The sequence below is a fragment of the Heterodontus francisci genome, chromosome 27 (assembly GCF_036365525.1).
Source record: "Heterodontus francisci isolate sHetFra1 chromosome 27, sHetFra1.hap1, whole genome shotgun sequence".
NCBI classification, from domain to species: domain Eukaryota; kingdom Metazoa; phylum Chordata; class Chondrichthyes; order Heterodontiformes; family Heterodontidae; genus Heterodontus; species Heterodontus francisci.
The window spans coordinates 68,952,478-69,096,656 of NC_090397.1; the positions used below are offsets into that span (position 1 = coordinate 68,952,478).

Below are 144,179 nucleotides of genomic sequence, written 5' to 3' on the forward strand. Positions count from 1 at the left end.
CGATCAGGGATAGTGGAGGGAACTTGTGCCTGGAGTCGGAGGAGGTAGGGGAGGTCCTAAATGAATACTTTGCTTCAGTATTCACTAGTGAGGGGGACCTGGTCGTTTGTGAGGACAGCGTGAAACAGGCTGATATGCTCGAACAGGTTGATGTTAAGAGGGAGAATGTGCTGGAAATTTTGAATGATATGAGGACAGATAAGTCCCCGGGGCCAGACAGGATATACTCAAGGATATTACGGGAAGCGAGGCAAGAGATTGCCGCGCCTTTGGCGATGATCTTTGCGTCCTCACTGTCCACTGGAGTAGTACCAGATGATTGGAGGGTGGCAAATGTTATTCCCTTGTTCAAGAAAGGGAATAGGGATAACCCTGGGAATTATAGACCAGTCAGTCTTACGTCGGTAGTGGACAAATTAATGGAGAGGATTCTGAGATACAGGATTTATGATTATTTGGAAAAGCATGGTTTGATTAGAGACAGTCAGCATGGCTTTGTGAGGGGCAGGTCATGCCTCACAAGCCTTATTGAATTCTTTGAAGATGTGACAAAACACATTGATGAAGGAAGAGCAGTGTATGTGGTGTATATGGATTTTAGCAAGGCGTTTGATAAGGTTCCCCATGGTAGGCTCATTCAGAAAGTAAGGAGGCATGGGATACAGGGAAAGTTGGCTGTCTGGATACAAAATTGGCTGGCCCATAGAAGACAGAGGGTGGTAGTAGATGGAAAGTATTCAGCATGGAGCTCGGTGACCAGTGGTGTTCCGCAGGGATCTGTTCTGGGACCTCTGCTCTTTGTGATTTTTATAAATGACTTGGATGAGGAAGTGGAAGGCTGGGTTAGCAAGTTTGCCGATGACACGAAGATTGCTGGAGTTGTGGATAGTGTGGAAGGCTGTTGTAGGTTGCAGCGGGACATTGACAGGATGCAGAGCTGGGCTGAGAAGTGGCAGATGGAGTTCAACCTGGAAAAGTGTGAAGTGATTCATTTTGGAAGGTCGAATTTGAATGCAGAATACAGGCTAAAAGACAGGATTCTTGGTAGTGTGGAGGAACAGAGGGATCTTGGGGTCCATGTCCATAGATCGCTCAAAGTTGCCACCCAAGTTGATAGGGTTGTTAAGAAGGCGTATGGTGTGTTGGCTTTCATTAACAGGGGGATTGAGTTTAAGAGCCACGAGGTTATGCTGCAGCTCTATAAAGCCCTGGTTAGACCACACTTGGAATATTGTGTTCAGTTCTGGTCGCCTCATTATAGGAAGGATGTGGAAGCTTTAGAGAGGGTGCAGAGGAGATTTACCAGGATGCTGCCTGGACTGGACGGCATGTCTTACGAAGAAAGATTGAGGGAGCTAGGGCTTTTCTCATTGGAGCGAAGGAGGATGAGAGGTGACTTGATAGAGGGGTACAAGATGATGAGAGGCATAGATAGAGTGGATAGCCAGAGACTTTTTCCCAGGGCGGAAAGGGGGCATAATTTTAAGGTGATTGGAGGAAGGTTTCGGGGAGATGTCAGAGGTAGGTTCTTTACACAGAGAGTGGTGGGTGCGTGAAATGCGCTGCCAGCAGTGGTAGCAGAAGCAGATACATTAGGGACATTTAAGCGACTCTTGGATAGGTACATGGATGATAGTAGAATGAAGGGTAGGTAGGTAGTTTGATCTTAGAGTAGGTTAAAGGTTCGGCACAACATCGTGGGCCGAAGGGCCTGTACTGTGCTGTACTGTTCTATGTTCTAAGTCCACTGCAACTGTTAATATTCTGACGGAAACCACACCTGCCAAAAATGAGACATATTAATTTTGTCATATGGAACATTATTTTTGAACTGTTACTGGACTTGAAATAACTTGCTTAAAAAGACCACAGCAGTAGCTGAAAACATGGCTGCACATTTGCATTCTAAAAGACAGTTGCAGGAAGAAGACAATGGGAGTGTCTCCCTGATTCAATTAGCCAGATGCATTTTTGATCAAGAGACTTGAATGTGTAAGAGCCAGCATTCCAGCCCCCCGCACTGAGAGTGTCTGCTAAGCTTGGGGGAAATCCACAAACCTCGCAGGAGAGGTTGCCACAAATAACGAGCAAGTCACATGACTAACCTGCTGGCCAACTTGGAGTTAATTGAACTGTGCTCACAGAGCAGTTGTGAGAAGAGACTGCAATTTGAAGACAACAGTGAAGGACAGTCTCTCCCCGAATCTCTCTCCCTCAAGCAAAGTTCCAGAGACCCACGGAAGTAACTTAAGCCTCAAGACAGAAGACCAGCGAAACAAGTTTGAAAGTGTGCACTGGCCCCAACGACAACTGCAAGACTTAACGTCAATCAAAGAGTTTACATCAAACCCAAAACCAGTAACTGAACTCCAGCTATTACTTCAAACCTTTCCCCTTCTTTCTTCTCCTCTATTTGCAGAGTGTTTATCGCGTATGCATGCTAGCGTGGTCGCATTGCATATTCTTAGTAGTTTTAACTGAGTTACAGTCTTTAAGGTTAATAAACATACTCCTTTCTTGTTTAAATCTGAGAAAACCTGTTGCACTGATTTCTTTGCCATTACAATTAGAGAGCAGTGAGCAAGGACTCACTGAGAGGGAAGTTAAAACACAGTTTAAAAAGTTAAACTCTGATACAGCCAAACCAGGAAAAGGCTGCTAAGGGAGCCCCACACCCCTTTCTCACCTGGTCATAACAATATCATCCTCTGTCTTAACTTTGTGATGTCAGTCTTAAGATTACATTTTACTAGTTTGAACCCTTATCCCTTGTCCTACTCTCATAATTTAACTTAAATTTACTATTTGAGATCAATCTTTTCCATACTATTTACAGTCTTAAATACCTTTGTAAGATCACCTCTCAGATGCCAACTTTCCAAGCTAAAAAAAAGTTGCCCTTGTCTTGCCTCATAACTCATTCGCCTGACATCTGGGACAAACCTCCTGGTTCATCTCTACAATGCCTCCAGTTCGTGAACATCTCTCTCACGGTTCAGTGACTAGAATTAGACAAAATATTCAAGCTGTGGTCTGGCCAGACCTGATTATATTGAATTGTCCTTGCTATACAGTTAAACATTCTATTTACTCTGCATTAGTTGGGCATGTTTGATCTACTAAGGCTCCTTAGTCTTTTTCCACATCATCTTATTCTTACATGTTTTCCAAAAGGTTTTTTCAAAGCTATGTATGAGATCTAGAGTAGTGGTAATGTTTGGTCTTGTACTTCAGCAGGAAAGCCATTTTTGGAAAGAGCAAAATATCATACCCGAGAGTTGTTTCTATACATGGCGCATAACAGTTCTCCTCAAACCAACTCAGAATCTTAACTGGTGAATTTCTGAGTTGTGCTAATAAATATGACTGGGAAGTAAAAAGCAAGATGAACAATAAAAAAAGGCATCTGCCTACTAAACTATTACTTTGCAAACAACTACTGGTGATACAATTTCAAGTTTAGTGCCAGTTCACTGATCTATCTGCCCAGACTCCTTACTTAACTAGGCCTCCTCAAGTATCTGTTCCAGTCTGTTTTAAAAGTAAGTATGGAATCAGCTTCCACCACATTTTCAGGTGTAGCATTCCAGATCCTGACCCCTGTGTGTTAGCTGTGGCGGAGTTGGTAGCATGCTTACACGTGAGTTAGAAGTTTGGGGATTCAAGTCCCCCTCCAGAACTTGTGCACAAAAATCTGGACTAACACGCCAGTGCTGAGGGAGTGCTGCACTGTCAAAGGTGCTGTCTTTCAGATGAGAGATTAAACTGAAGTCTGTCTGCCCTCTCTGGTGGATGTAAAGGATCTGAAGGCACTCTTTTGAAGAAGGGCAGGGGAGTTATCCTTGGTGTCCTGCCCAATATTTATCCCTCAATCAATATCTGATCATTATCACATTGCTGCTGAATGTAAAGTGCTTTCGCATGTTCGGCCATTACGGTGCTACATAAATGTAAATCTTTTTTTCTTCTGAGTGAAAAAAAAACTTTTCTAGATAACTCCCTGTTCTGCTGGCAACCCATGTTAAACCGAGGGGAAAGGCAACACTGCAGAGAATCTTCTCCACCACGTTTCTCCTCCTTCACCAAGATGGCGGCGGCCGGGCCTCGCTCTCGGGTCACGTGGCCGACTGCGGTGACGTGGACTTCGCGTCACGCCTACGACATGTTGACGTTTCCTGTACGTCACGCGTGGGGGGGGGGGGTGCGCGGGGATTGCGGCTGTTGGACGGCAGTGAGTGTTGACAGGAGGATCGGCTCGGTGAGCATTGCGGCTCCTGAAAGTAAGTGTCTGCCTGGGGAGGGAGCGAGCGAGCGAGCGAGCGAATTAAAGGTGCGGTCTAACCAAAACACCGAGGCTGTCCGCAAAGTAGTCACTGGGGCGATTTTAACAGGTTCGGGCGCAGCCCACGCCTGAATTTCAGGCCAGTTACTGCCGGCCGGGCCTGAGGGCCTCGGTTCCGGCTGAGGCGGCTACATTGGAACGATAAGTGACGGGAAAGCGAAAGCGTGTCCGGAGCCTGAATGTGGGCCGGGCTGTTTGAGCCCTCGTTCGATGTTGGTATGGGGAGTTGGCTGTAAAACCGCAGCTTCGAGCCTCTTGTGTGTCAGCTGAACTCTCACTGAGTCAGAAGGTTCAAGTCCCACTCCAGAGTCTTGAGTGCAAACATCTAGACTGACTCTCCAGTGCAGTACTGAGGGAGTACAACACTGTCGGAGGTACTGTCTTTCAGATGAGAGTTTATCCTGAGACCCTGTCTGCCCCCTCGGGTGGGTGTAAAAGATCCCATGGCACTATTTTTGAGAGGAAACAGAGGAGTTAGCCCTGGTAGAAAAACAGGAAATGTTGAAATTACGCAACTTGTCTCAGCACAACTGGAAAGAGAAACAAAAGGTAGCATTTCAGGTCAATGAACTGTGAAAATTTGGACAGGTTTTGAGCAAGGCAAGGAAAGGGGGAGGGGGTGAGAAAGAACAAAAGGGAAGGTATGTGATAGGATGGAAGACAGGCGAGATTAAATAGCAAAAGGGATATTGGTGCAAGGCAAAGGATATTGATAATGGGGCAGTATAATGTGGATAAATGTGAGGTTATCCACTTTGGTAGCAAAAACAGGAAGGCAGATTATTATCTGAACGGCTATAAACTGAGAGCGGGGAATATGCAGCAAGACCTGGGTGTTCTCGTACACCAGTCGTTGAAGGTAAGCATGCAGGTGCAGCAGGCGGTAAAAAAGGCAAATGGTATGTTGGCCTTCATAGCGAGAGGCTTTGAATACAGGAGCAGGGATGTCTTGCTGCAATTATACAGGGCCTTGGTGAGGCCACACCTGGAATATTGTGTGCAGTTTTGGTCTCCTTATCTGAGGAAGGATGTTCTTGCTATCGAGGGAGTGCAGCGAAGGTTGACCAGACTGATTCCTGGGATGGCGGGACTGACATATGAGGAGAGATTGAGTCGGTTAGGATTATATTCGCTGGAGTTCAGAAGAGTGAGGGGGGATCTCATAGAAACCTATAAAATTCTAACAGGACTTGACAGGGATGCAGGATGGATGCTCCCAATGGTGGGTGCGTCCAGAACCAGGGGTCATAGTCTTAGGATACGGGGTAAACCTTTCAGGACTGAGATGAGGAGAAATTTCTTCACTGAGAGTGGTGAGCCTGTGGAATTTGCTACCACAGAAAGCATTTGAGGCCAAAACATTGTATGTTTTCAAGAAGGAGTTAGATATAGCTCTTGGGTCTAAAGGGATCAGAGGGTATGGGGGGGGAAGTGGGAACAGGTTACTGAGTTGCATGATCAGCCATGATCATAATGAATGACGGAGCAGGCTTGAAGGGCCGAATGGCTTACTCCTCCTATTTTCTATGTTTCTATGTTAGTAAAGGCAGAAAAGATGTAACTAGAGCAGGTGTCAATGGTGGATTCATGAACATCTACTGTCTGAAAACAAAAAAAAAGGGAAAACCAAAACCAGGAAAAAATAAGAAAACAAAATGGTGGTAGAGGTTATGATCTGAAATTGTTGAACTTGCTGTTGAGTCCAGAAGGATGTAAAGTGTGAAATTGAAAGATGAGGTACTGTTCCTTGAGCTCACATTGATCTTCATTGGAACACTGAGGGAGGCTGAGGACAGAGAGGTCAGACTGGGATTAAGGGAGCAATTGAATTGACAGGCAACAGGAAACTTGGGGTCATGCTTTAGGACTGAACAGAGGTGTTCTACAAAGCGATATCCTGCAATCTGCATTTGATTTCCCCAATTTAGAGGATTCCACATTGTGAGCAGCGAATACAGTATGCTAAATTGAAAGAAGTGCAAATAAATCACTGTTATACCTGGAAGGAATGTTTGGGGCCTTGGGCGGTGAGGCCAGAGGAGGTAAAAGGGTAGGTGCTGTACCTCCTGCGCTTGCATAGAAAAGTGCAGTGAGAAGGGGTTTTTGGGGTGATTGAGGAGTGGATCAGGGTGTCACAGAGGGAACGGTTCCTTCAGAAGGCTGAAAGGAAAGGGGAAGATGTGTTTGGAGGTGGTGGAAATGGCGGCGGATGATCTGTTGGATACGGAGGCCACTGGGGGTGGAATGTGAGGACAAGGGGAACCCTATAATGGTTCTGGGAGTGAGGGGAAGTGGTGAGAGGAGAGGTGTGTGAAATAGAACAGGCATGGCCAAGGGCCTTGTCAACTACGGTGGGGGTGAAACCTCAATTGATGACCTATCTGAAGTGCTTCCATATCAGCGCCACTCAATAAGATCATGGCTGAACTTCTACATCAACTTAGCTTTCGCACCCTATCCCCATATCCCTTGATTTCCTTAGTGCCCAAAAAGCTATCTCACTCAGCCTTGAATGCACTCAACGACTCAAGCATCCACAGCTCTCTGAAGTAGAGAATTCCAAAGATTCACAGCCCTCTGAATGAAGAAATTTCTCCTCATCTCAGTCCAAAATGGCCAGTCCCAGTTCGGGACTTTCCAGCCAGTGAAAATAGCCTCTCAGCATCTACCCTATGAAGCCCTCTAAGAAATTTACATGTTTCAGTGAGATTGCTTCTCATTCTTCCAAACTCCAGGTAATATAGGCCTACTCAATCTCTCCCTCATAGGACATCCCTCTAATCCGAGCAATTATTCGAGTGAGCCTACATTGCACTAGAGGCCTTTTACCCGACCCGAACCCAACGGGACCCGACGACATGTATCGGGTTCGGGTCAGGTCAGGCTGAGTCAGGCCGGGCCGGGCCGGACACACACAGTAAGTGCTCTGCTGGTAATTATTGGAATTAAAAAACTTACCTGAGCTGGGAGTCTGGGACGAAACTGAGTCTGCACAGTGAGCGAGTGACGTCACTATGACGTCATTGCACATGCGCTGCAGGTTCGGTGTCAGGAAGGTAAGTAAACGGATGCTTGGGTTGTGCTTGTGTCGGGTCTGTGCTCGCGGGGTCGGGTCGGGCTCGGGGCAAAATCTGAGGGACTTGGGCTGGGTTGGGCTCGGGTCCGCTGTGGTTCGGGTCGGGTTCTTTTTCCCGACCTAAAGCAGGCCTCTACATTACACCCCTTCTAAGCAAGTGTACCCTTTCTTAGGTAAGTAGAGTTCAACTGTACATGGTACACCAGGTGCGGTCACACCAAAGCCCTATATAATTTCACCAACTTCCTTACTGTTATGTTCTAACCCCTTTGCGATAAAGGCATACCATTTGCATAGGTGTTTTTTTTAAAAAGGGGTTTTGTGCAATCGCAGTTTTGCAGTCCAGCAAAGCTGAGAGGGTGTAAAATCATTTTGAGGTGTACGGACAAGGAACGTCCTTGGTCTGATCGTCTATTTGTACTGAGTCAGCTGATTTTAGCGAGGGCAGCAGTCAAGGTGCCAGTTCAATTGGAGTTATAACGTGTATTTTTACTTGATTGTACTTTGGAAGCTGCTTTGTATCATTGCTAAATGGGCAGTAAAACTGCACGCTATATAATCTTTACAGCGTTTAGGCTGAAGCAGTTTTTGATCGAAGTGCCTATAATTAGTGTAAAACTGTCTCGTACAGCCAATGTTTGTACATTTTAAATGTTTTTGTTTCTTTCAGAATGAAAAGAGACGATGATGTGTTCTAACCAGTTAAATACTTCTGCCCTTGGACAGGCTGCAGACAATTTGAATCAGGGCCTTCATGCAGTGAATGGTACTGCCATGAACATCAATGGTCCTCATATGTTGGGTACTTGTACCCCAGAAGAAACCCTACAGCAAATGGATGAACTCATTAAGGAGAACAATGAGTTAAAAGGTGCTCTTACTGTTGTAGTGTATGAGCTTAATATAACTGATTTCCATTGCAGGAAACCTGTAATCTGCTGTACCATTCATTCACAGTTTTTTTTTAGATTCTGATGTTGTTAGAAACATTCTCAAATTTTATAATTTAATTAACTATCACTTAGTAACTTTCCACAGCTATTACATCGTGGAGATGATGTATAGCAACAGATCAAGAGCTACAGGTTTAAAAAAACTTATGTTGTCAAGTTGTGCACTGCTTTTTTTGTTAGTTTTAAACGTCTGTCAAGCTAATCCATTCCCTTGGCACCATTTCTTGTCTAAAGTCAGGCATGTGACTTGCTCCTGTTACTCTGGCTGTGCTTGTCTCGAATTAGCTCAATTGCTTTCAGAAACAGATGGCTAGGGAATTGGTTGGAACGTGCGAGACAATAGGGGTAATAGGTATATGCTCCAGTTGGCAAGCTGTGACTCGTGGTGTCTCTCAAGAATCTGTACTAGAGTCTTAGCTTTTCACCAGATTTATAAATGAAGGAATAGAGAGCCATATATCCAGTCTTACTGATGACACCGAGTTAGGTGGTACAGTAAGTAGTGTATATAGGAACAGAAAGTTTCAAAGGGGCATTGATGGATTAAGTGAGTTGGTAAACTGGCAGATGGATTCAACATGGGTAAGTGTCATCCACTTTGGGCTTAAGAAAACTGGATCAGAATTTTTTAAATGGTGAGAAGCTAGGACTGTGGAAGAGCAGAGAGATTTAGAGTCCATGTACAGAAATCATTGAGGGCCTGTTTCTATGCTGTACGACTCTATGACTCTAATGAACAGGTAAAATGTAAATAAAGATAATAGAATGTTAACCTTCATCTCAAGGAGGCTAAAATACCAGGGTGGAAATTATGCTACATTTGTATACAAAATCTGGAGTAATACATTTAGTTCTGGGTATCGCACCTCAGGAAGGCCTTGGAGAGAGTGCAGTGCAGATTCACCAGGAGTAAACTGGAACTGAAAGGGGTAAGTTATAAGGAAAGGTTGCATAGACTAGACCTGTATTTACTCAGTAAAGGACATAAAGGGGTGATCTAAGGAATCTAGAACCGGGGACACAGTTTCAGAATAAGGGGGCAGGCTAGTTAGGACTGAGATGATGAGAAATTTCTTCATTCAGAGGGTGGTAAATCTTCGGAATTCTCTGCCCCAGAGGACTGTGGAGGCTCAGTGGTTGAGTGTGTCCCAAGACTGAGATCGATAGATTTCTGCATATTAAAAACATCAGGGGGTACGGGAATAGTGCAGGAAAATGGTGTTGAAGTAGGTCATCAGCCACGATCTCATTGAATGCTGGAGCAGACTCCTACTCCTATTTCTTATGTTCTTATGAATATGAAGAACTTATGAGAGAAACCATCAGAAAGGCAAAGAGAAATGACAAAATCAAATCAAGGAATATAAAAATGTGTTTTATAGATTTAATTAACAAGGAAAATGAAAGTTGGGAAAGGGCCACAAAAGGTTAAGCAAATAAACTCTCAGGTAATGACAGAAATGGCAGAAGTATTAAATAACTATTTTTGCATCAGTATTTACAACAGAATAACAGAAACCATGCCTAAGAAAATAAGAAACTGCGTAGGGGAGAAAAGCAAAGGGATTTCTGGATACAGATAAACAAATCATTAAAAGCAGAATTGCAGCTCAGAAAAACAAATAAAAGTGCTAACAGCACTGGGAGCTATTTGTAGGGGTATAGAATTCAAAAGACTTAAAGGAGACCTGACAGTTTTTTAAAAATAGAGTGGGCTGGACAGGGTTGATGTGGAGAGAATGTTTCCACTTTTGGGAGATTCCAAAACTATGGGCAATAAATGCAGGACAGTTGCTAATGTATCCAATTGGGAAATAAGGAGAGTGGTTGGAATGTGGAACTTGCTAGCACAGTAAATGGTTGAGGCAAATAGCTTGCATTCATTCAAAAGAAACTGGATGAGTACATGTGAGAAAAGGGCATAGAAAAATATGTTGAAAGGCTGAGATGATGTCGAAGGAGTGGGAGACTTGTATGGAATATAAACACTAGCACAGACTATGGGGCTGAATGTGTGTTGTATATTCTATGTAATCTTATTGAATTGTTTCAGATGAATAAAGGATTTGATAGAAACTATTTCCTCTGGTTAGGGAATCCAAAACGTGGGGGCATAGTTATCAAATTAGGGATTGACAGTTCAGGGATAATATCAGGAAGCACTTCTTCACATGAAGGCTAGTGGAAATCTGGAACTGTTTCCCCCAAAAGCTGTTGAGGCTGGAGGGTTCAATTAAAAATTTCAAAACTGAGATTGCTAAATTTTTGTTAGGCAAAGTTTATTAAGGAATATGGAACCATGGTAGGAGTTAAGGTACAGATCAGCCTAAATGAATAGTGGAACACAATAAAAGCAAAATACTGCAGATGCTGGAAATCTGAAATAAAAACAAAACTCTGGCAGCATCTATGGAGAGAGAAGCAGAGTCAGTGACCCTTCATCAGAAGGATAGTGGAAGAGACTTGAGCTGAATGGCCTGTTCCTTTTTCTATATTGCTAAATATTTTTGAGACATCAGGCACTATATATGTGCAAGTTTCTTTTCTCCTAAAACACAGCTTTGTTTTAATTTTTAATTTGGCCAGTTTGGGTATATATTCCTTAAAAGTTATATTTGCAAGATATTTAAAGTATGTTTCCACACAGTGAGGCTGAAGAGATAACAATTTTTTAATTCAATCATGGGATGTGGGCATTGCTGGCCAGGCCAGCATTTATTGCCCAACCTTAATTGCCCTTGAGAAGGTGGTGGTGAGCTGCCGCCTTGAGCCACTGCAGTCCATGTGGGGTAGGTACACCCACAGTGCTGTTCGAGAGTTCCAGGATTTTAACCCAGTGACAGTGAAGGAACGGCGATATAATTCCAAGTCAGGATGGTGTGTGGCTTGGAGGGGAACTTGCAGGTGGTGCTCTTCCCATGCATCTGATGCCCTTGTCTTTCTAGATGGTAGAGGTTGCAAGTTTGGAAGGTGCTGTCTATGGAGCCTTGGTGCATTGCTATATCTTGCACTGTTGGCATTTTTTCCAAGAAGTCAAAAATTGTGAGGCAGTTACCCGGTAGCCCAGCCAGCTGGATAATAGTGAGTCATCTGGGGAATTTAAAAAGGAGGATGAGGAAATAGCATCTTTTTTTAAAAAAGAAAATTGTGTTCAACTGGATTGACTCACAGGCGGTAAGAAGACAGGAAAGGTAACAAGCATATATAACCATATAAATGGCTGTAGAAGACCATTTCCCATCCTAGCTAGCTTTTTCCATTGATTTTTGTCGAATCTATGCTACTGTAGATTTTATTAATTTTCTTTAGCTCTTTTGGGTAGTTCTACATAAATAGATAAGCAGAACTCTCAAATTTGTGTACTTTCCTACATCTCAGTTATTCAGCTCCGGCCTGTTGACCTCCGCAAAGCAGGACCAGTTGTGTCCTATGGAGTATTTGATCATCTGTGCTCATCTATCTCTGTAAGCACATTACCAATCAGATGTTTAACAAAGGATTTATTCAACATAACGTCAACTTACTTACCTGGGAATCTGTTCCAAACGCGTCAGCCACTTTGGCAGGAAATGTGCTATTCTTTCAGTTTAATTTAAAACATTGGTCTGGTCATTCTTTGCTCATAAGTAGCTTGCATAATTCAAAATCATCTGTAACCTTCAGTCTTTTAGATACTTCAATCCTGCAGGGAACCGTTTTTTATAACCAGGTGGTAAATTAGCAAGAGATGCCAGGTTGAATAATACAAAAAGCACAATGACTTATAGATCTGGCTATATCTTGAGTACAATTTGAAATGCCATAGCATATAAGGCTATGAGCCAAGTGCTGGAAAATGGGATTAGAATACATAGGTGCTTGATGGCCGGCACGGACACGATGGGCCGAAGGGCATGTTTCTGTGCTGTATAACTCTATGACACTCTCTCTATGACAGTTTCTGTCCATCGCATGCATACAGATTAAAATTAAATTGAGTTGTTGTATACAGAGGATACAAGTTGAGGGGCTATTGCATTGTTACATTGGTACATAAATTGTATCAGCCATGAGCATTCCCATTATTGTAAAATGTGGATTATTATCTTGAAAATATTTTAAATCATGAAGCCATAGAGATGCTTAATTAAGGACTGCATGTTGGAAGTTCTTGTAAATAAAAGGTACCCCTCCACTCGGCTTTTGAAAATATGTTGGGAGTATAAACCGCCATTACACCATTGTATAATAGCATAGTTTAAGATATAAGATTTTCTACGTTCTATTGGTGGTTATAAAGCGAAGAGCTGTTGGCTCTGAGTTGGTAACGATGAATATGATGGTCATATTGTGGAGCACTTGCAGATGTATTAAGCATGTGTCGGTAATTTTGTTTTGAATTTACCATTTTGCAAAAGCTCCCCAAAACTAAAGGACTTGGAAAGTACTTTATTATTGCTGTGCTAAGGCTGCAAGACTCGTAGCTCTTAAGAAATGGGGAGATTAATTATCAGTAAGCAACTTGCTTGTATGGAACAAGGAACCTTTCTTGTAAAGATATTCGCATGACCCTGGAAAATATTGTTTCGAGATAGTACCAGATATTACTGCATGGAGCTTTCTGCTCTTTGATAAAAAAACAAAAAATGACCAAAGCCCTGGCACTAGCTGGCTTTGTGACTTTACATTCTTGGTGCAATTTCAACAACAAAGCTTCTTAAAATATTTTCAGGAACAATTAAGTAACAAACAAAAAGCATAGACTGGAACTCTTTTAAACAAGAGAACAGTCACTTCTAATTTGATTTTGTAGTTTAGAATAAGTTTTTTAAAAGCTCCATCTATCCAGCCACGCATCTCATTTTTCATATCCATTTGAGGAAATCTCTCAAAGGTCTTTTGTACTTCAGGCGTGTGAAACAAGCAGTGGCTCTCAAACATTTCTGATAGAATGACCCCTTTTCAAATGGATTAATAATCATGGACCCCCATCTAAATTATAATACCTACAATATGAAAGTGCTGCATGTAAAGAGCATATTAACAATGCTTTTAAGAAAACAGGTATTTACTTTCATGTGGTTCTCAGCACTCCTCCAGGTGTGCTCCGCTCCTGGGTGAAATAGCCAGCCCACTTGGTACTGTATGTGCAGTAGCTGCATCCCATTCTCGGCCTGCCATTTCACGTTATTTCATGGACCCCCCCGCCCCCCACAAGAAAGCTTTTAGAGCCCCAAGGGTCCACGGACCCCAATTCTACAGCCGCTGAATTAGAGGTAGAAAAACCAAAGCTGGGACAGGCATGGAGAACTTAAGATGGGAAGCATATAATAAATCTCTAGCCTCACAGACACACACAATTTTTTGCACAATACTGTTAACTGTGTAGCCTTTTGAACCCCACTAAACACAATGTTTTCAGATCCCCATTCTGCACCATTTACGATTTGACAAAATCATAAATATTTATAAAAAGGAAATTGGAAACTTTTTAAAAATTATACAAAAATTCCAGACAAGTGCGAAGCAATGCCGTGAATGCCCACCCCTATTAGTTGTATTTTTCTGTATTCCTGTAGTAATTTAATACATTGCAGAACTATTTTTAGTAGGCCAGTTAAATCTCAATTGTCAATGAATAAAAATAAAGTGGTCAGTAAAAAGAAAATAATTGTCTGCAATGAGGAGCTTTTAAAAAAAAAAAATTACCTTTCTCTAAGTTACAGAAATAGTCTTTTAGATTAGACTTAATTTACAAGACAGCTTCATATTTAGGTAATTTTTTGTAAGCAAAGTATTGATTGTGTATTGCAGAAGCAATCAAGCAAACAAATCATGCTATGAAGGAACGTTATGAAGAGCTTGCAACTTGGCGTGAGAAACAGAGGGAAGAGCGGGAGTATATTCAGAATAAGTTTGAGGAGGCCAAAGCCCGACTAACAGACTTTTCTGTAGAGAATGAAGTCTTGAAGAGCAAATTACGAGAATTAAATGCTGATGGTTTGCAGGTATACAGAGCAAGGATTGAGGATTTACAGCACTGTCCATATACTTAATTATTTTCTCTGTAGATATGGAGGCTGAAGTATTTTGACTTGTTCTTATTAAAGGGAAAATGAGGAGGAATATGATCAGATCTTTTAAAATGCTGAAAGGAAATTACACTTAAATAGTTGATATTTTAAAGAATTGTCTTTTTTTCTCTCCAATCCAGTATCTAATTTTTTAGACACATATCCACAATATAAGGCTGCCCACCAAAGAACACTGTACTGATCAGTGAGTCTGACTGTGAAATGTAAAAAAAAATTTGCACATGCATTAGGAGTGTTCTTCCAAGTTTGGGATTTTAACACAGTGGGACGAAAGAGTAGTTTTCACTTGATCCATGATTCACTTGATCTGGATGTGCTTAATATTGGCATTGGCTGCTTAGAGGGAAAGTTTCATCACTTAGGAGTGATGTTCCACATACACTTGTTTAAAACCAAGCAAACCATGTAGATGTAAAGAAGGTATTTAATTCAAACTTAGTCTTGTGAATTTCATAACCGTTTTCCCTTTCTAGTGTAGCACATTGTGTAGAAGAAGCTTCCATTAAAATCAACTAATTACTTTTTTAACAAAAGAATGGCTAAATACCTGCCTACAACAACAATTTACGTTTATATTGCACCTTTTAACATAAAACATTCCAAGGTGTTTTACAGGAGCATTATAAAACAAAGTCTGACACTGAGCCGCAAAAGGCAGCGCAGTGGTTAGCACTGCAGCCTCACAGCTCCAGCGACCCGGGTTCAATTCTGGGTACTGCCTGTGCGGAGTTTGCAAGTTCTCCCTGTGTCTGCGTGGGTTTCCTCCGGGTGCTCCGGTTTCCTCCCACATGCCAAAGACTTGCAGGTTGATAGGTGAATTGGCCATTATAAATTGCCCCTAGTATAGGTAGGTGGTAGGGAAATATAGGGACAGGTGGGGATGTGGTAGGGATATGGGATTAGTGTAGGTGGGTGGTTGATGGTCGGCACAGACTCGGTGGGCCGAAGGGCCTGTTTCAGTGCTGTATCTCTAAACTAAACTAAAAGGAACTATTAGGTCAGATGCCCAAAAGCATGGACAAAGAAGTAGGTTTTAAGGAGTATCTTAAAGGAGGGAAGTGTGTTGGAGAGGTGTAGGGAGGGTATTCCAGAGCTTGGGGCGTAGGCAACTGAAGGCGCAGCCACCAATGGTGGAGAAATTAAAATTAAGGATGCACAAGAGGCCAGAATTGATGATCAGAGTTTGTAAACCACTACTATACTTCCAGTCCTTTCATGGACCACAAGGATATTGTATAGAATACAACTGGTGAGATTTGAATATATTGTAATTTTAGGTTAGCATTTGAAATACTTGCTCGATTACCTATGAAAATGGAAGCTTCACAGAATTATAACTTCAGTCATTTACCTCCCTTATATGTTGGAAAGAATCCATGATTGCACAAATTATTCTTGATCTCTTGGAAGGAGTAGGCTTTATGGCAGTTTCTTCCCCTCGTTCCATACTTTCTTGTGCTTGTAAGTAATCTATAGGATGTTTTTTTTAAAATAATCTTTATTTTTTGACAGGGGGTGCCTAAAGATGCATGCTCTAAACTGATGGAACAAGATGTTCAGCAACTGAAAGCGCTTGTTAGCAGGTTGCAGACAGAAAAAGCTGACTTGGTTGCCATGAATTCAGAGCTTCTACTGAAGTTGGGTGCCGCATCATCAGATGATTCATTTGTTGAAATTCGAATGGTGGTATGTGGGAAAACTAAATTTAAAAAATGGAATTCCAGTACATATTAGTTCCTGAAATTAGTTATTGTTACAGTGTACAATTTATACATTTCTACACTAAAAATAGGACTGAATGAATGCAACATAAATTAGTGGTTTGTACAGGATCCTATTCAATTTATGAACCAAACCTGGGCTATTGTCTGAGTGTTTGAAAGTTGGAAAAATTCTAGCAAAGTGAAGGAACTTGCTGCGCCATGAAATTACAGGCCTGGGTCTAATTGGTGTGATTCTCTGTACTGTGACATACTGTGGGGGAGAGATGGGGACAGAGACAGCGCTGTTCACTCAAATCCTGAAGTTGAATTCGAGACCAACAGTGGCAGAGACATAGAAACACATTAAATGGTATTTTGAAAGGGAAACAAAACATGTACGGGGATCTAAAAGGGATGAAAATTTAAAAATCTACTAAAAAGGATGATAGTTTCTAAAATATTAAAAGGTTGGGATTTTTCTGAAAATTTTAGACGTTTTAGTAATTGTATTTCAATTTTCGAAAATACTGTTTTTTTTTTTTAGCCCTTCTATATGTTTAAAGATCTTGTTTTTAACATTGAGCAATTACACCTCAGCAGCATACAATGTAATCTGCATGTAATGCTCTCTAATTTAATAGGAGGCTATCGACGATGGCGAAGTAAAAGCAGCAAAGGAATTGGAGTGCAAGGGTACAGACAGCCATGCAGCCTATACGTAAGCGATTTCATTTGTTTGTGTGTTTCATTGTCATATCACTAAAATTGGATGATTATATGTTATCAAACTTAATTGCAACACATTTTGCACCAATTTATTACGTAGTTTATTCTTAATTTGAAATTACTTCATGTAAATTTTCCATTAATCCAAACAGAATTGTGTAAATAATACTGATTTTTTTTTTTAATCCATTGGAATCTTGTTGCTCAGTTAAAATCCAAATTGCTATCTCAAACTATTAAAATGCACATCTTAGGCGGTAAAAAAGGCAAATGGTATGTTGGCCTTCATAGCGAGAGGATTCGTGTACAGGAGCAGGGATGTCTTGCTGCAATTATACAGGGCCTTGGTGAGGGCACACCTGGAATATTGTGTGCAGTTTTGGTCTCCTTCTCTGAGGAAGGATGTGCAGCAAAGGTTTGATTCAGACTGATTCCTGGGGTGGTGGGACTGACATATGAGGAGAGATTGAGTCGGTTAGGGTTATATTCGCTGGAGTTCAGAAGAGTGAGGGGGGATCTCATAGAAACCTATAAAATTCTAACAGGACTTGACGGGGTAGATGCAGGAAGGATGTTCCCGATGGTGGGGGAGTCCAGAACCAGGGGTCATAGTCTAAGGATACAGGGTAAACCTTTCAGAACTGAGATGAGGAGAAATTTCTTCACCCAGAGAGTGGTGAAGCTGTGGAATTCGCTACCACAGAAAGCAGTTGAGGCCAAAACATTGTATGTTTTTAAGAAGGAGTTAGATATAGCTCTTGGGTCTAAAGGGATCAAAGGGTATGAGGCGAAAGCGGGAACAGGTTACTGAGTTGCATGATCAACCATGATCATAATGAATGGCAGAGCAGGCTCGAAGGGCCGAATGGTCCTACTCCTGTTCCTATTTTCTATGTTAATTTAGTTGCCATACCGTGATCAACATCAGAAGCATAGGTATACCTGCCTTGCCCCATATGAATGCAGTGTATTGTTGAATCATGATGCAGAGCAACTTGAGAGTGGTTTGAGAACACGGATAGTCAGAAGTACAAGACCATCCAACCATTGGAAGAAAAATCTCAAGGTTATAGAATATATGGAGGAATACCCTGCAGAAATGAAGTTGTGGGACAGAAATTGAACATCCCTCTCTACCTACCTGAAAAGCAAGGAATTACCGCTCATCAAAAAAAAATGCAGCCAAAAGAGAAAAAACTACTCTCTTCACATTCTAATAATGAATCATCTTTACTGAACTGATTCAAGGAAATCAGAGCAGTCGTATAGCCTGGTCTTGCTGCAAAAAGCCAATTAATTCACTCTGTTTTTGCATTATAGATCACCTACTTCAAAAATAACCATGCACTTAAGTGCAGGTCCAGGCATAGGATCATAAAAAATTGGAGGAGGAGAGTATACCATTTGGCCCTTCGAACCTGCTCCCTCCATCAATAGGATCATGGCTGCATTATACCCATAAACCTTTATCCTGAAGGATACAAGGGGACAAGGAAAGGCAAGTGATAGTCCCACAGAAAACCTTTTAAGCTGAAATTTTATCTCCATAAATCCAAAGACATCTCTAATGCTGATGAAACTGGCCGCCTTTGCAAGCTGTGCTTTTTGAGGTGTGGCTGTGTCACTTTGACCAAAGTACAGCATCACAAGGCAGAATAGTCTGCTTTTTTGGACTCAAGATGCCTGCATTTTAAATGCAATAGATATTTTAAAATGTCCTATGAAACATGACACCCCTGTGATTCAGCCAGTGGATGTTTGTGATTTACACTTTGAAGCAGCAGAAGAAATGTTTTTACTGCAAAGTGATTGTCATTCCTGAGGCTAATGAGCCATTTTCATTGGATGTACTGCAGGCAGCCCCCATGATCTATTCATCAGAATGAGCTGAAAGTGGAATCCATTGCCAACTGCTTTTTGACACTAATCGATCCCATCAGCAGAGGAAGCAGCTGGAATTCCACATAGGGGCAGCTGATTCTGAAACAGAGAACCTCTTTAAAAAGTGTAAGTTCCTTGTTGCAACTTCCAGCATCATGAGTTTAGAATCCATTCTTGGTGTTGGATGAGGAAGTCCTGATGTCTGGATTGCTCATCAATGTGGAAATTATTGGTTGTGTGCTGGAAAATGCTACTGCTTGAAGAAGAAGCCTCTGTGAATGGGTCCAGCACGCTGACGGAAGTACAGGAACCATCAACTACAGCATGCCATGGCATCCAATTGCTGGGGAATGGCTGACAACTAGCTAGATGTCCCAATTGAACTTGTCTGCAATAACTAGAATGGACATTTTGGTGAATGAATGTACTGTTGATAGGTAGCGCACCACAATTATGATTATGACTGAACTTAGCATTACAGAACTTGTACAATGCTCAAGTTTCGATCATGGCTCTTCAATAATTGCTGCGTCTATGGCTTTTTTGTGTTCTTGCAGTTCTTTGGTGTTTAACAGTGATAGATAAAAATATAAGCAGAAGTTGACTGCAGATTAAGTGGCATAGACTTGAGAAATGAAGCTATGTATTAGACAAGGTTGGGCTGCAGCTGATCAACATAGTAGCTATTACTTTGGAAGACTGAGTAGAAACATGTACAACTTCTATTAAAAAAAAAACACATCTATAAGATCCTGCAATACTTTGGGGAATTAGGAAAAACTAACAGATGTGTGGAAAAGTCCCAGCAGAAATGTCTACAAGTAAATCGTGAACAGGTGGCTTTGAATGTTAAGTATAGACATAGAATATCACATGCGCTACTGAGCAAACTCTTTGGGCTTGAAAGTGTCACCTGTGGCATTTTCTTAGAGTTGAAAAATGTAGACTGTAATATTGGATTGATATCTTGCTGTTCTGCAAGATTAGTTTCAAGACTTGTGACAAATTTAACAAAAGCTTTATCTTTTTAAGAAGTTATACTTAATTGAAATTTGCCATTCTTGAAAGAAATTCATAATTATATTTTTTGCACAAGGACAATTTTCAAGAATAAGTCTTTTTCTGTATTTTATTAGCAATAGTTAGAAATGATTAACGCATTGATCAAAATATAATTTAATTACACATTGAAAAACAGGTCAAAAGTGCATGACGATACTGGGAAGCGTCTGCTGTCAGAAGAGTTAACAGTTAGTCAACTCCTTCATATGCTGAGAGACAAGACAATGAATTTGGAAAAACTTGAACATGAGCTTCAGTCTTCAAAGCAAAGGTAAAGGGCTTCAAGGCTGTGTAGATGCAGCTTAATAGAACCAAACTTTTAAGTATTTTGCATTCTAATTCAAAGTCTAATGCAGTAAGTAGTTTTGTGTATTGCAGATACATAATAGACCCTATTGGCTGTAATGCCCAAACTTCAATTTTATTGCTCTTCAATTTGATTTGTCAACCTTCTAACAGTTTGATTGATGTCATAATTGTGAAATGAATTTGCGTATTGTCTGACTGACAAAAAGGTGAACTAGGAAAAAATCATGCCATTTATTGAGTCACATGATAATTGGATTGAAATTCTATAACTGAGGAAAGGGAAATGAAGAAAGGGCACTAAAGAGTTTATCCAACTTCTTACAAATCCAACTTTAATTAAGATTCTTGGTCTTTGTACTTGGAAAAAGAAAAATATTGTTTGGTTTCTTTTATTATTTGAGATTAGCTTTCATTGTGCTCCTTCATGGTAAGTACTCAGCCAACTTGACAATATTTTTCAGGATTTCAGAGCTCGAGAAAACCAGTGAAACAGCTGAGGTTGCAACACAGACTGAGAGGAATGCAGCAGAGCAACCTTCCTCCAATACCGACCAGGCATTGGCATCTGAGACTACGCTTTCGAATGTCAAAGTAGAACAACAGAATACTGAAACAACAGCTGCCCGAGTAGAAGAATTGAATAGTCCAAACAACCAAGTAAGTGCTTTATGGCACTTGTTGCCGAAATTTGTAAAACTGAAATAGATTCCGTGCTTTTAGAGGCCTGCTCAGGTCGGGAAGAAAGAACCCGACCAAACCACAGCGGACCCGAGCCCGACCTGGCCAGAGTCCCTCCGATTTTGCCCCGCCCCAAATCGACCCAACTCGACCATCCCTTTACTTATCTTCCAACTGGGAAGCTCCACGAAGCTGCTGTGCATGCGCGATTACATCATAGTGGCATCACTCGTGCTCTGTGCAGACTGTTTTGTCCCGGACTCCCAGCTCAGGTAAGTTTTTTTTTTTTATTTTTTTTTTATTTCGATACTTACCAGCAGAGCACTTACCATGTGTGTCCGGCCTGACCCGACACGACCTTAACTCGGCCCGACCCGACCCGAGCCTGAAAGCTGGATCCTGAAGATGGCCCTGACCCGACCCGAGCCCGACACATGTCGTCGAGTCCCGTTGGGTTAGGTCGGATAGCAGGCCTCGACAATGTTTGCTGTGAAGGGGATTCATTTGTTTGTTTTAAGAACATAAGAATTGCTAGTTGAGAAAAAACCAAGGTCGGTCTTCTACGTTCCTGGTAGTCTCACAATATGAGAATGGAATTGTTGATTGATCATTGCAATCAGTCTCTATCATTAGTCTACAACAGATCCAGACGTGAGGCGAGGAAGCCGCCAATAGTGGAACGAAAGACTTGCATTTACACAGCTCCTCTAGCACCTTTCATGACCTCAGGACCTCCCAAAGTGCTTCGCAGCCAATTAAGTATTTTGAAGTGTGGTCACTGTTGTAGCATAGGAAACATGGCAGCCAATTTGTGCAAAGCAAGGTCCCACTAACAAAAATTTAAAAATTAACAAGTTAAACTGTTTTGATGTATTGGTTGAGGGGTAAATGTTGGGCAGGATATCAGGGCACCTCCCCTGCTTTATTTCAGTAGTACTGTGGGATCTTTTACGTTCACCTGAGAGGGAAGACTGGGCCTTGGTTTAACATCTAAAAGCCGGAACCTCTAACGGTGTGCCACTCCCTTAGTCCTACAGTGAAATGCCAGCCTAGATTTTGTGCTGAATTCTGTGGTTTGGGACTTGACCCCTTCTGGCTCAGAGCTAAGAATGCTACCACTGAGCCAAAGCTGGCTGACGTATGCTTTGGGAACTATAGGTCCAAAGTCATAGAATAGTACAACACAGAAGGAGGCCATTCAGCCCATTGAGTCTGTGTCTGCTCCTTTAAAGAGTAATCCAGTTACTATTGAATCTGTTTCCACCACCACGGGCGGTGCATTTCAAATCATAAACACTCGTTGCATAAAAACGTTTTTCCTCATATTGCCTCTGGCTCTTTCACCAATCACATTAAAATCTGTGCCCTCTGGTTATCACCCCTTCAGTCATTGGAAAGTTACTCCTTATTTACTCGACTAAACCCTTCATGATATTAAACATCTTTATCAAATCTCCTTTTAGTCCTCAAATTACTTCTTGAATTAGATGTAAAGAGGGAGAAGGGAAGTCTCAGGGTAGCTTTCCATTTAAAGTACTCCCGTATTTTGTAGTCACAAAATCTATCCTATGAAACACTATCCTTGTTTTTTTAAATTTTGGAGGGATGATCAAGTTGGACTAGTTTGAAAGTTATCTGTTCCTCCCAAACGAGCTACACTTACCAAGTGTCATGTCTAATGTTACTCATACACTAAATCTCAAAATATTTCCTATAAGAAACCTTAGCTGATGTAATTTAATTAAAATACAATCAATACTATCTGCTTCATAGATTTACCACACTCACTGAAACAGTGTGCCTGAGGATCAGTTTCGAATTTACCCCACTTTCAAATGAAGTCACATGCAAAATCTTACCAAACGTTTATACAAACCAGATTTTGTTTCCATGATTGCTTCATGTTGTATTTTGAGATTTGTGATCTAGCCATGCCTATTTTTAATCACTCCTATTTAGGACACTAGGTAAGGCTTTAGGTAACATTGGTCAGTTGTTTTGCCTTCCTGGTATGTAAATCTAACATTTCACTATACAGTCTTGCATGAATAGCTTTTTTTGTTTCCCTTAGTTATAATTATTTTTGTAATGTATTTAACAAGTGTTTGTTTTAAAAGCAAAATAAATAAAACCTTCCTCTGCCAACAGGTGGTGATAATGCCAAGATGTCAGATTGGGGTATTTGCGAAAATGTGAACTATTGTTTCCACACCAGTGAAATTGAAACTACTATGATTGAACAGTATATATGTATTCAGTAACAGCATTAGTCATCAAAACTATGGTTGATGTATGCATTGGGTAGGCAGCAATGTAGCCTACATAATAGTGGTCATAGAATTAGCTCCTTAGGATAAATTCAATGTAATACATTTAATATCTGCAGCATGATACAGTTCATAACTATATAAATTTAACAGTCAGATTAACGGAGTGCTATTTGTCTTGTATCTGCAGTCTCCAAATGAAATTGAAGTATTGAAGTCACAAGTGATGTTATTAGTAAAAGACTTGCAGGAAGCCCAGAAAAATCTGGATGAAGCTGAACACATGAAGAAGTCTCTTCATGACAGGTAAGAAATTTGCTTGGAAAATGGATAAGTATATTGAATCTGAAGAAACTCTGTATTCGTTCAAAAAAAGGGGTTTGTTTTTAATCTTTCAGATAACATTAAGATTGTCGAAGTTGAATTGGCAAGAACTGCTTTTGATGGTCCAATTCAGCTGCAGATCATCCAAACAGTATTTTAAACTGAGCATAAAGTGGTATACAAGGGTGCCATTGAGACACTAATTCTGTTTGTAATGATTTACTAACCTCTGTTCTGCAGGAGTGGGGAACATCCTTTCTTCCAGGAAAGAAAGGGAAGTTTCCACTGGCTTCAATGATCAACTAACAGTTGATCATAAAGGATGATATTGAGAGGGCTAATATAAAGTTGTCTGCATGAGTTGCTGCCAGAGAAGACAGATGCATAGCTATGGCTCTTCCCATGCCAGAACAATCCAGGAAGTAAATCTCTCAGCCGTGCAACTGTAGAAAGAAGCTTCTCTGTTTCAGATCTCTTGCATGTAATCTTATCTATGGCCCTTATTCTGGACTCCTCAAACACTGGAAACAGTCTGCTTCATCCCCCTCTCCATTTTTTCATAATTTTAAACACTTGCGTCATATACCATATTGGCCAATCTTCAGCCTCTGGCACATCTGCACTCCATATAGCCCTGAAATAAAATTTCTGGGACCTCAGCAGTTTTCTTCTTCACCTCTGTCAGGATCTTGGGATATACCTCATTGGGCCCTAGTGTTTGTCTTCCTTGAGGTTAACTAACTTATCTAAAATGTTGCTTTTATCTGTCATAATATCGCTGACTTTTCTCTCCAATGTATCAGGAGTCACCTCCTCTCTGATTTCCTTATCTTTAGTAAAGACTGATCAGAAGCATTTATTAAACAGCTCTGCCATTTTTGATCAATTAATAATCCTCTTCTCATGGATCCCCCCTTACGTCACAATTCTCTTGTGGCTGATGTACTTGTAAAATTTAAACAAAAAATTCTGGAGAACACTCAACAGGTCAAGCAGCATCTGCAATAAAGGTGAACAAGGTAAAAAGACAAACAGAAGTCCTGTCTGAAGAAAGCACAGAACATATAAAATACTGTTCGTTTTTGATGCTTTTGGATATTTTTTCCTCATATTGTCTCTTAGCTTTCCTTACCATGCTCTTAATCTTTTTTCTTGTTTTCTCATGTTTTCCTTCAGTTTTTCATTTATTATAATCATTAAAGGCTCTTTTCTACAACTTTAATTGGTTTCTAACCATACCTATACCATCCTAAATCCACTAGTAGTTCTTTATTAATAGAATATACTTATTCTGTACTTTTCCCATAAGGCAAATCAAGATGTAGGTTGACCATTAACGAACTGTCACTACCACTGCAACCAACTTCCTTTCAAACATGTCTTAGTGTATGGTTATAGAGCAGCATTTGCAGAAGCCTGTGAGTAGGTCAGCTCATGGCTAGAGAATGCTGCATGTGGTGTGATATTCAGGTAAATGTTAGGCTTTTTGTACATGAGGTGAATCATTGAAGGCAACTCGTATGCTTTGTTTTACCACAAAAAATGTTGGACCACCAACCTGCTGCATCGCTTCACTGGCATAAAATAAATCTTCACTCCTTCACCACTACTTTCAAAATAGGATATTACTGAAACCCTCATGGGAAAATCACCCTGGATATTGTCACTTGAAGAAAGTTGCCCTTCATTGTTCTCCTGTTATCAACAGTTCTCAGTTGTTTTCCTATGCCAGAACAAGTTCACAATCTTATTATTAAAATGGGAACCTGCTCCAGTGATGGCAAGAGCCTGTACTCGTGTTTCTGTCTCTTGCTCTCTTGTGTTGGTGTTCTCAGCAAGCTGCATGGCTTGCTCAGAATGTTGTCTATTTGAATGCTATCTCTTGGTGACTTAAGTGTGGAAATTACTATTTAAAAGAAATAGTTACATTTTAAAATGCTTACATCAGTTTTATGGGGGATGCTAAGATATAAATATCAAAAATGATTTTACTATAGCTAGGAGAAAGGCAGCAACCTTTTAGACCTGTTCTTCTCTTTCCTCTATTTTTGTATGATTCCACACTATAAATGTCCTCCCAGATGGATGGATGTTAGTATCTGTAGAAGATAACTGGATCATCTTAACAGCAAAAAGTTTCAAAAATAGCAATGTGCTTCTGTTGATGATAAACATTGTCTCAACCCTAGATTTAATCTGAAGTGAAAATTTTTAACTACTTTTAGGTCTAAGAATTTGAATAGTTTCTTTTTTGTTTTCAGTAGAATTTGACTGATTTTTGTGGTTGGTACAGGAAAAGCATTAACTGGAGTGTAACAAAATTATTAACCACTTGATCTCTTTCAGATGTCAGGATTTGGAACAAAAGCTGGCTAACAGCCAGGTGGGTGTGGAGGAGATGAGGCAACTTAAGTTTTCCAATGAAAAGCTGAAGCTACAAGTGGAAAGCTTACAATCAGAACAAAAAATTGAGCAGATGAAATTAGCAGATGAAAAATTGAAATTAGCAGAGGAAAAGTAAGTTTATTTTTAAATATTTGGTTTACTCTTGGTTGATGGGTAAATTGGCCATTATAAATTGCCCCTAGTATAGGTAGGTGGTAGGGGAATATAGGAACAGGTGAGGATGTGATAGGAATATGGGATTAGTGTAGGGTTAGTATAAATGGTCGACACAGACTTGGTGGTCCGAAGGGCCTGTTTCAGTGCTGTATCTCTAAATCTAAATTTAAAAAAATCTAAAAAAAAACTGCAGCAGCAATTTAGCTGCTCTTGAACTCATTGTTTATTATCGTGAAAGAATGCTTTCATAGGAACGTAGGAGCAGGAGTAGGCCATTCAGCCCATCAAACCTGCTCCGCCATTCATGGCTGATCCATCCACTTCAATGTCTTTCTCTCACACTATTCCCATTTCCCTTTATGTTATTGGTATTTAGAAATCCGTCAATCTAGGGCGGCGCAGTGGTTAGCACCACAGCCTCACAGCTCCAGTGACCCAGGTTCGATTCTGGGTACTGCCTGTGCGGAGTTTGCAAGTTCTCCCTGTGACCGCGTGGGTTTCCGCCGGGTGCTCCGGTTTCCTCCCACAGCCAAAGACTTGCAGGTTGATAGGTAAATTGGCCATTGTAAATTGCCCCTAGTATCGGTAGGGGAATTGAGGGAAGGTGGGGATGTGGTAGGAATATGGGATTAATGTAGGATTAGTATAAATGGGTGGTTGATGGTCGGCACAGACTAGGTGGGCCGAAGGGCCTGTTTCAGTGCTGTATCTATATATAAATAAATAAATCTCCTCTTTAAACATATAATGTCTGAGCTTCCATAAGCCCTCTGGGTTAGAGCATTCCAAAGATTCACAACCCTCTGAGTAAATAAATTTCTCCTCATCTCGGTCCTAAGTGGCTTCCCTCTTATTTTAAAATTGTGTCCCCTGGTTCTAGACTCCCCAAACAGGGGGAACATCTTAGCTGCATCTACCCTGTCTATCCCTTTTAAGTATTTTGTAGGTAGAGTTAGGATCTGGGTGTGCTGTCAAGTCCCATAGTCTAATAGCCTGTGACACTCTCACTTTACTTGAATTTATTTGTACTATTTCACATCAAAATATTGCAAAGTGATTTATGCAATAAATTATTATGAAGTGTATTAGTTGTTATGCAGAATAATGCAGCAGGCCTTTTGTTCCTGTCATGTCCCACATAGCTGTAATGAGCTGAATGACCATTTTATCTGTTTATTGGTTGAAAAATAATGTAGGACAGGGCAGCAGGAAAGCAAGTTCCTCATTGTATATATTGCCATGGAATCTTTAATGTCCACATGAGTTGACTTTAAAGTCTCATCCAAAGGACAACACTCTCCATACTACACTGGGATGAGCATGATGAGCTCAAATTCTAGCTTGAGCTGTCAACCTTCTGACCCAGTGGTAAAAGTGTTGGCACTGAGGCAACCTGGATTGTTAAGAATGGCTACTTGGACTGAGGATGGCATCTGTAGAATCAAACTTCAGTTGACACCTTCAGAATAGAATAGAATAGTGAAGCAAAAGGGAAGAAAAATTTACTGTAGAAAAATTATTTTCTGCATGAAATAATAGCAGAAGGACATTAATTTTAGAACAACCTTAAAAATAAGTTTTTTTCCTTTTGAATCTATGAAAGATATTTAGAAATTTTTGAATAGTAAAAGTATGATTAACAGAATTAATACCTCTTAATAATTCCTTATTTTAATTCAATGTAAACAGGAGAAAACTTACACAGATCCAAGTGGCCTATGATCATATGTTTAAAGACTACAATGACCTTATGAAGATTAAGGAAGAAATGCAAGTTAAAGAGGTATGTTAATTATATGACTTTTGGATTTTTAGTGCTGTGTATTTTTTTAAGATAATCTTTCCCTTTTCCAACACTGTTCACTCAAATTTGGTATTATCAAGTGGAGTTAATAGGCTGTAAACAATTAATTTTAAAGTCCTGACATGAATGCATCATCCCAGAGTATGCCGACAGTGTAAATGCCTCCTGCATAGACAGAGTGGTTGCTTAGCATTGCTGAAATCTAACCGGATTTAGATTCATTTGATGTCATCTAGTTGATTCAGCAAAGAAACTGACTTCTGTAGCTCGTGATCTTTAGGGGTTCTCTTGCTAGAAGACTGCAGCATACAGTGGCACTGAAATGTCTTCTGTCTGATTAACTTTATATCATCTATGATTTATTTTTGAATTGTTAAAACTTTGTGCTCATCAGTTCTGAACAGAGTAACTTTCCACTTTTTGCTGTCTGTGTCAACCCTAAGTATGCTAAGGTCAGCTGAATTGTGGGTTAATGAGTGCAGCATAAAACTCTGCCTTAGGCAGCATGTGGGAGCACTAACACATGATGTTTCAAAATGGTGAAGCATAGCTGTTTTCCTGCAATATGCTTAAGTTTCTGATCTTGACTTCACCCCTGGGGCATGCTGCTGAGCAGAGATCAAATGCCTCCCCACAGGAATAAGGAAACTTAAGAGGGGGAGCTCCCATCAGGATGCTTTCTTTCTGTTGCCTGCGAGGAGCAGCATTGATTATCCTGGATCGGGAAGTGCATAACTTGGAAAGGAATCATATCCATTTCCTGGGAGTGGAATGTCAATTCTACTTTCTCAGTTGCAGATAGCACATGGCTTAAGGAGGACATTGGGAGAAAGTGTGCAAGCACCTTCAAAGAAGGATATAACCCCCCCCCCCCCCCCCAAAGGAAACACTTCCTAAAAACTGTTAATTTCACTCCATCTCAGAAGAGCACTTGTCAACTGAACTTGTATGACAGTTACACTTTGCACAATGTCTATCCTCCACCAATTAATGCTAAATTGTCACTGATTTTGTTTTTCTTTGCAGTGGGCTCAGTTAAGTCAATACCAAGACTTTATTCTCCCATTTGCTGGGGGTTATGACTGACATTGGAGTAGATCCATGGAAATGTCAACCCTGGTTCCTCTCCATTGAAAGCAATGAGCTGTAGGTTCTCTGAATGCAATAGGCAGTGACGAGTGCTAGGACTGAAGACAATCTGTAACTCATGGTACTAGTTGCTGCAGCTAAGCCAATGTCAACGTGTTATATTTCAGTGCTCAGTTTGTTCCTTCTTTGATTCTTTCTAGTCTCAAAATTGCTATAATATGGCTATCCAGTTACGAGGGCAAACCATAACAAATCAACAAATTTTGTTTTTATTTTTAATGGGCAATTTTAACGCAGATATGTGCAGTCAAGTCAATTGTATGGCTTTGTCCTGGTGGAATACTTTAAGTAGTTTTCTAGCAGCTAAAATTTTGGCGTCTGAAGTTATCCATTCCATGATTTATGGTGGTGGTATGTTGAATCTTATTAATGAACACTGATTCATCCTGGAGTAGAAGGCCAATTTCTTATTGAGTGCTAGTTAATTCTCAGGACTCTACTGCATAAAGCAGAAAATGATGTACCTTATTCCTGTTCTGATTTGGCAATTACAGAAAAGCTAAATGTCAGTCAGTCTATGCCCAATTCTAAATCTAGCAGTTTTTACATGTTTGAGGTTATTTTCACATTTGCTTTACCCAGTGCATCGTTGTTCATGGTAATCTACCTGCTGAAGTGTGGTGCAGATGATACAACTTTCTAATGGATCATTGAATTAACAGTGCTTTTGTTGAGCTTGCAATATGCTAAGCTCTAAGCTATTGAATAGTCCATTGTTCTAAGTTGCATTCCACAGAAAAAGCATTTCAAATGCAAAAAAAGTGGAGATTGTGTAGTCGACCTTCAATAATCTCATTCTGATTCCTCAACTATGAAGGTTATGACAACCCAGAATCATGCTAGTCTGAGTGGCACCAGCATGATTACCTGATGATGTTCCACAGATACAATCACTTGTATTCAGTCTGACTGCATTATCAAACAAAATGGGGACAGGACAGAAGCTATAAAATATGTGTACCACAGGACAGCTCACGTCCTTGTGTATTTTTTCTTGGAGTAAGCTGTGTAAATCAGAGTTAACTCTTAGACAACTGACAGATGCAGAGAATGTTCTTAAATTGAAAATGCTGAAAACTCAGCACATCAAGCACGGCATCTGTGGAGAGATTTGACAAATCAACGGGTCGGATCTTGCTGGGAAAATAATAGCATGTTAACTACGTATGCAGTTATTAATATGCAAATTGGCCAGCAAGTTCAGAGGATTAAGGGATACACCATGAGTTGCAAATCTCCAGAACTTATTGGTTGATTTATGCCACTCTGGCTTTGCTTTGCACAAGCAGCATCTTGCCCTACCTTTTTAAGAACTTGCTGGTTTTGGGCATTAATTGGCTAATAACTTGCCACATTGGTAATTATCAATGTTAGTACCTTTTTAATGAGATAATTGTTAATGCAATGTCAATTAACCATTCTGGCTTAGAAATTGAACAGTTTAAACAAGTCTAATTCATTCAGGTGTTAAATTGTTCTTGGAGATTTTAAATGTCATTTTACATTTTTTACTTTTTTCTCCCCCCCTCCATTCATTCTTTCCATTTATTTCTCTTTGTGTACCTGATTTGACTCTACCAAATGCACCCTCCTTCTCAGAGATTCCTCTGTTTCTCTCAATCCTTAAAACTCACTGATTACAGAGACAGACTGTTGATCCCACCATTCACTAATTTCTCAGATGCCCTGTTGCGCTGTCCACGCCCTTCTTAGCTCGTGCTTCCAGCAAGTTATGGAGCAAAAATTTAAGCTAAAGTGTGCAGAAAAGAGCTCAGATAATGGGGCACGCCACATTCAGCTGACTCCACTCCAGCAACATCTGGCTCAATATTTCAGGCATTGCCCTTTATCAGAACAAGGGTTTTAGTTCGAGGTTTCTAGCATCTACAATTTTATGTTTGTGATAAATTTCTGCCTCCTTGATCTTATTTTAGCTCAAGCTTATCATAGACATGTAACCAAACTAACTTGTTTCCTGTACTATTTATAAAATCAAAATGTTTCTTCATTTTTAAGTTGACTGCAGGCGCAGTAACCCAGAACGTTGAAGCACCACAGTATGGTGCTATGGTATGTTGGTCTCATTGTTTTTCTCCCCTCTTCTACAGCTCCCTTCACATAGTTTGCCAAGCACCCAGTCCCAGCCATATTTATGGGGAAATGCTAAGCGAAGGTTGGACACTTCTCCAGTAGAATGGAATGAAAATTTGAGTGCCCCACCCCCTCCCCATTCTTTCTAGCTGTGCTGGCTAAGACCACCATTAACTCGAAGGGGTTTCACCTGATTGCCTTTTTAGCCATTTCCATTACATGGCCTGGGAACGGAACGGAGGGTTGTTGCATTTAATCCTAATGCCTCTCTGGATCTCTGCTAAAACAGTCTGATGTGCAATACAGCTGGTCTGAGGAAAATGATCTGATAAAATATCTTTCTTGAATCTTTACATTAAAATATTATATGTAATTCTTTAACTTGGTAGTTTCTATGGTAATATCATCTGAGAGTATCTACCTATTAACAGTTAGCCCATCATTTTATAGCAATATATAAATTGAATTTGAATTCCATTGTGTTGTGTTAATATTGACAGAGTAAACAGATTGAGAAACTAAACGGTCTTACTGTTGAGCTGGATGTCGCTAAAAGAACGATGGAAGCAAATCAGCAAGCAATTTCTCAATTGACGAGGACTGCTGCACAGCAAGCAGATGAGTTGAATGCACAGGTTAGATTTTGAAGTTAATTTTTTTTTTTAAAAAAAAGCTTAATTGCTGCAATTTGGATGTACTTAATGGTAATTTTTCTCTCCAATGAATGTTTTGTTAAGCCACTCCATGTCTCCTAATCTTGGTTAATTCATTAAAATACAATTTGCATCTTAAAATTTCCTACTACCAGTGTTGGTTGCACACTAGGAGCAGCTCACTTGTTCACCAGCCGAACAGGGGATTGCTAAAAGGAGAACCTAAAGAGACAGGGAGTAAATTATTATTGAAAAAATAATGAAAATGGCGACTGTTGCAGCCGTTAACTACGTTTATCAAGGTGGGTGGCAAAGGAATTTCAAATTTGCTGCAGTTTTATTTGCAGTTGCTAACTGGTTTGTTTGTTTTGAAGATATAAATCAGTTATTACCAGAAATCTACTTCGATGTTATGTATTCTTTTTGTCTTGCTTTCTTTACTCAGAATGCATGCAACGCTGAATTAGCTGACATCTCTACTCAGTTAGAAATGGCTGAAAAAGCCCTGGTGGAAAAGCAGCAAAAGATTGATGTAATGAAGCAGACTATTATAAAACAGGAAGAAGAAATAGAAACTGTAGCTGTGTTCAAAGCACAGGTGAAGTGTAAAACTTTCTGCTTGCATTAGAAATAGATGAAATTTTTTTGGACCGCACTAGATTGACATTCACCGGTATTAATATCACTGAATTCTCCCATCATCTATATCCTGGGGGGTTACCATTGAGCAGAAACTTAACTGGACCGGCCACATAATTACTGTGGCTACACGAGCAGGTCAGAGATTGGGAATTCTGCAGCGAGTAACTCAACTCCTGACTCCCCAGAGCTTGTCCACCATCTACAAGGCACAAGTCAGGACTGTGATGGAATACTCTCCACTTGTCTGGATGAGTCCAGCTGAAACAACACTCAGCTTGACACCATCCAGGACAAAGCAGTCCACTTGGTCGGCACCCAATCCCTTAAGCATTCAGTCCCTCTACCACCCGCACACAGTGGCAGCAGTCTATACCATCTATAAGATGCACTGCAGCAACTCACCAAGATTCCTTCGACAGCACCTTCCAAACCCGTGACCTCCACCACCTAGAAGAACAAGGGCAGCAGATACATGGGAACACCAGCACCTGCAAGTTCCCCTCCAAGTCTCACCTTCCTGATTTAGAACTGTATCTTCGTTCCTTCATTGTTGCTGGGTCAAAATCCTGGAACTCCCTCCCTAACAGCACTGTGTGTGTATCTACACCACATGGACTGCAGCAGTTAAAGAAAATTGCTCACCACCACCTTCTCGAGGGCATTTAGGAATAGGCAATAAATACTGGCCTTGCCATTGATGTCCACATCCCAAGAATGAACAAAAAAGATAATTTCTCTTGGGCTTGGTGCCAAAGACCACCCTCACCCTCCAATTGTGCTCCCACTCCCTATAACCAGATGCGGCCTTGAATGCAAATATCTGGCAATGTATCATCTAGGGTCAAACTGTTGCTGTAATTTGTTTATTGGAAATGTTGCAAGATTGTGTATCGTGATGACAATTGATTCATAGAAAGTAGATTTAATGTACATATGGCAGGGTTACCTTCCTTCATATGTTGAATTCTCTAATTTCCTTTTGAGTTGGAAAGTGTTTGTGTGCACATAGGGTGGTGTTCTGAGTTTCAAAGGAATATAGAGTGCCCAGAGTTTGTATCAAAAGAAAACTTGCAGACACCAATGAAGTGAAATTATTGAAAGGCAGTTAGGTATATTGATAATATACTGTGTTGGTTTGAAAAGGTATGCTCTACTTATAAAGGGGAAAGCTTTTGCTGTTGTAATAGCTTGTAAATACAATGAGAGTAGTTCAACAGTTGAAAGCAAGGAGGACACTGTTTGATTAACCCTGTCCCAATCTAGTCTGTAAGAATCCATAAGAAACATTTCGGGCAATAATTTTTCTTAATTTTGGCATCAGAGAAAATTTGAACTTAACGTGAAGCAAGTACCAACAGTGAATAACAACTTCACAACTTCAGTTTTAAAAAAAAAAGAGGAATTCTACACGTGAAAAGGCTCGAGTCTTTAGAAGGATTACATGAGTGTACAAGCATTGCTCATTTATTTTACTAAAATTAGCAAAATGAATAAGCCAGATCTAAAACTAAATGGCAGAAGCAAGACACCAAAGAGGATTATTAATATTCAAGATTAACATTTTCAGAAGAATTAACTATGAAAACCCTTTATTATAGAGGCAGGAAATTCAAGCATCATATCCTAAAACCATATAAGATGAGAATTTTATCATTTATTTCATCACTGTAGGACTGTAAGAAGTGCACATTATAATTTACAAATCTAAATAATGCAGATTTAGATTACGTACCAGTTGGTTACAAGCCATGTATGGTGGTTTGCAATATTAAATGGCTGTTTACAATAAAAGTATTAATGCTACTGTAATTTCTGGCTTCCTGTAGGCTGATGTTTACAGTGCAGATTTCCACGCTGAAAGAGCAGCCCGAGAGGCAATTCACGCAGAAAAGGAGTCGTTGGTTGAAAAGCTGGATTTTCTAGTGAAAGAAAACACAAAACTGAAGGAGGAACTGGATGCACTTAGCAGGTATTTAGTGATGGCATATCCTGAATAAAAACTTGACAAAAATATTTAGCAGGATTCTCCTTTTATTCGTTCATGAGATGCAAACGTTGCTGGCTAGGCCCAGCATTTATTACTCATCCCCAATTGCCCTTGAGAAGGTGATGGTGATCTGCCTTCTTGAATTGCTGCAGTCTATCTTTTAATCTTGAAGCTACATTTTTTTGTTATTCATTCATGGGATGTGGGCATTGCTGGCTAGGCCAGCATTTATTGCCCCATCCCTAATTGCCCTTGAGAAGGTGATGGTGAGCTGCCTTCTTGAACCGCTGTGGTCCATGTGGGGTAGGGACACCCATAGTGCTGTTAGGAAGGGAGTTCCAGGATTTTGACCCAGCAACCGTGAAGGAATGGTGATATAGTTCCAAGTCAGGATGGTGTGTGACTTGGAGGGGAACTTGCAGGTGGTGGTGTTCTCATGCATTTTCTGCCCTTGTCCTTCTAGTTGGTAGAGGTCGCGGGTTTGAAAGGTGCTGTCTAAGGAGCCTTGGTGCTTTGCTGCAATGCATCTTGTAGATGGTGCACACTGTGCGTCTGTGGTGGAGGGAGTGAATGTTTGTGGATGGGGTGCCAATCAAGCGGGCTGCTTTGTCCTGGATGGCGTCGAGCTTCTTGAGTGTTGTTGGAGCTGCACCCATCCAGGCAAGTGGAGAGTATTCCATCACACTCCTGACTTGTGCCTTGCTACTCCAGTTCAGTTTCTGGTCAATGGTAGCCCCTCGGATGTTGATAGTGGCGGATTCAGCGATGGTAATGCCATTGAATGTCAAGGGGAGATGGTCAGATTCTCTCTTGTTGGAGATGGTCATTGCCCAATTTTACCTTAATATCGAAATAATACTATTGTGGAACCACAAAAACATTCCAAAATTAAGAATTATTTCCAACAAATATTGTGTTGCCCCAGTAGCACATTCATAAGTGAGAATAAATCGGGGAGCGTAAGGCAGAAGAACCATTAGATTGAAGATATTGAACCAGTGATGAAAGGATAATTCCCCAGGACTCATCCTGACGCTTGCCTTACTTTTCATTCACACCCATTATTTTTTCCTATATCTAGTTTATTCTTTCTTGATTGTGCTTCTTCTGTTGACTGCTCCCTTCAGTTATTCATAACTCTCCTCTTGGTTATCTAGGAGCTAGGTTTGCTCCTCTATTAGCGTCCTCGTGGCAAGTTATCAGTACTACGTTGATCTGTTCGTCATTGGTTTGCTATCTGTCAAGGAAGTCTGAAATCTAATCTTTTCAGTGCCACAATCTTATCGAAGAAGATTCTACTTTTGATGTAGGTCTTGGGCTCAGTTTATATAATCTATTATTTTGCCTATAACTATCCCTATTGACGAGGTTTTCTAATCATAATCAATGGATAATCTATATCTAATTGCATCATTGATTTCAAATGCTAACTTGTTAGAATTCTGTTTGCCCATGCTTGTAACTCTTTATAGAAACCGATGTTGCAGAACAAATTAAAAGAAGTAGTTGTCCACACTCCAAATATCAAAGGGCTTCCAATAGCAGGCAGGGCATATAAAACTTTTCAGCAGTCTTCCAATATCCCTTCCTGGCTGTCTGAGATTCATTCATCAGCAAAATTATATTTGAAAATGAATTTTAAGATGTAGACCACAAGTTTAGAACAATCACTACACCCAGTGGTTCTTTAAATCATTTTCATTTTGTTGAACTAATTCAGGATTCGAAATGTTGAATATAGTTTTTTTTTAAATGAATATTTGTAATGAATAAATTATGACTAGAAATCATATGGATTTTGTGTTTAAAAGATCTTAACCATTTCAGCTACAAATTTTAAAAGCTATCCATAATCTTTGTTTCATTGATACCTGGAACATTGGGCAAACTTCAAAAATGTTTAATTGAATTTGCAGGCAGTCATTGATTGAACTGCAGCGTCGTCATGGCAATCTAGTGGCTGAGGATAACTTAGCATTACAGCAGCAGGTGGCACGAGGTAAAAACTTTGTTTTTAATTGAAGTAAGATGCCATCATATAAAGGGACTACTGTACTTGTCACCAAGTTACAATTGTACCACATACTACCGTCTTTGATATCATAGTAAATCAGACAATGCTTTATAAGCTCAAAAATTAGACAGTCTCAAATAGAATGTAGGTGTGTGTTCCTTTAAGGCTGGACAGTGTAATTGATCTGCATTCTTCAGGTCAGTTTACAGACGAGAGCCCTGGCTTTGTTTGACAGATTAACTTAGAATTCATAAACATTGTGGAACTAGAAAATGTTCTTGGGGAGCTAAAACACAGTGTTATAAGGTTTTTTTGTACCTAAAAAAAAAGATCCATGTGCAGTCGGTCGCAAAAGTCAATTATTTTAACTTTAAGTGTCACTGTTTAAAAAGTTTAAACTCTCTTGCATTTATACCTAGCTTGGAGCTGTTTAATTGTTTTGAGTTTTTTTTTTAATACTTCCCGGTAGCCAGCAGCAGCTTCTGGTAGAACAGAAGTGAGGGTTGTGATACCAGGACTGAGAGTTACTCCTGAAGAATGACCCAGACAGTTGTAGAATAAGTTTGCCAAGTGAACTCCCCTAGAATTAATTGTTCCATTGTTAAGACATAGACACTTCCTGTACCACTTCTAACAATTTATGCTTAAAACAAATTTTGGCATATTTCCCATAGTGATGACACTGTTTTACACTGTGTACTGTATAATGTATTGGGGCCATTGAATTATGATCATTGAAGAGGTGAAACTATTTTTATTACAAATGGGTGTGTAGAAGTACTGGAAGTGGGGAGGGAAGTGATAGAGGGATTTGGGAGCAGTTGCAGGATGTGGTGTCAAGTGAGATCTGAGAATACTAGTACTTGTGTGATGTCAGTGTGGCAGCAGTAAGAAGGTGGTCTTTGAATGTGGCATCCCTGCAATGGTGGCTTAATATGTGAGCACTGGGAGGGGTTTGCTGCTTTATGGGTGTACTGGAACATGGGTACCGAATGGTGAAAACAGTGGCTGGATGTGTTGCAGGGTCTGGAGGCACAAAGTAGTGTTCAAGGTGTTAGGAGCTGTGGGGAGAAGGTGCATGTGCCTTTAGCAGTAAGAAGGGGTGCTGCGATTTGGGACCATTGATGGGAGGGGAATTGGTTGGTGCCGAGGTGATCGGGATGAATGGCAGGGTGGGGCTTATAACTAGTGGAGTTTGGGGTTGGAACCTGGGGATGTGGTAGTGGGGGAAAGGTCTGGTGGTAATTTTGGGAGAGGGGCGGGTGAAGGTTGAGTGTTACAAGAAGCAAAGTGGCATTTACAAGAATTGTGCATTGTATGTAAGACTTCTAATGTTTTGTTCAATACATACGAAGATAATGGACTGGAAAAGACCAGCTGCTCCATCAAGCCTACCCACGCTACTGATGATGGCTGGAGTGTCATGACTAGGCACTTTCTGAAGTCCCAGAGCACCACAAACCCAGAAGTGTAAATGTTTTTCACTTTACAAGTCAGCGGTAGCCAGGAAAATGGCTTTTGCCACCCCATGGGGGACCTTCAGCTATGGTTAGCACCCAGCTGGGTTTATTGGGATTGTCAAATCTATTTGGGGGGAGTTATCCAAAATGTTTCCTCAGTCACTATTTGAAAATCCTGTTAATTTCTCCCACTGCCCCTTTTCTCTTAATAGCTAAAAAGGAGATACTTAAAAGGTCATCAGTGCTAGAGGTGGAAAAGTTACCTGGTCCGGATGGGACGTTTCCTAGGTTGCTGAATGAACAAAGGATGGATATAGCTGAGGCTCTGGTCATAATCTTCCAGTCCTCCTTAGATCTGGGAGTGGTGCCAGGGGACTGGAGGAATGCAAATATTATACCCCTGTTCATAAAAGGGAAGAGGGACAAATCTGGTAACTACAGGCCAGGCAGCCTAAAATCAGTGGTGGGCGATCTTTTAAAGACAATCTGAGACAAAATTAATTGTCACTTGGAAAATTAGGGTTAATAAATGACATCCAGCGTGGAATTTTTAAAGGCAATTTGGTTTGACTAACTTGATTGAGTGCTTTATAGTAGCAGAGGGTTGATGAAGGTCGTACGCTGCCGTGCTTTTTGTGAACTTACAAAAGGAGTTTGATAAAGTACCACATAATAGAGTTCTTAGCAAAATTGAAACCCATTGGATTAAAGGGGCAGTGGCAGCATGAGTACAAAATTGGCAGAGGCACAGAAAAAAGAGCATTGGTAAATGGTTATCAGACTGGAGAGAAGTATACAGTGGTGTTCACTGGGGGTCTGTAATAGGACCACTGCTCTCTCTCATACTGACCTGGACTTGGTTATACAGGGAATAATTTCAAAGGTTACAGATGACACGAAACATGGAAATGAGGTAAACAGGATGAGGGGTGAGGAGTGCTCCTGGGGAAACCTGTATTATATGTATTCAAATAATACTCCATTGTATTATAAATTATTTGGGTTTTAACTCCCTGCTGAGCAATCTCTCTGCCCCAAGGTATATGAAGTAATAGTGATTATGGCGTTAAAGAGAGGTAAAAATTGAGCAGAAAACTAGTTGGGCCCCAAAGAGAAAATTGGGATTCTTGGAGGCAGATTTATAGGTGGAGGAGATGTGGGAATTACATCTGATGTCAGAGGAAATAGTGAGGTCGGGGAAGCTGAAGGACTAAGGATAGAGCCATCAAAGGGAAAAGGTGGTAGCTGCTGGTCATAGAGAGATACAGCACCGAAACAGGCCCTTCGGCCCACCGCGTCCATGCTGACCATCAACCACCCATTTATACTAATCCTACATTAATCCCATTTCCCTCTCCCATCCCCACCTTCCCTCAATTTTCCTGCCACCTACCTACACTAGGGGCAATTTACAATGGCCAATTTACCTATCAACCTGCAAGTGTTTGGCATGTGGGAGGAAACCGGAGCACCCGGAGGAAGCCCACGTGGTCACAGGGAGAACTTGCAAACTCCGCACAGGCAGTATCCAGAACCGAACCCGGGTCGCTGGAGCTGTGAGGCTGCGATGCTAACCACTGCGCCACTGTGCCGTCCTTCTAAGATAGATGAAGAAACTGTTTTTAGAAAAATTGAATGTAATAATGTCAAGTTGAACAATATATTTCCCTATTAAACAAATCTGAGTTCCACATTTGTCAAATCATTTGTGGAATAATATTGACATCTTTGAGGGAGAACTCTAGTCAAGCCAATTTTGCAAAACTTGGATTGAGGGTGTTCACCTCTAAAACTGCACTTATATGGGGTAGGGATGGTGAAATGTCAACATTTCAAATGTTAACATTATTGGAATAGCACAAAAGATGAAGTAGTGTTTAAGCATTTACTACATGTACTTTTACTGAAGGAAGAATTCTGATTGGATATTCTATTTATTGATTTTTACAAATCCATCTCAAAGTATGAAATAAATTCACATGCAACTAACATAAAAGACATTTAAACATTTCTCCTGAGGTCAGTTCTGAGAGAGCTGATAATGTTTTGAGGTCTGATAAGGCTGTGAATAGTCATTCTGTTTTTAATCTATGAATGAAGTTACTGATTGTAAAATCTGGAAGAATTGTACAACCTGATCATTTGAGGTAGCCGCTGACACGTAGAATTGTGTGGAATATGTTCAGCTGTTGTCGTGTGTAAAATATATTATACCTTAGCTGTTTTTTTTCATTCTGCTTACAGAACCTGAGAATCTTAGTTGGGAGCAGCAAGGCATTCTGCCAGAACATGCTTGCCCAAAGTGTGGTACCGTCCTGCCTGACATCGATACCCTACAGATACATGTCATGGATTGCATCATATAAGCGCAAGATCTAAATGACCATTTATGTGATTGTCATCGCTATGCAAACATGTTGGATTTGCCTTTGCCTTATTGGAGATGGAGGGGAAAGAGTGACGATTGATGTGATTCTTTTTATTGAATTTATTTTCAAACCTGTAATTGTGAAAATAGTACTTTTATTATCTAGTACTATCTTAATATTTGCTAATTGAATGTGGTGTTCATTTATCTTTAGGAACTTTTCTCTAAGGAAAATGCACCAACAGGTATAATATTGTTCGACAGTAATTGCATATTACAAAGCCATTTCTTCTTGCAGATTGTTGGTGAGTCTTTACTGAGAAAATGAGCATACTCCCACTTTTCATAAGTACTTTAGATTATATATAAAAGCAGTCCGGTAAAATAGGGCAAGTCAGATCTAACTTTTAGAGGATAGATTCTGATTCATACTCGTGAATTGCACGTCCCAAGCCTCTGACTCTCATCACGAAACAAACTTAAAGTTACAATATTATTGGATGGAAGTTCAATTAGGCAGGGGGCTTAATGGTAAAATTGTGCAAATACAGATGTTTTCCAGACTAACATGATGACTAATGTCCTTGTCAATGAAAAAAAACTAAATATTCTAGTTAAAACCCACTTGAATTAATTTATCAAAAATTTAACAATTGAAATGGTTACTATCTCAATCAATTGAGTGTTGCACTGGGTTATATTACTGACATTCATTTCTGGATATAAGTCTAACATCATGAAGAGATGAGCATTCCTCTCGGGGAAGCCTGTTTGGGTGGCCCCAAGCAAAAAGTAGCTTAGGCAGTTGTTATCCAGATTCCAGTTAACAACCCTATGGCTCAAAATTCTCTGTAAACGTGGCTGATGTGGAAAATGCAAATGTAATACTGGTAAAATTGCTAAAGGAACAGCTAGTATGATGGACAGTGTTAAATATTCTGTTGGGTGCAGCAAAATCTACTCTCAGGGCATTATCCTCTGTTAAGGAATTATTAAAGGTGTTATCAACAGTTTTTGTCCCATCCACCCCTACCCTTCCAAACGAGTCATTTAGAGCACAAATACATGGCATGTTATGCCACACCAGAGCAGGGTGAGAGTTTGTACCAAACTGCCCGTTTTTCAGCTCTCCTTCATGAGCACCTCATTGTAATTAGAGCTGAGTGACGGCCCAAAGGAAGAGAAAAAGGAAAAGTCTAAGCAGGAGTCATCCTATGGGTCCTCCTGGGCTCCCCGAGGTGGCTATTTTCAGAGCAATATCGGAGAAAGCCAGCAAAGCAGCTGCGCTAATAATGTATCATAGAGGGAAAAAAACTAAGAATAAAGTTTGAGTAATATTTGGCAATTGAGTTAAGGCTTGTTTTAAAGATTGTAGTTAAAATGTTGTCAGGACTTTTTGTTTGCAAAAATTACTTAATTTTAGTCGAGCTAACATCCTCTCGCTTATTCAATTGTTGCACTAAGAATTGAAGTGACCTGAAATTAAGTAGATATGAAATGAGGAATTGGTTTCATCTATAAAATACAACATGATAATTAGACACAAAAACAGAAAATTCAGGAAACACTCGGGAGGTTAGGCAACATCTGAGGAAAGAGGTTTCCAGCATCCAAGGTATTTTGCTTTTGTAATATAATTAGACACTTTATTTACTGTGTTAAAATCTACTGATGGGAGCAGTTTAAATCTGAAAAATAATTGTCTGTTGAAGTTTGGTTTGAGAATTAAAATAAATACTTATTTTGAATGTTTCAAATTGTGGTTTGTTATTGAAGTTCCTACAATGAAGCAAGCAGGCTTTCTCCAATACATTGTACAAGCAATGATCAATGTTAGAAACAAAAACAAGAAATGCTGGAATCACTCAGCAGGTCTGGCAGCATCTGTGGAAAGAGAAGCAGAGTTAACGTTTCGGGTCAGTGACCCTTCTTCGGAACCACCTTCTTCATCAATGTTAGAAGTGGGTCCCAGACCCACACAGGTGAATTTTCTGGTGGTTGTCATGTCACCCAAGGGAATTAATAGAAACTAGACAAAGGTTTCATCCTATGTTCATAACTACTGTCGTCAGACTTGTAGATTGACCGAAGAGGAGACTGGATGCAGAAGAGCGGGGGGAGCAGTTTTTTAAAAAATTACTAAGCACTTGGACAAACGTGAGCTAATCAGGCCCAGTTTACTGAGAATTTCAAAAAAAAGTAGTGTGCTTGGCCAACTTTATGAAATATTTTTAAAGAAATAGGAATAGAGAAAAGAATTGCAGTGGGTGTGCATTTATACATCATGCATCACCCATACACTTATTCAAAAAAACAAATAAAGCTCAAAAGTTAAGACTTCACTGACTATTACAGCAGCTGATCCAAGAAAGTCGGAATGGAAGGCGGACCCAAATGAGATTTTTTTTTTAAAGGGGAAAAAGAAAATGGGGTACATGATGGGCTGAATTTTACCAGCCCCTCAATGTCGAAGGTTGTGGCGGGGCGGCCTGACATGACCCCCAACACCGAGAAGGCCCTGCCGCGGCCCGGCCATTTGGAGCAGGGCCTTAATTTACAAATTGAAATGAATGAAAACAAAATGCAAATAAACTTGCCTGGTCCCAGCGGCCATCCCGCGCCGATTTTACAGCCACCAGCTGCACCTTGCATGTCTTTGGGACTCCATTCGGAGTTCCGAGGCGAGACATTGGTAGGGATGGGGAGAACTAAAATTTCAGGGCGGGGGGAGAAGGAAAAAACACTTCTGATTGGCTGTGGGGATGGTGGGAAGGAGTTGAGGGTTATAGGTAATGAAGTTTTGGGAGGGAAAGTTCGGGACCTGAAAAAAGTTTTTTCTAGAGGGAGAGAGCAATTTACATATTTGTTGCTCATTGGGGGTGTGGGAGAGGGAATTGAAAATGTGAGTAAATGTTGATCTTTATTCAGCATTCTTTCGCTTTAAAAATTTTAATGAGTCCAAAGGGCATGAAGCCCTTTGAAAATGGTGCCTGCGCGGTGGCGCCGGATGCCTTTGCCGAGGACGGAGCGGCCGGCCTCTGACGTAGAGGGTGTGGCCGCTCCGCCCCCTTGATTTAAATGAGCCCCCGCGCAAAATACCGCGTGGGCTAAGCGGCAGCAATTCCGTGGCGGAAGGCTGCAGAGTTCACAGCCCGCCGCCGCAATGTGTGGCGCACTAATAAAATTCAGTCCAATGTGGTCGTGGAACATTCTTTCTCTGGGGCCATTGTTTTCCTGGACTTCTCATTCCTGTTCCTCATCTCTCTCCTACAATTTTGAATATTCTTCCTTTTCTCTTCTACCTGTTCTGTTTGAATAGTTGAACACTTCATATCTTTATTACCTGAGATTGTTATACTCTCCGTGCTTTATATTAACTTTTCTGTAAGTAAGTTGGCCTTGTTTTTCATTGCACTATTAAGGAGTCAGGTTCATGTCAAGTTCTCAACATTGTTACAACCAGGTGAGAAAGGGGTCTAGGGTTCCCTTTCAGCCTTCACCTGGTCTTGCTGTAACAGGTTTTAATTTTAAACACACCGTATTTTTAGCTCCCCCTTTGGTGAATCCTTGTTCACTGCTTTCCAATTATAAGGCAAAGAAACCAACACAAACAGGCTTTCTTAGGTTTAAAGAAGAAAAGTTGAAATTTATTAAACTTAAACTCTAATTTGGTTGACGTCTACGTTTACACGACACGCCCATGCTAGTATGCATATGCGATATATACATGGAAATAGAGACAGAAAACAGCAGAAGAAAAAATAAAGTGGAAAGGTTTGAGGCAATATCTGAAGAGTTGTCAGTTCTTCAAGCTCACTGTAGAGTCCTTGATTGTAGGTAGATCTTGCTTTTCATTGGGGCCCATTATTCTTAAACCCTGTTTGCTGTAAGAGACTTTTCTCTCTTGGGATTCATGTGTCTTCAGTGGATTCAGAAGCTTGTGAGAAAGAGATGGGAGCAGACAGGAGAGAGATCTTCTCAGTCCAGGAACAATCAGACTTTCTGCCCAAACTGTTTGTACAGATTCAAAAAACTCATGTTACCCAAGCAGGTTAGTCATGTGACTACCTGGTTTGACCATGTCCTTTTGTGTATTCGGCCATCTTCACAGTCAACCTGGAATGCGAGCTCGCCCACCTTCAACGTCTGGTGATCAAAAGTCCATTGTGGGTTAAATGTGTCAGGGAATGGCTGCTTTGTCCTTCCACAAACACTGTTAATATGCAAATGTATTTTCCAGCCACAGCTGATCTGTTTAACAAGTCCTTTCTTAACTCCAGTTTAAAATCAATGTTCATGACAAAATTAATGTGCCTTATTCTTGGCAGGTGGGAGCCTAGCATGACAACATGGTGTAAGAAATGTGGATTCTGTCATTTGTTACTGGCCTTTTTATACTTTTATTATGAATTTTATGTATTTTCATGTATGTGTGTAAATATTTTGTATAAGATTTTGGTAAATGAAGAGTTAACTTTAGCCATGTATCTTACTAGTAAAAATGCTGCCTATACAGTTTGAGTCAACCAGAATTATTTTGTGATTACTTTGGTAATCACAAGGAAAAGAACAGATATCGAAAGCTATGTAACAATTTGTGATCAAAATGTAACAGAAAAGCAAGATGAGTCTCGGCGGAAATGTATGATCGACTGGACCTCAAGGTTATAATGCATTGTTTGTGCGTGTTGTTTTGCACATGTGCTCATGATTAATGTACAAATGGAGGTACTGACAAATGAAATGGCAGGACCAATCGAAACTGATATGTATGAACCAACCAATCAGTGCACAAGAGGAGCCACCAGCTACAAAGAATAAAAGGATAGACCTGGAGAGGTCCAGTGCACAGATTTGAAGAAGATAAAGGGAGAGATAAAAAGAAGAGGAGTCATGAACCGTCAGTGCCACTAGAGCCAGTGGAGAGTAAAGGCCATCTGGACTAGTATATCGACTGCTTTGGATTTGTTAAGTATTGCTTTTAGCCTTAATAAATCATCCTGATACCACTACATTAGGTGGCTCCTTGCTGAATCCTTATTGACTGGTCCAAAAACAAATTATAAGTAAGGTTCTAGATCTTACAATGGCAAGCTGCTCACATTGATTTGGGTAGGTAGGATATTTTGAATGTACCATGGAACACTGATTTTTGTGCAAAGTTGGGACCAGCTAAAACACAATGGAATGGTCTTTTCCAGAGTCTGGATTCTTGAGCCAGATACATGGTCATGAACTGCCCATCCAGTGGCTGATAGATTCTGTGAACCTCTGAGGTTTAGCAGGAGTGTAATGTAAGCCAGGGTTTCAGGTTCAGGGGCTCCACAGGAATCTGGTTGGTGACATTTTTTCCCCAATGTCTCATTTTCAAAATGGAAAATCATTGATCTAAGCCACACAAGCTGGGAAGTAAAAGAAAACAGTTGGAAGCTAAAAGCTCATTGTTACAGTAGATAACAGGATACGCAGCACAGAAACACCAGTTTATACTCCACTCAAGCCTCCTCCCGTCTTTCCTCATATAACTCAGTATAATGCTCTATTCCCTTCTCATACTTATTTAGTTTCCCTTTAAATAATTCTATACTATTTGTTTCAACCACTCCAAGTGGTAGCGAATTCCATATTCTCACAACTTTCTGGATAAAGAAGTTACTTCTGAATTCCCAATTGATTTTTTTTGTGATTATTTTATGTTGATGGCCTCTAGTTTTGCTCTTCACCACAATTGGAAACCTCTGTGCCTACTTCGTCAAAACCTTTAAAGAGCTCTATTTGCCCACCCCTCAGTTTCTCTCCAAGAGAAAAGAGACTCAGCCTGTTCATCCACTCTCTCATCCTCTTTTACACACTTGCTGTACCCTTTTTTTTTTACAGTATGGCAACCAGAATTGTACACAGTACTCCAGGTGTGGTTCAACCAAGGTTCCATACATAATAAAAACAAGAAATGCTGGAACCACTCAGCAGGTCTGGCAGCATCTGTGGAAAGAGAAGCAGAGTTAACGTTTCCGGTCAATGATTTATCTCAGAACAATGCAGATCTGACACTAGTTCTAAACCAACAGATTTATTTACAGTACTCAAATATCTCAGTACTTACAATATTTCAGTCCAATGTCTTTCAGAACACGCTTGTATTTACTAGAACCTTTCAGCCTGTCTCAGTTTCAGTTTCATCAATTCTAGACTTAAGCAATCAAGCATAGTGAACACTGATCAGTGAAAAAACTAATACAATCAAACCCAGATTAATCAAGCCAGTGAACACTCGATATCCCAATAGAATTATACCCTCATTCTTGGTTTGCTTTTGTATGGCTTTGTTAACCTGTGTCACTACTTTCAGTGATTTGTGTATTTGTACTTCCAGATCCACATCACTGACACAAGGAAACATCACCACCTGCAAGTTCCCCTTCAAGCTGCATACCATCCTGACTTTGAAATATATATCGCCATTCCTTCACTGTCGATGGGTCAAGAACCTGGAACTCTCTCCTTAACAACATTGGGTGTACCTACACCAAATGGACAGCAGTGGTTCAAGAAGGCAACTCACCCACCGCTTTCTCGAGGGCAATTAGGGACGGGCAATAAATGCTGGCCTTGCCAGTGATGCTCACATCCTATGAAAAAATTAAATTAAAAAAATTTGGATTCTTGAAGTCTTGTTGCTGCTTTTTGGAATGATACAGAAGTTGAGGTTGCTCACAACAAAATGAAAGTCTGGTATCAGTCCTTTATCCTGTGATGGTTTTCTCATGGACTGCAGAGGAATGGCAACAAGAAGAAGAAGAAAGAAATTAACACCCAATTGGGGTGTTTTTAGGGAAATTTAGTTCCTGGAATTTAGTTCCACTTTAAAGACGTCTGCAAACGCGACATGAAGTCCTGTGACATTGATCACAAGTCGTGGGAGTCAGTTGCCAGCAATCGCTGGCGGGGCTAAAGTGTGGCGAGTTGAAGAGACTTAGCAGTTGGCAGGAAAAAAGACAAAAGCGCAAGAGGAGAGCCAGCTGTGTAACAGCACCGACAAACAATTTCTACTGCAGCACCTGTGGAAGAGCCTGTCATTCTAATATTGGCCCTTATAGCTACTCCAGGCGCTGCTCCACAAACCACTGACCACCTCCAGGTGCTTATCCATTGTCTCTCGAGACAAGGAAGCCAAAGAGAGTTCCTGGAATACAAAACATGCTTCTAACCTTTGTCCAAAAGTGTTGACTTAGCGACTTAATGTTTCCAGCATTTTTTGCTTCAGATTTCCAGCATATTTTTGTTTTAGAAACATAATTTGTTTATGAAATGCAACAATAAAGAGTTATTTATTTCCTGTGAACAAATAATGTTCGTTTTATCTGACTTTTCGAAGGCTAGTGGTCCCCAGGCAACAAAGTTCCATTGATATGTTGAAGGTTCCGGTGACAGGTATAAAACCATAAAAGCCATAGAAAGTTACGGCACAGAAGGAGGCCATTCAGTCCATCGTGTCTGCGCTGGCTGAAAAAGCTAGCTGTCCAATCTAATCCCACCTTCCAGCAACTGGTCTGTAGCCTTGCAGGTTACAGCACTTCAGGTGCAAGTCCAGGTATGTTCCTGTTTTACAAATACAAACATGTATATTTGATGTAAAGCTGTCAACATGAGGAAAGGTGACACAGATTGAAAACCCAATAAATATGTGGAATAAGAACAGAAAACGCTAAAAATACTTAGCGGGTGTGGCAGTATCTGTGGAGAGAGAAACAGTTAACGTTTCAGGTCAGGACTTCCCGTCATTAAGACTGTGCGCAATGCATTGTACATGCAGCATGGGGCTGCACAGGTGCATCTGGTTGTGTGCAATGTATTGAAGATGCAGCATGGGCTGCATTGGTGGAGCTGCTCTATGCAATGCATTGTATATGCAGCTGGGGTTGCACTGGTGCAGCGGGTCATATGCAATGTATTGTATATGCAGCATTGTCTGCACTGGTGCAGCTGGCCATGTGTAATGTATTGACTACGCAGCATGGGCTACACTGCCACAGCTGGCTGTAGGCAATGTACGGTATCTGCCTCTGGGGTTGCACTGGTGCCGCTGGCTCTGTGCAATGTATTGTATATGCAGTATGGGCTGCACTGGTTCCGCTGGCTCAATGCAATGTATATGCAGCTGGGGCTGCACTGGTGCAGTTGGCTCTTTGCAATGTGTTCTATGTGCAGCATTGGCTGCACTGGTGCAGCCGGGACTACACTAGTGCAGTTGGCCCTATACAGTGTATTGTATATGCAGCAGAGCCTGCACTGGTGCAGTTGGCTCCATACAATGCATTTGCAGCTTGGGTTGCACTGCTGACTCTGATTCTGCCGCGCGTTGTCCGGGATTCCAGTTTGATGGCTGCGACTGACAGCGCCCAAAGGACCCTTCAGCTGTCCTACCATTTGCCGGATAATTGGGTGTCGGGAGTGAAGCAAAAGGGAAAGATTGCAGCGGGTGATGGATGGTTTTTTTACTGCCAGATCTGTGAGTTTTATTGGGAACCAGCAGCTTGCAGCCCGGAATTCCGAACAGGCAAGTGCGAAGGACAGGGTCAATAGGCCAGGAGGTGGCGCGGGGGCCTGGAGCTTGGCGGCAGTTTGAAGAGGAGCAAAAAACAGGTGAGGAACAAAAATATAAAAGAATAAATAGCGAGAATATAATATAAAATCATCAATAAATATACAGAGAGAGCGGGGGGAGAATCAAATATAAAATCATCAATAAATATACAGAGAGAGCGGGGGGAGAATCCAATATAAAATCATCAATAAATATACAGAGAGAGCGGGGGGAGAATCCAATATAAAATCATCAATAAATATACAGAGAGAGCGGGGGGAGAATCCAATATAAAATCATCAATAAATATACAGAGAGAGCGGGGGGAGAATCCAATATAAAATCATCAATAAATATACAGAGAGAGCGGGGGGGAGAATCCAATATAAAATCATCAATAAATATACAGAGAGCGGGGGGAGAATCCAATATAAAATCATCAATAAATATACAGAGAGAGCGGGGGGAGAATCCAATATAAAATCATCAATAAATATACAGAGAGCGGGGGGAGAATCCAATATAAAATCATCAATAAATATACAGAGAGAGCGGGGGGAGAATCCAATATAAAATCATCAATAAATATACAGAGAGAGCGGGGGGGAGAATCCAATATAAAATCATCAATAAATATACAGAGAGCGCGGGGGGAGAATCCAATATAAAATCATCAATAAATATACAGAGAGCGCGGGGGGAGAATCCAATATAAAATCATCAATAAATATACAGAGAGAGCGGGGGGAGAATCCAATATAAAATCATCAATAAATATACAGAGAGCGGGGGGAGAATCCAATATAAAATCATCAATAAATATACAGAGAGAGCGGGGGGAGAATCCAATATAAAATCATCAATAAATATACAGAGAGCGGGGGGAGAATCCAATATAAAATCATCAATAAATATACAGAGAGAGCGGGGGGAGAATCCAATATAAAATCATCAATAAATATACAGAGAGAGCGGGGGGAGAATCCAATATAAAATCATCAATAAATATACAGAGAGCGGGGGGAGAATCCAATATAAAATCATCAATAAATATACAGAGAGAGCGGGGGGAGAATCCAATATAAAATCATCAATAAATATACAGAGAGAGCGGGGGGAGAATCCAATATAAAATCATCAATAAATATACAGAGAGAGCGGGGGGAGAATCCAATATAAAATCATCAATAAATATACAGAGAGAGCGGGGGGAGAATCCAATATAAAATCATCAATAAATATACAGAGAGAGCGGGGGGAGAATCCAATATAAAATCATCAATAAATATACAGAGAGAGCGGGGGGAGAATCCAATATAAAATCATCAATAAATATACAGAGAGAGCGGGGGGAGAATCCAATATAAAATCATCAATAAATATACAGAGAGCGGGGGGAGAATCCAATATAAAATCATCAATAAATATACAGAGAGAGCGGGGGGAGAATCCAATATAAAATCATCAATAAATATACAGAGAGAGCGGGGGGAGAATCCAATATAAAATCATCAATAAATATACAGAGAGAGCGGGGGGAGAATCCAATATAAAATCATCAATAAATATACAGAGAGAGCGGGGGGAGAATCCAATATAAAATCATCAATAAATATACAGAGAGCGGGGGGAGAATCGAATATAAAATCATCAATAAATATACAGAGAGAGCGGGGGGAGAATCCAATATAAAATCATCAATAAATATACAGAGAGAGCGGGGGGAGAATCCAATATAAAATCATCAATAAATATACAGAGAGAGCGGGAGGAGAATCCAATATAAAATCATCAATAAATATACAGAGAGAGCGGGGGGAGAATCCAATATAAAATCATCAATAAATATACAGAGAGAGCGGGGGGAGAATCCAATATAAAATCATCAATAAATATACAGAGAGAGCGGGGGGAGAATCCAATATAAAATCATCAATAAATATACAGAGAGAGCGGGGGGAGTATCCAATATAAAATCATCAATAAATATACAGAGAGAGCGGGGGGAGAATCCAATATAAAATCATCAATAAATATACAGAGAGAGCGGGGGGAGAATCCAATATAAAATCATCAATAAATATACAGAGAGAGCGGGGGGAGAATCCAATATAAAATCATCAATAAATATACAGAGAGAGCGGGGGGAGAATCCAATATAAAATCATCAATAAATATACAGAGAGAGCGGGGGGAGAATCCAATATAAAATCATCAATAAATATACAGAGAGAGCGGGGGGAGAATCCAATATAAAATCATCAATAAATATACAGAGAGAGCGGGGGGAGAATCCAATATAAAATCATCAATAAATATACAGAGAGAGCGGGGGGAGAATCCAATATAAAATCATCAATAAATATACAGAGAGAGCGGGGGGAGAATCCAATATAAAATCATCAATAAATATACAGAGAGAGCGGGGGGAGAATCCAATATAAAATCATCAATAAATATACAGAGAGAGCGGGGGGAGAATCCAATATAAAATCATCAATAAATATACAGAGAGAGCGGGGGGAGAATCCAATATAAAATCATCAATAAATATACAGAGAGAGCGGGGGGAGAATCCAATATAAAATCATCAATAAATATACAGAGAGAGCGGGGGGAGAATCCAATATAAAATCATCAATAAATATACAGAGAGAGCGGGGGGAGAATCCAATATAAAATCATCAATAAATATACAGAGAGAGCGGGGGGAGAATCCAATATAAAATCATCAATAAATATACAGAGAGAGCGGGGGGAGAATCCAATATAAAATCATCAATAAATATACAGAGAGAGCGGGGGGAGAATCCAATATAAAATCATCAATAAATATACAGAGAGAGCGGGGGGAGAATCCAATATAAAATCATCAATAAATATACAGAGAGAGCGGGGGGAGAATCCAATATAAAATCATCAATAAATATACAGAGAGAGCGGGGGGAGAATCCAATATAAAATCATCAATAAATATACAGAGAGAGCGGGGGGAGAATCCAATATAAAATCATCAATAAATATACAGAGAGAGCGGGGGGAGAATCCAATATAAAATCATCAATAAATATACAGAGAGAGCGGGGGGAGAATCCAATATAAAATCATCAATAAATATACAGAGAGAGCGGGGGGAGAATCCAATATAAAATCATCAATAAATATACAGAGAGAGCGGGGGGAGAATCCAATATAAAATCATCAATAAATATACAGAGAGAGCGGGGGGAGAATCCAATATAAAATCATCAATAAATATACAGAGAGAGCGGGGGGAGAATCCAATATAAAATCATCAATAAATATACAGAGAGAGCGGGGGGAGAATCCAATATAAAATCATCAATAAATATACAGAGAGAGCGGGGGGAGAATCCAATATAAAATCATCAATAAATATACAGAGAGAGCGGGGGGAGAATCCAATATAAAATCATCAATAAATATACAGAGAGAGCGGGGGGAGAATCCAATATAAAATCATCAATAAATATACAGAGAGAGCGGGGGGAGAATCCAATATAAAATCATCAATAAATATACAGAGAGAGCGGGGGGAGAATCCAATATAAAATCATCAATAAATATACAGAGAGAGCGGGGGGAGAATCCAATATAAAATCATCAATAAATATACAGAGAGAGCGGGGGGAGAATCCAATATAAAATCATCAATAAATATACAGAGAGAGCGGGGGGAGAATCCAATATAAAATCATCAATAAATATACAGAGAGAGCGGGGGGAGAATCCAATATAAAATCATCAATAAATATACAGAGAGAGCGGGGGGGAGAATCCAATATAAAATCATCAATAAATATACAGAGAGAGCGGGGGGGAGAATCCAATATAAAATCATCAATAAATATACAGAGAGAGCGGGGGGAGAATCCAATATAAAATCATCAATAAATATACAGAGAGAGCGGGGGGAGAATCCAATATAAAATCATCAATAAATATACAGAGAGAGCGGGGGGGAGAATCCAATATAAAATCATCAATAAATATACAGAGAGAGCGGGGGGGAGAATCCAATATAAAATCATCAATAAATATACAGAGAGAGCGGGGGGAGAATCCAATATAAAATCATCAATAAATATACAGAGAGAGCGGGGGGGAGAATCCAATATAAAATCATCAATAAATATACAGAGAGAGCGGGGGGAGAATCCAATATAAAATCATCAATAAATATACAGAGAGAGCGGGGGGAGAATCCAATATAAAATCATCAATAAATATACAGAGAGAGCGGGGGGAGAATCCAATATAAAATCATCAATAAATATACAGAGAGAGCGGGGGGAGAATCCAATATAAAATCATCAATAAATATACAGAGAGAGCGGGGGGAGAATCCAATATAAAATCATCAATAAATATACAGAGAGAGCGGGGGGGAGAATCCAATATAAAATCATCAATAAATATACAGAGAGAGCGGGGGGAGAATCCAATATAAAATCATCAATAAATATACAGAGAGAGCGGGGGGAGAATCCAATATAAAATCATCAATAAATATACAGAGAGAGCGGGGGGAGAATCGAATATAAAATCATCAATAAATATACAGAGAGAGCGGGTGGAGCACCCCCTCCAAGGCCAATGTATCTTTAATACTTCAGATCTTTGTGTGTGTGTGTGTTTGCTCAGAGGAGGGGATTTTCTGCACTTTATGTATTAATCTATGCATAGCATATAAATATTGCCCTTCTAAATGAAGAATGTAGTGGCTATAGAATAGTATAGTTTATTGTTTTCAATGTTAATGGTACAATCTTCTTTTAATTTTCAGTGTGTGACACCGTTTTCTGAAGCCTTGTTAATCATATTGTTATACCATGGAAGGTAAGGGCATTCCATTTAATTGCATTCTAGTATTGAAATGATTTAGCACTTTTTAAAAATACATTGCATTTCTAAAATTTTACTGCAAAATATCATTTTAAGCAGGATTACTTTTAAAAGTAGAGATGCAGCTGTGCTCTGATTCATGTGATGTGTTTATTGGTGGCAGGTACTGATGACCTGGATTTGTTGGCATCCCTTTTGGATGAGAATGAGGAGGAAGAGATTGTGGCAGCTGGAGGACTTTCTCAGGGTGAACACAGTGAGGAGCAGAGATCACTTGATGAGGCCGATGAGTGGGATGAGTTGTTTTCTGGAGATGAAGAGGATGATGTCCAGGCTAAGGAAATCAATGCTCTCTTTGAGGATGTGGATGACTTGATGGAGGAGGAAGAGGAGGAGGAGAGTAAAACAAATGCAGTAGAGAAAACTGACCAACTGTCGCTCATTTCTGATCAGAAGTCAGAAAAATCAAAACTCGAATTAGAAGGTATTTCACAATTAATGTGCTGCAAAATCTGTTTTCCATCTACAGCTTTCACAGAAATAGTATATATTCTTGTTCATTTAGAAGGGCAATTTTTATATGCTATGCATAGACTAATACACAAAGCATAGAAAATCCCCTCCTCTTTCACAGACAGCCTTGGATTACCCAGTCAGGTGCTGAGGAAGGGCATTTGGAAGGACAACTGGATGGGAAAATAAGGGGCAGTGGGCCATTTGGTATCCTGACTGGTGCTCCATGAGTTCAAGTCCTCATTGAGAGCTCCTGATTGAGGAATAATCTCTTACACCCACTAGCTAAAGTGCCTAATTCTGTATCAAACATACTGGTGCATTTTTAACTAGTGAGCAACTTTCTTTCATGGTCTTCCTCTTGTTTCTGGCTTACTGAAGAACTGTGGCAAGGCAAATACAATAATTTGCAATTTTCTCTACTGTCAGCTATAACCACATTGACAAGCTAATAATTCCACATAATGTCAGACATTAGATCACCACTTGGGCTAATGGGCAGTGTCTTCCAATGTAAGGTGCTGAATCAGAGGAAGACATGCAGGGATAGGAGTGAATTAAGGGGACAGAGGATGCCCAAGCATGATGCCAGAGACTCTTTAAGGCAAAAATAGAGGTGCTATAATCTTCAGTTCAACAAAATTAATGGTATTGGACAAATTTCTCCTTTAATCGTATAAGATAATGTATAAAAACATAATAAATAGGAGCAGGAGTAGGCCATTCGGCCCATCGAGCCTGCTCCGCCATTCATTATGATCATGGCTGATCATCCAACTCAGTAGCCTGTTCCTGCTTTCTCCCCATACCCTTTGATCCCTTTGGATCCAAGAGCTATATCTAACTCCTTCTTGAAAACATACAATGTTTTGGCCTCAAATGCTTTCTGTGGTAGCGAATTCCACAGGCTTACCACTCTCTGGGTGAAGAAATTTCTCCTCATCTCAGTCCTGAAAGGTTTACCCTGTATCCTTAGACTATGACCCCTGGTTCTGGACTCCCCCACCATCGGGAATATCCTTCCTGCATCTACCCTGTCAAGTCCTGTTAGAATTTTATAGGTTTCTATGAGATCGCCCCTCACTCTTCTGAACTCCAGCGAATATAATTCTAACCGACAATCTCTCCTCATACGTCAGTCCCACCATCCCAGGAATCAGTCTGCTAAACCTTGGTTGGAGCTTATTACAAGAAATACAACAAAGAGGTCAGCTAACACTACAAACCATGAGATCAAGAAAGACATGCATTTCTATTGCAACTTTCACAACCTCAGGTCATTCCAAAGCATTTTACAATCAATATTTTTGATGTGTAGCCGCTGTTGTAGGAAACACAGCAAATTTGTGCACGGCAAGCTCCGCAAACAGCAATGTGGTAATGACCAGATAATCTGATTTTATGATGTTGACTGAAGGATTAATATTAACCTGGAGACTGGAGAGAACTCCCCTGCTCTTCTTTGAAATAGTGCCATGGAGTCTGAGAGGACAGGCAGGACCTCCGTTTAATGTCTCATCTGAAAGATGACACCTCCAACAGTGCAGCACTCTCTCATTACTGCACTGGAGTGTCAGCCTACTTTTAGGAACATAGGAGCAGGAGTAGGCCATTCAGCCCATCAAGCCTGCCCCGCCATTCAATATAATCATGGCTGATCTTCCACTTCAATGCCTTTTTCCCCACACTATCCTCATATCCCCTTCTTTCATTTGCACCTGACTGAGTAATCTAGTCCTGTAATTTTGTGCTCAAGTCTCCGGAGTGGGACTTGAACCCACAACCTTAGAGGTCGAGAGGTGCGAGTGCTAACTAGTGAATCGTAGCTGACACGTTATATCAGGTTACTTGCATCTTTGAAAAATGTTCCAGTCTGTACCATTTCATGGTTTCTACTGAATTGTTTTGTACCATTAGATGTTAAATGGAAATAATATATATCCTGAAAATATATTATCTTTCCTGGCACAATTTTTGAAGCCGTTATAACCCAATCTGACCAAAATGTTTTAACTTAACATTTTGTATAAATGCATTAATATTGTATTTATTTGTCCAACATGAAACCTAGCAATATTTTGCAGTTTATTGCCTGATTTAAATGATTGTGAGCACACCGATTTCTTGTGCCAATGAATATTTTCAATATCAATATGAAGAAAAAAGTGCAGCTGCCGGACTTGTGGAATGTGTTGTGAAGGAATGAATAGGAGCAAATGGGCTTTGTGAAAACTTCTGGGTTTCTTGAATATATGCAAAGAAATATCCAACATACATGGATGATTGCAAGCCTGTGTCATGTTTAAGATTTGTGAAGTTACAATTACTTTCTGTCGCTGGTGAGGAATTGGGAAAGCTTTTCAGTGGATAAAAAGAACATTCTTCTTTTTCTTTATCGGAATTGTTTAGCATTCAGTGGACAGAGAAGATGAATCATAAATACAAAATCATTGCAGATGGAATACTATTTAAATTTATATGGTTAGAGACTTGCTGCCTCCCTAAGTATCTTTTTTTCATAGTGGAATTGGAACGGATGAAGGAACAGATGGAAAAGTTACAGAGGCAGTTAACAAAGGTTACAGATAGTCCGAAATCCATCGTCGGTTCTGGGAAAAGCTCACCCGAAAGCAAGCTGAAAACACCAGGTATGGATTAATTTGTGGGTGCCAGGGGACTTGCTGAGGAAATTCACTGCGATTTATTAAGTGGTCCCTGTAAAGGGAGCATGACTATGAGCAAAATGGTGCTGAAGGTGTTTCGGGTTCTGGACACCTGATGTACCTTTATTCCAGAAGGAGCTGTTCAGAATCCAGTTTACAGAAGTTGGTATACGCCCCAGAGATGCAGTTTAACTTTACTGTAGTATCTTTGAAGATAAGACTTCAGACTTGTCTTTTTGGTAATATTTTACGGTACCTTTGAGCTGGAGACTTGAAATTACCTGCCAGGTATTAGGATGTGGTGTGTTACACAGTTTGTACTGTAAATATAAGCCTAATGATAGGAACGGGGCAGCCTTCAAGTGGGTTTATATGGCTGGCAGAAAAACTTACTGGTCTAGTTTGATTATGAGCTTTTTATGCATAGCCACCTAGTATTGTTAGGCATTTAGAAAGATCAATTCTATAGCCCTCATGACTTATTATAAAGTTCATGCTTAGTTTATACTGTGATTTAGAGGTTGCAGCAAAATCAACATTTTCTGAAATCGGACTTTGACCTGATAGTTTAGATGATGCAGTAGTTTCACTCCAAATCAGAATCAGTTCATGTATCGGCAGGAATGATCACTGAATTAACCCATCATACCAATATACTAATGTTGGAATAATAGGCATTGTGACAGAGTGCATGTGTATAATCTGCATTTGTGCATGTAATCGGCTGTGAAATTGTTCGCGGAGGACTGCTTATCTGGACTCTAGTCAGGAATACCGTGGTCTCTCAATGGCCTTGTTCTTGTAACTTCCCTCACAGTCCCAGTAATAGACTTTTTTAACTGTTATGTTTTCAACAGGTAAAGCTTTTTGTACTCCACAAAATATAAGGGAAAGCACGTCTTTTCAGGAAGCTCTGTGTATGCCCTCTTTAAGTCCTAAAAATGGCCTATTGAAAACCAAGTCACGCAAGGCCCAGGAATCTACAAATCTAACAGCAGGTAATTGATCCAATGCTTTTTGCATATTAAAATGTATTTATATACAAACATGCGGAAATGGCAGGCAGGAAAAGGCCATCAGGCCTGCCCTGTGTAGTGGTGATATGTGAAGCTTTATGATTAGACAGCCCCTAACCACCAGCAGCTTTGTAATTGCCTGAGAGAAGTAAAACCTGATTAAAATCCTACGGCCAATTAGAGGTGAAAAATCTGGAAAACTCTCCAACTCTGCTTAGACTGTTGAAAACTGGTTCAGGAGGCCACATTGACCATGCGAATATTGCCTTGTATTTCACTTACCTTTTATAAGGTGCTCCCAAGCCAAGATCTGGTCCAACTCTCTTTTTTGAAGGTTTGCAGAGAGTTAGCATGAGTCATATCTTATTCCAAAGGTCTGTTATCCATTGAGAAGCAAAGAAGCACCTAGCATGCAGCCGCTGCCCCTTGTGTAAATGATATCCATGACTCCCTGTATTAAAGTAGTACTCCAGTGTAGTAAATTGAGATCTATTAATAGGAACGCAATCTAGTCAGAGAGTCCAATGCGACATATAAGGAGGCCATTCGGCCCATTGGGTCCATGCCAGTTCTCCGTGGAGCAATCCAGTCAGTCCCACTCTCCTGCTCGATCCCTGTAGTCCTGCAAGTTTATTTCCTTCAAGTGCCCAGCCAGTTTCCTTTTGAAATCATTGGTTGTCTCCGCTTTCACCACCCTCGTGTGCAGCAAGTTCCAGGTCATTACCACTTGCTGCGTAAAAAGGTTCTTCCTCACATTCCCTTGCATCTCTTGCCCAAAACCTTCAATCTATGTCCCCTAGCCCTTGTCCCATCAGTTAATGAGAACAGTTCTTTAACTATTTTATATAAATTTATCAAATCACCTCCTAAATCTGTGCAACTCCAAAGCCTCTCTGCATTTAAGGTATTTTAAGCTAGAATCATTCTTATGGCTCTCCTCCTCTGAAGCTTTTTCATAGCCTCTTTTTCACCCACTCTGTGAGGGACTTGAAACCAAACACAGTTTCCAAATGGGCTTTTGTCAAGGTTTTGTGCAAGCATTTATTACACCATTTAAACTGTTTCTCTTAATGCTCTCAGCAGCAGAGGTCTACATATTGTCATGCAGACGTCCACCTGCCAAGAATGAGGCATATTAATTTTGTCATATGAACATTGATTTTAAACTGTTGCTGGAGTGAGGAAATGACTTGTTAAACAGATCAGCTGTGGCTGAAAAAAAAACATTTACATATTAACAGACAGTGCTTGTGGAGACAAAGGACCATTCTCTGACTCATTCAACCCACGATGGACTTTGATCACCAGACATTGAAGGTGAGGAAGCTCACATTCCAGGATGACTGCTAAGATGGCCGAATCCACAAACAGACATGGTCAAACCAGGTAGTCACATGACTAACCTGCTGGGCAACCTGAGTTTTTTTGAATTGCGCAAACAGTTTGGGTGAGAGACTGTTTGCCCCTGGACTGAGAAGACCTCTCCTGTCTGCTCCCATCTCTTTCTCACGGAACTCCAAATCCATTGAAGACACGTGAACTCCAAGAGAGAAAAGTCTCCTACATCAAACAAGGTTTAAGAAGAATACTGGGCCCCAACAAAAAAGCAAGACCTGCCTACAATCAAGGACTCCACAGCGAGCTCGAAGAACAGTAACCAAAACCATCTTCAGATAGTGCCTCAGACTTTTCCATTTTATTCTTCTCTTTTCTGTCTCTATCTGCATGTATGTTTATCATGTCTGCATGCTAGCGTGGGCGTGTCGTGTATCCGTAGGCATTAACCGAATTAGAGTTTTAAGTTTAATAAAGTTCAACCTTCTTTAAACCTAAGAAAACCTGTTTGGCCGATTTCTTTGCCTTATAATTGGAAAGCGGTGAACAAGGATTCACCAAGCAGGAGCTAAAAACAGTGTTTTTAAAATTAAACCCTGTTACAGAAAGACCAGGTGAAGGCTGGGAGGCCTAGACCCCTTTCTTACCTGGTCATAACAATATGTTTGAACAAAACCTAATGAAGACCAGAATAAAGTTATCAATTTGCCATTTTCTTCGTTCATGATATAGCATATTTTGTACATTTTACCAACAACCCAAACTGAGGCATAATAACACCAAAATAAAAATGACTGAAGAGGTATCTGGGCACTTGCTTGGCTCTGGAAACCTTCTGAAAAAGTGAAGTGTTTTGGCTTAATTTTTGCATTGTTTTTCAAGGAACAAAATACAGGTTGTAGAGATCTTTTTAAGATGAAAAGTAGTTACTAAATTACTAGTTATTCAAAATTTGGTATATAGTTGAGGCAGTAATAACTTTTACTCATTGTTATTAATTGGTAAATTAAGTCATTTTGGAACCATTTGGAAATATTTGCACATTGGAAAAGCAATTTACTGTGATTAACAACAGTGAAATAGGAAGGCTGGGTAATTTCTAATACCTGTGTAACACTACAGCCGTTTCCCTTCAGTTCCTCTTTGATCTATTTAGTTGTTTTTGTGAAGTTATTATTTCCTCAAACATTTCAGAAGCTTACTATTGAAGTCTCAGCAGATAATTTTCTTTTAAACCTAGAATTGCAGCTCCAAATGTATCCAACATATATAAATTGTTGCTTTCGATTCTCATGAACAGACTATTAGATGATGAGTAGTGGGGCCAGTGGTTGGGGAGCTTTGTGTGTTAATCACAAAAAACAGCCTTTTGATTGAAGGCAAAGTTAGGCAATGAAATAGAATTGGGCACAAATGTACAAACTGCAGGACTGTGATTGTTCTCCAGTTAATCACATCATTGGTTACCATAGCTGATGTGTTTCTTAATTTAGTAAAATATATTGCTGTGTTAAAATTAAATAAATTGCACATACGTTACGCAATATGTAATACTGTATAATAGGCACTGTTGTATGGAAACTTCAGTGTACTGTTGTATTAATACTGCAGCGAGGTGCTGTATATGTTTATCGTCTGTCTATATCATGGTGTAGTACTTCATTTATAGTAATGACCTTAGTATCTATGGACGTATTTAGTATAGTAGTCTAAGTAGCTTCAGCATATCGCCATATAGATATGAATTTGTATAGTACTGTTTAATATCTTTCTTTTGGGCCTCCTTATCTCGAGAGACAATGGATACGCGCCTGGAGGTGGTCAGTGGTTTGTGAAGCAGCGCCTGGAGTGGCTATAAAGGCCAATTCTGGAGTGACAGGCTCTTCCACAGGTGCTGCAGAGAAATTTGTTTGTTGGGGCTGTTGCACAGTTGGCTCTCCCCTTGCGCCTCTGTCTTTTTTCCTGCCAACTACTAAGTCTCTTCGACTCGCCACAATTTAGCCCTGTCTTTATGGCTGCCCGCCAGCTCTGGCGAATGCTGGCAACTGACTCCCACGACTTGTGATCAATGTCACACGATTTCATGTCGCGTTTGCAGACGTCTTTATAACGGAGACATGGACGGCCGGTGGGTCTGATACCAGTGGCGAGCTCGCTGTACAATGTGTCTTTGGGGATCCTGCCATCTTCCATGCGGCTCACATGGCCAAGCCATCTCAAGCGCCGCTGACTCAGTAGTGTGTATAAGCTGGGGGTGTTGGCCGCTTCAAGGACTTCTGTGTTGGAGATATAGTCCTGCCACCTGATGCCAAGTATTCTCCGAAGGCAGCGAAGATGGAATGAATTGAGACGTCGCTCTTGGCTGGCATACGTTGTCCAGGCCTCGCTGCCGTAGAGCAAGGTACTGAGGACACAGGCCTGATACACTCGGACTTTTGTGTTCCGTGTCAGTGCGCCATTTTCCCACACTCTGTTGGCCAGTCTGGACATAGCAGTGGAAGCCTTACCCATGCGCTTGTTGATTTCTGCATCTAGAGACAGGTTACTGGTGATAGTTGAGCCTAGGTAGGTGAACTCTTGAACCACTTCCAGAGCGTGGTCGCCAATATTGATGGATGGAGCATTTCTGACATCCTGCCCCATGATGTTCGTTTTCTTGAGGCTGATGGTTAGGCCAAATTCATTGCAGGCAGACGCAAACCTGTCGATGAGACTCTGCAGGCATTCTTCAGTGTGAGATGTTAAAGCAGCATCGTCAGCAAAGAGGAGTTCTCTGATGAGGACTTTCCGTACTTTGGACTTCGCTCTTAGACGGGCAAGGTTGAACAACCTGCCCCCTGATCTTGTGTGGAGGAAAATTCCTTCTTCAGAGGATTTGAACGCATGTGAAAGCAGCAGGGAGAAGAAAATCCCAAAAAGTGTGGGTGCGAGAACACAGCCCTGTTTCACACCACTCAGGATAGGAATATCTATTCATATAGATATGAATTTGTATAGTACTGTTTAATATAGTGCTATATATAATGTTTAGTGTTGTACTGCATAGACCTGTTCAGTACAGTATTGTATGTAATAAATGGTATATGGAGTATTCACTATAGTATTTGATGTTTACTGCATAACTGTGCATTTAACATTTCATCTGTTGTACAGATACTATTTCGTGCAATACAAGTATAATACTTAGGATTGTCCAATATAAAAATGTAACATGTCATTTAAATGCAATCAGGTAATGTAGTTAGTCTTCACTCCATTGATGCACCTGTCCCCTGGAAAAAATCTAGGTCTATATTTCAGCCATGCTGCAGCCTATGAAATAGAGATCAAAAACATGTATCTCTTTTTGGGAAGGGGAAAAAGAGAAAGCAAGAACTTCTTGCAAACCTGTGGAAAACTGAGAGAGAGGGGCAGTCTATTTTGGTCAGAGGAGGGACAGAGTGAGAGAGACCCTCTTGATGAGGGTGGATAAAGAGCCTTTTGAGGGTAGAAGCAAATTCTGTTGAGGTGGTGAGAGGGGCACACGCCCTCTTGAAGGGGAAACTCCAGTACAAGAAACCCTGTTGTGGTGGAGGGGGTGCTGAACCCTCACTGTCAAAGTTACGATTGGAAAGAGTGGATGCCTTTGAGACTTGAGCAGTTCACTTCAGAAGTAATATATGTTGTGTTACTGTTTTATCTGTTTAATAGCAGGAGACCAGTATAATTGCATTTTGTGAAATGTATTTTTGTTTTAGTCACTTGGACAGAGAGAAAAAGTCCCACCCCTACACAAACTGGAAGTAGGCAGCTACTTCAGCCTCTGAAAACCAGCAACAAACCTAGTACAATACATCAGAAACTTCCTGCAATGGCAAGAGATCATGAACAGCCGGGAACCTCGAGGGTTGCGAGTTCTGACATAACTGTGGATAAATTCTCTGGCTTGAGGCTGAGGTACAATAATTGATTCTGTACAATGTGTTTCTTTTTTGAAATATTAAATATCAGTATTTCTTCAATTAGGTTTCTCTGCTGCTGAAAAATTACTCCAGTTTCTTAGCTAGTTATGTTTGACTCTATGTGTTTTGTGGTAACCTGACAATATAGCTAATATACTTGGATTGTTTACCTATTTTTTCCAACATTTTTATTGCCTGTGTGCGCTTTTAAGAGTAAAGTGCAATGGAATCTTAAAATACAAATCTTTTCTTGCAATTAAAAGCAATTCTTTCCACAATTAATTTAAGAGGGCAATTAGTGAATAATCCTGAATGTCTCTGTGAGTATTAAAATCCACATTTTGGCCTTTAAGTTTCATATCCTCACTCACTAATTTAGGCACTGGTGCATACTGTAGTAGATTACCCTGCAAGCTCAATGAGTTAAATAACTGACAGCAGCATCTCCGGGTTTTTGAGGGTGAATGATTCCCAGAAGCATGCCTCTTTGTGAGCCATCAAGGGAGTGGCACCTCATCTAAGGAGGGTTGTGGGGAGAGTAAGTACACTAACTGATCTGAGAGAAAACAGACAATTCTTCTTTTAAAGGAAAGCCCCTATTACAAAAATATTGCTCTGTAAAGCAGATATCCAATTTTATCATTATTGTGGAACTCCTATAATCTGCTGTAATCTGATGATTTGAAAGTGCCCCACTGTTGTTCTTACCTGCGTGGTCCAACAATAACTTGGGTGTTAAAATAAACACAAGTACAATATAAATAATCTGAATTGAATTTTAGTTTTGAGCTGCTTGAATTATGTCAGATAGGGGAGAATGGTCCAAGGCGACATCTGGCACAAAGCTTTATCTGGTGAAAACTTGGTGGCTAATTGGGAAGTTGGACAATTAGAATGCAAATAATAGAACTTCCATTGTAGAAAACTTGAAATGACCCAATCACTTTAGGGGTTTTGGGTTGAACAACCCATCTAAAAAGAAAAATCAGCAGATACTGGACATCTGAAACAAAAACAGAAAATGCTGGAAACATGCAGCCACTGAGTCAGCATCTGTTCTCCACAGGTTCTGACTGACCAGCTGAGTGTTTCCAGTATTTTCTGTTTTACTTCCCAATCTAGAAGATTGAGTGTTAATTTGGATTGTTAGTTTTGTTTATTAAATGTGTTTTGCCAGTCCTTCACATAGTCACTAGATGGAGCACTATCCACTAAAAGAAAGAGCTTGCATTTATACAGTGCGTTTTCACATCCTCAACATTTCACTTAACTTTACATTCAACAAATTAGTACTGATGTGTAGTTGACGTAATGAAAGGAGGCTGGCAGGGAGAGTAAAGCAGCAGAAATGCACCATCATTACATTGATCACAATTCAAAATTGATGCTGACTGTGGAGATGTCTGTGTCCATTCCAATTGAAGGAGAAAAGGGGTTCCAAATGTCTCTAGTGATGTATCAAAAAGTCTTGGTTATTGTAACCTTTACTTACATGTTACAATTAAATAAATCAAGTCATTGAGAATTACAGTCAAACTGAAAATGCTTTTCTCCCACCAGAAACCCTATAGTTTCATCAACGGAGATGGAGAGAAAGATGCACGGCCGAAAATTGATTCGGCTTTCTCAGTTGCGTTCAAAACTTGCAAATGAAAAACTGGAGGACACAGACTGGGTTACATTTGCCGTCGTCATCAGGAAAATTACACCACAGAGCTCTAACAATGTATGTGCAATATCTGATGATTCAGTATTTGGAGATATTTCTAGCTTTCTGTGATTTGCTTACATATTATCAATGTAGATTGATTTCATTAAGCATAACTCTTCTGTTTAAATCTTAATCAGTGAAGGGAACTCCAAATCTAAAAGATTAAAATCTTGAGTTAACTGATCTCAGCCCGAGCTGCAGTAGAGCACGACAGTTTGATTCAACACCCTGCATTAGGGGATAATCGGCTGAGGTTATCACTTTTACCTACTGTCTGGCAACTCCTGGATGTGTGCGTGTGAACAGTGCTCGAAGCTAGGGTTGGGCTTGGTTGCAAATTATCCCACAGTGGAATGGCTTGCAGCTGCTCACTCTGATAGTTCTCATAAATAATAGTCAATTAAAATTGAAAATGCTGGAAACACTCAGTAGGTCAGCCGGCATCTGCGGCGAGAGAAACGGAGTTAACGTTACAAGTTGATGACCTTTCATCAAAACTGGAAGATGAACAGTGTTTAAGCAAGTACAGAGCCAGGGAAAAGTCGAGTGGGGAGGGGGTTCAGAAAATGAACAAAAAGGTGGGAAGAGGGTAGGAGTGACTAAATGACAAAAGTGATATGGATGCAAGGCAAAGTTAGGTGATGATTAGGCAAATAATGGTCATTTGTCCGAATATTGAAGAGTGAGTGCCACCTGTGAAAGTGCACCCCACTGACTTAAGGATAGAGAGGGGGAAATTGGTTAAGGAAAAAGAACTAGGTTTTAAAATGTATTGTTTGCACCAGTTATCTCAGTTTGGTGTCGTGTGGAATGGGATAATAACTAGTTATTCTACAACTTAGGAAGGTATTTACATCTTTTTTATGACCTTTTTGCTCATGAGTTACAAGTCCTTCCTCACTTAAACCATAAAAGTTTAGAGCAGTGACTGAAGCCATTCAGCCCTTTTTATCTGTTAACTCTTCGCAATTCAAAATTATCCCCATTGCCTTGCTCTCCCCACGGCTCTGTCATCCTCCTCTTCATGTATCTATCAATTGCTTTTGTCATCAATTGTCAACAGGGACTTCACATAATCTAGTCTGGCGCCTCGGTGCAGTGCTGTGGGAGTGCTGTACTGTTGGAGGTGCCATCTTCCAGATGTTCTCTCAGGTGGACGTAAAAGATCCCATGTCACTGTTTTGAAGAAGAGCAGAGGGAATTTTCTTCAGTGTTCTGTCCAATATTTCTCCCCAACGAGCATCGCTAAAAACGGATTATCTGGTCATTATCACGTTGCTATTTGTGGGAGCTTGCTGTCTGCCACATTTTGTACATTGCCACAGTGACTACACTTCAAAAGTATTTCACCATCTCTGAAGCGCTTTGGGACGTCTTAAGGTCGTGAAAGGCATGCAAATCTTTTTCTTCTTTTTAACATTGAGCACTCCCAGGTCAGATATAGTGCAGCCAGCTACAGAGTGTCTTAGCCACAACCTTAGAATCTCATCCTTAGAAATAGTGAGAGATTTTTCTGTTTCCTATAACTGTAATTTCTCTAGTCTGTCCAGCTAAGATTACCAGTTGGTGCTAGTTTTGTAGTATGGACTCATGCCCAGGAGGAACTGAATTGAAACTGTCTAAGCTGGACTTCACACAGGATCATGCACCAGTCCCTGAGGTGATAGACCAGTATTTAAGCCACTGCACCACCCAATATATATTTTTTGCCTTTGTAACTAGCTTCCATAGACCTGAGGTTTCATTTTTTTCAATAAATTTGAATTAGGATGTCTATTGTTACAGGGTAAAACATTCAGTATATGGAATTTAAGTGACCTGCGTAGCAGCAACTTGAATTTGTCCCTCTTCCTCTTTGGGAATGTCCACAAAGAGCATTGGAAAACAGAGACAGGAACAGTTGTTGGGCTACTGAATGCCAATCCTATGAAACCCAGGGATGGATCGGATAAGGTAGGTGAATAGAAATTTCCTCAGTGAAATAAACTTAGTGTGCTAGGAGATTCTGCCTTTTTGCTATAGATTTTAGCCTTTGAATCTGATTTTTTTTATAAGAGACATTATCTTTTGGTATTTGTTTGAGAGGTATACAGCAGTGTTGATATTTTAAATGTGACACCAATGGGACTGAAGGGAACTGCAGGCGTTAAGTTTGTAGAATTTTCCCCATTTCTGTTGTGACTGTAAGATTATTTTGTTTGGTCACGCCATCAGGGGGCTTAGTAACATAGTAATTTGTGAGTGGCTGTGATAATTTATGCAGCTCAAGTATACTTCAGTTACTTCACCTATTCCTGTTCTGTGATGCAGGTTTCTCTATCCGTCGATCACCCACAGAAGATCCTGATCATGGGTGAAGCCTTGGACATGGGAACCTGCCGAGCTAGAAAGAAGAATGGCGATCCCTGCACCCATGTAGTAAACTTGGTGAGTCCGTTTTTAGCAAAAGAAAGTGGCTGGTCAATAAATTACATTAATGCCTAAATACACAGCCAGTTTTCATTTGGAGTAGTTTCTCTGGTCTCTATATCAAAGTGTCTTTCATTCCAATGGACCTGTGGTGAAGAGCGGAAGAAATTTGCAATGTTCCAGTGATGTAGTTACTCATTTTATTTGAGTTGAAGTTAACCAGATAGGTGGAGGTAGTACTTTTTGTGACAATCTGGGCTGCAACAGGAACTGTTGATGCTTCTATGTGTTTTTGACTAGTCTTATAATTGCCTACCCACATGTAAGAGGCACAGCAAAAGTATTATTTAGCAAGACTGGATCTGAATACTGGTTTTATCTGATGTATTTATACTTTTGAGCACTTATAAATGTGTATTTGTTTGTGTGGAAATAGGATAACTACTCTAGGCAGTCCACAGTTCTAATCAGGATTTTGAAAATGAAAAATTTGAATGTTACAGTATAGTAAAACTCAGTCCAGGCAATAGATTAGAAAAGCTAGTGCAAAAGAAGTTAATCTGAAATTGAATTGGTTGCGATTGCACTATTATGGTCTCAATGATGTGATACCAAGTTTTCTCAGTTCTTGTATCCACTTTCCAAAGGCCATTCCTGTCATTCAGTCAGTTATCAATGGCAGTATATTTACATAACACCTCCACTCAACAACAGCTTATATTTATAAAACACCTTTAGTCTTTAAGCTTTAATGTAATAAAACATCCCAAGGTGCTTCACAGGAGCATTATAAAACAAAATGTGACACTGTGCCACATAAGGAGATATTGGGGCAGAAAACCAAAAGCTTGATCAAAAGGTAGATTTTTAAGGAGTGTCTTAAAGGAGGAAAGCGAGGTAGCGAGGCGAAGAAGTGTAGGGAGGGAATTCCTGAGCTTTGGGTCTAGGCAACTGAAAGCACAGCCACCAAAGGGGGAGCGATTAAAAGAAGCCAGAATTAGATGAGTGCAGATATCTGGGAGGGTTGTACGGCAGGAGGAGATTACAGAAATAGGGAGGGGCAAGTCTCAATAATAAATATGCTAGCTTTAAAACTAGACATGTAGCAATTCAGGAATAAATGTCATTTTGTAGTGCTTTATCATTGCCAGCAATTGCCTCTTTTGTAAACATGTTACAGTATGCTATTGCAAAACATTTAAACACATATTAATGCTAGATGGGGCCGATGGTTGGATATTTTCTATGTTTATATTTGGCAAACAATCATATACATTTTAATGAAATACTAACTTGTCCTAAAGTGTCAGCCATGGTTGGTGGCACTCTTACCTCCTGAGTTAAAGTTTGTGGGTTCAAGTCCCACTCGAGCACTTGAGCGCAAAAATCTACGCTTAACATTTCAGTGCAGTACTGAGGGAGTGCTGCATTATTGCAGGTGCCATCTTTCAGATGTGACATTAAACCAAGGCCCTGTCTTCCCTGTGAGGTGGCGTAAAAGATCCCATGGCACTATTTTGAAGAGCAGGGAAGTGTCCTCGCCAATATTTATCCCTCAATCAACATCGCAAAAACAGATTATTTGGTCATTGTCACATTGCTGTTTGTGGGAGCTTGCTGTGCGCAAATTGGCTGCTGTGCTTCCTACATTACAACAGTAACTAAATACTTGTACTTCATTTGCTGTGGAGCACCTTGGGACATCCTATGGTTGTGAAAGGCACGATATAAATTTGTCTATTGTTTTTAAAATGGAACTTTTCACAGTTGTGATTGTTGACTCATTTGAGCTGAAGAAGTTTTGATTTTTATCCTTAGTTGTTGGGTTGAACTGACTCAGCTTTTGTAAATCTAGTGTACAGTAGGGGGAAGGATTTACATTCGTCGGAAGAAAGGTAATCGTAAGCAAGATATGAATGGAACTGTTTAGTATTTCCTGTACTGAAAGTGGGAAAGTATTTTAGACCTTACCTTATGCCAACGGATGCCTCTATTTCGTGTTGGTTGTTAGAATTTACAGATTTCACAAGGACTGCATTTTGAAGCAGACTTAGAATGAGGGAATTTAAACAAGCAATGCTGGTTCCCGATTTCTAGTTGCAGATTTTCATCTCTATTACTTTAATTGGATCATTAGCTGGTATTGAAATATGCTAAGCTTGCACTTCCCCTTTTTACACTAACTTTTTATGTTCCTCCTTTGTTTTCAGATGGACTGTGAATACTGTGAGTACCATGTCAAAGCCCAGTACAAAAAGCTTAGTGCCAAGCGAGCTGACTTGCAATCCAGCTTCTCTGGCCATGTTCCAAATAAAATGCGTGGCAAGGGTGGCAGTCTGAAAGAGAGGCTCTGCCAGCAAGGGTTCCACTATGGAGGAGTGTCATCAGCATCATATGCAGCCTCAGTGTAAGAAACTACTTAGCACAGTATTGTTGATTACTAAATGGAATATTTGTTTGAACTATGATTTATCTTTCCCTGGATAAATTATTAAACTAGATTAATGTAGCATGAGCTATTCTTCATACACAGGGTGAATCTACTGCTACCTGGAACATAGGAGCAGGAGTAGGCCATTTAGCCCATCGAGCCTGCCCCGCCATTCAATATGATCATGGCTGATCATCTACTACAATGCCTTTTCCCCCACACTATCCTCATATCCCCTTATGTAATTTGTATTTAGAAATCTGTCAATCTCTGCTTTAAACATGCTCAATGACTGAGCTTCCATAGCCCTCTGGGGTAGAGAATTCCAAAGATTCACAACCCTCTGAATAAAGAAATTTCTCCTCATCTCTGTCTTAAGTGGCTTCCCCCTTATTTTGAAATTGTGTCTGCTGGTTCTAGATTCCCCAACCAGGGGAAACATCTTACCTGCATCTACCCTTTCAGTATTTTGTAGGTTTCAATGAAATCACCTCTCTTCTTCAAAACTCTAGAGAATACAGACCCAGTTTCCCCAATCTCTCTTCATAGGACAGTTCTGCCTTCCCAGGAACAAGTCTGGTGAAACTTCGTTGCACTCCCTCTATGGCAATAATATCCTTCCTAAGGTAAGGGGACCAAAACTGGACACAGTACTCCAGGTGCAGTCTAACCAAGGTTCTATACAATTAAAGCAAGACTTCACTGCTCCTGTACTCAAATCCTCTTGCAATAAAGGCTAACATACCATTAGCCTTCCTAATTGCTTGCTGCACCTGCATGTTAGCTTTCAGTGACTTATTGACAACGACACCCAGGTCCCTTTGTACATCTACACTTTCTAATCTCTTATCATTTAAGAAATACTCTGCACATTTGTTCCTCCTACCAAAGTGGATAACCTCACATTTTTCCACTTTATATTCCATCTGCCATGTTCTTGCCCACTCACTCAGTCTGTCTAAATCCTCTTGAAGCCACTTTGCATCTTCCTCACAACACACATTCCCATCTAGTTTTGTTTCATCTGCGAACTTTAAAATACGACGTTTGGCACATCCAAATCATTGATATATATTGTGAATAGCTGGGGCCTAAGTACTGATCCTTGTGGTACCCCACTAGTCACAGTCTGCCAGTGCAAGCATGACCCGTTTATTCCTACTCTCTGCTTTCTGCCTTTAACCAATCCTTAATCCATGCCAGTATATTACCTCCTATCCCATGTGCTTTAATTTTGCTAACGAACCTCCTGTGGGGGTCTTTATCAGAAGCCTTCTGAAAATCCAAGTATACCACGTCCACCAACTCTCCTTTATCAATTCTGTTAGCAACATTCTCAAAAAACTCCAACAGGTTCACCAAGCATGATTTCCATTCATAAATCCATGTTGACTATACCCAATCAGATCATTATTATCCAAGTGTCTATTTATCACATCTTTTAGAATAGATTCTAGCATTTTCCCAATGATTGGTGTAAGGCTAACAGGTCTGTAATTCCCTGTTTTCTCTCTCCCTCCCTTCTTAAATAATGGGGTGACATTTGCGACACTCCAATCTGCAGGAACCACTCTAGAAACTATAGAATTTTGGAAGATGATCACCAATACATCCATTATCTCCATAGCTATCTCTTTCAACACTCTGGGATGTAGAATATCAGATCCTGGGGATCAACCTTCAGCCCCATTAATTTCTCTAGTACAACCTTCTTACTAATACTAATTTCCTTTAATTCCTCATTCACCCTGATCCCTTGTCCCTCTAATTCTGGGACATTTCTTGTATCTTCCTCAGTGAAGACAGACACAAAGTAAGCATTTAGCTTCTCTGCCATTTCTCTATTCCCTATTATAAATTCTCCTGACTGCCTGTAATAGACCCACATTTGTCTTAGCCAAACGTTTCCTTTTTATGTACCTGTAGAAGCTTTTACAGTCCATTTTTATATTTTTTGCTAGCTTACATTTATATTCTATTCTCTTTCTTTATCAGTTTCTTCGTCCTCCTTTACGGTATTCTAAATCCTCCCAATCCTCAGGTTTACTACCACTTCTGGCAACATTATAGGCATTTTCTTTTAATCTTATACAATCCTTAACTTCCTTTGTTATCCACGGTTGACTGCCTTTATTTTGGGGTTTTTGTGCCTTGAAGGAATGTATAGTTGCTGTAAACTATGTAATATTTCTTTAAAAAATATTCATTTACTATGTACTGTCATACCTTTTAATGTATTTTCCCAATCCACCTCAGCCAATTTGCCCCTCGTACCTTCATAGTTTCCTTTGTTCAAATTTAACACCCTGGCTTCAGATTGAAGTGCCTCACTTTCAAACATAATGTAAAATTATATCATATTTTGGTCTCTCATCCCGAAAGGTTCTTTTACAAGATTATTAATTAGCCCTTTCTCATTAAATAAAACTAGATCTAAAATAGCCTGTTCTGTAGTCGGTTCCTCAACATACTGCTCTAGAAAACCATCACTAATACACTCCAGAAACCCGTCCTCCACAGCATTAGTGCTCATTAGGTATACCCAGTCTATATGCAGATTGAAGTCACCCGTGATTACTGTATTACCCATACTATATGCTTCTCTAATCTCCTGATTAATACCATACCCCACACTACCACTGCTCTTTGGTGCCCTATAAACAACTCCTACCAATGTTTACTGCCCCTTGCTGTTTCTTAGCTCCATCCAAACAGATTCCACATTTTGTTATTCTGATCTGCGATCCTCCCTTACTAATGTACTGATCCCATCCTTTATTATCAGCGCAACATCACTTCCTTTTCCTTTATGCCTTTCCTTCCTAAATGTCGAATTTGCTTGAAAATTCAGTTCCCAGTCTTGGTCACCCTGTAGCCACATTTCCGTTACGGCAATTAGATCATACCCATTTACCTCTATTTGGGCCTTTAAATCATCTACCTTGTTGCAAATGCTGCGTGCATTCAGGTAGAGTGCGCTTAACCTTGTCTTCTTGACATTATTCTGCATTCTAAGCCTAGTTGATGCTCGCCTTTGTTTCACCTGCCTTCTAATGTCACTTGCTACTTTTCTACTTCCTGTTATCAGCTTTACTTCCTTCCAATTTGAGCTACTCCTCAGGTTCCCTTCCCCCTGATAGGTAGTTTAAACCTTCCCCAACAGCAGTAGTAAATCTCCCTGGGAGGGTATTAATTCCAGTCCTGTTAAGGTGTAGCCCTACTATCATGTACAGGTCCCACCTGCTCCAGAATTGGTCCCAATGCCTCAGAAATCTGATGCACTTTCTCCTACACCAATTCTCCAGCCACTTGTTCAATTGATCAATCCTCCTATTCCTATGCTCGCTAGCTCGCGGCACTGGGAATAATCCTGAAATTACTGCTTTGGAGGTCCTGCTTTCTAATTTCCTTCCTAACTCCCTAAAATTTGCTTTCAAGACCTCATCCATCCCTCTTTCTACCTGTGTCATTGGTACTAATGTGAACCACGACCTTTGGCTGTTCACCCTCCCCGAGAAGGATGTCCTGCAGCCGCTTCGTGACAACCTTGACCCTGGTGCTGCAATGTTTTCAGTTTGCAGTGGCGAAAACACATACATTAAAAAAAAAAGGGTGAGAAAAGAGCATCAAGCCTGTCCCATCAAGATGCTGTACGGCCATTTACACAATTAATACCACTCCTCAAACCAGCCATTTCCCCACAAAAAGATACGGAAAAGGCATGCAATATTTTCTTATCTGACTTGGTGTCAAGTTCTGTTTGATAATGCTCCTACAAAGCACCTTGGGACGGTCTACTATGTTAAAGGGGCTATAGAAATGCAAGGTGTTGTTGCAGCCACGGGAGGAACAACTGGGAAATTCTTCTCTCACTTCCTAAGACAATTGGAAACTCTCCTGGAGACCGTTGAACCTCATTAAGTCCTCATAATTGTCGCTAACGGACAGCTTACCCTTTGTAACTGGCCTCTTCAGTTAGAAAGTTGACGAGTTTCCTTTTAAAGGATTGTGGACTATCCATACTTATTACATTTAGTCTGTTCCGGGGACCATGACTCAGAGGAAAGGAAAACATAGTATTTATCTGAATACTATACCTACTAATTTTAATTTTACATTCTAAGAAGAAAAAATTCCAAGGGGAGGGCCCACCATCCGTGGTTAAATAAAACAGTTAAAGACAGTATCAAACTTAAAGAAAAAGCATATAATTGCACAAAGATGGGTGGCAGGTCAGAAGATTGGACTGAATATAAAAAAACAATGACTAAAAGAGTAATAAGGAGGGAAAAACTAGAGTATGGGAGAAAGCCGGCTAGAAATATAAAAGCAGGTAGTAAGAGTTTCTATAGATATTTTAAAAAGAAAAGAGTTAACAAAGTGAGCGTCGGTCCTATAGAAACTGAGTCTTGGGAATTAATAAGGGAAAGTAAGGAGATGGCAGATGAATTGAACAGAGATTTTGCATCGGTCTTCACCAGGATACAAGTAACATCCCAGAAATAGCTGTAAATCAGGAAATGGAAGGGAGGGAGGAACTCAATAAAATTACTATCACCAGGGAAGTGGTACTGAACAAATTGTTGGAGCTGCGGGTTAACAAGTCCCCGGGTCCTGATGGACTTCATCCCAGGTTGGCTAGCTAACAGGAAACAGAGAGTAGGCATAAATGTGTCATTTTCTGGTTGGCAAGATGTAACGAGTGGTGTGCCAAAAGGGATCAGTGCTGGGGCCTCAATGTTTTTACAATTTATATAAATGACTTGGATGAAGGGACCAAAGATATGGTTGCTAAATTTGCTGATGACACAAAGTTAGGTAGGAGAGTAAGTTGTGAAGAAGACATAAGGAGGCTACAAAGGGGTATAGATAGGTTAAGTGAGTGGGCAAAGATCTGGCCAATGGAGTATATTGTGGGAAAATGTGAAAATGTCCATTTTGGCAGGAAGAATAAAAAAGCATTATCTAAATGGTGAGAGATGCAGAGGGGTCTGGGTGTCCTAGTGCATGAATCACAAAAGGTTAATATGTAGGTACAGCAAGTAATTAAGAAAGCTAATACAATGTTATCATTTATTGCAAGGGGAATTGAATGCAAAAGTATAGAGAGGTTATGCTTCAGTTACACAGAACACTGGTGAGACCACATCTGGAGTACAGTGTACAGTACTGGTCTCCTTATTTATAGAAGGATGTAAATGCATTGGAAGCAGTTCAGAGACGGTTTACTAGACTAATACCTGGAATGGGCGCATTGTCTTATGAGGAACAATTGGACAGGCTAGGCTTGTATCCACTGTAGTTTAGAAGAGGAAGATTGAAACATATAAGATTCTAAGAGGTCTTGACAGGGTGGATGTGAAAAGGATGTTTCCTCTTGTGAGAGAATCTAGAACTGGGGGTCACTGTTTAAAAATAAGAGGTCACCCATTTAAGACATGAGAATTTTTTTCTCTCAGAGAGTCGTGAATCTTTGGAACTCGCTTCCTCAAAAGGCGGTGGAAGCAGAGTCTTTGAATATTTTTAGTAGATTCTTGATAAGCAAGGGAGTGAAAGGTTATTGGGGGTAGGCAGGAATGTGGAGTTGAGGTTGCAATCAGATCAGCCATGATCTTGTTGAATGGTGGAGCAGGCTCGAGGGGCTGAGTGACCTGCTCCTAATTCGTATGTTCGTATGCCCTCTAATTCTACAATCTCAAATGACTGAACAAATTGGACTGTATCCAGTCCTTTCATTATTTTATAAACCCCTAAACAGAAAATGAGATGAATGATCAGTTGCTCTATTCTTGCAGTTAAACCATGATGTACACAATGATGATATCAGGATTCCTTCTGTTGCATGTTGTGAAACAGGAACATGCCCTGTGTGTAGTATGTGTTACAGAGGTTCACTTCTCAAGTTTTAAGCTTCTTCATGTGAATATCAGGCTGAGGAAAGGTGTTTTTCTGTGCTGAAGACCATGATGCATGATTTCACAGCAGGCAGCAGCTGTCCTTGTGTGAGCCTTGATGGTGACTGTTAGGCTGTTCAATATTGGAAGCCATTGTAGCTTAGCTGAACGTCAATGTGCGGTACGAAGTGTCACTGAATAGCAATGAATACTGGGGACTCTTCGCAGCCGAGGAGCATTGAGGCTAAATGTGATGTCCCAAAAGATTCTCTAGCTTTGAGCAGCTACCTCAGCTCAGCACAGGGATTAAAACTGGGACCCTCTGGCCTCTTTAGTCTGTACCACACTGAGGGGTTTGTTTACCACTGGGTCATTGTGGGAGCCATCCATTAGCATTTCATTAAGTTTTTAACAGTAAATGTTTCCTGCCTGCAACTGAGTCAGCTTGAAACCAATAGGTAAAGATGAGTTGTTTTTTACTTTTTCTTTTTGGTTTGTCCATCGACAAATGGATAAATAAAAGAAAATCTGTCGCTGACGAGTGCAAAATTAAGTGCCATTTAAGGTCATAAATGCTCTTTATAGCTTTAATCTCGTTAATAACCAACAATGTCTACAGTTGATTTTGTTTTTGCTTTCAGTAGAGCATCGGGTCCTAACAAAAGTGTTCAGACGACCCTGACGCACATGGTGGTGAAAGGAGCAGATGATATTGTTCGAGAAACTCAGAAGAAGATCGGTAATGTGAGACAGAATTGTTTTTTGTGGTGCAAAGAGGGACTATAAAGGGGCTTAGCATTCTTGGAGAAAGGGGGCAGAGTATTCTTAGAAGACAGGAACCTAATGTAGACTTCCCAGATTTAGGAATGGAAAATAAGTTGCAGGAAGTGTTTTTTGTCCAAGAGGAGATAATCTCCTTTTGTGCAACAAAACCAGCCTTCTGGAAACACCATGTCTTAACTCCTTCATGGGAGAATCATCATTACAAGTAGAGGAGTACATCAGTTCAAGGAGACGGTCCAGCACCACCTTTTCAGAGCAACTGAGGTGTCATTTTTCAGATGAGGCGTTAAACTGAAGCTCCATCTGCACTCACAGGTGGACGTAAAAGATCCCATGGCACAATTTTGAAGAAGAGTAGGGGAGTTATCCCTGGTGTCCTGGCCTATATTTATCCCTTAATAAGCATCACGAAAAAAACAGATTATCTGGTCCTTATCACATTGCCGTTTGTGGGAGTTGCTGTGCGTGAATTGGCTGTCATGTTTCCTACATTACAACAGTACTACATGTCATGCTAGACACCCACCTGCCAAGAATGAGGCACATTAATTTTGTCATGAACATTGATTTTAAACTGTTACTGGTGTGAAAGAAGTACTTGTTAAACAGATCAGCTGTGACTGAAAAAGACATTTGCATATTAACAGACAGTGATTGGAAGAACAAAGGACCATTCCCTGACATATTCAACCCACAATGGACCATTCCCTGACATATTCAACCCACAATGGACCTTGATCACCAGGTATTGTGTGCAAGAAGAGCATTCCAGAGACTGCTAAGGTGATACAATCCAAGACGTGGTCAGACCAGTTAGTCACGTGACTGGGGTTTTCTGAATTGTACAAACAGTTTGAACTCAGAAAGACTGTTTGCTCCTGGACTGAGAAGATCTCTCCTGTCTGCTCCCATCTCTTTCTCACAAGCCTCTGAATCCACTGAAGACACATGAACCCTAAGAGAGAAAAGTCTCCTACAGTGAACAAGGTTTAAGAATAATATTGGGCCCCAACGAAAAGCAAAATCTACCTACAATCAAGGACTCTACAGTGAGCTTGACGAACCATAACAAAAACTCTTCAGATATTGCCTGAAACTTTTCACTTTATTTTTTTCTTCTGCTCTTTTCTGTCTCTATTTGCATGTATGTATCGCGTATGCATTCTAGTGTGGGCGAGTCGTGTATCCGTAGGTGTCAACCGAATTAGAGTTTAAGTTTAATAAATTTAAACTTTTCTTCTTTAAGCCTAAGAAAACTTGTTTGTGCTGGTTTCTTTGCCTTATAATTGAAAAGCAGTGAATAAGGATTCACCAAAGGGGAGCTAACACAGTGTGTTTAAAAATAAAACCCTGTTATGGTAAGACCAGGTGAAGTCTGAGAGGGACCCCTAGACACCTTTCTCACCTGGTCGTAACACTACACTTCAAAAGTACTTTTTTGGCTATATAGTACTTTGGGATGTCCTGAGATCGTGAAAAGCGCTGTATAAATACAAGTCTTTTTCTCAACTAGGAGTGAATAATAAATGCAGCCTTTCCAAAGTGACCTGTGTTCTGAGAACAAATATTTTGGTTTTTTTTAAATTCTCTAGCCAGAAAAATCTGTTTGCAGGATATATCAGATTTTTTAAGATGCAGTGCATAATGTTGATCATTGCTTGTATTATACATTAGTGTGCTATATTCCTTAAGGAAAGTAACTACAGTTCCTATACCCCAGTAAGTCAATTGGGGAAGGGAGGTGGGGTAGAAGGAAAAAACACATTGTACTTGTACGAGGACATTGCCCTGAATGACACTCATCACCCACCATAGTCAAAATTATCCCAGCCCAGATTTAATCAAGGCTTATATGTTGCGTTGCCTATAATAAAAGGATAGATAAAACTAGGAATGAGACTGAGAATGCATTCAGTGTTGGGCAAAATGGATTCCATCTTCCTTCACTCCTCTTTGATTCACTGTCCATTGAGACTGCCTCCAGATTTAAATTACATTTGCACAACACCTGGTGCTGGATGAAGCCAAAGTGCTTTGTGCTAACAATACAGTTGTAATGCAAGCAAATTTCAGTCTCAGTCTATTAATCAGCTCAATTTTCAAAGTCCAGTGAAGGGCAGAAGTAGATTAGGAGGCCAGGTTAGGCATTTAAAAACTGAAATTGGGAAGTGCACAAGAGTTTGAGGAACTGTTTTATTCTTTTGAAGTCTTAAAATAACACTGAACATTAAAGTGTTTTATAATGTTCCAAATGGAAAGTAATGTATCTGAATTGTCACCAGTCACTAATAGATTTTGTGTGTAATTTCAGCATTGGCAAACGGGAAGGTATTGATGGGTTGCTCAGAAGATTTTAAGGATTTAATGGAAATGCGCTCAGTTGGAGCTCGTAACCTCACGAAACACCTAAACAAGGCGCCTATGAAAGGTCAGCTTGCCACTTGTATTCTTTTAATCAAACTTTTGTCTCACAAGTTCAGCTATCAATAATCCAGTAAAACAGGGGAATGGTATAAAGACTTAAACTTTGCATTTCGCTACGAGTGCCATTTAATTTCCGATAGTGAAAGGCAGAAGAAAGTGGACTCCCCTCTGTCCCATGGAATTGAGTTTTCATGGTAAAGGCCTGCTCGGGTCCGACAGAAGCACAGCCGACCCGGCCCGAGTCCTTTCATTTTTTCCCGCACCCAACTGACCACCGGAATAAAGTTGATTACATTAAAGAGGTTGTGCTCGACCTTGGTTGGAATAGCTCACTGCAGACCAGTGTGGCGTGTTTCCCGCCTTGACATCCTGGCTGTCACTGTGCCCAACCTGACCCGAGCCGAGCCCGAGTGCCAGACCCAGAAGAGCGACCCCGACCCGAACGCTACCACACAGGCGCCGGCGCCATTTTTAAAGGGCTTCAGCCCTCAGAAGCAATTTAAATGTTTAAAGGGACAGGTTCGTTTAAAAATTGAAATAAAAACCTCTTCACACCTGCAATCTCCTCTCCCACCACCCCCCCCCCCCCCCAATGAATAAACAGTTAATTTTTGCCCTGTCCCCCCCCCCAAACAAACTGAGTTCTCACTCACAACCTTTCCCTCTCCCGAACTTTATTCCCTTTGACCCTAAACCCCTTCCCACCATCCCCGCAACCAATCAGAGCGGTTTTGACCGCTCCTTCACCCCTCCCACCCTGATAATTTCAGTCCTACCCCTCCCCACCAGTGTCTCACCTCAGAACTCCATATGGAGTTCCAAAGGCGCGCGAGTTGCGGCCGGTGCCCTTAATATCGCCATGGGATGGCTGCCCGGTCCAGCTAAGTTCATTAACATTTACTTGCATGAATTTTACTAGGGAAATGAAGGCCCCGCTCCTTGGCCGCAGCAGGGGGGAGGTGGGGGGGGGGGGGGCGCCGCACCAAGACCTTCCTGCAGCTGGTAATATGCAGCATTTTACGGGCCCCCTGCCACGACCCACAACTTCAAGGGGCTGGTAAAAGTCAGCTCCATATGTTTACTGTGCATTAAAACTTGCGAGATTTTAAAAATCAAGGTGTAGCTCAATCGGGAGTCAGTGTAGCTCAGCAAGCTCAGGGCTGAAATGTGAACGGGACTTGGTGCGAGTTAGGATAGGGGCAACAGAGTCTTGGTAATGGTATAACCTGTGAATTTTATTAAAATATGTACTTCAATTTATGTGTTTATACCAATGGAGGATAATTTGCACTGTAAGATTCAGAAAACTTTATACAGTTGGTACATACATTGGCCAGTGACCATTCATTGCTACTTGATTTTTCAGGGGAACCAAGTAACAATGCAGGTCCTTCCATCCTGTCAATATCTGCTTCTGACCTGTTAAAGCAGCAAAAACATAAAATGTTGGAAACGCGTAAGAGGAGAGCAGAAGAGTTAGAAAAAAGGTAATGTTGTCAGGTCATTGGTCAGACGGGAATATAAATTATTAATTTATTGTGTAACTAGATTGTTGCTCTGGATTAGGCAGGCCTATCAAATTAAAAGTAGGAACTTTATGATAAGTTTACAGTAAATTCAAGAATTTCAACACATCCAAGTGAATAACACCAATCTTGGATTCAAAATAGCTATTTTTAGTGAAATTTTATTATTTAGTGTGACTGTGATGGATTATTGCATTAGACAACTAATACTGTACTGTCCCAAACACAGCTAGCTGTTAGATATACTGTGATAGCATTTCTTCTTGCAGGTTTATGCAGAGTACAAGTGGGAGCAACAGTCTCACATTTGGGTCTGGAGGGTTGTCCTCTCACTCATCACCCAGGGTTGGAGCAGAATTTCCCAAGGAGCAGAAATTAGTAGGAACGCCACAGTCACCTAAACTGGGCAGAGGCTTTGCTGAAGGGGATGATATCCTGTTTTTCGATACATCACCGCCTTCAGCACCAAAACTGAGCCGTAATGCAGATTCTAAAAAGGTAATTTCTGCCATTCTTGTATATTTAGATATATATTCCTCCACTATTGACATGCAGCAATAAACAGATCTTGTTGCTGAAAATTGTTGTCAGTAATAACTTATGAAAAATATATATTTTTTATTTAAAATGATTGACGATTTTAAGTCTAGTTTCAATTTAGAAAATGGTGATTTGAGTTCAATTAATTGACCTTAAAATGTTCACATTTGAAATTCTGAGCATATGCAATATCAAACATGTTGCATGAATACAATTTTGAACATGTTTTTCATTGGTAGTAAAGATCAGAGTACAGTTACCATCTACTGTTTTTGTGAAGAGTATTTTTCTTTCTCAGAAGTAATCTGGATTACACACTCCTCTGTCGCCATCATCCTATGCCACACATGAATGGTTTACTGGAAGTGTAATTTAAGACAATGGGGAGAATTTTATGCTCTCCCCAGGGTGAGCATATAATTGGACGGGATGGTGGTGGCGGGGGGGGGGGGGGGGGGGTGGGATCCTGCCTCATTCCAACCACCACCCAAATTAAGTCCAGGGCAGGACATCCCATGAACAGCCGCTATTAGCCCAGTGGCTGGCGGGCCTGTCGCTGCATGGGTAGCATGCCAAGTAAACCCATGTGGGTTGCTTGCCAGCTCCAGGGGTGGGGGAAATTCTTCCATGACCCCCACCCCGCGAAACCCCTCCCTCCCTGACTCATTTGTGGTCTGGGTCCAGCACCTCCAGTGAGTTCAGTACCAGCAGCGGTCACTGCTTCCATAGTAACGCTGTTCAGTTAAAGAGCTGTAGGCCTCTGATTGGCCAGCAGCTCTCAGCAGGCATGACATCCATTGCTGGGGTCCTTAATCCCAGGGAAAACCCACCGCTGTCCACTTGTGCCTAATTGGCACGTATTGCAGTGGGCCTTCCCCAGAGGAGGTGACACGGGGTTCTCGACGGTGCTTTAGCTGGTGGCCGAGACTGCTGTCACCTGGATAAAATCCCAGCCAATGTCTTTTTTTCTCTCTTTCCCCCTTTCTATTCCTGTCCAAAAATGTTTTATCTCGCAAACTAATTTGTGTAACTTTTGTTAAATATTAGTCAGAATAAAATGTCTGAACGTTGGCGGTTCCCCAGATAAAGTATTTGTTATTTTGAAACTGAGACAGAGCAGGATGGGCCCCAGTTTAATCCCTGGTCTGTTTAATTTAAATTAGCTGATTTCGGCCAGGTGTAATTGGCCAAATACTTTTTCTGGACACAGTGTGTACAACAGGGTGAATGGGATTTGGGTTAACTGTGATGATCTCCTACTTCCGCTAAGACTGCTGACACCTGAAGGAATGGCACTTGAGCATGAAATCATACCCAAGGCAAATTGATGCCTTCAAGAAAGGAGGAGTGAAATTTGAAGGCCAGTATCTTAATTTAAGCTAGTGAGCTTGTGATCGATTGCGAGTCATTAGCTACTTGAGCAAGCAGAATAATAGCTCTTATCCGTTGGCCCCACCTTGAAATTAGCTAGAATCGTATAGCATAGAAGAGGGTCATTGGGCCCATCATGTTTGTGCTTTCTAAGAGCTATCCAATTAGTTACACTCTTTTTCCATAGTCCTACAAATGTTTTCTTTTCAAATATATATTTAACTCCTGTTTGAAAGGTACCATTGAGTCTGCTTCCACCACCCTTTCATGCAGTGCATTCCAAATCACTATAAAGCACCGCTTTTTAAAAAAGAGGAAAAAAATTGATCCCCATCCCCTGTTCTTTCCTCAACTATCTTACATCTGTGTCACCTGCTTCGCGATCTGCCAATGGAAACAGTTGGCTACAAATCTTGTTTTGAATTTTCAATTACATTATAATTACTATAATAAAAAAGAAATATCACTGGATTCTGATCTGTGAATTTTTCCAGATGGCAGCCATTATTAAACTACGTAAAAAAGGTGCAATTCTGGCAAAGCAGGACCCCAACAGTATGAAGAGGAAACTTCCCGACAAGAGCGAGATGCCTGTGAAGATGCTGGAGCGTATAGAGAAAAATCTTTCTTCCCCAAATGGTGAGTTGCAGCTGAGGGACATCCAGGGTCTGTTGGACATTATCCTGCTATGAGCTACTTTTTGATTTCCTTTTGAAACAGTCACCAGTTCAAAATGAAAAATGTAACAAAGTTCTTTTTTATAGGCTCTTGATGCTTTTCCAACATTCAAGATTTTCATTCTAACTTTATAACTTTTAAATGTTTATTTTAAACCAGCTTTTTTTTTTAGAAGAAAACATTCTTGAAATTGTCAGGGTGTTTTTGATGGAACAGCTTACAAGAGTTACTGGGCCTGACTAGATAAAGCATCTGTGCTTTATAAATGTAGTCTAGTCAGTTTATATTACATATCTCTCTGGTAATCAAGGACCAATGAACTGTTATTAGACAAGCAGTTTATCAGCTGGAAGCTTCCTTGTGTATTAAACAGACTGAAAGAGAGCAAACACTGACACTCAAGTAAATTAAAGTGCCACTAACTTAGGATTCCAAGAAAAAGTATCCTCACAACTCCTGCCGTTATAAGCAATTCTGCAAGAGCTGCCTTACAATCCTTGTCAAATTACTTTCCCTAACCATTATTGTATTGACTGCAACCTGCTGAATCCTTGTCCCTGCCAGTAGTTCAAAGCTTTGTTAGTCAAATCAGAAGTTTGATCAGCCACATACTTGTCAGGCAAAGAATTTTAGAAAATAACAAATACTTGTTACAAGGTTATTATTGGTCAGAGACTTTCTTTAAAAAGTTATTAACTCCATCTGAGAGCCATCTCAGCCCGTGCTGTAGATCTTGTGTGGATATAGTTTAGTTTAGTTTAGAGTTACAGCACTGAAACAGGCCCTTCGGCCCACCGAGTCTGTGCCGACCATCAACCACCCATTTATACTAATTTTACACTAATTCCATATTCCTACCACATCCCCATCTGTCCCTATATTTCCCTACCACCTACCTATACTAGGGGCAATTTATAATGGCCAATTAACCTATTAGCCAGCAAGTCTTTGGCACGTGGGAGGAAACCGGAGCACCCGGAGGAAACCCACGCAGACACAGGGAGAACTTGCAAACTCCACACAGGCAGTACCCAGAATTGAACCCGGGTCGCTGGAGCTGTGAGGCTGCAGTGCTAACCACTGTGCCGCCCTTACAGTTATAGAAACAAAAACTGTGGATTGTTCCTATTGCATCATTATAATTATCTGCCTCATTGTGCAACATCATAAACCTATTAATGGTACCCTTGTGATTCTACGCATTGCAAATTAGTACTCTGTTACTACATATGAAGAATGCTTTACATTCAAAGGCTGAGAAAGATTGTGTAAACTAGGTAATCTTGTGTATTTATTTAGTGATTTGAATAAATACCAAAGATCTAGTTACTATCTTATATGTTAATTGAAACAAACTTACAGACATTGCTTCTGGCTTTGAACAACACATCAACAAAATAAATCTGAAAAACAAATTTATATTCTTATACAATATGCATCTGTATGTAAATATCAGGGTACATTGTGTACTCCAAAAATGTGTTGGAATGTGGTAAATATTAAAACATGAAAGGACATAATAGAAGTAAGAAATACTGATTTGTTTTCAATTCATTCAGTGTTTTGGGGGTAGAGAGAAAATGAAAATAAATGAGGCTCTTCTAGTTTTTTTTGGCCATGTCCATACCACTTCAGTTTTGCGAGAACCCATAGTGGCATGCCGCATGTATAACACTGCTAACCTCAAGTACGGAGCCACATCAACACCACTCTACTCTTACTGAAGGAACAAACCACTGAAGTAAATATTACTTAAGGGTTCCCTCTAACTAGTGGGTCATCGAGCTTTCCCATCTCCCATCTCTGCCACCAGGTCAATGTGTTTTTAAAATTCAAGTGTCGCAGGGTCTCCACAATAGTCCTTGCTCCATGGCTTCAGGCATCCTGCTAATTGTAGAAATGATCAGAGTGTATTTATTGTCTAAAAGCTAATGCAATACTAAGTGCAGCAATGGAGAAGTGTTTATAAAAGCAACTAATCACAATTCCTGTCCTCTTCTATTTTTCCTAAAGAGGCCAGTGGTATGATATTCACAGATGGGTGAAGTACTATCCTTGCTTGGACTCGCTATTTGCCCACCCATTTATGCATTCATCATCTTGTAGGTAGCTGCGACTGGAAGATCACAGAATAGTTCTGCTCCAAGCAAGAGCTGAGCACTCTAACATATGCTGTATTGGTGAAAGCAGTGCTAAAATAAATAAACATTTACCTTCATACTGAAGTTAATTTTGCATCTCTAAGTTGGTGTACATTTATGTTTTCAGGGCTTGCCCAACTGTAGTTTGTTGACATCCACCCTTTTTATCTGAATCTTCTTACTGGTGTCCTCCTCATACTCTGAGTGAATCTAATGTAGCTTCCAAATTGAAAAGGGAAACATCTTCCCAACATGTGGTGGAAATTATGTTTTTTAATGTATCCATAGCAATTGGATTTCCTGTTTTTCACAGAAATAAATCAGATCCTCTTTGTTGGGCTATTTTTATTGCAGCATTGTGCTTTCAAATTCCATCTCTTCACCCTACTGTACACCTGTACTGTTGGAAGTTTGTCATAGTGCATTATTTAATTGGCCTCCAAATCATATGATTATAGATAGTGCTGATCAACTGTATATATTCTTGCCTCAATTAATCAGCCATCAGAGTAGAGGTGAGCAGAGAGGTGGTTAGAGCGGAGTGTGAAGATTTTAAGGACTGATGGTCTGAGATATCAGATAGTAAAGCCATCTATTGTACCACACACTCCCACTGTCCCACTAAAGAACTGGTGAACTGGCATTGTGCACTTCTTTGCAGCCAATCAAAGCATTCCTAACTATGAGGATTTTTTATATGTCAGCGTTGCTCCCAAGGCCAGCATTTATTGCCCTTGAGAAAGTGGTGATGAGCAGCCATCTTGAACCACTACAGTCCATGTCGTATAGGTATACCCACAGTGCTGTTGGAGAGGGATTTCCAGGATTTTGAAGGAAAGGCAATAAAGTTCCAAGTAAGGATGGTGTGTGACTTGGAGGGGAATTTGCAGGTGGTGGGGTTCCCATGCATCTGCTGCCCTTGCACTTCTAGGTGGTTGAGGTCATGAGTTTGGAAGGTGCTGTCGAAGGAGCCTTGGTGAGTTGCTGCAGTGCATCTTGGAGATGGTACACATTGATGTTACTGCGCCGGTGGAGGGGGGAAATGAATGTTTAAGGTGCTGGATGGGGTGCCAATCAAGCAGGCTGCTTTGTCTTGGATGGTGTTGAGCTTCTTGAGTGTTGTTGGAGCTGCACTCATCCAGGCAAGTGGAGATTATTCCATCACACTCCTGACTTGTGCCTTGTAGATGGACAGGCTTTAGGGAGCCAGGAGGTGAGTTACTTTCTGGAATTCCCAGTCTCTGGCCTGGTCTTGTAGCCACAGTATTTATATGGCTGCTTAAGTTAAGTTTCTAGTGAATGGTAATCTCCAGGATGTCGCTGGTGCGGGATTCAGTGATGGTAATGCAGTTGAATGTCAAAGGGAGATGGCTAGATTCTCACTTGTTGGTGGTGATCTTTGCCTGGCACTTTTGTGGCGCGTATGTTACTTGCCACGTGTTAGCCCAAGCCTGAATGTGTAGTGGCAAGCAGTGCCAGTGAATTATATAATCATTGGGAATGAGGGAGAAAGCTATTTGAAAAGAAATTGAGCATTGTTCACGCCTCGATCCATTGACGTTGGCAGCCTTGCATCACAGAAACCATTCCAAACCTTTGGGGATTTAATTGGCAGACTAGTTCAGTATATATTGGTCATATAAAGTAATCCTTGATCAATCTGGTGAACAAATAATACTGCTTTTTTAAAGTGGAAAATTATTCAACTTCTTGCACATTTGCCATGAAGATTCTTAGCACTCAAGCCTTTAGTCTAATCATTTTAAATTCTGTTTCTACAGATGAAGGAAATGATGAACCAACTTTAAAGAAGCACCGTGCACAGCTGGAGTACCTGGACTCAGAAGAGTTTCAGAAAATACTGAATGCAAAATCGAGACATATTGGCGCAGTGCAAGAGGTACAACCAGTCAGTCTCTGTCTTCTGTCTAACTACAGCACTGTACAGTATGGAATAAGGCCAGTTGTGGTTTACGTTCAGGCCATGTTTTTCCTGTTGAAACTGCACTGACTAATCATATAATGGCAGTCTGTGTTCCATTCAACAGAGACTGGGAACTTAATCATATTTGCTTTTGCTCCAAGACGTTTATAGTCTGGCACATAAACACAACCTAACACAGACTTTTTGCAGGCTATAAAATGTGCGCATAGAGCAAATTTATTTTCCCCGTCTCCTTTGCTAGTGTGCACACCTACTGTTTGTCAGTCAACATTGTGGTGCTTCTATCTCACAAACCAAAAGTTCAAATCAGTCCATAAGAAGAGAGCAATAGTATGAGAACAAGGGAGGAAAGGTAGATGACGTATTTTGTAAGCTATTACTTGTAATATGTGTAGTTGTAGACAATTTTGTGAAGGATCAAGAAAAGTTCAGTTGTAATCACTGTCATGCTTATTTCTATCCAAAAATATTTATAAACTGCAGCATCACTTTATAATAATGTGATATTTAGCTTAACACCTTAAAAAAATAAAATCTTGCTGACTTTATGACAGAAAACTAGAGTGAATAGATTTAAAAGTTTCCAACAGCTTAGGGAGTTGAAGGAATTTCTGTTCCCTTAGTAACTGAAGTACAGCAACAATGGCAGCTTATATTTAAACAGCGCCTTTAATGTAATCCCAAGGCACTTCACAGGAGAACTGTCAAACAAAATTTGGCACAAGCCACATAAGGAGATATTAGGACAGGTGACCAAAAACTTGGTCAAATTCCAGAGCTTAGGTCCTTTGCAGCTGAAGGTACAGCAGCCAATGACGAAATGATTAAAATCAGGATGCACAAGAGACCAGAATGGAAGGAATTCAAATTTCTCAGAGGGTTGTGGGGCTGGAGGAGATTAGAGAAAGGGAGAGATGAGGTCCTGGAGGAATTTGAAAACAACAATGAGAATTTTAAAATCAAGACATTGTTTAACCGGGAGTCACTGTAGGTCAGCGAGCACAGGGGTGATGTGTTAATGGGACTTGGTGTGAGTTAGGACACAGGCAGCAGAGTCTTGAATGACCTTAGGTTTACGGAGGGTTGAAAATAGGAGGCTGGCAATGTTCCCGCTAAGCTGCACAGGTGTGTGGCCAAGCATCAGACTGAAGGGTACCACACAGGCATTGTTCTGTGACAAATAACGCATGTGCGGCCTTGCAGAAAAATGTAAAGGGATCACGCCCTGAAAAAAATTGAGCTGTACATAACTAAATTTTACAGGGCATATTGGAGTCCAGTCAGGAGTATGTTGGAATACTCAAATCTAGAGGTAATGGGGGCAAGGATGAGGGTTTCAATAGCAGATGAGCGGGGCAGAGTTGGGCAATGTTATGGAGGTATAAATGGACAGTCTTAATGATGGCACAGATATCTGATTGGAATCTCATCTCAGAGTCACATATGACACCAAGGTTGCAAACAGTCTGGTTCGACCTCATTGCTAGGGAGAGGGATTGAACCGGAGGCTAGGAAACAGAATTTGCCGTGGGGACTAAAGAAAATGGCTTCAATGTTCATTACATTTTAAGTAGGAATGGAATTTTCATGTATGAATTTTAGTCAATTAATATTTTACAGCTGCTAAAAGAGCTTTGACCTGGTAAGCTTTATCTACATAGTTTTATGAATTTATATTAGTCTGGTTACTGGTTCCAGCAGTTCGTTCAGAGTTTAGTTTTCATTTTAATACTGATATTTCAATATTTTTTAAAAAGCAACTTTTAGATATCTCTGAGGAGAATTTTAATTGATGTTTTGTCAGTTCTGATGTTATCAGAATAAACACATTGGATTTGAAAAACAGTTTATGTCTCAAATTAAAAATGTTGAGTAATGATAATATGAAAACATCTTGATAAATTTTATTTTAGAAAAACAAAAATTGAAGCTACAAAAACTTTCTCCTTTTAGATGAAATGGAGAGTAGTGACTTTGCTGGTGTTGATTTAACTATTGTGTGGTTTTATTAAAATCTTCGAAGCCCAAGTGCCATGCATTGTTTAGAGTTATGGACTTTACCAAACCCTGCTGCATTTTTGCAACACACCAAGAAAGCACTATTAGTTCAGCTGTAGCCTAGGTCAGTGACTGTGCGGGGCTCCAGATTAGTTCACCTTATGCCCAACTTCATAATTGCATTGCTTTCAAAGCCCAAGTCATATTTCTCTATCCACACACTTTGCCCATTCTTGCATTGTACTGTACAGTGAGGTGCCAGGTTAGCATGCTTTTGAGGCATTAACCTAAGAACCAGATTGAGTCTGAGAAAAGCTTGCAACCTGATTAGACAGTTATGGCCTTGTTCCATAGATGAAGGACAGAGATTGCACAGTACTGTATTATCACCCAATCTCAATTTGGCAATTTACGTTTGTGTGAAGTGTCAACATAAGAAATAGGAGCAAGAGTAAACCATACGGCCCCTCAAGCCTGCTGCACCATTCAATACAATTATGGCTGATCTTCTGCCTCAACTCTGCTTTCACGCCCGATCCCTTGGTTCTCTTGGAGACTAAAAATCCGACCATCTCAGTCTTAAATATGTTCAACAATGGAGCATGCACAACTCTCTGGGGTAGAGAATTCCAAAGGTTCACAACCCGCTCAGTAAAGAAATTTCTCCTCATCTCAGTCCTAAATGATCGATTCCTTATCCTGAGAATGTGCCCTCATGTTCTAGGTTCCCCAGCGAGGGGAAACAACCTTTCAGTGTCAACCCTGTCAAGCCCCTTCAGAATCATGGAGACCTTCAATATGGAGACCGAAACTGTGGACAGTACTCCAGGTGTGGTCTCACGAAACCCTGTAGAACTCACCAAAGCCCTGTAGAACAGTAGCAAGGCATCCTTATCCATGTACTCCAATCCCCTTTCAATAAAGATAAACATGCCATTGCCTTTGTTACAACCTGGTGAGAAAGAGGTCTCGGGTTCCCTTTCAGCCTTCACCTGGTCTTACCGTAACAGGATTTAATTTTAAACACACCCTGTTTTTAACTCCCCCTTGGTGAATTGGCTTTCCAATTATAAGGCAAAGAAACCAGCACAAACAAGTTTTCTTAGGTTTAAAGAAGAAAGTTTGAAATTTATTAAACTTAAACTCAAACTCTAATACATGACGCGCCTTATTCTGAAGAAGAGTCACTGACCTGAAACGTTAACTCTGCTTCTCTCCACAGATGTTGCCAGACCTGCTGAGTATTTCCAGCGTTTCTTGTTTTTATTTCAGATTTCCAGCATCCACAGTATTTTGCTTTTATCAACATTTAGAAGTTGCATTCCTTTTAAAAAATATTCTGATTTTCTATTCTTACCACAAAGTGAATAGCCTCACACTTCCCCACATTATACTCCATCTTCCACCTTGTAACCCCCTCACTTAACCTGTCTATATCTCTTTGCAGCCTCTTTGTATCCTCTTCACAGCTTACATTCCCACCTGGCTTTGTATCATCAGCAAACTTAGATACATTACACTCAGTCTCTTTGTCTAAGTCATTGATATAGATTATAAATAGCTGAGACCTTAACACTGATCTTTGCAGCACTCTACTAGTTACAGCCTGCCAACCTAAAAATCCCTACTCTCTGCTTCCTGTACATTAATCAATCTGCCATCCATGCTGATATATTACCCCCAACTCCATGAGTCCTTATCTTGTATATATGTCTGCCTAGGTTCAATGGTAGTATGCTGTGCTCTGATTAAGAAGATCATAAGTCTGTCCAGCTCCACTCCACAGACTTGAACATCTAATCTAGGCTGACATCTCAATGACTTGTATTTATATAGCGCCTTTCACGACCACAGGACATCTCAAAGCACTTTTCAGCCAATGAAGTACTTTTGAGGTGTAGTCACTGTTGTAGGAAACATGCCAGCCAATTTGCGCACAGCAAGCTCCCACAAAAAGCAATGTGATAATGACCAGATAATCTTTTGTTTTGGAATGTTGATTGTGGGATAAATATTGGCCAGGACGCCAGGGATAACTCCCCTGCCCTCCTTCAAAATAGTGCTGTAGGATATTTTATGCCCACTTGAGAGAGAAGACGGAGCCTTGGTTTAACGTCTCATCCAAAAGACAGTACCTCTGATGGTGCACCACTCCCTCAGTGCTGCGCTGGAGTATCAGCGTTGATTTTTGTGCTCAAATCCTGGAGTAGGACTTCAACCCAGAACCGTCTGACTCTGAAGCAAGAGTGCTACCAACTGAGCTACAGGTGGCACTTGTACATGACTGCAGCACTGACTGAGGTGCCATCTTTCAGATGAGGCATTAAACTGACATCGCATCTACCCTTTGAGGTGGCTGTAAAGGTTCCCTTCCGCTATTCAGAGAAGAGCGGGAGAGTTCTTCTGGTGTCTTGGCTTACATTTAGCCTCAACCAAACCATCAAAACAGACTATCTTATCATTTAATCTTATTGCTGTTTGTGGGACCTGGCGTATAAGATGGCTGCTGTGTATCCCTGTGTTGTGACAGTTCTTTACTTCAAAGGTTTACTGCCTGTGAAGCATTTAAGGATGTGCTGTAGCCATGAAAGGCACTATATAAATGCAATTTCATTCTTTCTGTAAGTGAAAGGGGAGGTTGAATTTTAAAACATCAAAGCAATAGAGCGTGTCTAAATGAGTAAATTCCATGTAATTTCTTGGTCTTTATTAATTGTAGCCAGCCTTGCATTGGCTCATTTATATGCACTAACTTTGTTAAACATATTTGTTAATAATGTCTGTTTCTATTATAGCTTTGAGACTCAGTGATCTTGCTTGGAAGTATATTGTTATGCACAGTTGGGGTAAGTGGTGTGGGTGGCTTCCACTTTTCACCTCCCAACTGACCGCAATCGTGTTTTGTTAAAAATTGTGTGTTTTTAGGGTGAAGTAAACAGACAAATGACAGGCTTTCTCATAGGTAAACAAAATGAAGATAACTATTTTTAAACAATTCCCGAAATGGTCGCAACCTTCACCCACTCATGCATTCACACACAATGCATACACGAGGATAGATAGAGAAAAAAGGGTTGAATGCGATTAGAGTCCAAGGTGATATAAGAGTTCATGGTTTACAGAATACTGTTGAATCTTCTCGGGAGGAAAGTCTTTTTTAAAGGTGCAGGCCTGGATGTTTTCAGTCTTGAACTTGCTGAGGTGTTGTAGAGTTCTATTGTGTAAAACTCAGCCCACGGTTGGTGGTGTGAATTTGATTTACCTTCACAGATGGAGAGTCTCAAGGTCAATTTGTAATTTTTATGCTGTAGTGGTTGTTCAGTTCTTATTCAGCAGGGTTCTTTTGTTTAACTGGATCTCTCTGTTAGCCTCTGCCTGGACGACTGGCTTTCTATGGCCTTGGCTTGATCTCTCGAACTCTCTCCAGAGGGTTACCTTTTAAGGTAAAAATCCAGCACATTTGAGTCTCTGTCAGGTGTTACATGGCCCTCTCCCCTGGTGTGACTGCACACAATGGTCCAGGATATGGAACCATGGCTATCTATTGATGTCTGAATGGGGTCCATTCTGTTATAATAGTGCTGTTTGACAGCTATTCATTTTGGTTTGGGCTGTTAGTCAGCCTGTCTACAGAATCTTTTGTTAGTTTATTCATGTAGATAGGAGTCATCAATATGCAATTCTGCTCCTTTCAATTTCCATAGGTTCTCCCCCAGAGCTGTTTCAGACGAGGTTAATGAGTTTTATCTTCAACAGATGGAGGTGTGTATTGTCAATCCAGGAGGGGTCGTCTGACTACTACTCCATTTTGTCTGTGAGACAAGTGTCCATGTTCTTGTGCTTCAGTTTTACAGTTGACTTTTTATTTTCATAATTTCTCCATTTCATTGTTTATTTCCTCATGGCTCCTTCCGAGCATGGTAATCTATCCAGAAATATTAAATGTGATCTGGTAACAGGATTGAGAGCTGCCTTATGTTTCAACAGGCAGAGGCGGAGCTCCAAGAGCAATACTTTGAACCACTGGTGAAGAAAGAGCAAATGGAAGAAAAAATGAAAAACATCCGTGAATTGAAGTGTAGAGTGGTGAGCTGTAAGACGGTGAGTGAATTTATGCAAGGAGAGCTTTTGCAACCAGTGAACTAGTGTGTGTGACCAATCTCTATTGAACTTCAAAATCAAAGAACTCATTTGTTTCCTTTGCTACAAATTAAATGTTGCAACAGTATGTGATAAATTTGGGAGTCTGTGGTTTTACAACCTTGAAAAACAAGACCTTTTGAGAACCTGATGTAACTTTCCATTACAGGCATGTTTTATAATAATGCAGCAATAGTTTGGGTTAATGAGAACCAACTGACTTCCCTGCAACAGGAAAAATACGAGTAGATTTGTCTACTTTACTAGTCTCCTTTACATTCGCCAGCATAGATCCCCAAGATTTGTGAAATAATATGTAAAGAAGAAAATATATTATGACTAAAACGGTTATCTAAAAAATGGTATTTGAATGTTCCCTTTGGATTGATTATCATCACCTCTTCTTAAACTGAACTCTACTTATTACTGCTGGACTTTAGAGAACAAACTTTCAGCAGAACAGACAAGTCCTACCAAGTCCTGATCACTCATCACCACTGTGCTCGCTGTCTTATATTGGTTTTCGTCCCACCAGATTTAAAATTCTCATCCTTGTGTTCAAATCCCTGCATGATCTCACCCCTCCCTATCTCTATAACCTCCTCCAATCCTGAGTACTCTGTGGTTCTCCAATACTGACTTCTTTTGCCCCAACTTTCTTTGCGCTACCATTGGCAGTTGTGCCTTCACTTGTCTAGATCTCAAGCTCTGGAATTTTGTAAATCTGTCTGCCTCTCCACCTTTCTCTTCTGTTTTAAGATACTCCTTAAAGCTTACCTCTTTGGCCCTGCTTTTGGTCACCTATGCTAATGTCTCCTTCTTTGGCTCAGTGTCAGTTTTTGTCTGATAACACTGATGTGATGCACCTTTGGGTATTGTACTACATTCAGGGTGCTATTTAATGCAAGTTGTTGTTGTGATCCTTGCTACTTTGATTTCTCAGTCCCAATGCGTTATATAAAGATTGGGGTCGGACCGTTCACAAGTTATTAATGTACAGCTGAAAACCACCAACTCAAATCAGTTGAGACAGAGCACCCCCCCCCCCCCCCCCACCAGGATCAGGTTAATCATGATTGTCAGAGGGTGCAGAAAGTTAAGAGAATCGAAGAAACATTTTTTCCAAAAGAACCTCCGATTGTCATAGGCAATCTTAGTGGAAAAACTGCTTTTGCAGACCAAATTAATTGTACATTTAATTCTTAAATAACTTCAAATTTCTTTCACCATTTCTTTGAGATGAATTATGTTTTCTATGGGGAGAATAGATCTTGCCAAGGTGCAAGTTGAAAATGACCAATGATCGTTTATACTGTTCTGTTATTTTTAAACTTGGGTGAAAGCGACTGAGAGGTGACTTGATGGGAAACTGGGATTTGGGCCTTCATTGACCAAGTGTTCTATTGATCCTGATGATTTTGAAACTTCAGCAAAAATCTAGCAGAGTGTGAAAACAGACGGCCTGCAGTATCAGGACTGAAAGATAAACACCTGAGTAGAATCTCAGAGGGCCAAATGTAGGTAGGGCCGAGACAAAATAGCTGAGTACCAAGGCCACCAGTTTTTTCATGCTTTAGTCAGGCTTGGCATTGGAATGTTTTTGAGCTGATAAGAGTCTTTTGAGCTGATAAGAAGTCAGATCCTGAGACTGTGACCTGGCTTGGGAGGGTAGATGGGTACATGACCTCTTTTGTAATTGGACCATTCCAAAAATAGTGAGGTAATGATTGGGTTAAACTGGTCTCCAACACATGTGCAGTTATCGGAGAAAGTCATGAACTTTTTTTTCTGTCTCTTTCATCTCTCTGTGCAATCTCATCTGGCTTGGTTAATTCTGCCCTTCATTCTCTTGTTCCATTTCCATCTTGGTGTTGTTGTTTAATTGAATTATGGAGTTCCCAACCTGACCATATCTCAGAACAAAAGTTGAAACCGAGCCACATAAGACAAAATTAGACAGGTGGCTAAAACCTTGGTCAAAGAGAGAGGTGTTAAGGAGCAGCTTAAAGGAAGAGAGAGAGGCGGAGTGCTTTAGGGGAGGGAATTCCAGAGCTTTGGATCTAAACAGCTGAAGACATGCCATCCCCCACCCCACCCCCCCAGTGGGTGAGACAAAGGAAATTGGGCTGCACAAGAGGCTGGAATTGGAAGAACACAGAATTCTCAGTGGGTTGTAAGTTTGCATGATGTTAAAAAAAACACACACATACTGCTTCCTACAGCATTTAATGGTAGCTTACAAAAACTAAAATGCATTTTCATCTGCATAGTTTGCTCTTGGCTGAAAACCTTGTTTTGGAGTTAAAATTGCAGTATTTTTCTAGAAAGTAACACCTAAAGAAAGACTGGTGGCAGAAAAATTCTGTGTTGCGTGTGCAAGAATATTAAAATCACCATGGAATCTTTTTTATATGATATTTTATATAGAAAATAGCATGTGTTCAATTTAATCACTTGTTATTGCAGTGAATGATGCTTAATAGAGTTCAGAGAAATTCCTTAATACTTTACGAGGACATTGCTGTAAGATGAGGAAGTAGTTTTCTGGGACATTCATGCAAACACACTTGGTCCAATGTCTTTTTTAAAGTATCCTTTGTCTTCCTCCAGATGGCTCTGATCACAAACCTCACTTCCCCTCATCCAACTGTGTTCATCAGAAATTCCAACCTCCTTTGTTTTTCACAATTTTTTATGTCTGACTTTTCATATTAAACTAGACATTTTTAAAGTCAGAAAATTGTGATAATAGGGATAGACCTGCCCACTACTGATTCTCCTGAGGAAAAAGAATTCCAACTTAGGACTAATTAAATCTAACCCTCCCCCCCACCTCCTTTGCAGACCTCAGCAGGAACAAAGACCCTAGGCAGTCATGGAAATGGGCAAACTGAAGAAAAACTTCCCCCCCCCCCCCCCCCCCCCCAAAAACACATGTTTACTAGGATGCCAAAAAGGGGGTAGTTAAAACAGCACTGGCACCAAGAAAAGACAGGCTGTAATAAGTTTGAGGATTTATGAATGAATGAGAGAGAGACACACACACATGTTTTTCCCCTGTATCTTATATTTTCTCTCTAGATCCTTTTAATGAAATGCTGTCTTTAAAAATCGCATTTCATTCCGATGGGTGTGGAGGTGTCATGCAGGCGGCGCAGTGGTTAGCACCGCAGCCTCACAGCTCCAGCGACCCGGGTTCAATTCTGGGTACTGCCTGTGTGGAGTTTGCAAGTTCTCCCTGTGTCTGCGTGGGTTTCCTCCGGGTGCTCCAGTTTCCTCCCACAAGCCAAAAGACTTGCAGGTTGGTAGGTAAATTGGCCATGATAAATTGCCCCTAGTATAGGTAGGTGGTAGGGAAATATAGGGACAGGTGGGGATGTGGTAGAAATATGGGATTAGTGTAGGATTAGTATAAATGCGTGGTTGATGGTCGGCACAGACTCGGTGGGCCGAAGGGCCTTTTCAGTGCTGTATCTCTAAACTAAACTAAACTAAGGCCGCCACCTGCCAAGAATGAGGCATATTAATTTTGTCATATGAACATTGATTTTAAACTGTTGCTGGAGCAAGGAAATGACATGTGAAACAGATCAGCTGTGGCTGGAAAAAACATTTACATACTAACCGACAGTGCTTGTGGAGACAAAGGACCATTCCCTGACACAATCAACCCACAAAAGCCAGGACTGGTTCAACCAGCTGGTCACTAATTGGCTGGTCCAGGGTTTTTTGAACTAGCCACAGAGAGTTTGAACTCAGAGTCTGTTTGCTTCTGGACTGGAAAAGACCTCTCCTGTCTGTCTGGCTGTCCCTCACTTTCTCTCAGAACTCCAAATCCATTGAAGACACATGAACCCCAAGAGAGAAAAGTCTCCGACATCGAACAAGATTTAAGAAGAATACTGGGCCCCAACGAAAAGCAAGACCTACCTACAACCAAGGACTCTGCAGTGAGCTCGAGGAACCGAAACAAAAACTTATCTTCAGATATTGCCTCAAAACTTTCCACTTTATTTCTTCTGCTCTTTTCTGTCCCTATCTGCACATGTGTATCACATATGCATGCTAGCATGGGCACGTCGTGTATCCGTAGGCGTTAACCAAATTAGAGATTAGTTTAATAAAATTTCAACCTTCTTTAAACCTAAGAAACCTGTTTTGTCCTGGTTTCTTTGCCTCATAATTGGAAGCAGTGAACAAGGATTCACCAAGGGGGAGCTAAAAACACAGTGTGTTTAAAATTAAACCCTGTTACAGTAAGACCAGGTGAAAGCTGAGCGGGAACCCTAGACCTCTTTCTCACCTGGTTATAACACTAAAATACCACGTTTGTCCCCCAATCATTTATTTCACTTCCTGTAAAATTTAAATATTAAAAGTGAAAGGATTCAATGATTTTTATTTCCTGGTTTGTCGTCTGTAAGAATATTTCAGTGTGATTGGCTGCTTATATCTATTGATCACATCACCGCTGCAGGATGCCTACAGTTCCCCTTGACTTGGCACCAAATTCAAGCTGATGGCGGGAAAGGGGAAATCCTCACCGCAGAAATTGCTCGATCTTTCTGGGCAGCTTTCTTTGAGGTCACTGGTGAACACCATTGCTTCACTGCTGACTGCAAAATCCAGGACATAGTTTTGGGAAATCTGTATTATGTGAGGGAACTTTGGCAGTGTTAAGCTCAAAAGCTCATTCCAATGCCTGGTCTATTAACTAGATACATTTTTTTACACAAGCATGTTCAGTGGAGTATGGTAGTGTAGTGGTTAGAGAGATGGGGATTTAAGGCAGAAATTCAGGGAGCTGGGGTGGAAGCTGAGAGCGAGAACAAACAGAGTTGTTATCTCTGGGTTGTTGCCCGTGCCACGTGATAGCGAAGCGAGGAATAGGGAGAGAGAGGAGTTGAACACGTGGCTGCAGGGATGGTGTAGGAGGGAGGGTTTTGGTTTCCTGGATAATTGGGGCTCTTTCTGGGGTAGGTGGGACCTCTACAAACAGGATGGTCTTCACCTGAACCTGGGGGGAAGATTTGCTAGTGCTCTTCGGGGGGGTTTAAACTAATTCAGCAGGGGAATGGGAACCTAAATTGTAGTTCCAGTGTACAAGATGTTGAGAGTAGTGAGGTCAGGGATAAGGTTACAAGGACGCAAGAGGGCACTGGCAAGCAAGAACTTGGTTTAAAGTGTGTCTACTTCAACACCAGGAGCATCCGGAATAAGGTGGGTGAGCTTGCAGCATGGGTTGGTACCTGGGATCTCGATGTTGTGGCCATTTCGGAGACATGGGTAGAGCAGGGGCAGGAATGGATGTTGCAGGTTCCGGGATTTAGATGTTTCAGTAAGAACAGAGAAGATGGTAAAAGGGGGGGGGGTGTGGCATTGTTAATCAAGGAGAGTATTACAGCGGCAGAAAGGACGTTTGAGGACTCGTCTACTGAGGTAGTATGGGCCGAGGTTAGAAACAGGAGAGGAGAGGTCACCCTGTTGGGAGTCTTCTATAGACCTCCGAATAGTTCCAGAGATGTAGAGGAAAGGATAGCGAAGATGATTCTCGACAGGGGCGAGAGTAACAGGGTAGTTGTTATGGGGGACTTTAACTTTCCAAATATTGACTGGAAATACTATAGTTCGAGTACTTTAGATGTGTGCAGGAGGGTTTTCTGACACAGTATGTACACAGGCCAACCAGGGGTGATGCCACATTGGATTTGGTACTGGGTAATGAACCCGGCCAGGTGTTAGATTTAGATGTAGGTGAGCACTTTGGTGATAGTGATCACAATTCGGTTAGGTTTACCTTAGCGATGGGCAGGGACAGGTATATACCGCAGGGCAAGAATTATAGCTGGGGGAAAGGAAATTATGATGCGATTAGGCAAGATTTAGGATGCGTAGGATGGGGAAGGAAACTGCAGGGGATGGGCACAATCGAAATGTGGAGCTTATTCAAGGAGCAGCTACTGCGTGTCCTTGATAAGTATGTACCTGTCAGGCAGGGAGGAAGTTGTCGAGCAAGGGAGCCGTGGTTTACTAAAGAAGTTGAAGCACTTGTCAAGAGGAAGAAGAAGGCTTATGTTAGGATGAGACGTGAAGGCTCAGTTAGGGCGCTTGAGAGTTACAAGCTAGCCAGGAAGGATCTAAAGGGAGAGCTAAGAAGAGCAAGGAGAGGACACGAGAAGTCATTGGCGGATAGGATCAAGGAAAACCCTAAGGCTTTCTATAGGTATAATCAGGAATAAAAGAATGACTAGAGTTAGATTAGGGCCAATCAAGGATAGTAGTGGGAAGTTGTGTGTGGAATCAGAGGAGATAGGGGAAGCGTTAAATGAATATTTTTCGTCAGTATTTACAGTAGAGAAAGAAAATGTTGTCGAGGAGAATACTGAGATTCAGACTACTAGGCTAGATGGGATTGAGGTTCACAAGGAGGAGGTGTCATCAATTTTGGAAAGTGTGAAAATAGATAAGTCCCCTGGGCCAGATGGGATTTATCCTAGGATTCTCTGGGAAGCCAGGGAGGAGATTGCAGAGCCTTTGTCTTTGATCTTTATGTCGTCATTGTCGACAGGAATAGTGCCGGAAGACTGGAGGATAGCAAATGTTGTCCCCTTGTTCAAGAAGGGGAGTAGAGACAGCCCTGGTAGTTATAGACCTGTGAGCCTTACTTCGGTTGTGGGTGAAATGTTGGAAAAGGTTATAAGAGACAGGATTTATAATCATCTTGAAAAAAATAAGTTCATTAGAGATAGTCAGCACGGTTTTGTGAAGGGTAGGTTGTGCCTCACAAACCTTCTTGAGTTTTTCGAGATGGTGACCAAACAGGTGGATGAGGGTAAAGCAGTGGATGTGGTGTATATGGATTTCAGTAAGGCGTTTGATAAGGTTCCCCACGGTAGGCTATTGCAGAAAATACGGAAGTATGGGGTTGAAGGTGATTTAGAGCTTTGGATCAGAAATTGGCTAGCTGAAAGAAGACAGAGGGTGGTGGTTGATGGCAAATGTTCATCCTGGAGTTTAGTTACTAGTGGTGTACCGCAAGGATCTGTTTTGGGGCCACTGCTGTTTGTCATTTTTATAAATGACCTGGAAGAGGGTGTAGAAGGGTGGGTTAGTAAATTTGCGGATGACACGAAGGTCGGTGGATAGTGCCGAAGGATGTTGTCGGTTACAGAGGGACATAGATAGGCTGCAGAGCTGGGCTGAGAGATGGCAAATGGAGTTTAATGCGGAAAAGCGTGAGGTGATTCACTTTGGAAGGAGTAACAGGAATGCAGAGTACTGGGCTAATGGGAAGATTCTTGGTAGTGCAGATGAACAGAGAGATCTTGGTGTCCAGGTACATAAATCCCTGAAAGTTGCTACCCAGGTTAATAGGGCTGTTGAGAAGGCATATGGTGTGTTAGCTTTTATTAGTAGGGGGATCGAGTTTCGGAGCCACGAGGTCATGCTGCAGCTGTACAGAACTCTGGTGAGACCGCACCTGGAGTATTGCGTGCAGTTCTGGTCACCGCATTATAGGAAGGATGTGGAAGCTTTGGAAAGGGTGCAGAGGAGATTTACTAGGATGTTGCCTGGTATGGAGGGAAGGTCTTACGAGGAAAGGCTGAGGGACTTGAGGTTGTTTTCGTTGGAGAGAAGGAGGAGGAGAGGTGACTTAATAGAGACATATAAGATAATCAGAGGGTTAGATAGGGTGGATAGTGAGAGTCTTTTTCCTCGGATGGTGATGGCAAACACGAGGGGACATAGCTTTAAGTTGAGGGGTGATAGATATAGGACAGATGTTAGAGGTAGTTTCTTTACTCAGAGAGTAGTAGGGGTGTGGAACGCCCTGCCTGCAACAGTAGTAGACTCGCCAACTTTAAGGGCATTTAAGTGGTCATTGGATAGACATATGGATGAAAATGGAATAGTGTAGGTCAGATGGTTTCACAGGTCGGCGCAACATCGAGGGCCGAAGGGCCTGTACTGCGCTGTAATGTTCTAATGGTTATGTTACTGGAGTAGTAATGTTACTGGAGTAGTAATCCAGAGAATATTCAAATCACATCCAGATTTTAAAAGATCATATTAGTTTAAGTGACCATGGAGCTGTCAGATGGTCATAAAAATGCAGTTGTTTCATTTGGGGAAGGAAACCTGCCTTACCCCATCTGGCCTATATTTAACACAACCCCACATCAACATGTTTGATGCAGTTGCACTCTGAAGTAGCCTAGCAAGCTGCTCTTTTGTATGAAGCTGAAGAAAGAAAAATCCTGGAACACCCTACCCAACAGCTTTGGGAGCACCTTCACAGCACAGACTACAGAGATTCAAGAAGACAGCTCACCTTTGGCCTCCTTGTCTCGAGAGACAATGGGTAAGTGCCTGGAGGTGGTCAGTGGTGTGTGGAGCAGCGCCTGGAGTGGCTATAAAGGCCAATTCTAGAGTGACAGACTCTCCCACAGGTGCTGCAGAAAAATTTGTTTGTCGGGGCTGTTACACAGTTGGCTCTCTCCTTGCGCCTCTGTCTTTTTTCCTGCCAACTGCGAAGTCTCTTCGTCTCGCCACACTTTAGCCCCACCTTTATGGCTGCCCGCCAGCTCTGGCGAACGCTGGCAACTGACTCCCACTACTTGTGATCAATGTCACAGGACTTCATGTCGCGTTTGCAGATGTCTTTAAAGCGGAGACATGGACAGCCGGTGGGTCTGATACCAGTGGCGAGCTCGCTGTACAATGTGTCTTTGGGGATCCTGCCATCTTCCGTGCGGCTGACATGGCCAAGCCAACTCAAGCGCCGTTGACTCAGTAGTGTCTTTTGTATGAAGCTGAAACTGCATCAAACGTGTATAAGCTGGGGATGTTGGCCGCTTCGAGGACTTCTGTGTTGGATATACGGTCCTGCCACCTGATGCCAAGTATTCTCCGGAGGCAGTGAAGATGGAATGAATTGAGACGTCGCTCTTGGCTGACATACGTTGTCCAGGCCTCGCTGCCACAGAGCAAGGTACTGAGGACACAGGCTTGATACACTCGGACTTTTGTGTTCCGTGTCAGTGCGCCATTTTCCCACACTCTCTTGGCCAGTCTGGACATAGCAGTGGAAGCCTTTCCCATGCGCTTGTTGATTTCTGCATCGAGAGACAGGTTACTGGTGATAGTTGAGCCTAGGTAGGTGAACTCTTGAACCACTTCCAGAGCGTGGTTGCCAATATTGATGGATGGAGCATTTCTGACGTCCTGCCCCATGATGTTCGTTTTCTTGAGGCTGATGGTTAGGCCAAATTCATTGCAGGCAGCTGCAAACCTGTCGATGAGACTCTGCAGGCACTCTTCAGTGTGAGATGTTAAAGCAGCATCGTCAGCAAAGAGGAGTTCCCTGATGAGGACTTTCCGTACTTTGGACTTCGCTCTTAGACGGGCAAGGTTGAACAACCTGCCCCCTGATCTTGTGTGGAGGAAAATTCCTTCTTCAGAGGACTTGAACGCATGTGAAAGCAGCAGGGGGAAGAAAATCCCACAAAATATGGGTGTGAGAACACAGCCCTGTTTCACGCCACTCAGGGTAGGAAAGGGGTCTGATGAGGAGCCACCATGTTGATGGTGCCTTTCATATTGTCATGGAATGAGGTGATGATACTTAGTCGCTTTGGTGGACATCCAATCTTTTCTAGTAGTCTGAAGAGACCACGTCTGCTGACGAGGTCAAAGGCTTTGGTGAGATCAATGAAAGCAATGTAGAGGGGCATCTGTTGTTCACGGCATTTCTCCTGTATCTGACGAAGGGAGAACAGCATGTCAACGGTCGATCTCTCTACACAAAAGCCACACTGTGCCTCAGGGTAGGCGTGCTCGGCCAGCTTCTGGAGCCTGTTTAGAGCGACTCGTTCAAAGACTTTCCCCACTATGCTGAGCAGGGAGATTCCACGGTAGTTGTTGCAGTCACCGCAGTCACCTTTGTTTTTATAGAGGGTGATGATATTGGCATCGCGCATGTCCTGAGGTACTGCTCCCTCGTCCCAGCACAGGCATAGCAGTTCATGTAGTGCTGAGAGTATAGCAGGCTTGGCACTCTTGATATTTCAGGACAGGATTATTTCTTGATTATTATCACAGCACAGACTGCAGAGATTCAAGAAGACAGCTCACCACCTCAGGATAAATAAAGATGGGCAATAAATACCTGCCTTGACATTGACACCGACATCCCAAGAATGATTTTCTATTTAAAGTTGCACTATTGATTGAAACAGAATTATTAACTCTTTACATAAATAGGCGCAAATGAAGAATATTTCTTAAGTATTTTACTTTGGTAGTGTTATCATGGTAAAGTTTGTTATCGCATCATAAATTGAACTGTTTCCCTGCTCCAGAGCAGTGAATTCTGTCATATCTTCTGTAACTGTTTATTCAAATATTAACTACTTAATAGCTTCCTCACTTTCCTTACAGTGCAGATATTCATATTTCAAACCACTGGAGACGTGTGTGAGTGAAAACCATGATTATCATTGGCATGCTGCAATCAAACGCTTCTTTAAATGCCCATGTGGTAACAGAGCAATAGCATTAACAAGATTGCCAAAGAAAAGCTGCAGGTATGTTTGTGGTAGGCTGACGGTGTGGAACAGAAAAGGTTCTGAAATTATCGGTTCAAAAATCTAATTTCACTATAATTAGAGGTTCAACGGAAACTTTAGTCAAGTTAAAAGTTTGAAGGCTTTTCCTGGTGAGAGCAGTAGCGTTGAGTAAAACAAGTGAATTTGCTGTGAAAAGAGCAGTTGTTTCCTTGATGTTGGATATCTTATGGCGGACATCTATGTCTACTGATTTTGAGTATGCATTGTAGTCTGTGCAAGGTGGAGCCGATGTATAGGAGGCTGATTCTTGTCTTAGTTGAGGTAGTTGTTGCAGTGCGAGTAACGGGTGGATGTGTGTTGATCTTATGAGAAGAAAATCAATTGAGCTGCAGTGTAAACTTGATATGGCTCAAGGAGACAACTTCTCTTTTCAAAGCAAATTCACATGGTGTAAAATCATAAAATCGTCTTACTCAATGTTTAATCAAGTATTTTGGGAGTAGTATAACTCCAATGTTTGTACGCAACATTCAAAAACTCCAAATATAATCCAGTCTCTCCATGTTGCTTCTGTTATCCAATGTATGCTCTTGTCATAACATTAGAGCAATTAAAGAGAAGACATCAATTGTCCCACTGAAACCCAGCCCTTCAGTATCTTTCCTCTTCCAGCCCAGCATCAATTTTTATTACACTTATGTTACTGGCTTGCCTGACAGATTATTCCAAATATTTCTTGCCCTTTGACTAAGGAAGCTCTTCTTATTTATTCTTATATAATAATAATACTTATTCCCAACTACTTTTCTACATGAGAATATCATATTTACTTATCCAAATGTGTCAACTTCACCTCAGTTTTGTGAAATATTGTTTTATAATGGCCACATGATTTCAAGGAATAACTTTTGAATGGGTGCTCAAATTGCACGTCATAATGTGCAATTGACTGAAGGTTTTGACTTTCAAGACTGGCTAATGCTTATGTTGCATTTTACATTAAAATAAAATGATGCCTGGCCTGCTGGTTTTAAGGGGAGCTGAATTAACATAGACTGCATCAGCATCCAGTATAGTATGGAGATGCTCTTAATTGCTAATGTGTGCACCATTGAATATTGTGAAAAGGTCGGAAATAAGGATTGAAAACACGAGCAGATCTACACATTATCATGTATATAACCTACTTAGGTAGCTTTTACCTCGATTCATCTTAGTGAAATTTTACTTTGGAATTGTACTTGCCTTTTTATTGCACATTTCACATTAGGATGGAGTTGAATTACCTTTAATGTACAAAGATTAAAATTTCTGCTCGCTTCATCATAACAGAAGAGCATGTTGCCCAGATTTACAGAAGAATTGGAGAGTCCCATTGAGTGTGTTACTCTTGTTTTTCAGGAAAGAAGTGGGTTTCCATTTATGAAAGTACAGAAATTTGAAGCAGTCATGACTATTTAATGGACAATGAGGGACAAATATGTTCACTGTAGGAAATCTGCAGGTCAAAAGACTGCATAGAGAAAGATCCTGTACACAGGTCTACAGGCTGAGAAATACTTCATTTCTTTGAGGCAAAATCTATGATATCTCTCTGAATGTATACTAGCTGGAATCTTAGTGTACTACCAGTTGGGGACTTGCATCCTGTATACATAGAGACTTAGTGGTGTCGACACTACACCATTAGACTGCAACTGTAACATATGTTCAGAACAAAATAAGTAACATTGTAAATGCAGGCTAAGTCCAGATTTAAAGCCCAACCTGATTCTGAAGCAGAATGCAGTGAATGCACTGCATCTACAATAGAACAGTTTTGAGAGTATTATGACCCAGTAAGTTTGGGGAAAGCACAGTTCTACTTGCCAATGTCTATTTATTGGTCAGATGTTTGTTAGTGAGTACATGACTATCCTTTTGGCTCTTTTAAAGGCAGTCCAGTTGGCTGCCTAAATTACTAAGAAATTGGCTTTCCATTATTATTATTGTAGTGCAGCTGGTGGTGATTGAAGCTCTTTCTTTCAGTGGGAGGAATGAGGGTCATCCTCATGATCGGGTGACACAAGGAAGTCATTTAGAGAGGAAAAGAATTTTAAAATAATTATGAAACTGATGATTTTCCAGATCAAGATATCAAAACTTTGGCAACATAATCAGTTCCACCTCATTTTCTTGATTTCAGCTCCAGAGCAAAACTGGCTTCTATGGTCTCTCAAGTTGGACTCCTTTAGGCTCAGTACTGTTCAAGCCATATCTGTTAATTTCATAATCCTGAGCTTCTCTTGAGACGTACACTAAGTAGTTGAGACATATAGACCAGAAAGATCTTGAATTAAGGAACGGGAAACTAGTAATGGTTTCAGCTCCTGATAGCTATCCAATACTGGAAGTCCCTATATATGGATACGCGGATAAGACCTGACTTGTCTGACCTCACCTGTGAGGAATGGACATGGTGGTGTGCACCATGGAATCAATGGTTTCAGCAAATAAAGGAAGAAAATTGGTAGAAAAGTAGCAGGAGGATAAAGAACTTGGCTTGTCAACTTGCTTACCCGTTTTTCCGTTTTGTGATTTTAAAAAGACTAGATAAAAACTTTGTGCTGTGTCAGAGTTTTATTTTTGCAGCCCTCAATGTTTTTATCGCCATGTACAGGCTACAACTATGAGCAGCAGGTTACAGGAGACATTCCTGTTTTGACCATTGCTGTACTTTGCATAACATGATGTCACGTTTGATGACTATTTAAAAATGTCATGGCACAAATGTCAATACAGCCTGTTATTTTCAATAGTCAAACGCAACATTGTACATTCTAAGCACCTTTTCTTTTAAGAACTTATTGATCTTTGTATTCACAACTTCATTTAAAAATAATCACAATACTGTTATAACTTCATGAGATTTTGGAAAGCTCAGGGTTTTCATATTGAAATTTGAAATGCATGTGTTAATGAAGATTTTCTTACTAATCTGGCTAACACAATTGTAATTTCCTCTGTTTCTTTTCAGCAACTGTGGCTTGTTTAAGTGGGAGAGAGATGGAATGTTGAAGGTGGGTTCATCTAAGGTTCTAGTGTTTTGAATGGCTTGCTACTTTGGATTGTGTTATACATGCTGAATTAGATTAGATTAGATTAGAGATACAGCACTGAAACAGGCCCTTCGGCCCACCGAGTCTGTGCCGACCATCAACCACCCATTTGTACTAATCCTACACTAATCCCATATTCCTACCAAACATCCCCACCTGTCCCTATATTTCCCTACCACCTACCTATACTAGGGGCAATTTATAATGGCCAATTTACCTACCAACCTGCAAGTCTTTTGGCTTGTGGGAGGAAACCGGAGCACCCGGAGAAAACCCACGCAGACACAGGGAGAACTTGCAAACTCCACACAGGCAGTACCCAGAATCGAACCCGGGTCCCTGGAGCTGTGAGGCTGTAGTGCTAACCACTGTGCCGCCCTGAATTGCTGCTAGTGTATGATAATGTAACAGATAATTCATCCTTTGCAGAGTAAAATAAGTAAAATTATAAACAATTACTTTCAAAATAAGCAATTTTTTGAAATATAGACAGTGACTTTCCCCTATCAGGGATTAAATGGCTGTAAACAGTTAAAAGAATGGAATAAAATTTAGTTTTGCTTGTAATTGTAGGTAGGTTTATTTACTTGATACTGGACTGGGGGAGGTGGTGGGAGGGTAAAGTCTAACTGTGGTCACTAAATTCAATACAGGTGATGGGTGGAAACAGGCTACGCAACCAAAACTTCCTTCCTGGTGTGAGGTGCCTAGCTCTAAGGTTGGGATCCAAGTTGGGTGATATTAACTACATTTTATCTGACATGGCTCTCAAGGTTCAGTGAGCTGAATAACCTAATTATTTTTAAAGGAATGCAACGGTAATAAGTTGATGACAGTCACATCGCTGAGGTAATAAAATAAGCTAATAAGCAGAGACTCACAGGGATGCAAAACGTCATGCTGGGTGTCTGAAGTAGAGTTCGAGGTTCAATCATACATGTTGAGCCTTATCTGTATTCATGTCATGTAACCTTTAACAAATATGATTGCACAGGACAAAAGGTTGCCAAGATACTGCTTTAGTAATGACTTAATAGCATAAAAACACAGTTTTAAGTGAATCAGGCAGATAAATCTGTGACAAAAAAAATTGCCATTCCCCATAGACGTTACTGGGCAAAACTTGAGTTTCCAGGCACTGTTTCCTGCTGGGGACCTTAGTCTTTTTCCTTCATAGGAAAAGTCTGACCCATTTGTGGTTTGGTATGATATCAGGTTTTGAAACCTGGTTGTACTTGTTTATTTACAAATACTGCTCTTTCAAAGGATTGATATGCCTTTAGTAGGAAATTTTGTAAGGGAATGTCCAGTGGTATCCGGGTTAATGAATGGTGTCTGGAATCTTAAACCATTTGTTTGTCCAGGAACAACCACCAGGGACCTCGTCTTTTTCTTAATCACAGACCTATGTCTGATCCATATGAAGGTGTGGACTTGTGTGACTTTGAAACCTGTCTCATTTGACTCATCTCAGCTTACGGAGTGAATTTCATATAATTTGGTGGGCATCAACTCCAAATTACACAATGATACTTTTTCTTCAGTGAGGAAGTGAAGCAGAGTTAATGTTTCGGGTCAGTGACCCTTCTTCGGAACTGACAAATATTTAAAATGTCACAGGTTATAAGCAAGTGAGGTGGGGGTGGGGCAAGAGATAACAAAGGAGAAGGTGTAGATTGGACAAGACCACATAGCTGACCAAAAGGTCATGGAGCAAAAGCAAACAATATGTTAATGGTGTGTTGAAAGACAAAGCATTAGTACAGAAAAGGTGTTAACGGACTGAATATTGAACAGCAGCAAGTGCAAACATGAAAAAAAAACAGTGGGTAAGCAAACTGAACAAACTAAGATGAAATGAAATAAATGCAAAAAAAGGTTGTAAAAAAGAATAAACAACTAAAAATGAAAGTAAAATGGGGGGCTGCCATGCTCTGAAATTATTGAACTCAATGTTCAGTCCAGCAGGTTGTAGTGTGCCTAATCGGTAGATGAGATGCTGTTCCTCGAGCTTGCTTTGATGTTCACTGGAACACTGCAGCAATCCCAGGACAGAGATGTGAGCATTTTTGTGCTCTGCTTTTCCTGGGCAGCAATCAAAAACAGGGTATGAGTTATTCTTATTGACTTAATAAGCAAAGGGTTGCTCTCAAGTCTGTAAGGCAGCTATGTGATGACTTGCCTGAATTAACAATGTATGACATGTCAGAAGCACAGGCCATAAAATTTAGCCATTGATTTTCCCACCTCCATTTTCTTTACTATTTTAACAATTTTGTAGATGGCAGTTGAGGTGAGAGCAAATGTTAAATCTTCAGCATGAGAGGAAGATGAGCATTTTGGGAGAAGTTCATTTTGGTTTTGATATAGTGTAACTAGAGACACTATATTTGGAGTGGTCTTCCTTATCCTTAGCCTGAGTTCAGTTTTATATATATTTAATAAGGCTTTCCACATGCTTTCATGACTGTTGCAAATGCTAGGTGATTAAAAGGGCAGCATTGGTGGTTTCTCCCTATTTAGATCATACTCTTATTCCAAAAAAATGCCAGTCTCAATTTAGATGAACTGTCTCAATCTAGTATTTTGTTAGTAACTAAACTATTTTACAACAAAATTCACTGTTTTTCTCTGCAAGCACTCATGCCTGCTCAATGATGTATCAAATGCTACAAGACTGTTTAAATCTGTATATTGTCATCATACTGATTGCACACATGCTGATATTTCTGAATTCTCTGTTTGTGTCTGTAGGAAAAGAAAGGTCCAAAAATAGGTGGAGAATTGCTGCTACCAAGAGGAGAAGAGCATGGCAAATTTTTAAGTAGTTCAAAATGATCCCTGATTGCAGAATGTGTGATATAAAATGCCACGTTTTTAATATAGGCTAAATGTGACAATAGATGGTGCTACTCGAGAACAGTTTTTATTTTCCGGTGTTAAACATCCAGATGTAAAATTCGTGTAATTTTTTTAAATCATGAATAAATTTACAATTTTTCTAATTTCTTCACTTGATGTTGTAACATATCAGGATAGTGGATAAGTGGGACATGGGTGTTTTCGTTTAAATCCTTTTCCAGACATTAACAAGTAATGCATTATATCTATATTTTTTTAGAAAGGTTTTGCAGAATATAAATGGATCTCTGGATTTTCACCAGGTTTCGTGTGACTAAGCCAGTACGCCCAGAATAGGAGAATTACGCACCAATTAAGTAGAGGAATCTTGGAATGAGCAGCCTCAGGCTAACAATCTGATAGATCCAAATTGTGACTAGTTTGCACAACAGATCTTGTATTAGCTCTGTTTACCTTCAGAGAGGTGGTTTGTTAGTTCTGAGTAATCTTGAGTAAATGTTTTTTTCCGGAATATACTGTGTATTTTTAGAAATATCTCTTGCAGTTCACCAAATTTGTAGAAGCTGTTGACTTTGGCTCATTTCTTCTGGAAGGTACCATTCTAATAATGGTATCTAATTAAAGTAGTATCCAATTCAGATTTGTTACTAGTGTATAACAACTTTACCACCAATGATGTAAACGGCAATTTTAACTTTCAAAGTCAAACATTTGATGCCTCCACAAGGGTAAAGCACAGCTTTTATTCCCTCTCGGCCTGATTTAGAACAACCAGCACTGTGCTTCCATTTCCCTCTCCGGACAACACGATGGTTTCATTATACCTGCACATGTTTACAGTAGATGCTCTATTTCCACCCAAGACCATCCCAAAGATAAACCTAATGTAATCAAGAGAATGTATCTAAATGCGAGATAGAGGAAATACATAGACATCAAAATATAATAGAAGACAAAAATATGCAATAGATTTGTTTTTTTATGTGCATTCTGCAGCCTTATTTATCTGAATGTTGAAGTATGAGTAACCTCCGTTACCTTTGAAAAATTATTTTAAAGAGGCTTTCGTAAAATCAGAATACGATGTTATCTTTACAATACACATTAAGGTTTCATTACTGTACATGATCTTTGACCGATAAACAGAGCTGGAACTTTGAGGATGTGTGATCTTAAAACATAATTTTTCTATTAAAGTGCAACAAACCTGAGACTAAGTCTTGGAGGGCAGTTTCCTTAATACTCCAAAAGTACGTTTCAGGAGATGTTTCTTCCTTTTACTCTCCATGCCTCATGACTTCCTATGCTCTGCTTCCAGATTTCAGCCAAAGCAGCTCTGAAGCCAGCTGCTCGGAAATATGAAAAATCCTCTCAGAATGGTTCTGTCTCAAATTATTACTCATTCCTTATGGATTACCTGATCTGCATGTTACAATTCATGCTTCTCGTCATGCTGACAAGGTCGTTTCAATGGGCAGGCCCGCACCATCTAAGATCTGAAACGTTTATAAACCTTGTATGTAGAGCAAAGTACTAACAATTACCCTACTTGTTGCACAGTGGAAAGATGTATGGCACTCCATAGTGATTGAAAAGCACCATGCTGTGAGACCATATATTTTGACATAAACTAAAAAAATTGTATTATGGTAAGATGTAAACTTACACAGAAGCAAAATATGTCATCAGGTAAAATAGCGATATAACTGTAACATAGAAACTGGCCACAGCTGTTCACATGGGGGAAAACTGATGATGAATCGTTGTGGGGAGAGTTAGAATCTTGGGATATGTATGCCAGGAGGGTCCACGTGCTGAAGATGTGCCTATTTCATTGGCGTGAAACCAAGCGAGGGCAATCCAGTGTAGGTGGGGCATGACAGAGAGATGGTGGAGGAGGATGCCACAATCAATTTGTCAAACTCTGCAAGAAGGCTAAGGAGCAATAGTCCATCATAGATCTAATCTGCTTGCTTATGCAAAGGATTTTTTTTTTTTTATTCTATGATTTGAATTAGAAATAGCAAAGTGGCATTTAAAAATTTCCTAAAAACTAAAGACTGAAAGCAGACTGTCTAGGTGGTCTAGAAGATGGGAGAAGGATGGTGATTGAATCAAGCTCCATGTATTAGGAACATCTCTGGAGTGAATGGGTGGCAAAGTATTAATGGTGCAAATATGAACCCTGGCCTTCTGAAGTTTCCATAACCTACAATGATCAGCAATGTGATTGACAGATGGAGAAAATGGCTTCTGCTAGCTCATATATAGCAGGAAAAAAAAGACTTGCACTTACATAGTGTCTTCTACTACCTCATGATGTTTCAAAGTGCTTTACAACCAATGAAGTACTTTTGAAATGTAGTCACTTTTGTAATGTAGGAAACATGGCAGTCAATTTGTGTGCAACAAGCTTCCACAAACAGCAATGTGATAATGACCAAATAATCTAGGTTTTTGGTATTGATGTTGATTGTGGGATAAATATTAGCCAGGAATAACACCCCTGCTCTAAATAGTGCCATGCGATCTTTCACATCCACCAGAGAGGGCAGACAGGGCCTCAGTTTAACTTGAACTGGCTGGGCAACAGGAGACAGAGAGTAGCAGTAGAAGGGAGTTTCTCAAAATGGAGACGTGTGACCAGTGGTGTTCCACAGGGATCCGTGCTGGGACCACTGTTTGTGATATACATAAATGATTTGGAGGAAAGTATAGGTGGTCTGATTAGCAAGTTTGCAGACGACACTAAGATTGGTGGAGTAGCAGATAGTGAAGGGGACTGTCAGAGAATACAGCAGAATATAGATAGACTGGAGAGTTGGGCAGAGAAATGGCAGATGGAGTTCAATCAGGGCAAATGCGAGGTGATGCATTTTGGAAGATCCAATTCAAGAGTGAACTATACAGTAAATGGAAAAGTCCTGGGGAAAATTGATGTACAGAGAGATTTGGGTGTTCAGGTCCATTGTTCCCTGAAGGTGGCAACGCAGGTCAATAGAGTGGTCAAGAAGGCATACGGCATGCTTTCCTTCATCGGACGGGGTATTGAGTACAAGAGTTGGCAGGTCATGTTACAGTTGTATAGGACTTTGGTTCGGCCACATTTGGAATACTGCGTGCAGTTCTGGTCGCCACATTACCAAAAGGATGTGGATGCTTTGGAGAGGGTGCAGAGGAGGTTCACCAGGATGTTGCCTGGTATGGAGGGCGCTAGCTATGAAGAGAGGTTGAGTAGATTAGGATTATTTTCATTAGAAAGGCGGAGGTTGAGGGGGGACCTGATTGAGGTGTACAAAATCATGAGAGGTATAGACAGGGTGGATAGCAAGAAGCTTTTTCCCAGAGTTGGGGATTCAATTACAAGGGGACACGAGTTCAAAGTGAGAGGGGAAAAGTTTAGGGGGGATATGCGTGGAAAGTTCTTTACGCAGAGGGTGGTGGGTGCCTGGAACGCATTGCCAGTGGAGGTGGTAGACGCGGGCACGATAGCGTCTTTTAACATGTATCTAGACAGATACATGAATGGGCAGGAAGTAAAGAGATACAGACCCTTAGAAAATAGGCGACAGGTTTAGATAGAGGATTTGGATCGGCGTAGACTTGGAGGGCCGAAGGGCCTGTTCCTGTGCTGTAATTTTCTTTGTTCTCATCTGAAAGACAGCACCTACAGCCATTGCAGTACTCCCTCAGTATTACACTGGGGCATCTGCCTAGATTTTTGGGTTCGAGTCTCTGGTGTGGGAATTGAGCCCAAAACCTTCTGATGGAGAGGCAGGAGTGTTACCAACTGAGCCACAACTGACACTCATGTAGTCTGTTGGTCTTTTATATAAAATGTACAGCACAGAAATGGGCCATTCAGTCCAACTGATCTATCCAGGTGTTTGTGCTCCACATTAGCCTTCTCCCACCCCTGTCAACATAACCTATTTGTTCCTGCCTTATGTGTTTATCTAACTTGCCCTTAAATGCTATACTATTTGCCTTAGCTGCTCTTGTGTGAGTGAGTTCCACATTCTGACCACTCTCTGGCTAAAGAAGCTTTTCATGAATTCCCCATTGAATTTCTTGTTGACTGTCTTATATAAGGTCCCTAGTTTTTGGTCTCCCTCTGCAAGTGGAAATATCTCTACATCTACTTTGTCAAATCTTTTCATAATTTAAAGGCCTCTATTAGGTCACCCCTCAGCCTTCACTTTCTAGAGAAAAGAGCTGCAGTCTGTTAGTCCTTTCCTGATAGTGTATCCTTTCAGTTCTGTTATCATCCCTGTGAATCTTTTTTCCACCTTCTGCAGTGCCTTTATGTCCTTCATATAGTTTGCAGTACCAAGTGTGGTATCACATACGCACAGATTAATTCATGAATACAGCAACTAATGCAGGAGTTATTTTTTGAAAAATCTTAGTGCCAAAGCTGCAGTTCTAAACAATGTCTACAATAGTCTGGGATGTTCTTCACAAAAGTACTGAGTACCTTTGAGAGGGAGTAGGAGGAATTCAGTCACATGGGCTTTTGGCAATTCTCTTCTTTTGACACTGCTTTTGCTGTTCTGTTGGAATATCCATTCGGCCCTGTAACAACGGCTTAAAATTTCAAAACCACTTTTTGAAGAATCTCTGTTCCTCCAGTCACATCTCATTCCTATATTACAGACTTGCCAAAACATTTGATTGTTCAATTGGAAGGTAGAGTATGGGAGTGCTATGTTTGGACCAAATGTGTGCAAATCCACATTCCATTGTTTAAAATGAATTATCAAGTCCAGACAATCTTAGTCTTTTGTTTATGCAGTTGAAAAAAATATTGTATGATAATGTTTTGCTTGGTAGACTTAACACAGGAATGTTCAGTTGAAACCTTTTAGGCAAAACTTGTAAGAAAGAACTTTTTCTTCTCTGTTGACTGGTTTTAATCCAGTTTCAAGAAGGCATAAGGTCACTGTATAAATCTAATAAAAAGAAAATGCTGGAAATATTCAGCAGCATCCATGGAGAGAGAAACAATCAATTCAGGTTAATTACCCTTTCTAAGAACTGGAAAAGGTTAGAGCTGTAGCAGTTTTTAAGCAAATACAGAGGCAGGCAAAGTGTGGAGGGGGGCAGGAAAGAACAAAAGGGAAGGTTGGTGAGTGATGGGGTGGAAGACAGGAGAGATTAAATGACTAGTGATGGTGCAAGGCAAAAGGGGGGTAGTTATGGAACAGGTAAGAAACAAAAGGATGGGTTTAGTTTAGAGATACAGCACTGAAACAGGCCCTTCGGCCCACCGAGCCTATGCCGACCATCAACCACCCATTTACACTAATCCTACACTAATCCCATATTCTTACGACATCCCCACCTGTCCCTATATTTCCCTACCACCTATCCTATACTAGGGGCAATTTATAATGGCCAATTTACCTACCAACCTGCAAGTCTTTTGGCTTGTGGGAGGAAACCGGAGCACCCGGAGAAAACCCACGCAGACACAGGGAGAACTTGCAAACTCCACACAGGCAGTACCCAGAATTGAACCCGGGTCACGAGCTGTAAGGCTGCGGTGCTAACCACTGTGCCGCCCCTGGCGGAGCTGTAAATGGCAAGAGCCCAACTATTACCATCACCTGCTCTCTGAAGAAAATGGGAGCGGTTGGTTATTATGCCTCATTTGGTAGTAATTATCAGTCTCAATCCACAGAATGGTTGATGTAGCAAGTGGAAAATATATTGTACTAAAGCAGTAGAGGTGTACTTGTGAAATTGGGAAGAGGTGCATTGTTGGCAGAGTAGTGGGGCTTTGGAACTATCATCTACATGATTGGAATACTTGACATGATACTGCATACCCAAAATGGAAATTGTTGCATTCCCAGTGCAAAGGTTGTTTTAAAAAATAAATACTTGAGTACTAAATAGCCATGTCCTCAGTTTTGTGTTGTTAGAGGTTTTCAGGAAGTTTATTGATGTTCAACAGAATATTTAGTTTGGCCAGAATATCATTAAGTCCAGGATGGACCAGGTTATGTAGCATTTCCTGCAGCTGTATTCCTTTGATGATTCAATGTGTTTTCTATTTTTGAAGAATACATAAATATGTTCTGAGGCCATCTGGAAAAGGATTCTTCATTTTAAAGTTTTATCTACATTGTGAATTTTTAAATCTAAGATCATTTTGGCCATATTGTCAGTACCTTCTATCTACAGTCATTCAGATCTTGTAAGATTTCTGGCTTTGTTTCTGCACATATTTAAATTTGTTCTTTTGAAACAGATGTTTCGGCAAATGTTTTCGGTGGAGAGTTTAGTTCAGATGGTGCAACTGGGAAAGTAATGTACAAATGGTAAAAACAATTATTTTTCTAACGCTAAGGCTTTAGCATCCAGATGTTTAGGATGAATATAGGATTTGATAGGCTAGATAAAATCTATTTTCTCTAGTGGGGGAGTCCAGAACAAAGGGGCATAACCTTAAAATTAGAGCATGCCAGGAAACACTTCTTCACACAAAAGGTTGTGGAAAACCGGATCTTTTCCCCCAAAAAAGCTATTGAGGCTGGGGGTCAATTGAAAATTTCAAAACTGAGATTGATATATTTTTAAGTAAGGATATTAATGGAAACTGAACCACAGGGGGTTAATGGTGTTAAGATACAGGTCAGCCATGATCTAATTGAATGACAGAACACGCTTGAAGAGCTGCATGGCCTAATCCTGTTCCTAATTTGATATTTCGTCTTTATCATTTTAGATACTCTTGAAAGTGTAGCTTGAAGTTTGTTACATAATTATTTGATTTATTAAAATAAATTGTGTAAACTGACATTTCTAATTCTAACCACTTCCCAGATTTGATCCTGTCCTCACTCAGCTGATCTAGTTGGGGCAAGATTTGAAGTGCTATTATTGCAGTTGCTGCCCTTGGGTTGGGTTGGGGGAAATTGGCCAGGGTTCTACTCCTAATCACTAATGACTCCTGGAACACCTGGGGGGGGGGGTGGGGTTTACGTATTAGATAATGATTTGGTGTTATGTCCCCATTATTGAAAAGCATGCCATCTCTCTGGACTTGTATTAAAGAATATATAACATCATTCAAGACCACAGGATATCCGAAAGCACTTCATTGCCAATGAAGTACAGGTGAAGTATTCTAGTAACGATAAAATGGCGGCCAATTTTGGCAGACAGCAAGGCCTCAAACAGAAATTTCCACATAGTGTGCTTTGATGAGGGGAGATGTAAAGAAACCATTTTTTTAAAATCCCACCAATTGTCTGTTGGCTCCTTTAATGACCAGCACATCACAAAGTGATTTACTAACAATTAAACATTTTTGAAGTGTAGTCACTGTTGTAGATCAGATCACAGCTTCTTTCAGATGCTGTGGAGTTCTGATATTGGGCTGTGCATTTCCAACATGATCATAAATAAAAACTGTAAAAAAAAAACCTGCAGGAAATTGAATTTATAATTGACTATAAATCATATACTAATAAAGGTCGTTTGGTATTTCATCAACACTTAATGTTTGTTAATATGAGTATATCCCAATGATATAAGGACAACCAGAAAAGTTCCATGTAATCAGACATTTGTATAACTGCAATAGCGAAACTTAAATGGGCTAATTCAGGTTTCAGAAGGTCCAAATTCAGGGCTAAAAACTGAAATCCTAATTTTAGGGTCTCTGTATAATACAGTTCCTACATTCCTCTAGGTCGACCTGCTTTACAGTGATAGTGCAGTTTTACTTTCACTAAAGAACAAGGGTGAGAATCAGTACCATTTGTCATTATTACCATAACCACATCAGCTGTAGACAACTGAGATTTAAATACACCACGTGCAAGAGTCCAACGACCTGTCTCCTATCTAGATTAACTTTTTTATTCATTAGTCTGTTTTGATGGTGTTAGTTGAGGTAAAGTGTTGGCCCAGGACACAAACACTCTACAAGATCTTTCATGACCACTGGAATAGACAGATGGGGCCTCAGTTCAACATCGCATCCAAAAGAAAGCACTTTAGGAATGTAGTATTCCTTTGCTATTACACTGAAGCATCTGCCTGGTTTGGATATCCAAGTCTTCAAATGGGCTGAGTGATACTGCCAGCTAAATAATTACTGAATATGTAGTATATAAACATGAGACTTGGTAACATTAGAATTTATTGGGGTTCTGGATGTGTAAAGAACAAAAGAATTAGGAGCAGGAATATTCCATTTGTCCCCTCAAGCCTGCTCACGGCTGATCTGATTGTGGCCTTAACTCCACTTTCTTGCCTGCCCACCGCCCCCCAATAACCCTCAACTCCCTTAAGATCAAAATCTGTCAAGCTCAACCTTGAAAATATTCAATGACCCAGCCTGCACTTCTTTCCGGGGTGCAGAATCACAAAGATTACTGATCCTCGTGAGAAGAAATTCCTTATCTCCATCTTAAATGGGAGACCCCTTATTTTGAAACTGCCTCCTAGTTCTAGGTTTCCCCCATGAGGGGAAACATCCTCTCAGCATCTACCCCATCAAGCCTTCTCAGAATCTTATATATTTCAATAAGATCACCTCTCATTCTTCGAAACTCCAGTGAGTATCGACCCAACTTACCTCATGAGACAACCCCTTTAACCCAGGAATCAATTTAGTGAACCTTCTCTGAACTGCCTCCAATGCAAGTATATCCCTCCTTAAATAAGGTGGCCAAAACTGTACACTGTACTCTAGGTGTAGTCTCACCAATGCCCTGTATAGTTGTAGCAAGACTTCAGTGCTTCATACTCCATCTCCCTTGCAATAAATGCCACTTGACTACTATATTTAAGTTTCTTAGATTAACGAGACAGACTGGCCAACTTTATTGTTTTAATTATCATTACAGTTTGCTTTAAGAAAACCAGCACATTAGCACTCATTAGTATTAACTTCCATCACTAACTATGGAGCTTGACACCAATGGGTTAATAATTCACTATTAAACTTTTGACAAACTCAATACCAACAAAACCATTGGGATTAAAAATATTTATTCTATTGAGTTTTTATATTCTACATGCAGTTGTAGTAGAGCTTAAGTACACAATTAACAATTATATAGTAAAAAGGAAACCCTACAGCACATATATTTGAAGAGTAAGTGGCCCTTCCTTCAGTTACCTAGGCCCTAAACTCTGGAATTCCCTCCCGAAACCTCTCTGCTTGTCTACCTCTCTTTTTTCCTTTAAGACGCTTCTTATCTCTTTGACCAAGTTTTTGGCCATCTGCCCTAATATGTGGCTCAGTGTCTAATTTTGCTTTATAATGCTCCCATGAAGCACCTTGGGACGTTGTATTACGTTAAAGGCGGTATATAAATATAAGTTGTTGTTGAGAAAATAGTCTTTCAATACAGGGATTCTTAGCTTGAATCTACCCTACCCTAAGGGAAAATATTTTAATAGCCCAAAGCTTTGGCTGTTTCTTATTCTGTGCATAGCTATTATTTATGGAAGACTGCCACATGCAACTTTATTACTCCTCTTCCCACAAAATGTTAAAGCTTTTGTTAGTGAAACAGCACTTCAAACTTCTGAGCGTTTAAAAAATAGAAAGATAGCTACACTGTATTTATCAAAGCTATGCCTTATAAAAGCTGTATGAAATAAATCAAAAGCATAGTTTGATTTTTCATGCTTATATTGCCACTTTGAAGAAAACTTTAATGGTATTGTAAAACACCAAATCTGTTGGATGTAACCAATCTGTTCACGATGTTGCTTTATATCTTAATATGCAGCTTCAGCTCTGACCAAACAAAGTGTAGCTCACTGTTTTCTTTTAATAAATGTGGCGGTTGTACTGGTATGGAGGGTAGAGACCATCATAGTGCCATTGACGCCATGACTCAACCTTTTCACGAGTCCTTTCATATTGTTCTATAAAATAATTAGAAGAAAAGAATTAGAGTGAAATTGTTAATTAAAGAGAAGGATTGTTTTGATTACTATCACAAAGCTGCTGTAACCCAGATTTTCTCTTGCATAGACTGTATTCTTACTTGGGTTTTTTTATTCATTCATGGGATGTGGGCATCACTGGCAAGGCCAGCATTTGTTGCCCATCCCTAATTGCCCTTGACAACTGAGCGGTTTGCTCGGCCATTTCAGAGCGCAGTTAAGAGTCAACCACATTGCTGTGGTTCTGGAGTCACATGTAGGCCAGACCAGATAAGAATGGCAGATTTCCTTCCGTAAATAACATTAGTGAACCAGATGGGTTTTTACAACAATCGATGATAGTTTCATGGCACCATTACTGAGGCTAGCTTTCAATTCCAGATTTCTATGAATTAAATTTAAATTCCACCAGCTGCTGGTGGGATTTGAACTCATGTCCCCAGGACATTAGCCTGGGCCTCTGGAATAGTAGTTCAGTGACATTACCACTATCTTCCCATAAAGGTAGTCAAACAGTACTCATTTTAATTGGCAAGTTAAAGGTATCAGCAGCACAGTTGTTTATAGAGAGATAAAGCACTGAAACAGGCCCTTCGAGTCTGTGCCAACCATCAACCAACCATTTATACTAATCCTACATTAATCCCATATTCCCTACCACATCCCCCCTCAATTCTCCTAGCACCTACCTATACTAGGGGCAATTTACCTAACAACCTGCAAGTCTTTGGCTGTGGGAGGAAACCCATGCGGTCACAGGGAGAACTTGCAAACTCCGCACAGGCAATACCCAGAACTGAACCTGGGTCGCTGGAGCTGTGAGGCTACAGTACTAACTACTGAGCCACTGTGCCACCCATCTGGTACAGTCATTGTCTGAAACAGCGTATATTCAACTTTTGCATCATTACCGAAAGTGAAATAGTATAAATTCTTCCAGGAAATGTATACACATTCCCATTGTCTCCTCAGGTTTTAATGGTGGTATAATGTTGCACATTGTGAACGAGTGGATAAAACATCACAGCATTGCATTCTAATAGATTGTACCAGAGTTTGAAATGAAGACACAGGTCATAATAAATTGGGTTTTTTTGATAATGGACAACTGCAGTTTTAATTAATGTGCCTGCTGCTTCCAATAACACTTTGAAGCAGTGTGTTGTTTAGTGTTTCCAACTCCCAGACATGCAACTGCAGAGCAAGATAGGTTATAAATATAACAAAGTAACAGTTGTGAGTATGTTTGAAGGCTAAGACATTACTTCATGGTCCTAATGACTATGTAAACTTCCCTCTCACAGTGGGAACCCCTTCACTATTAAAGCCACAAATTTACCATAAACTCTTAATACTGTTACATGTTTTATGTCCCTAAACCTGCTGTGTTATTCAGAACACTTAATGCTTTAAAATAAATTGCATATTTAGATTTCAGTAAAGAGTTCTGTGGTCGAGAGTAAGTTGCTCTGTACTCTTGATAAACTGGTTATATTTACTAAAATATCACTTGTCAGCATTGGTAGCTGCAGATTTTATCAGCCCTGCAAATCTTATTTCACAATAATACAACTGGTAACCTATTTGACCCTGAGCTGAGCTTCCAACCTGGGATCCTCCAGCACCAAGACCATCATCAAGACCTCCGTAACATTGTCTGCCTCTGCCTAACCTAATTTGCTGCTGAAACCCTCAACTGTGCCTTTGTTACCTCCAGACTAAACTATTCCAATTCTCTCCTGGCTGGCCTCCCCTGTAAACTCGGCTGCCTGTTTCCTGATTCACAGCAAGTCCCGTTCACACATCATACCTATGCTCACTGACCTAGATTGGCTCCTGGTCCAGCAATACCTCAATTTTGAAATTCTCATCATTGTTTTACAAGAACATTGCCAGGGCTTGAAAATTTCAACTATGAGGAAAGATTGGATAGGCTAGTGTTGTTTTCCTCGGAACAGAAGAGGCTGAGGGGTGACTTAATTGAGGTGTACAAAATTATGAGGGGCCTAGATTGAGTGTAGAGGAAGGACCTGTTTCACCTAGTGGAGAGGTCAATTATCAGGGGGCACAGATTTAAGGTGATTGGTAGAAGGATTAGAGGGGACATGAGGAAAACCTTTTTCACCCAGAGGGTGGTGGGTGTCTGGAATTCACTGCCTAGATCAGTGGTGGAGGCAAAAACCCTCAACTCATTTACAAAGATACCTGGACCTGCACCTGAAGTGCTGTAATCTTCAAGGCTACGGACCAGGTGCTGAAAGGTGGGATTAGATTGGGCGGCTAGTTTTCTCAGCCGGCGCAGACACGATGAGCTGAACGGCCTCTTCTGTGCCATAGTTTTCTATGGTTCTAAAATCTCTCCATGGCCTCACCCCTCCCTCTCGCTTTACTCTCTTCCAGCCGCATAACCTTCCTGGATCTAAAGTAGAACTTCTAAATTGGAAGGGGACAAACTTCAATGAGATGAGAGAGAATCTAGCCAGAATAAAATGAAACCAAAGATTGACAGGAAAACTGCAACAGGACAATGGGTGATCTTTCAGGAGGAGCTGTTTCAGGTACAGGCTTGGTACATTCCCCAAGGGTGAAAGGTGAGGGAAACAAAGCCAGGGCTCCTTGGATGACAATGGAAATAGAGAATATTGTGAAACAAGAAAAAAAGAGGGTTTAAGATGCATGTCAGGTGAATTCTTCAAGCAAGAACCAGGCCAAATACAATAAGTTGAGAGGGAAATTGAAGAGGAAAATAAAGACTAGAAAAGAGAGAATATGAGAATAGAATGGCAGTTAATATAAAAGGGAATCCAAAATCTTCTACCGGCGGGTAAATAGTAAGCAGGTAGTAAGAGGCGGTGTTGGCCTATTAGCAACAACAACTTATATTCGTACGGTGCCTTTAACGTAATAAAACACTCCCAGGTGCTTCACAGGAACGTTATAAAACAAAACATGACACTAAGGCATAAAAGGAGATATTAGGTCAGATGACCAAAAGCTTGGTCAAAGAGGTAGGTTTTAAGGAGTGTCTTAAAGGAGGAAAGTGAGACAGGGAGGTGCAGAGAGGGTATTCCAAGGCTCAGAGCCTGAGCAACTGAAGGCATGGCCACCAATGGTGAAGTGATAAAAGTCAGGGATGTACAAACGGCCAGAATTGGAGGAGCGCAGATATCTCAAAGGGTTGTGGGGCTGGGAGATTACAGAGATAGGGAGGGATGAGGCCATGGAGGGATTTGAAAACAAGGATGAGAATTTTAAAATCAAGATGTTGCTGACCAGGAGTCAACACAGGTCAGCAAGCTCAGGGGTGATAGCAGAACAGTACTTGGTGTGAGTTAAGACACGGGCAGCAGAGTTTTGGATGACCTTAAGTTTACGGGGATAAGAGCAGGGGAATGGGACTGAATGGATTGCTCTACAGAGAGCCAGCATGGACTCAATGGCTAATGGCCTCCTTCTGTGCCATAATGACTCTATCTCTGGACTCCTCTAATTCTCATCTCTTACACATCCCTGGTTTTAATTCCTCCACCATTGGTGGCTGTGCCTTCAGCTGCCTAGGCCCTAAGCTCTGAAATTCTCTCCCTAAACCTCTCTGCACCTCCACCTCTCGCTCCTTCAAGATGCTCTTTAAAACCTCCCTCTTTGATCAAGCTTTTGGTCACCTGTCCTAATATCTCCTTTTGCAGCGTCAAATTTTGTTTCACCTTGGGATGTTTTACTATGTTGCTATATAAATGCAAGTTCCACACAACTTCAGATGTGAAACTTATTTGAAACTGTTGTCATCTGATATTTGTCTTGCAGGCCCCCAACTGCTGAGAATGACCCACATTAATTTCACCACATGGACATTAAATTTCAAATTGTTGCTGGAAAGAAAAGAAGGCCTGTTACAAGGAATTGCCAGGCCCCCAGCCAGAAACACATTTTTGCATGTTAGCAGACAGTGTTGGAACAAAGCAGCTATCCCCTGCTCCCATACAATACACAGAACAGACCTGGTCAAACCAGTTGGTCACGTGACCACCCTGCTGGCCAACTTGGGGAGTTTTAAGTTATAGAGACCTCGTTTGAACTGCAGAAGGCAGTTTTTGCTTCTGGACTGAAAACATCTCTCTCCTGTCTGCTCCCATCTCTTTCTCATCGAACTCCAAAAAATGACTGAAGACACATGAACCCCAAGAGAAAAAAGTCTCTACAGTGAACAAGGTTTAAGAAGAATACTGGGCCCCAATGAAAAGCAAGATCTACCTACAATCAAGGACTCTACAGTGAGCTCAAAGACCTTTAACAAAAACTCATCAGATATTGCCTCAAACTTTTCCACTTTATTCCTTCTGCTCTTTTCTGTCTCTATTTGCATGTGAGTATCACTAGCGTGGGGCGCGACATGTATCTATAGGTGTCAACCGAATTAGAGGTTAAGTTTACGTTTTAATAAAATTTCACCTTTCTTTAAACCTAAGAAAGCCTGTTTGTGCTTGTTTCCGTACCTTATAATTGGAAAGCGGTGAGCAAGGATTCACCAAGGGGGGAGCTAAAAACACGGTGTGTTTAAAAAAATAAACCCTGTTACAGTAAGACCAGGTGAAGGCTGAAAGGGAACCCAAGACCTCTTTCTCAACTGGTCGTAACATATTCTACTTTGTTTGTTCTCCATATACTTATAAAGCCTGAGGATGCAAAGCATGCAGCATCTGCAGGTTGCTGGGCTGATATAAATCAGGCCCAAGGCCCAGTATCAGGTGGGTCTCAGACCTACCTGTTGCAGGACAGAGCTCAATTCCCTGCACCCAGTTCACACCAGCAGCCCAACGCAAACCAATTTCTACACCCAATATATTTAAGAAGAAAGAAAGATGTTACCTACTGAAAAATCATTTTTTTCTGTGACTGGTGATCATCAGGTTGAAGGATGTTGTGTTAGGAGTGGAATACTTTCCACTTCAGCCATTCAGTCACAATTTTAAGGAGCCCAAGTCTGGTTAGATGTGGAATAAAACCCCTGCTGCTCTCCCTCAGTCTTAAACTCAGAACAGCATTCCATACTGCAACCGTGTGACATTTTCCCATTTCTCACATCAGCCATCTCCTAATGCTAGTCCCAATTTAGATGTTGTTTTATGCTGTAAGACTAGGCACTAGCCTACAACTGCTCAAACACATTTCATGTAGGACCTTCACATCTAGCAGACAGACAAGACTTTCAACCCTTCAGTCTGAAGCACACAATACTAACTGAACATTCCCAGTTTTTAAATACAAATCTTCAGTATTGCTCCATTAGTGGGATGTGATTATTAATATTGATCAACTCTTCTTTATCCTTTTACCCAGATTTTTAATTTTCCACCATCCCAGGCTCCGACCCCACCATGATCCGAAAGGATAACTTATTTCTGCCATTGTCTCCACCTGTTTTTAAAGAATGCATCATAACAGCATGGGTTAATGCTACTGTTGGCTATTATTCTCTTTCAGAAAAGCATTTTTGTTCATCCCCAGATTAAAACACAAATTCATTCTGTGAAAAATCACACAAATAGAACCAATTTAGTGTGCTCTATTTTTCCACAAATATCTCTGTAAATTTGACTACTGTATGTTCAAAGACCATGCTAATTCAGCAGAATTTGTTTTCAGCAGAGCAACAGTTCGCCAATAGACTGTGGAGCGGTAAAACATAATTTCACGGTGAGTTGCCAGTGATCAGAAAGTGAGGTTCTTCCATGGAGGTAACAAAGGAAAATCAAACAGAAATTCAATGCAGACCAATCTCTCATACTTTATGGCAGCTAGTTACACCGTGGGAGCAGTCTGACTGTCGAAAATCTGAGCTGGAGAACATTGCAACACAAAAAAAAGGTTTTAAAAAAAAACTAGCAATGGTACATTTAAGAATTTTGTGTTTTCTTTTTAAATTAAAAACATAAACAGGCCTCTTACATCACCTTGAATGCTCTCCAATTTTATTCATCACCTAGATGCATTTTCTCAGATGCCTTACCATCTTGCTCCTCTTCTACGTAATTCTCCCACTCATTCAACTGCTCCTCGTGATATTCCTTCCTTCGTTCATCAGCTGCAAGCCTTTGTCTGTTTTCAGCTGCAGGACAGATGGTTTTTAAACAAGTTTTGAATTCCCATGTCTTTGCCAATGCACACATTTCAAATGTAAATTGTCAATGATTATGTAACTTTTTTTTATTTAAAATAAGGTATGAAATTCTTTTACTGCAGTGAATTAAAAGAGAGACATTTTGTCAAAGCTTTTTGTCTTGCACTCATCAGGACAATTCGCAAGAATACCAATGTAAGGGAAGAAGCAAATTTAATAAATTTAATCTTCATTTTATAATGAGACTTCCATATACAAAAATTTGTTGCAATAAAGTGCAGAAATTTATCAAAAAGTACATAAGGCACAGCAAATTCAACATAATTGTATTTTTTTTTACCCATTTACCCTATTATTTTATGCATAAATTCTCCATGATAGTTAACATCTAATTCAAATATGGATGCCAAAGAAATGTGTAAATTTATTCCTAATATTGTTAATTCCTGTATTTGGTCAGTTAGAATGTTAAGACTTTTCTTGTAATTTACCTTCTCCCAATTCTGACCTATATTCACCTCCCACTGATTATCAGTTGCAACTCCCTTCCTAATAGCACTGTGGGTGTACCTACCCCAAATAGACTGCAGCGGTTCAAGAAGGCAGCTCACCACCACCTTCCCAAGGGCAATTAGGGATGGGCAATAAATGCTGGCCTGGCCAGCGTCGCCCACATCCCATGAATGAATAAAAAAAAGACAACACCCAGTGCTCTACAATGCTCGTCCCAAGAATCACATTCATATATTTTAGTTCAGCGACATTGAGAATTTATTCCTAGTATTTTAATTCCTGTCTTTGACCAATTAAAATGTTTTTAAAACTTTTCCCCCAGATCACATTCACTACTCCTCTGGTCCCATCCTTTCATCTTCCCCTCCCACTTTTACTAATTAATTTGTCTCCCTGTTGTATCATCAAATTCTAATCTCTAAATAATGGTGTAGAAGTTTAGATTTTTTTCTTGGTGATCTTTAGACAGACTTCTGACATACTCAGGAACCCAGTCAGGTGACTAAAAATGATCGGTTGCACCCTCATGCACTGTAGGCCTCACAGTTTTACCAACTTCATGTAGGAATTCATAGCGGCTGATTAGGGGTGGGTTCAGAGTCGTAGAAGTGGCTTTGTGGATTCTGCAGCACTGTCGGGGATGTTGCTGGTGGTATGTTAATCGGTTTGCTTGTGGAATTTGGCAGGGTATAAACATTTGCTGTTTATTTTCATTTTATTAACTTAACTAAGAGCACACTTAAAAAGCTTGTAAAAAATCCTACTCTGAAACCACAATCAAACTGTTTATTTGAATTATTGATGCAGATATTTTGATTTAAGATAAAATGACCAATTAAGTGGCCCAAATAATATAAATAACTTTAAAAATATTTATAAATCTTGCATCTGCATCATGTGGTACTGTTGCTTGAAAACATGTTTCCCGTTTGCACTTCCCAAACAAGTGGAGCATGGAATAAAAATAAGCATGGCCACCACTGCAGCATAATGTCAAAGGTTTTCAATAACATTCGTTTAAAGCAACACAATAGTTTGCAGACCCCAATTTAAAAGTAAAAGCTGGGGGCATCCTCATTGAGAGAGTCTGGATCCACCAAATGCTGTACTATAGACTGGTAACATGTGCAGTCATGGTCGACTATTAAAGGGCAAGAAACTTTTCCGACAAGAAGGAATGAGTTCCCCCATCCCACTATTGCCAGCCTTCATTTAACGCAGCCACAGAATGGCACTGGTAGAACCTGGAAGCAGATTGCCTGAACCAGTCTTTCGGTCAAGGACAAATCAGTTGTCAAAACATGATCCCATTCAACCTAAAGAATACAATAAAATTGAAGGGAAAATGTATTTCAAAAACAAAATGCCCAGTGGAGATGGTATTATTAAAATGGCTAAAGACAGCAGCACCATCCATGGATATACTACTAGCATCTTTCTAGATGCCTACGGCACATTTCAAATAGCCGGTTCGATGGATTGCAATGGAATATTTGATGTGGTCAGTAGTATCTTGACTGACTGATGGGTGACCAGTGGACATTTTCCATAACAACCATAAAATGATTCATAGAGCTGACTCTAACAGTGCATTAGAACCCCCTGTGCTCAGTATAGGATGAGCAGAAGGGGTTCTAGTTGATTATGACAACCTCAACGTTTTGGTAGAATCCTTGGATAGTTAAAATAATTGGCAGAGTTCTTATGGATGGTGGTAAGTTCCTCAAAGAAAGTCCCAGCCTGCTCTGAAATGCTGGCAGTGTGCTAAACATGATTGCCAGAACCCTTATGTATGTTGTCAGAATTCCTGACACAGTTAGGGGCATCCTTCTATGTACTGGTAACAGAATTGATGGTCATGGCAGCCTTTCTGGTATCGAAGGTGGCCTTGGGAGCTAATGATGGCCTTACAGATGGTGGCGAGAATGTCTAGTGACTAACAGCAGCAGTGTAATTGAAATGACTATGAACATCCTTGCATGGAATGGAGATGGATGCAGAATCACCCAGGCTGGCAGGAGCTTGATGGAAGCTCCCAGTGGTCTCAGAGATCGGCCTTAGCCTGGTGGAATCTGTTGACATGCTTGCAGAATTTGACAGTTTCAAAACATCTATTACTTTTTTTCTCATTAATTTGCTGTAAAAGACATAAAAAGTCTCTCATAAAATAATATTTTATTATAAAGAATCAAAATGCTCTTTTGTCCAAATCATTTCAAATTAGTAAAGTGGAAGATAACTTTTTTAAATTAAGAAAACATAAATCAATTAACAGTTTAACAACACTTAAAAATCCTAAATGTATCCAATGTGTCAAAAGACACTTTCAGACTGCATCAACTGAGAGAGTGACTTTCATAAGGAAGTTAAACCAATATTACTGATCAGATGCAAAAAGTTAAATGTTAAGAATTAGATTAATTCAAAGGCCAAACTAGTCAAGATCCCTAATTCTAAACTAGTCAGGATCCTAATCAATTTCAATTTCTCGGGGTGTAATAATCTCCTGTAAATGAAATGTCATTATTTTGGTAACATATGGGTTTTGTACTAAAACATGGGACACAGAGCAGACCAGCTGTATCCACTGTGGGTTACAGCCACTGATGTTACTAAAACACATGGGGAGGGGGAGTGAAATTGGTCTTTACCAGTAGCACAAAATGAGCAGTATCACATTTTTATACAGCCTGCCTGATATTCAGTTCCACAGACTTCACAGGAGGTGAATATCTGACAGGTTCTAAACAGACAGCCAGTGTGATACCATTTGTTTTGTGTTAACAACCAAGAGGAATTTCTACCCTATGGTTCCTAAAGACTTTGCTCTGAGATTTAAATTAGATTCTAAGAATGCGACTCTACCAAAATAGGTGTTTCCTGCCCAATCACTTTGGTTAATTTGCTATCTAACACCATTACAACAAGATGCATCATTAAATATTTGGTCAATCAAGCTCCGTCTCACAGATACCCAACATCTCTAGTTTCTCAAAATTCAGACCTCTTTACTTCCCTTACTCTTTCATTCTTCCCATTGTGTGTTTGCTCCAGTTGGTACTGGCCTCACCTCTGAGTCAGGAGATTATAGATTCAAATTCTACTCTGGAGTTAAGCAAATAGTCCAGGCTGGCATGGCGCATGGTCTGGCTGGAAGTGTCTTCATTTGGATGAGATGTTAAATTATGGCTCGGTCTGCTCTAGTGAATGTAAAATAATCCCAGCACACTACTGAAGAGTAGGGAATTCTGGCAGTGTTCCAGCCAGCATTCCTGCCTCAATCAAAGCCACCCAATGGAATTGATCTGCTCATTCCTTCACTTCCTGTTGTGGGACCTTGTGTGCAGAACAGCTGTTGCATTTTTCCTACATAAAAGTAATCTTTTGCTAGTAAAATGCTTTGGAACATCCTGAAGGTGGACAAAAAGCTATTTTTGATAGGCTTTGAAACCTCACATTCAATACCATCTGATCATCACCTTCTTGGGAATTATGAAGATGTCACAGTGGGAAAGTTCACAGGTTTTGCTACTGGCACGAGCCAGTGACTACATTACTGGACTGTATTTCACATCCTACTCCAAACCAATTTAATATGCAGAGTTTGAGAGCTTTTGGCTTTATTTCAAAATATTTTGACATTTTATGTATAATTATTATTGCTGAACTTTCTAACAGCAGTGCAAACTGCATTCATTTAGTCAGATGAAATGCACACTTCCCCTGTGATTCTGATTCCACTTGCCCAGCTCAAACTCTCCCGGAGCTGCATTTTCACAGCCGATTCTCCTGACTTACAGTACAGGCGATCAATGGTTTATGATCAATGCTTCGTTTAGAGCCAGAACACGGTTTATAGAACCTGCTCTAATAACAGAGCCCGGGAGTTGAGCAGAGAGGGTTAAAGCTTCACTTACTGCTGAGCCCCAAATGGTGTTGGTTTCTGATTTCGGGGCGGGGTAAATGGGGTCACTATTTGGAGAGATTGGAAATTGCAGACTCGCTCTGGCCACCTCACCAGCCTACCCTGTACCTCCCACTACAGCCCAATGAAACCACCGCTTCCACAAGTGTCTCGAAAAGGAGCAGTATCTGATAATAGCGTCTATAAATATAAACACATTCACCACACTTTAGTTTTCCTATTTGCGTTTGAAAATATAACCAAATGTCAGTAGGGTGTCCGGCCACAAAGGTTAATCATTAAAACACAGAACACCTCAGTTTTTTTTAGAATTTACACCTTCTTCAAGTGCCCGGCGCCAAGAGAAACATTAAACTCCCACTATCCTAAACTAATTAGAAAGTAGAATATTGGAGGAGTTTTTTTTGGGGGGGGGAGGGGGTTAATCATCAATTTTCCAGGTTTCCAAAACCCTTTTAGTTCAAAGAAAGCAACAAATAGAGAGAGCGAGGTTTTAATGCAGCTTTCAGGTAACCAGTAACAGGTTAAATCATTAGTTTTTGAGTCCCCTGTCAATGTTTCCAATTGATGGTTAATCAGTTTAATTGGGATGAGGTTGTTTAATGCCCCTGCAGATTGACAGCTCTCCCTCTCTCTGGGCAATTCTCTCTAAATAAGTTACAAAGGAGTCACTGACATTTCAGACTCACCCATTACTTCAGCCCTGGATTTAGGGGAACGCCTGGTTCGTCGTTTAAAGAAATTGGAAGCTTCCGATTCAGATACGAAAACCTGCCTCTTCATACCTGCGGATTTAATAAAGACACTTTTCATTGCAAATAGAAGCAGTCTTGCATTTTAATTTAGCAATGCAATGCTCCTTACCTTCCTTGTCTTCTGCTTTGATACCTTTGTCCACAGGAATGGTAGCACTCTCAGCTTCCTTCATAACTACATCAAAAAGACAGATTAGGAATGAGAAATATACAAAACTGCCTGATTTCTGACCATGACACACATTCCAGCAGAGAACACTAGTCCTGTTACGCAGGGAGGATTGGAAGGAGCTACGGTATCTGAGAATGGAAACCTCTAGATTTTCGTCGTTTCTCGCATAATGACAGCTGATTAAAGCCGAGGAAAGTGTAAATGGAACTGATTTCCCAGGATGAAGTTACTGTCCACCACTCCCTCAACCGTCACATTTCAAGGCTGTCAATTCATGGAAAGAGCATATTGTGCCTTAAGAAACACTAAACAGGGAAAAACTGAACAATCCCCATTAACATTAATCTTCAGTGTCAGTTCCTGTATTTTAGTGAAATGCATTTTAAAAAACGATTCGTTTTCGGAATGTGTTGATGTAAAATCCCATAAATAAGGGGTTAAATGTCCATAGACCCGCTCTGTCTAAAGTCTGAACAAGAGTGGATTTTGGGATCACTCAACACACCCCAAGACAGCCCCCAGACATTATAGAGAGGAAAACATTGTCTTTTTCACATTGTCCCTTTCACACTCCCCCCTCCTTTCGCACTCACACCCCTTTCGCACTGCCCTCTTTTCACACTGCCCCCCTTTCACACTCCCCTCCTTTCACACTCCCCTCCTTTCACACTCCCCTCCTTTCACACTCCCTCCTTTCACACTCCCCCCCCTTTCGCACTCCCCCCCCTTTCGCACTCCCCTCCTTTCGCACTCCCCTCCTTTCACACTCCCCCCTTTCGCACTCCCCTCCTTTCACACTGCCCTCTTTTCACACTCCCCCCCCCCCCCTTTCACACATCCCTCCTTTCACACTGCCCCTCTTTTCACACTGCCCCTCTTTTCACACTACCCCATTTTAGGGGCATTTACTGTCCAACGGCCCACAATTTCTCTCATCCGCTCATCTGAGCCAACTCAAAATCACTGTTTAAAAATCTCATTGCAAAAAGTCTAATTATTTCATACACGTTAAAAGACAGAAAGTGATTTAATGACATTACTCACCTGTCAGAATAAAAACGGCCCCGAGACACGAAAGGAAAACGATTTGTTTCCATTTCATTTTTGCAGAGTTCCCGGTGCTCGGAACAATAGTGAATTGGGGAAGTCTCTGAGTCCAGCTTTGGAATCCCACATGTGTTGGAGAGAGGGGCAGACTGCTGGCATTTCAATGGAACGGGGCGGATACCTGGCTTTTCCTCATCTTCATCTGCACAGCCAGCAACTTGCCTCCTCTCGTGTGGGACACCTCTGAATCAGGAAACACACTGACGCCCCTTTCTCATTACTGGTTTTCAGAGTATATTCAGTATAAATGACTGGTGTTAGATATATTTTAGGTATATTACAAAAACACAGCAAGCTGGAATGGTGCCTTTCCTTTGCGATTCCAACAGAGTGCACAGTACATAATGTGCTGGGATTTTGTTCAGGATTGTTCAACACACTATATAAATACCAAGCCGTATAAAATAATCTTGTAACGAGCAAATTGACAATTCTGCAACAAAGGAGGTTTGAGTAATCTTCAGTGACCATCTAGAAAGAATAATATCTTGGAAAATATCAACACTATAAAGTTAGTCATACAAAGAATCAAATCTCAATCGCCCAAACTAAATGTCAAATTTTAAATTATGCAAAACAGATTATGCAACAGTAGCTTTGATTTCAAGGATCTTCAGTCTTTAACACAGAAGAATATAAATATCTACATCTGTAATTATACCAGTTGATGAGAATTTGAGAATGGATAATATTCATTTCATAATGATGTGCAGAATTATTTTTCCCTAGAGCTATAATATGGATATTGTAGCTTTAAATTTGAGGAGCTACAAAGGGATTCATGTCAACTCTCTCAATTCTGCTAAACTTAACTAACTGAGAAAGTCAGCAGTGTTTTCAACAAATGGATCCGTCTCGTCTACAGATTTCGCTTTACTGGAATGCAGTTTCTTTTTGTTTTAAAACATGATATCCTTTCATGCTAAATCCACTAAAACATGGTTGCACGTGTCAGCAATTCAATTATTTTTTAACTTCATTTTTTAATTGCAGAATTAAACATCGACGATCAGCTAGATAATTTATAACATCCAAACCGAATTCTTCATGCAAATTTGTACGTTCCAGGATTGGATGGAAAGTGCACTTTCACCTTCAGGACCTGAGTTCAAACACAGCCCAACTAAAGGAATAAAAGTTTCTTCTGTTCTGCTGTTGTTGAGGGCAATGAGTTTGTGCAGTTTTCTTGGCATTGGGCTGAAAGGAAAAATGTCATACTGGTGCAGTAAGTTGGGACTGAGACACTTTGTTGGAGCTGCTAGGAGACTTTCATCCTATATCTATCTACAGGAAAATTAACCTGTGAGTGTTTATTATTGATTCTCGGTGTGGTGTAGCTGACCATCTTCTTTTGTTACCTCTAGCCTTATATATACATACGAATTAGGAGCAGGAGTAGGCCATTCGGCCCCTCAAGCCTGCTCCACCATTTGATAAGATCATGGCTGATCTGAGTGTGGTCTTAACTCCACTTTCCTGTCTTCCCCCCATGACACTTGACTCCCTTGTCTCTCAAGAACCTAACTCAGCCTTGAATATATTCCGTGACTCGGCCTCTACTGCTCTCTGAGGAAGTGAATTTCACAGACACTAAGAGAAAACATTTCTCCTCATCTCCATCTTAAATGGGAGACCCCTTATTTTTAAACTGTGTCCCCAAGTTCTAGTCTCTCCCATAAGGGGAAAGATCCGTCCAGCATCCGCCCTGTCAGGTCCCGCAGGATCTTATATGTTTCAATAAGATCACCTCTCATTCTTCTAAAGTTCAATGGATAAAGGCCCAACCTGTCCAACATTTCCTCATAAGATAGCACTTCATTCCAGGAATCAGTGGAGTGAACCTTCTCTGAACTGCTTCCAATGCGATTTTATCCTTTCTTAAGTAACTCGACTACTCTAACACATTCCTGACAGGCCTCCCATGTTCTACCTGCTGCAGACTTGAGGTTGAAATAGGTGCGTTGTCAGTTAAAACCAGAATGCTTAGTCAAAACAGAAGTTATGACATAGTTGCACGTGACAATTACTTACCCGACAGCACCTGGGGGGTCTTCCAATCACGTGGGTGAAACCTGGAATTGGGTGGGATGATGTCGGGATCCTGACTCAACATCACAGTTTGGGGATTTTATTTCCTGCACACACCTGAATTCACCTTCCCCTTGCCCAATAAAACTCCCCCCTGCCCCCCACCCCCATCGCCATCATTTCAACTCGATGACCTTTCATCAGAAGGTTTCGACCTGAAGCACTGGGCAGAGTTTTCCCAGCCCCAAGGAGGTGGCTTTGGAGGGGGGCATGCTGGAAGATTCACGCCAGAGGCCGGTTGCCTGACACTGTTGCCGCCTCCTAGCGATTTTTCCAGAATCGACTTCATGGAGATGTTGGCTACCCACCCAGCAGCAGCAGGAAGCAAATTAAAACAGTTAAAGAGCCAATTAGCTTCTATTTTATAAAATCAATGCAAGATTCAGCAGATTGTGTGGGCTCCCACACCCCCCCTCCCCCCACCTCCCCCCGCTGTGTCGGCATCCCGGCCAGTGTGAAGAGGCGCCTGCACAGCAGGAGGTGGAGGCTGCGTTACAGCTCAAGGAGATCTAAATGTTTCCGGCAGAAAATGTCAATGCCATCTTCCCATATCACAGCCTCGCCATTGAGTGTGGAATTCCTGGAGACAGGTATCTCCGATCGTCATGAGCCTAATGAGGTCTCAGTCGCTCCCCGATACTGATGGTGGCTCCATTTCATCCCCACCTCTCCTGCTGCCTGGGCCTCAGCAGTAACTCCCACAGTCAGGGCTGCTGGTCTCCCGTGCAGTGGGCCACACTGTCTGCATCTCCTTCCTCCGGAACCCACCGGCTGTCCCTAAATGGATGGCGAACACGGAGACAGGCTGCTAATTCGCCGCCTCTTGTAAAATTAAGCCGCCGGGGGCAGTGGGAAAGCCACTGGGGTCGGGATTGGGAAATAGTTCTGACATTTGGTTCCAAAGGCTCGCAACGAAGTTCAGCCTGTTAACTCTGTTTCTCTCTCCACAGATACTGTCTGATCTCCTGTGTATTTCCAGCATTTTCTGTTTCTATTTCAGATTTCCAGCATTCGCAGTATTTTACTTTTGTATTCTCATCTGGTTGCCAGATCTTGCAGCCCAAGCTTGTTGAATTCTCAACCCTGTTCTGATCACCTCCATTACCCTCTTTGGGGTAATCCTGCTCCCTTCCCCTGCCCTTGTTTCCCTCCATAATATCTCAGGGATTCAAGGAAAGTTTGGTTCACTCAATATGGCTCATTCTGGTGTAAATCCTAGAACAATACTGCAAGATCCTGGGCCCTATCGTATTTAGAAAGTGGTACAAGATGCAAGAAGATTCGAAAGGAAAAGATAGTAACACAAAACAAAGGGAAAGAAATACTTCAGCATTTTGGGCCATTTTACTACATTAAAGGTGCCCGTTATACCCATTATATAAATGCCAGCTGTTATTTTTGTTATTGCCCACTTTCATGGTGCTCGAGTGAATGCATGTCCCTCAAAAGTTTAACTCATTTGAATCATGATTTCTTATTTAGAGATACGGCACTGAAACAGGCCCTTCGGTCCACCGAGTCTGTGCCGACCAACAACCACCCATTTATACTAACCCGACAGTAATCCCATATTCCCTATACTAGGGGCAATTTACAACAGCCAATTTACCTATCACCTGCAAGTCTTTGGATGTGGGAGGAAACCGGAGCACCCGGCGAAAACCCATGCAGACACAAGGAGAACTTGCAAACTCCACACAGGCAGTACCCAGAATCGAACCTGGGTCCCTGGAGCTGTGAGGCTGCGGTGCTAACCACTGCACCACTGTGCCGCTTGTTACAAAACCAAACGTAAGAGGTTCGCCTGTAATTTGCTGATGCCAACTAGCCTATAGGGGGAGGCATTCAGTAGAAAGCATGAATAAAGCAAACACACTTAGTGAGGGGAGCAAAGAGGAAGGAGATGTTAGAAGGAAGTCTGTCTTCATTACCATCATAATCTTCTGGTTTCTGGACCATCAGTCACACTGTCAGGACCCTGTGAATTGACTGACCATCTGTTGTATAGTTTTTAGAACAAATGTGCATCTTAAAAACAGGGAGGACAGTAAACAAAGCCAAGGGAGAAGCAGGATAAAGCTGATGGAAGAAGATCAAGTGGGGAGAGAATTTGGATGGAGACAGGGAACAAGAGTTGCAACTAGGGGGAGAATTGTGACAAAGTAACTGAAGGAAATCTAGTGTCAAGAGTTGGAATAGAGCCTGTGAAAGCAGAAGAGAACAGGAAGGCAGCCAGTGAATGAATAGCAGAGCCAAGGGAGCCAGGAGACACTTTGTGGAACTAGTGAAATTAGAGTTGGTGCAACAGTTGAATTCATCTCTCTAGATATATGTATTGAGCTTATGGTTGTATAGAATTTATTTACTGTGCAAGACACATGCAGAGGTCAACAGACATGAGAAGTAATAGTTTTTGCTTCCACAGCTGTAGTGTCTGTGGGAATGTTGCTGCATTATTTTAAGGAAACCAAAATGTGCGGGGAAAATGTATTTTCTTTCCAAGCGTGTCTGTCTCTTTCCAAGCATTCCAATGACCACTTTGTTTTTGTGGTGGTTGAGGTGTAAATATTGGCAAGACATCTTGGATCACTGACATTCACCTGAGCAGACAGATGGGTCTCAGTTTTAATGTCCCACCTGAAAGACAGCAACTCCAAAAATACATCATTGCACTGAAATGTCAGCCTGGGAATACTTGCTCAAGTTCGGGAGTCAGGTTTCTCACTCAGGATTGACAGTGCTTTGAACCGAGTCAAACTAACGCTACATGGCAACACTGCGTGAATGACATGCAATTCTACTTAGGGAGGTAATGAGAACAGAATAGAAACTTATCCCTGACCTGGTCTTATGCACCTCCTAGCAAGTCGTTTGCCCACCCTCTTACCAGCTGATGATATAGACACAAATATACCAAGCTAAGAAATGGCTCAAAAATAGTTAGTTACCCATCCTAGGAACAGAAGAGAAATTTCTCTCACAGCCATTTAACGTCAAGGCAATGCTAAAGTAATTCCCCTTTGGTTATTTGGAAGTCTGTAGAATCTTTGGTAAACATTTCTTCATATTTGGTTTGAAATCAATATTGCAAGAATATTGTCAGAGTTCTTCACCATAAAGTAACACATACACAATTTCTCTTCATCCCTGGATCACTTGCTTTGATAGGTGAATAATTTATACTCCATGATGTGCTGCCCAATAACTAAATGAATAAATAAACTGATTTCTTTCTATTAGCACCTTCTTTTCGGTGAACTTTAAATAAATTCACACACTCAGCCCCAATCTCCACAAATTGACTTTCTAACTCTACCTAATACACAAATAAATCATTCTATTTCCCTGGATGATTGACTTCACACCCACAGATTCAGCACTAAAATTATCACCATTTGCTCTGCCCAAAAACTAATGGGTCAGATCCAACAAATTACGCAATAAATTTCTTTTAATTCAATTTCATGGCAACCTTAACAGTTATTAAATATATCGAGTCCTTTTTATTAAGCTTTTCGGTAACTTCCAAAACTGGCACTCCCCTCACTGCTGCTGCTTTTTATATCATGAATTTGTTGACAAAACAATTCTTTTGATCAACTCAGTTGTTCCCCAAATCTCAAATCACTCAGTTAATTCTACTGTTAGATCAAATAATCCCCTCCTAATCCCTTTAACATCTACACATCATAGCATTGCCTTCATAGTTTACTCAATCACCTCATACCCCAGGTCTCTATACGTTCCTGCACAATTAGTCATGTCTTTCAAATACCTCATTTTCGTAAGAATACATCAATATATGAAAGGCCCAATTCAGCATAGTGGCGCCTCATCAGACCCCTTTCCTATCCTGAGTGGCGTGAAATAGGGCTGTGTTCTCGCACCTACACTGTTTGGGATCTTCTTCTCACTGTTGCTCTCACATGCGTTCAAGTCTTCAGAAGAAGGAATTTTCCTCCACACAAGATCAGGTGGCAGGTTGTTCAACCTTGCCCTTCTAAGAGTGAAGACCAAAGTGCGGAAGGTCCTCATCAGGGAACTCCTCTTTGCTGACGATGCTGCATTAACATCTCACACTGAAGAGTGTCTGCAGAGACTCATCGACAGGTTTGCGGCTGCCTGCAACGGATTTGGCCTAACCATCAGCCTCAAGAAAACGAACATCATGGGACAGAACGTCAGAAATGCTCCATCCATCAATATTGGCGACCACGCTCTGGAAGTGGTTCAAGAGTTCACCTACCTAGGCTCAACTATCACCAGTAACCTGTCTCTCGATGCAGAAATCAACAAGCGCATGGGAAAGGCTTCCACTGCTATGTCCAGACTGGCCAAGAGAGTGTGGGAAATCGGCGCACTGACACGGAACACAAAAGTCTGAGTGTATCAAGCCTGTGTCCTCAGTACCTTGCTCTATGGCAGCAAGGCCTGGACAACGCATGTCAGCCAAGAGTGACGTCTCAATTCATTCCATCTTTGCTGCCTCCAGAGAATCCTTGGCATCAGGTGGCAGGACCATATCTCCAACACAGAAGTCCTCGAGGCGGCCAACATCCCCAGCTTATACACACTGCTGAGTCAGCGGTGCTTGAGATAGCTTGGCCAGGTGAGATGCATGGAAGATGGCAGGATCCCCAAGGACACATTGTACAGCGAGCTCGTCACTGGTATCAGACCTACCGGCCGTCCATGTCTCCGCTTTAAAGACGTCTGCAAACGCGACATGAAGTCCTGTAACATTGATCACAAGTCGTGGGAGTCAGTTGCCAGTGATCGCCAGAGCTGGCGGGCAGTCATAAAGGCGGGGCTAAAGTGTGGCGAGTCGAAGAGACTTGGCAGTTGGCAGGAAAAAAGACAGAGGCGCAAGGGGAGAGCCAACTGTGTAACAGCCCCGACAACCAATTTTTTCTGCAGCACCTGTGGAAGAGCCTGTCACTCTAGAATTGGCCTTTATAGCCACTCCAGGCGCTGCTTCACAAACCACTGACCACCTCCAGGCGCTTACCCATTGTCTCCCGAGACAAGGAGGCCGAAGAAGAAGAAGAAGTGAGAAGTCATGTCTTTCAAATACCTCATTTTCGTAAGAATACATCAGTATTTTCCCCTCTCCATTTGACATCAAAACAACAGTGTTTTTTGTTTCTGATGAAAGGTCACTGACCTGAAACGTTAACTCTGTTTCTCTCTCCACAGATGCCACCAGACGTGCTGAGTATTTCCAGCACTTTCTGTTTTTATTTCGGATTTCCAGCACCTGCAATATGTTGCATTTATTTTAGTGTTTTTTGTTTTTTTAATTTGAAGTCATTTTTGTTCATCAACCACCCACTGGCAGCATTAAGCAACAACGAAAGGGGAGGGAGTGTCATGGTAATAATGTCACTAGACTGGTAGCCCAGAGGCCCAGGCTAATGCTCTGGGGACATGGGTTAAAATCCCACTACGGAAGATGGTGAAATTTGAATTCGATTAATAAATCTGGAATTAAAAAGCAAGTATAGTGTGACCATGAAACCACTGTTGATTGTTGTAAAAACCCATCTGGTTCACTAATGTCCTTTAGGGATGGAAATCTGCCATCCTTACCCGGTCTGGCCTACATGTGACTCCAGACCCACAGCAATGTGGTTGACTCATAAAATGCCCTCTGAAATGGCCACTCAGTTCAACAGCAGTTAGGGATGGGTAATAAATGCTGGCCCAGCCAGCGACTCCCGCATCCCATGAATGAATAAAAAAATTTACTGAAGCAGTCAGTGTCCGCATGCAGCAAGACCAGGACAACATTCAGGCTTGGGCTGATAAGTGGCAAGTATCATTCATGCCACACAAGTACCAGGCAATGACCGTTACCAATAAGAGGGAATCTAACCATCTCCCCTTAACATTCAATGGCATTACCATCTCTGAATCCCCCTCCATTAGTATCCTGGGGGTAACCAGTGATCAGAAACTTAACTGGACCAGCCTACATAAATACTGTGGCTGCAAGAGCAGTTCAGAGGCTGGGAATTATACGGCGAGTAACTCATTTCCTGACTCCCCAAAGCCTGTCCACCATCTACAAAGCACAAGTTAGGAGTGTGATGGAATACTTTCCACTTGCCTGGATGAGTGCAGCTCCAACAACATTCAAGAAGCTTGACACCATCCAGGAAAAAGCAGCCCGCTTGATCGGCACCCCATCCACCACTTTAAATATTCAGTCCCTCCACCACCGACGCACAGTGGCAGCTGTGTGTACCATCTACAAGATACACTGCAGCAACTTGCCAAGGCTTCTTCGACAGCACCTTCCAAACCCGTGACCTCTACCACCTAGAAGGACAAGGGCAGCAGATGCATGGGGACACCACCACCTGCAAGTTCCCCTCCAAGCCACACACCATCCTGACTTGGAACTATATCGCCGTTCCTTCACTGTTGCGGGTCAAAATCCTGGTACTCTCTTCCTAACAGCACTGTGGGTGCACCCACACCAGATGGACTGCAATGGTTCAAGAAGGCAGCTCACCACCACCTTCTCAAGGGCAATTAAGGATGGGTAACAAATGCTGGTCTTGGTAGTGACATTCACAGCCCAGGAACGAATAATGAAAAAAGTACCTTTAACGTAGTAATACTTCACAGGAATGTTATTAAACAAAATGAGACACTTTGCCACATAAGGAGATATTAGAACAGAAGACGAAAAGCTTGGTCAAGGAGGGTTTACAGAGTTTCTTAAAGGACAAGAGAAAGGTAGAAAGATGGAGAGATTTAGGGACGGAATTCTGGAGCTCAGGATCTCAGCAACTGAGGCACATCTGCTAATGGTGGAGCAATTAAAATCAGGGATGCTCAAGAGACCAGAAATGGAACGCCCAAATCAGGAACAATGCAGCCATGTTCCACTAGACTGCCTCATTCATGTGTCTTAACCCCAACTATAGGAAAGAAACTCACAGCTCCAGCGACCCGGGTTCAGTTCTGGGTACTGCCTGTGTGGAGTTTGCAAGTTCTCCCTGTGACCGTGTGGGTTTTCGCCGGGTGCTCCGGTTTCCTCCCACAGCCAAAGACTTGCAGGTTGATAGGTAAATTGGCCATTGTAAATTGCCCCTAGTGTAGGTAGGTGGTAGGACAATTGAGGGAAGGTGGGGATGTGGTAGGGAATATGAGATTAATGTAGGATTAGTATGAATGGGTGGTTGATGGTCGGCACAGACTCGGTGGGCCGAAGGGCCTGTTTCAGTTGTGTATCTCTCTAAACTCATGGACAAACATTAGAAAGTATCTGAATTTTTCTAATGTCCAGTCAACTGTCTTTCTGGACTCTCTGAGTAGAACTGGTGTCATCTATAATGGGCACAATTTGCCATCAATGTATATCTGTCAGAAATAGGGTTGACTACGTCGGGGAATTACAGCTAACAGAAAAAGGAAACTTGCTTTATTTTGAACCCAGGTTTTAGAGGTGAACTTTATTTTACTGCTTAATCCCCTTGGAAATTGCATTCTTTTTATTTTCATGCACTTCTCCAAATACTCACGGGATATTTTTCTTCTACACACAAAGGGTGGTGGAAGTTTGAAACTCTCCTCTGCAAACGACTGGGTCAATTGCTAATTTTAAATCTGAGATTGATAGATTTTTGTTAACCAATCGTATTACGGGATATGGGTCAAAGATGGGTATATGGTGTTAGGTCACAGATCACCCATAATCTCATCGAACATCAGAACAGGCCCGAGGGGCTAAATGACACCTGAATCCTAATCTCTACAATTATATCATACTGCATATTAACCTCATTATCAGTCATCTAGTCAATTTACATGATAAACTGGGTGAAATCTTCTTGTCAATAATATTACTGAAAAACTCAGTGTGAGGATGAAACAGGAAAGCCCTTTATTATCCAGAGACTTGTCCAGATAAAAAATGTACAAGAACAATTACATCCTGAAATGTCTCAATGTGCCGATAGAACCTCCTACAAAAAAGAATCTGCTCTTTTATGGCAGACAGTAATATTTCAAAGAGAGAGGAATTGATTCTTAAAGCATAATGATGCTGGAAGATGAACTCGAAGTAAGCAATCACAATGCTGGGGAAACTGAACAGTAGAGTTTAAAACTGTTATGTAATTGCATATATATTGAACAGAGGGAGAAAGTGTTGGGAATCATTTGGCCAGGTCCTGGCTGAGAAGGAGGGGCCAACAAGTGGAGACATTGAAGGGAGAGAGTGAATTTCTCTTTTATTCTGAAGCCCATTCTATTCATATCTAGTTAGAATCAAGCACTCTCAGTCAGCACAGCAAGTGGGGGAGGCGGTGACATAGTGGTATTGTCACTGGACTAGTAACCCAGAGACCCAGTATTTCTCTGGGGACATGAGTTCAAATCCCACCACAGCAAAAGGTGGAATTTGATTTCAATTAATAAATCTGGAATTATAAAGCTAGTCTAATGATGGCCATGAAACCATTGTCGATTGTTGTAAAAACCCATCTGATTCACTAATGTCCTTTAGGGAAGGAAATCTGCTGTCCTTACCTGGTCTGGCTTACATGTGACTCCAGACCCACAGCAATGTGGTTAACTCTTACATGCCCTCTGAAATGGCCTAGAAAGCCACTCAGTTGTATCTAACCGCTAGCACTGTGGGTGTACCTACCCCACATGGACTGCAGCGGTTCAAGAAGGCAGCTCACCACCACCTTCTCAAAGGCAATAAATGTTGACCTGGCCAGCGATGCCCACATCCTATGAATGAATTTTTTAAAAAGTCTCCAATGTAGCACAGGGTGCCTTTCTATTGCTCTGTGGACAAGAACATACAAATACACAGAATGGGAAAGGACCATCATGCTCATTCCCATTAACATGCATGCCCTCTGAAAATCCAACTATATGACTATACTGGCTACTCGTCAGCCACTAGTTACCTTCTCATACAATGCCGATAGATCTGTGAGCGATAAAACATTACTTTTAAAACCATGCTGACTTCCTGTTATGACCGCAAGCCCCTTTAGGTGAATACTGGACACACTTTCTGAAACAAAGTGATTATCGACAACGCAGCCGGCAGCTGACGCCATCAGGTTGCACCAACCTGCGCACATGCGCAGATTGGCTCCTGCTCTTTGTGCATGCGCTGCGTTCCGCATTGCCAGGACTGGTTGACGTATGCGCATTTATGTCATTGAGTAACGCGTGCCCAGAGCGGGTGTGGGGGAAGCGGAGAGAGCGTGACAGAAGACCTTGGTGGTGGCGGCAGGTGCGCTCTCCTCCTCCCCACACCCACCTCCCCACCCCTGCCCCCTCGCTCTCCCCGCCCGCCCGCTCCCCCCACGCACTCCCTCCCCCCGGCCTGCCTGCTCGCTCACCGGCCGCCCGCTCACTTGCTCGCTCGCTCTCTCTGTCCTGCCATTGTGTTTTGCTATGTGTTTAAGTTGCCTTCGTGTGATTATTTGAGCAGCGCCATCTTTAGTCCTGGCAGCTGCTGACGTCGCAGACTGTGACGTTTTTGTGACACAGGCTGCATTTGCGCAAATGCCACTGAAGTGCGACTTAGTGGTCGCGTTGTCAGCAAACGCAGCCTTCTGAAATATTCTCCCAACTATGATGTCAGACTATGTGGTGTACAATTATTCACTTCATGCCTCTCTCCATCTTTCAATATTGGGAAAACATCAGCAACTTTGCAATCCTCAGGAATAACTCCTGTGCTATATTGAATTCTTGAAAATTTTGACCGGGGTCTCAATGATTTCATCATTCACATCCTTAAAGTTTCCTCCAGGATCTATTCCAGAATTAAACATTTCAGAGATGTGTCTCTGTGGGGCTTCGCCTGATCATTCACTGTGACTTTGAAGGAAGAGTCATTGAAATGTCCAAAAATATGGTTTAACCTGTGTTTCGGTCGTTCATCTGGGAAGCCCCAGAGGAATTCACCGTCTTAGTGCTTTGCGTTTGTTTGCAGCACAGTACAGCTTGAAAAATTGCTTTGTAACAGATGAGTACCTGA

The 144,179-nt window shown here is 40.9% G+C and overlaps 3 protein-coding genes across 6 annotated transcripts; 2 read left to right on the forward strand and 1 right to left on the reverse strand.

Moving 5' to 3' along the window:
• Positions 1-4,181: 4,181 nt before the first annotated feature.
• optn (optineurin) lies at positions 4,182-41,882 on the forward strand. Of its 2 annotated transcripts, XM_068059553.1 has the most exons (15): positions 4,182-4,280; positions 8,089-8,289; positions 14,165-14,358; positions 15,958-16,131; positions 16,790-16,866; positions 19,954-20,088; positions 20,588-20,783; positions 23,262-23,377; positions 25,742-25,912; positions 27,647-27,740; positions 31,502-31,636; positions 32,100-32,252; positions 34,123-34,265; positions 36,200-36,282; positions 40,002-41,882. In XM_068059553.1, the coding sequence occupies exons 2-15, from the start codon at positions 8,103-8,105 to the stop codon at positions 40,121-40,123; spliced, it is 1,980 nt and encodes a 659-aa protein (XP_067915654.1). In that variant the 5' UTR covers positions 4,182-4,280; positions 8,089-8,102; the 3' UTR covers positions 40,124-41,882. The 2 variants fall into 2 exon arrangements, with proteins under 2 accessions (XP_067915654.1, XP_067915655.1); XM_068059554.1 differs by lacking the exon at positions 36,200-36,282 and having other exon boundaries at positions 40,002-40,093.
• Positions 41,883-48,715: 6,833 nt separating this feature from the next.
• mcm10 (minichromosome maintenance 10 replication initiation factor) lies at positions 48,716-109,705 on the forward strand. Of its 3 annotated transcripts, none has more exons than XM_068059555.1 (20): positions 48,716-48,768; positions 53,517-53,569; positions 53,739-54,059; positions 56,611-56,736; positions 57,609-57,749; positions 62,840-63,038; positions 64,604-64,769; positions 66,540-66,707; positions 67,065-67,181; positions 69,374-69,570; positions 76,130-76,227; positions 78,583-78,699; positions 80,062-80,182; positions 80,491-80,719; positions 82,627-82,771; positions 86,733-86,851; positions 92,882-92,995; positions 103,475-103,620; positions 106,619-106,661; positions 109,455-109,705. In XM_068059555.1, exons 2-20 carry the CDS (start codon positions 53,563-53,565, stop codon positions 109,536-109,538), a joined length of 2,658 nt encoding a protein of 885 aa, XP_067915656.1. In that variant the 5' UTR covers positions 48,716-48,768; positions 53,517-53,562; the 3' UTR covers positions 109,539-109,705. The 3 variants fall into 3 exon arrangements, with proteins under 3 accessions (XP_067915656.1, XP_067915657.1, XP_067915658.1); XM_068059556.1 differs by having other exon boundaries at positions 76,133-76,227; XM_068059557.1 differs by lacking the exons at positions 106,619-106,661; positions 109,455-109,705 and having other exon boundaries at positions 103,480-103,600.
• An 8,924-nt stretch (positions 109,706-118,629) lies between these two features.
• ucmaa (upper zone of growth plate and cartilage matrix associated a) lies at positions 118,630-132,167 on the reverse strand. Its single transcript, XM_068059795.1, has 5 exons — positions 132,008-132,167; positions 130,901-130,966; positions 130,726-130,821; positions 125,488-125,586; positions 118,630-119,459 (listed from the first exon to the last, which is right to left on the reverse strand). The coding sequence occupies exons 1-5, from the start codon at positions 132,063-132,065 to the stop codon at positions 119,362-119,364; spliced, it is 417 nt and encodes a 138-aa protein (XP_067915896.1). The 5' UTR covers positions 132,066-132,167; the 3' UTR covers positions 118,630-119,361.
• Positions 132,168-144,179: the final 12,012 nt, after the last annotated feature.

Bases quoted from the DNA above. Each gene is read 5' to 3' on its own strand.
- optn (XM_068059553.1), top strand. From the start codon at position 8,103: ATGATGTGTTCTAACCAGTTAAATACTTCTGCCCTTGGACAGGCTGCA. The intron at 14,359-15,957 runs GTATACAGAGCA...ATTTTTTGACAG, and splicing joins TAAATGCTGATGGTTTGCAG to GGGGTGCCTAAAGATGCATG. The intron at 31,637-32,099 runs GTTAGATTTTGA...TTCTTTACTCAG, and splicing joins CAGATGAGTTGAATGCACAG to AATGCATGCAACGCTGAATT.
- mcm10 (XM_068059555.1), top strand. The intron at 63,039-64,603 runs GTACAATAATTG...TTCTCCCACCAG, and splicing joins TTCTCTGGCTTGAGGCTGAG to AAACCCTATAGTTTCATCAA. The intron at 66,708-67,064 runs GTAGGTGAATAG...TCTGTGATGCAG, and splicing joins CCAGGGATGGATCGGATAAG to GTTTCTCTATCCGTCGATCA.
- ucmaa (XM_068059795.1), bottom strand. From the start codon at position 132,065: ATGAAATGGAAACAAATCGTTTTCCTTTCGTGTCTCGGGGCCGTTTTT. The intron at 125,587-130,725 runs GTGAGTCTGAAA...TCTGTCCTGCAG, and splicing joins ATCCAGGGCTGAAGTAATGG to CTGAAAACAGACAAAGGCTT. The intron at 119,460-125,487 runs GTAAGGCATCTG...ATTATTTTATAG, and splicing joins CGTAGAAGAGGAGCAAGATG to AACAATATGAAAGGACTCGT.